The 142,400-nt window shown below is 40.8% G+C and overlaps 5 protein-coding genes across 16 annotated transcripts; 2 read left to right on the top strand and 3 right to left on the bottom strand.

Annotated features, from left to right (window-relative positions):
* Positions 1–27,619: 27,619 nt before the first annotated feature.
* On the top strand, positions 27,620–40,283 carry PGRMC2 (progesterone receptor membrane component 2). The gene is made up of 3 exons (XM_040065231.2): positions 27,620–27,969; positions 37,856–38,011; positions 39,065–40,283. Exons 1-3 carry the CDS (start codon positions 27,642–27,644, stop codon positions 39,160–39,162), a joined length of 582 nt encoding a protein of 193 aa, XP_039921165.1. The 5' UTR covers positions 27,620–27,641; the 3' UTR covers positions 39,163–40,283.
* A 3,930-nt stretch (positions 40,284–44,213) lies between these two features.
* On the bottom strand, positions 44,214–63,895 carry LARP1B (La ribonucleoprotein 1B). Of its 5 annotated transcripts, XM_058420662.1 has the most exons (19): positions 63,853–63,895; positions 63,380–63,441; positions 62,592–62,651; positions 60,606–60,774; positions 59,106–59,249; positions 56,437–56,577; positions 56,161–56,329; positions 52,242–52,386; positions 51,877–52,051; positions 50,950–51,122; positions 50,422–50,781; positions 49,453–49,573; positions 48,719–48,924; positions 48,226–48,332; positions 47,613–47,770; positions 47,164–47,308; positions 46,581–46,690; positions 46,236–46,363; positions 44,214–46,035 (listed from the first exon to the last, which is right to left on the bottom strand). In XM_058420662.1, the coding sequence occupies exons 5-19, from the start codon at positions 59,209–59,211 to the stop codon at positions 45,814–45,816; spliced, it is 2,466 nt and encodes an 821-aa protein (XP_058276645.1). In that variant the 5' UTR covers positions 59,212–59,249; positions 60,606–60,774; positions 62,592–62,651; positions 63,380–63,441; positions 63,853–63,895; the 3' UTR covers positions 44,214–45,813. The 5 variants fall into 5 exon arrangements, 4 of the variants coding, with proteins under 4 accessions (XP_058276645.1, XP_058276646.1, XP_058276647.1 ...); XR_009207850.1 differs by lacking the exons at positions 62,592–62,651; positions 63,380–63,441; positions 63,853–63,895 and having other exon boundaries at positions 44,214–44,695; positions 45,484–46,035; positions 60,606–60,737; XM_058420663.1 differs by lacking the exons at positions 62,592–62,651; positions 63,380–63,441; positions 63,853–63,895 and having other exon boundaries at positions 47,613–47,767; positions 60,606–60,737.
* A 9,127-nt stretch (positions 63,896–73,022) lies between these two features.
* On the bottom strand, positions 73,023–93,610 carry ABHD18 (abhydrolase domain containing 18). 4 transcript variants are annotated; one of them, XM_040065341.2, is made up of 14 exons: positions 93,357–93,610; positions 91,204–91,361; positions 90,276–90,384; positions 87,189–87,273; positions 86,584–86,684; positions 84,792–84,870; positions 84,620–84,704; positions 84,092–84,119; positions 82,073–82,211; positions 80,261–80,350; positions 79,827–79,928; positions 78,559–78,937; positions 76,386–76,548; positions 73,023–75,759 (listed from the first exon to the last, which is right to left on the bottom strand). In XM_040065341.2, exons 3-14 carry the CDS (start codon positions 90,365–90,367, stop codon positions 75,708–75,710), a joined length of 1,395 nt encoding a protein of 464 aa, XP_039921275.1. In that variant the 5' UTR covers positions 90,368–90,384; positions 91,204–91,361; positions 93,357–93,610; the 3' UTR covers positions 73,023–75,707. The 4 variants fall into 4 exon arrangements, with proteins under 4 accessions (XP_039921275.1, XP_039921276.1, XP_039921277.1 ...); XM_040065342.2 differs by lacking the exons at positions 91,204–91,361; positions 93,357–93,610 and adding an exon at positions 89,331–89,421; XM_040065343.2 differs by lacking the exons at positions 86,584–86,684; positions 87,189–87,273; positions 90,276–90,384; positions 91,204–91,361; positions 93,357–93,610 and adding an exon at positions 85,127–85,249.
* MFSD8 (major facilitator superfamily domain containing 8) lies at positions 93,358–104,448 on the top strand. 3 transcript variants are annotated; one of them, XM_040065340.2, is made up of 12 exons: positions 93,358–93,427; positions 94,966–95,051; positions 95,991–96,034; positions 97,050–97,290; positions 97,606–97,719; positions 98,333–98,477; positions 99,114–99,172; positions 99,643–99,751; positions 100,742–100,876; positions 101,224–101,327; positions 101,426–101,685; positions 102,405–104,381. In XM_040065340.2, exons 2-12 carry the CDS (start codon positions 95,021–95,023, stop codon positions 102,618–102,620), a joined length of 1,458 nt encoding a protein of 485 aa, XP_039921274.1. In that variant the 5' UTR covers positions 93,358–93,427; positions 94,966–95,020; the 3' UTR covers positions 102,621–104,381. The 3 variants fall into 3 exon arrangements, with proteins under 3 accessions (XP_039921274.1, XP_039921272.1, XP_058276765.1); XM_040065338.1 differs by lacking the exon at positions 93,358–93,427 and adding an exon at positions 93,776–93,913 and having other exon boundaries at positions 102,405–104,448; XM_058420782.1 differs by lacking the exon at positions 93,358–93,427 and adding an exon at positions 94,276–94,346.
* PLK4 (polo like kinase 4) lies at positions 104,391–116,782 on the bottom strand. 3 transcript variants are annotated; one of them, XM_040065336.1, is made up of 16 exons: positions 116,575–116,782; positions 115,992–116,087; positions 115,443–115,538; positions 115,233–115,347; positions 113,362–114,394; positions 111,729–111,829; positions 110,139–110,515; positions 109,585–109,689; positions 109,107–109,209; positions 108,509–108,658; positions 107,986–108,116; positions 107,508–107,599; positions 107,209–107,347; positions 106,319–106,459; positions 105,328–105,434; positions 104,391–104,987 (listed from the first exon to the last, which is right to left on the bottom strand). In XM_040065336.1, the coding sequence occupies exons 1-16, from the start codon at positions 116,602–116,604 to the stop codon at positions 104,888–104,890; spliced, it is 2,916 nt and encodes a 971-aa protein (XP_039921270.1). In that variant the 5' UTR covers positions 116,605–116,782; the 3' UTR covers positions 104,391–104,887. The 3 variants fall into 3 exon arrangements, with proteins under 3 accessions (XP_039921270.1, XP_039921269.1, XP_039921271.1); XM_040065335.2 differs by having other exon boundaries at positions 104,433–104,987; positions 115,443–115,556; XM_040065337.2 differs by lacking the exons at positions 115,992–116,087; positions 116,575–116,782 and adding an exon at positions 115,833–115,894 and having other exon boundaries at positions 104,433–104,987.
* Positions 116,783–142,400: the final 25,618 nt, after the last annotated feature.

The raw sequence follows: 142,400 nt of genomic DNA, 5'->3' as shown, positions 1-142,400 counted from the left end.
GTCCAGAGATGAGCTGAAAGCTTTCTGCATAAATTTTCTGCAGACAACTTATTTTAACTTTGAAGTTCCACGGACCCTAAATATAGGACTCTGTTTCCAGGTCTGGGAAGTACTTAGGTTACCAAATAAGGTATGAATTTATGGCAGCCCTAGATTTAAAAAAAAAAAAAAAAATCCAAACTTGAAAGCAGAGTTTCTGTAGCAGAAAAGATTTAGTTGCATTATATCCTCAAAACATTGACATTCTCTATTTCTATAATAATCACTGCAGCAGGAGTTGTGATATTCTAACTTTAAACTCTATTACTGAAACCAGACCTCTTGTTGAAGAGAAGCTACTAGAGTTTACTGTTGGAGTCCAGGGCATTCCTTTGTCTGCCCTGGAGGGTCAGAGACCTGGACAGGGAGGTCTGGGACCCCAGCCTAGAGCTCAGAGAGACACTGGTTTTGATTTCAGTCCGTGGGAAAGGCTCCTTGCACTGCAGGAAGCATTGCAGGCCACAAGAGTGTGAAAAATAGTAGTTTAGCTTATCACAGGCTGAAAAAACAGTAAGTGTCTTGGTTTGGGACAAATTTGGGAGAAAACCCCTGTATAGGATTTCTCCAAGGAAGCAAACTTACGTGGCCCCTCCCTCCAACTGGTCTGGAAAAAAACCTAAAACTCTCTTTGGAGAAAAGTGGAAAAAATTATTTTACTAAACAAATGAAGTGCATACAAGTATAAAGAATGAATAGTATGAAACAATAAAACCTCTCCTTCTGAAGTGAGATGGCAAATTGAGAAAGTCCTTGCCGTGGGTGTAGTTTGGTTCTCTCTTAGTGCCTCTCCTCAGTCCCAGTCCCTCTGGCGCTGCTGGAAAATGCCGAGGTCCAGGCCCCGGTGGGCCGCAGGTGCAGCCCCCAGTGCTCCCTTGGGTTTTCAGTCTAGAGCAGGTTTAAACAGTTCCAAGAAAAAGGAAAAAAAAACAGTCTAGGGAACTTTTCTGCCCTAGCTAGCTGAAATTAACTAAAAGCAAAAAAAAGATCTCTGTCCTGCAGTCTCTCTAAGCCTCCGCTGAACACGCTGTCCGCAGAAGAATGTGGAGGAGTCGGGCAGTTTTCTCAAAACAAACTCTGCGCTTCTCCTTGCTCTTAGAACCAGTCTTAAAGGCACAGGACTCAATATACAGCACAAACAGAACAGACGATTGGGGATACAGGCATCATAAAGTTACTCTAGGACATTTAGGACAGTAAGTTTAGATTTCCAGCATTGAAGTGAATGGGAGCAAGATGGAGAATCTGGGGCGTTGTCTCCTTCTTCTTCACTCTCCTTCCTTCACTCCATTTCAGCAGTGATGTTGGCACAAAGTAGTTAGTGAGGATTGGGTCAGAGTAAAGATGACCTTTTTAGTATTAGTGATAGACATTGGTGAGAAATAGTAAATAAGAAATACGTAGCAATTAGTATAAAAGATAAGGACAACCCAGCTCGGGGGGAGACGTGAGAAGTCCGAGCCACGGCAAACATCTTGTTGGACTGAGAAAATTGTAAGATAAGAAACAATAAACGAAGTATGCAACCTTGAAAAATCTAAACCTGAAGACTCCGTCTCTTCCTTTGGTTTGGCACAGAGCTTTGCAGAGGGCCAGGACTCTAAAACCACCTGAATGCCAGGGAATTAAACCCGACAGTTTACAACCACAACAACCTCAGCAGTAGCAATTTTAGGCTGAAAATAATGAAGATCTGAAATGTGCAAAACCCTAGTAAGGATTATAAAGGCAACTGTTGTACCACAGCATGCAGCAGTTATTATATGGTTATTTCACCATGCACAAAGTATCTTAGACACACTTCTGAAACTTTCTAAGGTAACATTTATTTATGCAGATAGAAAAAATAAAACATCTATTTTTTAAATTATTTTTTTAAAGACAGATTTAGGCTGGTGTTACAAAAGTCATTCTCTATTTATGCCTCCCCAGCCTATGCACCAACTGAAGCAGGGCACCCCTAGGCAAATTATAGGCTATCATGTAATTGTACACTGTATCATAATGTATTCACTCTAGAAGGCAAAATTAAAGATACATTTACTTTCATTGGAAGAAAAAAGCCAGTAATGATGGTGAACATTTTAGAAGGGAAAGAGTTTGCTAAGAACAGAGAATTAAAAGGCTTTTAGCAAATGGACTTTTTCTAACTGGTAAAAGTATTCCATTGATATTCTCTACACTTACAACCCCAACAGTGGTAGCAATAATGGATATGATGCTAGAATTAGGGTTCAAGGCACTAAGGCTCAAATTGCTGTCATCATCAAGGGGAAATGCTGCTACTAATCACAGATTCTCAAACAATCAGCTGGCCTGATTTAGTCTGATGACCCATCAAGACTGGATACTGAACTTAATCAGGATTTTCTGGAAATATATATTGTATAAATTCTTAATATGACTTCTGGAACACACTGTTCAGATCTTGTGCTCTTTATATTCAGATCTTTAATTACTTTTTGTCATACTTTATGCCATTTGACCAAAAAAAAAAAAAAAAACAAAAAAACACCACCACAAAAAAACAACAAAAAACCCCCACAACATATTTAATAATCAAAAGGTGTAACTTCATGGAGGTTTGCTTTAGTATAAACCCAAGCATGAGATCTAAGAGGACAACTCACAAGAGTTAGTATTCACAATGTCCCTAGTTGTCTCAGGTTCACAATGAAAATAAGCTAAAACTTTCCACTCAGCAGTTCCTTGTTCTAGTAGGTAATTAATTTAAACATTAATAAATAATAATAATTTATTTTCTTTTTCCTGTTGCTGGAATAACAAATCAACTCCCAGTATTATTCAAAGGATACTTCACAGGTATGTATCTACTTATCAGCAAAGGCCGGGAGTATTCCAATTCTTCATTTCAGTTCATGTTTATTTCCAGAAATAACATCAACTACCCTTCTTAGTAAACTAAATTGTACAGACTTGGCATTTACCCTTGAAAATATGCAATTCCCATAAGCAGCCACTGGATGGACTTAGGGAACCAGTGAAATCTTTTGACTGTAGACAAGATGCACAATTAAGTGAGCAATTGGCAAGTAATTTCCCTTCTGGCCAGGGGAAGCTTTCTATGAAAGAGGGCTTGAGCCTAAAAAGCGAGGTACAAGCAGGAATTTTAGCTACTCCTTTTCAACTGAGTACTTGCTTTTCAATACATTTAGTTTAAGAACAACTAAGTTGTTGAAATGAACCAGAGTGATAAGAAAACTGGTTTGTAGAACATACAGGTCAGTTCCAAATGTGATTATTTGGCATTTAAAAGCACTAAAAATTGTACTGAAAAGAAGCTGGGTTTTTTTGACAGATCAGTTTGCAAACAGAAGTAGATCATAGTTATTTAAAATTCTGCACTTTTTTTTTTTCTTTTTAATTTATGCTACTTTAAATGCTCATGTTCTTTAAGAATAAGATAGAACAGTATTTGCTTAAGCTCCCTTACCATTTTCTGGAATAGGAACCTACTACTCTGCATAATAAGTGTAAAACAAGCCCTGCATAAAAGTCTGGTAATTCATGAATATAAAAACTTGATTTCATTTTTTATTGAAGGTGTTAAAATTACTCCTGAGCATTTTGTGTGTATTATATTTAACTATATTGCAATTAATTTAATGCACTTTTCTAGACCAGTTACCATTTCAGTGTATACAAGAGTAACAAAATACAAATGTGATTTTATTCACAGTGTTCTTTTGTGCAGGTAAGAGCAGTAGTAGTTATCATTTGTAGCAGCAAAACTCCGTAAATTCACCTCCAAGGAAGCAAATGGGGTTGCTGTGGGGAGAACTAAGTGAAGGCGGGGAATGAAAGTAGATGAATTAGCTCAGGAGATGAAGAGCTATTGCACAAATCTCCCCAAAACTGCAGTTCTCAATCTGTGGGCAGTGAGAATGACAAAGATGGCCCCTTCAGTCCCCCTCTGCAGACACACTGTTAGAGGATCTAAAAGGGGGGTCATGTGGTTTTGTCAATTTGTCTGCCCTCACCCTATTCTGTCCCAAACAATTTAGAATGGCACCAAACCTAACTCCGCATGCCTGGATTTCTTTTGTCTTCATGTTGTGAAGGTTATATGCAAAGCCTGTGTAGTGAGTGAATATCCTCTGACTCTTTTTTTAATTGTTTAGGATAGTCTTACTGGGTACCTATTATAGCCAGGATGAATGAGAGATAGTGAGAAAAAAGCCTGGGCAAGGAAGGCTGGGTCAGGTTCAATGTGAGAGGAATGACAAGATTTATCTTTACAAACAAGCCCTGAGTCTGCTAGTAGATAAAACTAGCACTGAGAGATAAGTGAAACAATGGGAAGGATTCTACTGATGAATGGAAAAGAAGATACTTGCCTTTACAAACAAACCATAGGTTTGTTTGTAAATGAAATTGAATATTGAAAGATGAAAGCAACAATGGGGAAAAACCCATAAATCCCATAAAAATTAAAAATTAAGGGGGGTTATACATTAAAAGGGGAATCTTAGGCATTTCGGGAAGTCTGTACCTCTCAAGTACCTTTGCCAATGGGGAAAGAGAGAGGGAAATGCGGCCGGGAAATTAGGATAAAAAGGAGGCTGTGTCCTCTGAAAAACTGAGAGACCCCAGGGGAAATGCCCCATGGCCTCTCCCTTTTTCGAATAAAGTAAAAGGACTCCTCTGTCTCTTTTGTGTACATAAACCTCTGGTGTTAGTGGATTAATTTTCCTAACAATTGCTACTCTCTATTCCTTTCAGTCGTCTTCTGGAACAAGGCATGAAAGGAGGCTGCAGACATTTGTCAACTAACAACCACTTCCCAGTCTAATTAATTTCTTCACTGTGTGTAACAGCAGCTCTGTGGATAATAAAACACCTGTGGAAAAATCTCTCTGGATCTCACTGGTTTTACTGCTTTTTACCATATTCTTTAAATTCCTGTTATTTTTTAGAAAACGGGACCCAAAGAAACTAACTGAGCAGCCACATTTTAAGTTATGCATGCACTTTAATACCATTCTAAGTCAGGAGCTGATATCCATCAATTAATTGCCTATAATGATCACACAGATCATGGAACAGGACAGAATGGCACCTCTTGCACTTACAATAATCATGGTGCCCATCACTGGACACAAAATGCATGCAGCGTGTCCCTGGCATGCCAGGACTCCTGAATGCCATGTGCTGTCCTGACCTCAGATGGGAGAATACCATCAGGCATAAAAGCCCCACAACTGGCACTGCAGACTGCACGCTCCAGGCTTCTCACTCTCCCACCCCACTTCTCAACCTACCCCTCCTGACAATTACAGAAACAGCAATCTTGCAGGAATGAAGTCAGGCTACAGGGATATTGAATGCCTGAGTCAGATACTAGGAATGGGGCCATAAACTCCAGAGCTGCCTGATATTATCATTGCCTAATAGCAAAATTGTGACAAATCAGGTTCTTCTGTACCACTCACTAGACAATGAGATCCCTTCCCTGTTCTCCCTACTACTCACAGTGGCATGCCACAGGTGTGCCCTTCCCTGCTAAAGTCTTCCCAGGAAACATCATACCTCAACCAGGAATGCTTTCCCCTGCTAAGCCCCTGGGCATAACTTTCTATTCTTGGCTTGTACTGACCTCCTTTAATTTCTTGACCTTGTTCTGGAACTAGGTATTGGTCCACTTTTAACCACGCCAGATCCACCAAGCAGCAATCTTCCCATACCAGTGTTGATTTGGAAAGCCTTTGCTAAGCTACTGCACTGGGAATCTTCCAACGTACAGAGATTAGGTCACAGACTTCCTTCCAGGGTAGGTGGCACCAGGAGCTGCCAGCTCCAAGCTAGGACAGTGAAATGGGTGGGGCAGCATTCAAATATGACACAGGGAGATGCAGACAGAGCCTGTGGAATTAGTGGTATCACTAATCTAACCACCTACATAAGCAAATCAAGTGAATCATCTGCCTTACTGGTCTATCAAGCCTTTGGCACACATGATACTGAGTATATAATGGGGGACAGGCTCACATGAATTAGATTTTTAAAGTGCTTCTAAATTACATATTACAATTCAAGCTGCTTAGAGACACAAGCTTAGTTTGGGAGTGGTCCTCCTTCAGACGGAAAATCTCAGCAATTTCTAATTCTGCATGAACCACTGAATACCAAACTGTTTATTCCTATGAACAAAATATTTGTCTAAAATTCTAAAACCAAAGAATTGCAGAATAATCTCATTATTCTACTGCTATGACAATTTTTTTCAATCTACTCCAGTTAGGAAATATGAAGTAAGTACCTACACCTATAATACTGCTTTCATGTAGAGTTCTGTCAGGCAATTAGCTGTTAGGTTCACAAATGACAAAGCTGATGCAAAGCTCGGAATCTTTTTACTGACAGATTCTCTGGTTAATTGGTTATTTGTGTTGGATGCACTACTAAACTAGTCCAAATTAGCAACCAATCAGTTCCTGTTACTGTACACCTGAAAGTGTAATAGCAAATCTGTCCTGTTACAGCCAAATGACAACTATCAGGAGAACAGTTGCCAAGGCTGCCTGGTTTTTCTGTGTTGAGGCCTATGGAGTCCCACCTGTTCTGTGCAATGCCACTGCATATATAAGTCGCAGCACAGGCTAAGCACAGCTTGGAACACTGCAAGTGTGGACGATATATGACATTCAATATGAATTCCCCTCACTTAATTAACATTGTGTATTTTCTTTGACACACAAAATAAAAATTACTAGCACATTCTTAATATTTAGAGATTTGGTTTTGATTTCTCTTTGGCCATTTGTGTGTGCCATTCTGAGGAAGTAACAAGATAAAAGTGCTCACAGTGCTCAACCTGACATTTGAAGTGCCTAAACCTCATGCCAAATTATTTTTTGAAAATCCAAAGTGCTTACATACACTCATGCTGATAGGTATTTCTTATCTCCTGACAAATTCAGATTAGGTTTTTGAAGGTACAAAGGCTACCAGGACACGTTTCCATGTGTTCTGTAACACGTTTCTACACAGTTCAGACTTTGATTTCTGATACCACACACACACACATAGCCTTTTCTCACTGAAAGCAAATTCCCATGCAAATGTGAAGGAAAAAAAAGAAATTTGAAAGGAAAAATAATATTTTGTAAATCCTGAAAAACAGATAAAAAAAATTACAAACCTTCTATCCTAGAGAACAGCTCCTTTTATTTATGCATAATCAAATTCCAAAGCCAGAAGTTGGTTAAAATGGATTTGTCTCCCCACTATCTAACGTGTATCCAGAGCTGACCAATTCAGTTCATAGGCACAACAAAGCAGGTCCTGATCCAGGGTAACCCTACCCTTATTTTGCTGTTCCTCAGTGACTCCTTGTCCTATGTCCCTGCTATCCATGCCTGACTTTGACCCTCACTGCTTTACAATGAGGTATGTCTTTTTATGAATTGGTTCTTTACTTAAACTCGCGAAAATCAGATGTGGAAGTGCATTGCCCAGTGTATTTCCCCTTAGAAATGCGAGTCTCACAGCGCAAGCTGATGTGTAGATTGCATGCTGAAAATCCACCCTCATTAGCCAGCCAATACAACCCTAATAAGGGATTGGATTCCTTGAAAAGGAGTGGGCAGGACAATGAAAGGTACTAATTTCATGTACCAATATGCATTGGTATGTATCAATATGTATTCTAATTGCATCTACCAGGATGCATTTCCTTTTCCTCCATTCAGAGCCTCTGGAAGAGCTCAGAGCTAATGATGACTTTGAAAATCAGTGGAATGGTCTTTATAGGTACATTTGAGACAAATATTGATGGAAATGGAGGCCACAATTACATCGGGAAAATGTACATTCAAGTGTATGGTAATTAAAGAAGAATAAAGTGGTTTAGCATCAATTGTAAAACTCAGTACTAAGAGAACACAGAAGTGTACTGTGACCTTTTTTTGAAAGATGCTGTTCTTGCATTAAGTGACTTCTAAATATAGCAGCATTCTTTAGCTAGACTACTTAGATAAACTGGAATGGCGATGCTATTTCATCTAAAAATAGAGGAACACTTCTCCCTTTAAATACCTAAAGCCTGTACCTGTGGTCTCACAGGCAGCTGAAGGCAATCTGATTGCACAGTCATGGAAAGCAGCTGTCCTGTCCGGTCCTCCGTCTCTGTTTGTAAGGATCTGCTCGTGGTGATAACACTCCAATTTACAAAATGGTATTAAGCCTTGGTCAGAGGCATGAAATTTGGCCTAATTTCTTCCTTGACCAAATGCAGTTAAACACAAACCTCTCTGAGGTGTGCTCTGATCATCAGGCTAATATTTTGCTCTTGGATGAGGGCTGGAGCAAAGGGAATGGCCAGGCACTGGGAGTACTTGGAGTTACGCTAATTGAATTGAAAACAGAATTCCAAGCTCATTGACCAAGATGGAAAGCACTAACCTTTAATGTTGAAAGAGACAAAGATGGAACTCATTGTCATGACATGATTCCCAACTGCAGGTATGGGAAACACAACTCTACAGATGAACAAGAGGAATAAAAAAGATTTAGCTTTCTCATGTGTGAGCTGCTAATTACTGTCAATTAAAATCAAAATAAAAACCCCAACCTAAACCACAGACTTGTCTTCTAAAATTATAAAGGTTTTTTCATACATCCACAGATTTGTCCTCTAAAATTTTAAAAGTCTGGGGTTTTTTCACACATTCAGGTGGAACCTGCATGTTTATTATTAATATAATTTGCTTTATTAAGCATTATATTATCAATTTGATTTACTTCACATTCATTTATTTTATCAACACTGCAGTTCCTCCTGCAAGCTAGCCCTTGTACAGAAGCCCCAGTTCCCATCTCTGCAAAGTTATGTGAATAATGATGAACAGTGACAGGTATTTCTAAAATGTAGCTTGTATTGCTGTCTACACAAATTGGATTCGTTACACAACATGCAACAAGCCAATAATTACACACTCAAGAGGACACTGCTTACTTATTTCAGAGTTGCAGAAGCCTGGGTGCTCAGTGGTATTCCACAAATGAAGCTCACCAGCTACCAAAACTTTTTTACAATTTACACATTTTAGCAAACAAGGGGATTAGTGTTCATTGGTTACAAGGATCATAGTTCTCTTACTAATTAGTATTCTATCTTCTATGGGTTAATGATTCTCTAACTTCTCATGCTAATAAGTCTGCATGCTCAGTCTTTCTCTTCTTTTGGGTCTGTGTGTTTCTTGGATTGGTGGCCACAGATCTACCCCTGCCAGAATTTCCTTTAACCCAGCTGTAGCTGATTACAGAACAATTGCTCAGTTTGCTTTATTAGTTTCTTCCTTGTTTGGGGAGTTCTGCCAAACATCCTCATAGCCCCTAAATTCTTCATTCTTTGTGTCCTCTATGAGTGGTTCTTCCCCAGCTTTGTTAACCGCCCCCTAAGCCTGAAATCATGGAAGCATGTCCAGCCCTAAACCTTAACAAGGCAATTCTACAACAGGTAATTTGTCTTTCTAACACCTGGACATCACTCAGATCTTGTTAGCTGCTACCTTCTTCACAGATTAAATCTTCTTTCTTGCTATTTAGGCTTGACAGTATACAAAGATCAAACACATAAGAACACCCTTTCTTAAGAAAATTTTATACAATCCACATTTTGCAACAATCAGCTGTCAGACTTTTTGAAAAGGTACAGACATCGCCATTCCTATTTTGGGGTTTCCCTTCCCTGAATTGCACAAAAGAGTCACGGGGCTACAGAGTATTTTCTACTTTTTTCCCTTTCTTTAGGCTGCAATGATTGCCCTTCATTTTCAAGATGATTCCAATTGTTAATACCAAAGGAAAGAGAATTGCTGTTATAAAGATTGTAAACAAGGAGACTGCTTGAAACCCCGTGTCATGGGCCTTCTGACATCTTTCCAAAGACGTCATGCACAGAACTTTCATCTTCAGCCTCAAAAGCAGTCAAAGCCACCTGAAGACTCTTTCAGATTGGACTGTCCTGTTAAAGTAGTATCGCTGCTGCTCTTTACCAAAGAGCTTTTTCATTCAGTCACCTGAATCTTCAGTTCAAAGAGCTGCCCATCCTCCCATATCCACAGGAACACTCACACCAAGGCAGAACATCTCACTTAGATGAACTCCAAGAGCAAATCAACAGAGAGGATACCGAAAGAAAGAGCATTAGCCACAAACTCTGCTGATCCCCAGCAAGACAATCATAAACTGCCCATTCTAGTTGAAGACTGCAGTAAGTCACAGAGCTTTGTTTGCTTTTTTTCTGGATAATGAAGAGTAGTTGCAATATGTTATTTCTAATCCCCTTTCAGGACGTGGAGTAGGAAGACAGGAGACAAGGCTCTATCAGCTGCTCTTTGAAGCTGGCTATAAAAAAGGTGTTGCAGCTGCCATAATAAAGTAACTACCTGTATTGTATTCCTACCTGTAAAATGTCTGGAATACAGTCTGATTTGAACTTTGCAGAATGACTGCATATGTGGGTCAATTCACAACACAGGACACTGCAAGTTGTTTGGTGTATCTGAGAGATGTATTATAGGTCAAAGAGGAAGAAATAAAATGTTCAGGGTGGTCAGGTGGCTGCTGGTGGCTGGGAAGTGCTGGCTGAGAGGGCATTAGTGAGTGACACGGCAACATCTCAGAACACAAGGAAGTATTTTCTAAAATAATCTTCTTTAGCTGGTGTTATAGAGGATTCATAGCCAATTTAATATAAAGTCTTTTTATTTCACCCTTTAAAAGCAATCTGGGACAGCCACAATAAAAGACAACTCCGATCACGGGTTATCGAAGCTGGGTGAACGCAGGGACGGCCACATATGAACCAACCCCTCCCCGCTCACAAACTCCTAGGTTCAGGGAGCAGTTTTTATACAGTTTTTCTTCCTTGGGGCAATTCCATAGTTAGCTTTTGTCTACTGTGCATATTCATATACTTTCTTTCTCTTGCTGCTTGGTTTTGAATGCCTTTCCTGGCTAAGTCGAGGACTTGAATTGCGTTCCGTTCCTGAGAACTCGAGAACTCGGCATTGGGATGCTGATACGTGACATCTCCGGGTTTCCCTCTCCTAGATCCATATCATGTGTTGATCACTGGAGAAAGCAGCGAACCCACCCTTGATGGATGAGGCATCTCCTGTCCAGCCAGTCCTTTTCTATTGTAAATTTGGACTTCGCCCTGCAATTGTCTGAATTCTTACAGTTGCAAATTAGTTTCGGCAGCCAGAAATATCTCCACAATTTTTGGAAACCCCAGCTTGTAACACAGTTTTTATGTTATAACATATAACACACTTGAAACACGATCTTATTTCAAAACATATATCACAGCTGGGCGGGAGGAAGGAAAGGGAACTGTTTGCTTTTCAATCTGCTGCACTTGCAAAGATCTCATTCTGCTTGTTCACTTTTAACTGCGATCTACTTCAGAGTAGAGAAAGAGTAAGTATAATCAGCTATAGATGGGACTTCTGCAGTTCAGAAACCTGCTATTGCCTGCAGCACAGCTAAAGGCATAGAAAATTTAGCTGAGGTGTGAGATTTTATGACTGCATTAGCAAATATCGAAGTGCCACTGAAGGCACACACTACATAAATGGGCTGGAATGGAACTATTCACAGCTGATTGCAGGAGCAGCAGAGGGGAGGAGCACAGGTACAAATTACAGCAAACACAGCTCTACTGATGCATGGAGGGCTGTAGTCTTGCCAGGCCAGCAGGTGATTATTCCCCTTCCCCATCCCATTTTGCACAGAGGGAGAAACAGATCATAGGTACCCACGATGGCACATCTCCAGCTGGGCTTCTTAAAATTCAAACTACATCTGATAGCACAATTAGAACTCCTGATTTTTCACAGGCAAGAATAATTTTTCAATGTTCTTGCACTGAACAATGTTTTTCCAAAAATATATTTTTTTAAATAAAATCAAAGAAGAGTATGAAAGGGTGCCATAACGAAGCATTTACTCTAAGAACTACAGTTGTGCTTCATTTTCCAAGATTAATTATCAAAAACTTCTAGGATCCTGCTAGAAGAAACAGAACTCTTTTTTTTTTTCTTTTTTTTCTTTTTTTTTTTTTTTTAATACTAGATCAAATTTTCTTTCTTAATAATTCGTCTCCTTAAAAGAAGAGTGTTTTTTCTCTTCTTCTCATATGTGCAGCCTTTAAGTAGTCCGTTAGACAAAAGCACTATTAGCTAGACTCTGTCACAATTACCCACATTTGGTAGCTAATTACTCTTTGAATAGTCTTAAGGCTACCAGCAATTCTAGTACAATTGGCAGCCTGGGGCCCCCAGGAGCTGTTCCAGCAGCCAAGAATAGCTGGAACAAGGGGCGGGCCAGCCGTGACCCTTTCTCCTCAGCCACAACCTAACATATCCACTATGCCAAAGGCAAGAGTAACACAGAAATGAAAATATTCCCAAGTGGCTAGATGTGCTCTCTTTATAGCCTTTTTAAACTAATGGAGTGGCATAAAGGGACTACGGGGAAATAGAAAATAGGACCTTTTAAATGCTAAAGCATTGGCAGGACTGCTAATGATTTTTTCAATTTTGCAACGTTCCATTAAAACAACAGTACTAAATACTTATACAGGATCAAATTCTGACACGAGACTTTTATTCTAGTGCAATATTATTCACTGATGCCTCATATTGCAACAACTCACATCACTGCAATATGGGTGTCAAGACAAAAAAATGCTGACTTGATTTAGTTACATTTCACATGCATTTTACTCAGGTAGAAATTACTTCACAAGGGACACAGCAATGTCTTTGATTTCGGTAAAATTATTCCTGCTGTACACTTGTGTGACATCAGTGGAAGACTAAAATTAACATAAAAATTTGAATGAGGACCTCACTTTTAAATACACTGCTAATTCAGATTCTATTGCACAACTGCAAAGAGCATTGCTCTGCAAATCCAGCAGCACCAAGCTTGTTAAGAGCCAGGAATTCCTTTTAAAAAAACTTCACAAATTTATGAGGCATCCCTTTCCACTACAATCTTAAATTTAACCTTTAGCTTACCACTACTGATGAGCAAATTGTTATGAGTACATGAATGTGGCAGCATTGCAGGGGCTGGCTGTAAGATGGACACAGCAGCAATAGCTCAGCTCAGCTGTCAGCAAGGCTGTAAGTTTGGAGTTACAGCAAGGCTGTAAGTTTGCCTTTGGCAGCAGGATTGACTTAAGGTACTTCCAACAAACCTTCCTTCCTTGCTGCCTGTCCTGTTCTCTCAAAGGCCATATGACTTTTATCAACACAACCATCTGTAAGGCCGCCCTGTGAATCAGGCCCAGGGAATTTAACAGAGATTAGAGAGAAAAAAAAAAAAAAAAAAAAAAAAAAAAAAAGGCATTGTTAGTCAGTTTAGCCTGAATCAGTCTCATGATTCCGTTTCCAAACATAAACACAGCTGAAAAGGTTTCAGGAACAAGAATCTGGCAGTTGAAGTGAGTCTTGGCAATGCCTGGGAATGGGCTGCTGCTGGCAAAGCTGTGCATGGAACAATACATTCACTATTGTTCATCTTAGCATTGCTTACCTGCATATGCACTGGCTGGTTACAGGGTTATGGTCCACAACTTGAAGCTGAGGCAGCATAATCCTTTACTAGTGTTTGTGCGGGAATTTGACTGCCTTTCTGGGAGCAGAGCAGGGATTGGAGAAACAGCAGTATTCTTAGCACCTGACTGCAAATCACCAGCCTAAGAGAAAACAAAAGTAAGACATATCAAATTCGGGTTCCACTAAAGAGCAAACCTTGACCCTCCTTACTACCCTTAGCAAAAGGCACTCCTCAGCTCAGCTGCTTAGTGGGAGACATACTAAGAGCTCATCCAAAGCATGGTACAAAATCCTCTCTAGTTTTAAGATCCAGGATTCCCCAGATAACTCTATGGTGTCCTGACTCAAGATTTCCTGCCAGTTGTCTGCTGTGAACATCAGAGTCCAAGACCGGAAGAACAGAAAAGTGCAGCAAATTCTGAAGAGATAAGATTACCTCCTAAAATCATCTTGGTCATAGATTGGATAGTAGGACAGATGGATTGTAGGATAGACAGAACAGCTTCTGGGGGGAAAATAAATAAATAAAGACAGTCCAACACTGGAACAGGTTATCCAAAGGTGTCTCTTGACTCTCCATCCTTCCGAACTCTGCAGGAAAAAGCCCCATCTGATCTCAAATGGCCCTGCTCTGGTCTGAGATTAACCAAGTGACCTCCAGGATCCCTTCAAATTAAATTATTCTGCAATTCTGTCACCAAGGAGTGCCATGTGCATGACTGATGAGGCTCTAAAGATTTCACCTAAGTACTAGCTCAGGGACAATCCCAAAAAGCAGTCAAAAAGAGCAAAGCCTCATTCTATCCTTTTTATCACTTATTCATTTTCTCAAGCTCTTAAGGTCACCAAAGAAGTCCCTTATTTTTAACTTTAATTCCCAACTAAACTATGACAGGTAAGCACTTGCTAACACAGGTGGTTTGGAGAAGCTCAGCATTTAGAAGCAATACCAGAAAGGTGAAGAGTTCTGTTCAATTTCAGTTTTAATAGTAGCAAAGGTTTTGATCTTGGGTTTTGAGCCTCTTTCCTGATAATGGAGATCACACGTTTTTTCCCACCTCTTACATAAATTGCTTTGGAAATTAAGGAAATGCCCATAGCTCTGACACTGCTAGTAGCTGCATCAGAGCAGTGAGGGAAACAGCAGCTTGTTTGTAGCACAGGAAATGCTCTCAGTCTTTCCTACTATCTCTTGTAAGAGTACAGAGTTTATGGGAAGCCTTGACATTAAGGAAGCTTAAGTGCAATTCACGAAACACTGAAAAGGATAAGGATAGGCAAAAGGCCTTAACTTATCTTTCCAAAACAAAAGAAGTAAAATAAATACTTATTTATAAGAACAATACGATTATTTTCCCTAAGGCTAGAAGACCTTAAGAGACCTACCCAGGAAATCAGAACGTGGTTTTGCCTTGCATTAGAGCCTTTCCAAGCACTTTTCATCTGGGGGAATTCCTTTTCTATCATCTGTGGGCAAAGCTTAAGTTAGGTGTGTGTCATGGGTTAGTACAGTTTGATTTTTTAGTTATAGAGGAATATAGAATGATTTTCCAGGTCAGGACCTGGGAATTGCTTTAGAAAGGACAGGGACCTATCAGAGGGCTAATTAAAATATTGGCATCTCTTTTGACCACTGAAAATTGTCAGCTACAACTTTGGGAAGTACCATAAAAAACCTCTTGATTTCCTGTAGGTGGGCCTTTTCCTTTTTCCCTTTGGCCAGAGAGAAGCAGGTAACATTGAGTTGGCCCTGAGGCCTGGCCAGATTCTATCGGCTCCCGGGCGGAGGGGGAGGGAGGAAGGAGAGGTCGCTGCTTCACAACAGCTACTTTCTCCAAACTTCCCTGGAGCAGGGAGAGATCTCTGCCGGGCCCCTGGTAAGAGCTATGGGCACCACTTAGGCTGAGGCCGCCCCGATTTACACTGAGGGGTGGGCTGAGAAGGCATTTATGATCCTGCCTGGTTTTTGTGATTCCAGACTGCCCGGGTGCTCTGATCTCTGATGTTTCTGTGTGAGTTCTTCCTCCCTGACCAGTGCAGCCTTGAACATCTAATACCATGAGCTACCGTGGGAGAGAAGAGACTCTGGGCAGATTTAACCCTTTCCTGGCAACATGAAGCTCCCAGAGCTTGGCCCTTCTCTGAGAGAGAAAACAAAAAGACAGAGTGAACATAAAGAAAAAACAGCATGAAGTCAGCATGAAGTCAGTAGAGTGAGAGTGAAAAGAGTGTTGGGACAAGGATTGAAGAGTTGGTTGTTCCATTCTTATTTGAGCCATGGAAATGAACTCTATCTTTAGATCATTCCTTTAAATCATGGGAAATATAAGCATTTGGGTAGATGATTGTTTAGATTTGTGTGTAGATTTGAGCAAAGGTGCTTGTGAAGAACTAAGTAATATTAATCCTATAAGATGCTTGAATAGAGATAGAGAGAGATAGAGATAGAGATAGAGATAGAGATAGAGATAGAGATAGAGATAGAGATAGATAGAGATAGAGATGAGAAGCCCTCTGCACCAGTGAAGAAGTGAGAAGATATCTCTGTACCTTGAGATGAAGAATCCTTTGCTTTTGGAGTTACTCATCTTTAAAAGGTGACACCTCATTATGCAAAAGTCTAAGACCCATGACCCATAAGCAGCTTAGGAACCTGCTCCTGGGAGGGTCACAAAGGCAGGTTTCTCTGGGCAGCTGTTTTTGTGACAGTTAAAAAAACCCACAAGAGAACTGTTCTAAGTTATCAGTGGGATCCATGACTCTTAGAGAGACTCTTTCCCTAAAGAACTGATGAAAGACTATTGTCAGATGGTGAAACTGACTGAAAATTACAAGTTTTGTTTCTTTATGTTGTTTTGTAGGAAAGTTAACAGTTTGTAAAGAGAGGGAAGAGTGTTTTTGGAGTTTCATTCTGTTTTGTTTTACATTTTTCCCCAAGTTTCTTTTTCTATTCTTTTAGTGTGTGTTAATAAAACCATTACAGTGTGCCATTATCATTGCTGTATAATGAGACCTAAGCACATTAGGAGTTAATAGCATAGCAGTTAGAATACTTGCATATGATTATAAATTGTGTAAAATGCTTCTCTGCATTTTGCCTCACAAGCGCAATGTGAGAGCTTTGGGGTTTTTAGAGATTTGTATCTAAAAAAAGGCTAAGACCTATACAAAACCTATACACATGACAAGAGCACCAAACTGCAGGAATCAAAAGAATTAAATACTATTCTTTGACAGAAGACCAGACAGCAATAGAGATGTTGGGAAGAAGGGAAACAGGAAGGTGGAGGAACACAGGACTACATCCATTCCTGAGAAATCAAGAGTCTGCATACCAAAAATCCCTTGGTATACTCCTCAGTCACATCCCACTAACTTCTCTCCCATATTGTCCATGTCCAAAATGGGAGAGTAAACTGTCAATGTATTTTTAAAATACCCTGCATATTCTGAATTCTGATAAACGCGCAGCACGTGTGAGTTTTCATTTTGGCTATCTTTGCATCTTTTGCTCTAACGCGATGTTGCACCAGGGCCTGTGATCAAGCTCAATTCACAAGCGGCCTCAGAAAGTTTGAATTCTAGTCCTCCCTGTACTTTTTGCAGGAATTCTAGGCACTCTCTCAACATCCTGACTCTTTTGCCTTTTCTACGCAAAGAGCAAGAAGACTTAGGAGTTCATCATAGCATTTATGGGAAGGGCACAGAAGAGGCAGAGGAAAATTCTGACTCCTAGAGTGTGATGTTACACAAATTTGCTGTTATTTTACAAGAAAATGCACCAGGAGAAATCACATGCATGGTTGCTTTTTTTCCCTATTCTGATTCCCACCTGGTTTACCCTATATTAACAGGCCCTATCATTCAAGGAGATTGGATCCTCTTGGAGTATCTTGGCCAGCCATACTCAATAATCTTCAGCAGTTCCTCTATTTTAGAGTTTGTGGTCAGTCCTGAGACTGAGCATCCACAGCAGCCTGCCTAAGAGAGTGCCTCTATAAGGCACCCAGCACTCAGCCGCTCAGCAGCTGGATCCATTCCATCCCAAGTGCACTGGAATCACAAACAGCACAGCAGGTGTTTCTCTTGCAGGTAGAAGTCAAATATATAAATCACTTTTTAGGTTAAGTATCCTCATATGCAGCAAACTGCTATGTATCATCAGACCTTGGTATATTTCATCAGCTATTGCCTATTTTCTGTTGATGAGCTTTTTGCAAAATTCAACCCCAAAGGATGTTTTAAGTTCTTATATATCTTCAGTACTTGCATATAATGTGAAGTGATTGCAGCTAAAACAGCACTGCTGGTGCAGATTACATCAGAATGGTCTGGAGTCCAAGCCTGTGTCTGGAGTGATATCATAGGTTAGCACAATTTTGTTTTCTAGATATAGAGAAATGTAAAAGTTTTTTTCCCTGCCCTAACCGTGGCGTAGGTTGGGGGGAAGAGGACAAGGAGCTATCAGGAATCAGGCTGGGATATTGGCAGCTAAGTTGACCAATGAGAGCTGTCAGTGCAACTTTGGAAGGAACATTTAAAACTTACTGCTGAGACTGCCCACGCTCTTGCTTCGGTGATCAGCCATAAAGTAACAACGTGGTCGGGGCCGGGCCCGGGTCGGGCTCTGCTGCCCCTCTGGGCGGACGGGCCGGGCCCGGCCGGGCTTTCAGAAGCTGCTGCCCGCATGGAGAGCGGGGGGAGCCCAGGTTGGCCTTTCTATTGCCGGCTGGGCCGGGCCCGGCCGAGCCTTCTGAGAGCTGCTGCTCGCATGAAAGCGGCTCGGGTGAAGCCTTTCTCTTTTAAGAGGTAACAGTGGTAGTAGTAGTAGTAATGGAAGAATGCTAAACATGCTTTAGTTGCGCCAAGACTGATTTTGGAAAGTTCACCAAAATATATGCAGGGAGGTAAAATGGCTCCTCAGCTTCTAAAAGGTAACTTCTGCATTTTCCCACAGTGCTAGCAAAGTAGAATAACAGCTCTACAAACTCAGACCTGCATAACAGGAATTCTTTTTTAATTGGGGTGTGTTATGTTTCCATCAGATGGGTATGTTATTTATTGATTACCGATTCCGATTTTTAGGGGTCTTGTACCTGTAAAAGTTTTATTAGCATTACTCTCTCAGGAGGACATTTTTATTAACACCGTTATACCAGCACCATTGGTAAAGATGTGATCATACCCGAACAAATCTGACTTGCATGCTGTACTTTTCAAGTGCTCTTGTATCCATATGAGTGAATTGACTTCAGGTAATCTTTTCCTACTGGGATGGAGGTACAAGTAAGCTCTTACCTCAAGTTTGTCAGGGATAATACTCCTTTCAGTTTATTCCATGCTGCCATCACACCCTTTTGCCAGGTCTGCAAAAGTTCCCAGTTCCCAGATCCACTTGTTTTCATAGACTGTGTAGTTTGGAGGGGGGAAAAAAAAATCAGTGGCACTGCCAGCTGACATAATACCTACTATTCCTCAGTTCAATCAGTTCCATAGGCTGGTCTAGCAAGCATCCAAAAAACAGCTGTTCCAGCCCAGTAAAAACTGCAGTACTGGTGCAGGCAGAAACAGGTAGCCAAGTTGGCCTGAACAGTGCTAAGCAGTGCTGTCATTGAATGTTGCATTACAGTCAGTCACCCTCCCTGGCCAAAGGCTGACACTGGTGCAGTGACAAAAATAAGTTAATAAATTCTAATGAAATTTAAAAGAAAATTAACAAAATCCCAACAAACGTTGTTGTATTTCTATATGAGACTAGAAGACCGCTGATGGCAAAAGGAAAAGAGTCTGCTCTCCTTCACCAGGTGGGATATTACAGCTTTTATTCTCGAGTCCTGCCCTGCTTGGCTGAAGATCTTCCGGATGGCTCGCCAGTGCCAGAGAGACGTCGGCCCCACCCCTGCGGGGGCTTTTTCCCCAGGGGGCAGGGCCCAGAGGCAGGGACAAGACACTACCCAATCAAGGGTAAAGTGGGCGGGGAACAGAGTTTGGCTACAGCTGAGCAAGGACAAACCACGTGATTACAAATCCGATGAAACACAGTATTAATGCATTACAACAAAACGTCTTACAGGACCTCAGCCAATTTTACATCAAAACTGGTAAAACCTGCACACACTTACTGATGGATTCAGCCCTTCAGCTTAGGAGATCTCAAAAATCATTGGGTTTGCACTGTAATGTTCTGGTTTGCTCTCTTTACTTCCCACAACTATGTCATGACAATTCAGCTTCAGAATGAAATGAAATTCTGTGTCATAATATGACACAGAAGCTACATATTTAAAAGATGAAACATGGTGGGACACACAAAATCAAACCCTTTTTCTTTCACAATATATGCCCAAACCTAACCAAATAATTTCAAGAATTATGTTTCTAACTATCACTGTGACTTTTTTTTCCCACCTCACTATTTACATTTACATGAGTACACTCAAGATTTCTATACAAATCATATTCCGGATTTTTTTTTTTTTCAATTTCTGGAATTATTTCTGTACTTGCCTAAGGTGTAAAATATAATGTGAATTTGTGACTTTCCCCTTCCTTCCCTCTGAGGAAAAAAATGTCAGTCTATTTACAGCTTATCAGGTATAGACATGCTTTGACTTGAAACAGATTTTCCTAAGGTCTCTGCAGGGTTTATAGCATATTAGGGTGGTAGGCTATCATTCAGTGTGATTGCAAAAAGCTTGAAGAAATAATTTTGTCCCAGGAGAGGTCCTATCAGATGAGATACTGTCTGTACCACTCTAACTTTGTGCTGGATCAGGCATAATTTATCCAGCTCAATTGACAGAAAGCTGGCATAAACCCTGAATAAACAATGTAACATATGCTCTGGCTCATTTGGTAAAAATGCAGTTGTGTGCTCACACCAATGCAGATCATATTTCAACTGCAAGGAAATCCCACATTTACAAATTTTATATGACTTAACTGCAGAACCACAGCCTTACATTGCTTCATTTTCTTCTACATATTAATTGAGTTTTAATTACTTTATGATGGGCATAAATAAAGAATGCAGATATTTGAAATCTCCCTGACAAATACTTGTTTGGCATGAGTCCACTGTAACATAATGGTTCTTCAAGTAGGGAAAAACATGATCCAGAGAGTACCAATGTCTGGTGATTTCTTACCTTTATGGTCTGTACAGAAATTTCCTCACACAAGGCAAAACAGGCTGCAACATCCCTCTACAATAAAGATGCTGGACTGGCAGTGTATCTGCACCACTGGAGACAAACTCGTGTACTTGTGGGCTACTTTTCACCTCTTTGCAGCCATTACCAGCACTGGAATAGAGGAAACAGGTTACTCTGACTTCCAACAGTTCACAGGCTTTACGCTGTCTGAGCTCTCCCATGCACCTCTGCATAGCTGAATCCCTTTTCAGCACAATTGCTACAAGTACCTGGCTGCTGTTACCATTGGAGGAAGAGTTTAGGCTCTGAGATTACTTCTGCAAGTCTGCAACAAACAGGTTTTAACAGCAAAGTTCCCATATCCTTACTTGTGTTAAAGACAGCCTCTCTGACTGTCCAGGCTGTTTCTGTCTCATGTCCATCCAGCTTCCAATTCTAACATTTTGATTGCTAAATTATAGTATTGCATTGCTTCTTTGGAACATGGATTTCTCACTCAGTTTCAGCCTAGTCCTGGTCATTACTCAAAACCAAAAGGAAGACATAGGGGTACAGAGATAATAGATGGATATACACACACTAAGCCTGCTTTTCCAGTGTCTTGTGTTTTATTTTGTCACACACAGGCCTGCTAGGTGAGTGCAGAACACAGGACAAGGGCTCCTATTTTAATTTCTTAGAATTAATAACTTACTTGCAAAAAGGTTTTAATAATCAATGATTTGCAGGGTATCTACTGTACCTCACTTGTGAATTAGAAACTCTGAATCTAGCCTCAGATATTCTCAGACTAACGTGTACAGTCAAGTAAACAAAACACAAGAATTATGTTCTTCTTCTCTCCAGTTGTCCTTCAAATCTTTAAATACTTAATGTATTTATTATATGCACTATAATTATACTCCTCTCATCACAGGATGTAGATAACCAAAAGGATATGGTTGTCTCTTCTCAAATAAGGCTAATCTCCATCAACTACCATAGACAGTACTCCCTACCCGGAAAAAGTAAGGCCTAATTTTTCTTCTCAAAAGTTTTAACACCAGAAGAAATATAAGTCCAGTTATGAATGTCTTGAGAAATTTGGTGACACCTATGTCAAAACCCCTATTTTCCAATATTAAGCACTGAAAGGACAAACTGGAACCTTGTTCTGAACCAGTGGCATTGCTTGCAGTGGATTAGCAGTTGTTAACATACTTGGGTCAACCTCATCTACCATCTCCTGACATTATTTCAGAAGCAAATCTCAGACAATGTGGGACCTGCAGAGAAAAATCAGCTATTGTTCTCAGCCACGGGTTTGGCAGGCGGGACAATGCTGCTATCAACAGTTTACACTCATTTGTAGCTTACTTCATTTTGCACCTTCAGTTGAGAAACTGAGGACTCTGACAAGGTTTGGATCTTGTAAACATTTTGCTAGGAGTTGGTCTGACCTGACTCACACTTTTGGGAAGTGTCCATGCTTTTGAAAAGAAGTCAGGAAGACTAAAATTAGAAAGACCATGTGCATTCAGATGAGACCATTTCAGGGAGCAGTTTATTGCTGATAGATAGGGTGGTTTGGTGCTAGAAAAATGGTTTGGAGCCACCATGTCTGTATGTTATGAGGCTTTATGGTGGCCTGTGGGGCTTATTCTTTAACAAGCTTTAGGTTAGGTGGCCATAAATTTCAGCTTTATAGTGCCAGAATCATTGTAAGTTATCCACAGGGTTGATTGCTTTTTTAGATGACATGTCAAATTAAATACAAATCTTGGTGTGTGCTTTTCTGTGATCACAGGATGCAGTTACAGCTGATCTTACAGGTTGGCTTCTTCGCTCATCTTCAAAAATTCTGAAAATGGCATGATGCCCTTTTCTTTATGATTAAGTGAACACAAATGTCTAAACAAACAACTCCATTAATATTAAAAACATACAAAAGAAAATGTTTAAGAGCAAGGCCATCAAACCTTCTGTCAGCTAACAAAACCCTGGTTTTAACTACCTAGTAGAGTTTGGCAGACCAAAGCTAAAGTGAAATGCATAAAAATAAACTCTATACATGCACTGTCATAATTTTTATGTGCCTGCAAAATTGGAGAAAGAGGATTTGTTGAACTGAGATTCAAAAAAAAAAAAAAAAAAAAAAAAAAAAAAAAAAAAAAAAAAATTTGTCAGGCTTCTCTCTGATAAAGGCCCCAGCTTACAAACTGTAGCACAAAGGCTGTGCTGTCTGAGAAATGAAAAGGTGTGGTGTTCCAGTACAGAAATGTCTTCAGCCAGTGAAAAGGTTTTGTAGACTCTGGCGACACTACCATCTAGCAGTGAATGTGAGTCTTAATAAAAAAGAAATTAGGTTCTTAATAAATAATAATAATAAAATAATAATAAATAATAATAATAATAAATAAATTAACGTTATTAACCAAACCAATCCAAATTCTGGCTGTGCAATAAGTTCATAGATAGTATTTATTAAAAAGTGGCAAAGGTTACTGATGAGTTGTTGATGTGAATGATCCAACCTGATAAACAAAATATGACTGTATTCCTCAACTTCCTCCCCTTTTCTCATCAAAAATAGAAAAATACAAAGGGCAAACCCTGAAATAAACATGGATTTTGCCACAGAGGACTTCAGCAGTTAACTGCTTGCCAAAGAATGCAGCTGCACATGTGCAGTTTTCACACACACCCCTCCCAAAAAGGAGGGGAAAAAAATAAAATTACTCACAAGGACAGACTAACTTTTGGCAACTTTGAACCCTGACACGCTTTGTCAAGTGAAGAGGTCTAATCATCATGACAACTTTATCTCAATCTGTTTGCCATTATGTGTGAATTTTGCAGTTCTAGATTATGACAGCACACAAAAGAAAAGGCATCTAACTGTATGAATGGTGCCTGTTTAAAATTTGTAGGTAACCACAGCAACACACTTACACTGGCTGTATATTTACCATTCTCCCTTATCAAGGGGGACTTTGGGATGGAAGAGAGGCCATAAAATTCTGTGTAAACTGCTCAAATGGCTTTTGCCCTTTGCAGAAGCCAATCTCTCCAGGAAAAAACCAACACTGTAGGTTTGATGGGCTAAAAAATGGATGCTGGCTTGAGACACAGGTTCCTTCACTTTGGTCCTACAAAACAGTATGCACATGTAAACACCACAGCATTTTACAAGGTAATCCCAAGAGAGACTTAAAATGAAAAATAAAAAGTTTGTAGAGGACTAAGAAATAACAGTTGATTTTTTTACCAATGAAAATTGAGCCTCAGACCACAAGTCTGAAGAATATTAACTCTATCCTAGCCCAAACCAGCACACTGGACCAATACAAATTTTGTTAAGTGACTGCTCATACTGAATTTCAAAATTTTTAAATGAAATTCCTGAATAATTCAGCAGTTCTTCATTATAAGACATATTAAACGATTTATCATAGGTTTACACACAGAACTTAAAATAAATGTGAAATAAATACATGCAAAGGATTCAGGCAGCTACTATTTTGAAATAAGACGTCAAGCATTGCATTGACCCCATCAATGTTTCCAAACTGTATCAGCTCAAAACAAAATTGTCAGTGCATCCCATACATTAAACTGGGTTTAAAAATACCCCAGATCAATGGAGCTGATGGATTGTTCTGTGACTCCAAATTTCCTCAGAAATCCTTACCTTCCACCACACACAGTCCACCTCCTAATCTACCCTGAACATAGCCTGTCCTTGGACAGTAAGAGATGTCTCTTCAGCTTCAAAATCAGTGGAAAATAGGCCTCAGCCATGAGAGTGGTTGGCATCAGAGTTCAATTTCTGTTCAGAAAGCTGTGCTCTCCTTATGCTTTCCCCTGAGTTGTCTTCTTTTCCAGAGGCTGTGATAAGCAGTGTTTGAAAAGAAAAAGTGATCAGCATCACTCTGAGTCAAGGCATTCCTTGACTCCTAATGGGTAAGTTATCAGAAGATGAGGAAGCAGAACAAGCTGAGACTGCCTGTGAATACAGTGATGAGTTATTTACTTTCTAGGTGTTCTCCAAATTTTCTCAGGGGAAAAAACCCCTACAAAATTAAATAATTACTCAAGAACAACCTAAGCTATAACATCTGTAATTAGAAACTTCTTTCATACATTTTTTTCAGGACTTATTAAGCACTTTATGGGAAACTGTCATATGTAAATATTATTATTACTTTGTTTGCTCTTCAGATCAAATCCATGTGAATGAACTAGCTGTGCATGGATTTCAAAATTTGAAACATTCTGAGGGTTTTTTCCCCACAGATAACCCACAGTGCCTAACTTTCCTTTCAATCCTTTAATCATATTGCTGCAACTACTCCCCTGACACTGCAATTATATACATTAGCTATTCCTGGACTTCCCAGTCATAATACATGATCTATGACTGACTGTCAATCAGATCAAAATAAGATTTGTTCACACTTAAATAACCGCTGAGAAGCACAGGTAAAGAACAGTAGAAGCAGCACAATAATGCTGAGACTTTTGGAGACTATTTAACAGTTGTGTAACTCTTACACTGTACAGTGACAGACTTTTTGTCTCAGCAAACCAGTCAGGCAAGGAAGAAATGCTGGGAAAAAGCCACAGTGGAGAAACTGTGTTTTTCTGGTGTTTCTTTGGCAGGTCAAGCTATCAGCACTGAAACACAATTTGACAGGTTTTGAAACAGTCTAATCCAGATTTATTTAGTATTTGTCTATTTTCTAGTGTTTAAATTCTTTACATGACAACTCCTCTAAATGTGGTCTTTTAAGTTATTTCATGTCCTTAGGATGGGTTTCTCAAACTTCTCTTGGTATCCAGCTCTTATCTGGGGATCATAAATAGCCACCATGGCTCACAGAACTAAGCCAAGGTGTCCAAGCCAAGCCCAGGTAGCAATTCATCTCTTAAGGCGGCATCCAGAAGAGAAGTAATGAAGATTAAAAGAAACAGTTGGAGTTGCCACACCAATTTCTTAAAAGTATTCCTGTCAGAATTTACTACACCACCACATTCATGCAGTGGGAAACCACAGGCTTTCAAAGGAACACATAGAATGATATAGCCACTCTGGATGGATTTAGAGGCAAGATCTTTCCAGATTGGTAAAAGTACTTCACCCATCTCTTTCCACTCGCTTTTGTTTTCTGAACCCATCTTTGAAATACTGAGGAAATTAAGAGAACACTTCAAGATGATGTGGGAAAATCTGTATTCAGCTTAAGAAGGAAGGAAATCCAGAGATAAGACTGTCTTTTTCTGATCTGCACCACAGCTGTGCCCAGACAATTTAAACACGTTATAATTCTGTAATAAAAACTGTTGTTAACCAAAATCAGGCTGTGACTTGTTCAGATAAAAGGGCTTTCTTAATAGTGTTTACTTACACATATATTAAATACAGTCTGCTGGGTTAAGGAGAATAGTGATAAGTATTTTAATTGCAGGTCCTTAACTAGCAAGAACTTTATCCTCTTTCCTCACAGAGGTAGTCATTACTGAACCGGCTCAGAGGGCAGATTAAACAACTAATCATTACATAGGGTGTTGAAAACTCGGGGCTTCATGAAAATGCCAAGTATGCTTAATGTTATTTCCCACTGGGTTTAGCCCCTCGCACTCTCTTCCCAGCTCTGTGAAAACATTTGAGTTTTCCAAGCGAGTTGCGTGTTTGTGAATCACTCCTAAAGCTGGTATGAAGCAGGGATGCTTCAGGACCACCGAGCCACGTGGAGTAACAGCGTTTCTCAAGCCCGAAGTACTCCCTGTACCACATTCCAGCCGCAGGGAGATTTGCTGACCCAGGCTTCCCTGAGCCCTGTTACACGTAGAGAGGTTCTTCTGTATTACTCGATAAGATGGTCAGTGCTGTTTGGGTAAAACGGTCTCAAAATGAGAGCTACAGAAGGGCTTAAATTCTGCTTCCAGGTCTTTGCCTACTCTGCAGGTGTCCACCTACTGACACGACCTACACGCACCATCTCTCCCCTTGGAAATAACAAAACCTTTAAGTAGCTTCCTCCGCACATAACTGAGCAAACACTCCCGAGGAGCACGGGTAGTACGTAACGAGGTATCCGAGAGCCACCTACGTACTGCCAGTGATACATTTCACACCACGGGAAACTACCCTTGTCCATCAGCCTAGTCAGCAAGCCTCGAGTTTTCTGACAGACCAAAATGGAAGAGTACGTTCACCCTAAGCAGCGAAGCGGACCAAGCAGCCCCCTGAGCTGCCTCCGCCTCACAGACCGGCCCTGTGTCACCCGAGTGGGCAGCGCCGCCGCCTCAGAGCCCTGCGTAGGCAGACGTGTCGCTCACTCAGCAGCTGCCGCGCGGGCGCTGCACGACGTGGCCGCACCACGGTGGCCAAACACCGCCGGCCTTCAACCCCCTCCCCGGTGGCGGGGACAGGCGCTCTCCTGCGATCGCTCCCCTCGGCCCCGCGGGTCCAACGCGGCGCTCTCACACCCTCCCGCCGCTCCCGACCGTCCCTGGCCGCTCCCGCCCTCTGCTGTAAGGCTGCAGCGCGAGCCACCTCCGGCACCGCCCCGCGCACTGCCTCCGCCTCTCCCGCCAACGCCACCGGGGCGCGCGAGGCGGGGGGGGGGGAGGTGGGGGGGGCGGTGCGTACGCACGCGCGTTGGGGGCCGCGGCGCCTCTCGCGCGAGCGGCGCGCGCGCGCCGTTGGGCTCGGCGCGGGGCGTGCCCGCGTCCCGATTCGCCGGAGGGGCGCGAGCCGGGCGGGGGCGGGGCCGGCTCGGGCCGATGGCCAATGGGAAGCGGGAGGAGCGGTGGGCGGGGGCGTGGCCGCGGCCGGGCGTGTCCCGGGTGGGCGCGCGCTGTCCGGGCAGCGATGGCGGACGATGGGCAGGGGCGGCTCAGGACTGAGGGCGGCGGGGCGGGCGGCGCGGCCATGGCGAGCGGCGAGATGCTGCTGGGCGTGGGGCTGCTGGCCCTGACGGTGCTGGCGGCCTACCGGATGTACCTGCGGTGGGGGACGCGGAACGGGCCGGGGGGCGCGGCCCGGCAGGGCGAGGCCGCCGCTCTGCCGCGCATGAAGCGCCGGGATTTCTCCCTGGAGCAGCTGCGCGAGTTCGACGGCGCTCGCAACCCTCGCATCCTCCTGGCTGTCAACGGCAAAGTCTTCGACGTGACCAAAGGCAGCAAGTTCTACGGGCCCGGTGAGACGGCGGGGGGATGGGGCAGTCCCGGCCTGGGACCCAGCGGCGGTGTTACATTGGTGATGCTCAGCGGGTCTGGGTTCTCCTCAGGCAGCCGTCTTTTTCCCAGATGCCTTGACTTGGATGTGCCCTGGTTATTTCTATTTTTACTTTTTTTTTCCTCCTTCTGTCTTTTCTAGTAGGTTTCCCAAGTGCAGCTGAGTAGTGCTTTTTCTTCATTGTAGCGCTTTACGGCTCAGGAGAGCTGTTTAATTTATTTAGGTGTAAAAGCCATATTGAGTGTGACTTTTAGTCAGGATTGAGGTAGGCAAGGAGAGCTCAGGGACTGGTATATTGCTACTGTTGGGAAGAGTGCAGAAATCAAGCCAATCTCGTAAAACAGACCGACAGCACTCCTCTTCGGAGAGGAAATGTGTATTTCAGGGGTTCAGAAAATCAAGCTTCAGAGAAATGTTGTGGTTTTGTATTCACTTTGTACACTGTGAAACTGCAGCATATTTTCTCAGGATAAACAGCATTCTTAATAATGAGGTGGGTAAACTTACTGGTGAGCGCTGTGTTCATGAGTGCCAAAGGAAATGAGGTTTATGACTGCTGATAATTTTCTTTTTTAAACAATGGTGGTTTGGAAAACTTGCTCTAATCAAACTATGCAGGAGTTTTCATAGTAGGCATGGCAGTCTTCCTTGTGACAGGGATGGAGGGGAGAGAGGATACTTCCCACTCCCCCAGGAAATAGTTCAACTTAAGTAAGCATTTATTATTGTTTTAATAACTGAGGTTACAAAAAAAAAATACAGAGCTGGCATGTTCCAAGCCTTTGGTTCTTGGCGGGGAAGGGACAAGCAGTTCTATGGTTGAACAGGGCTAGAATTTTGTAACTATGCTCAAAGTTTGTGATACCAGTTGCAGAAAGTAAAACTGCTGTAATTGAGTTGAAATGCTTCTTTGGCGGGGTACTGTAAAAGTTCACAGTGGAATCTGAAGTACCTTGCCATGCTTTATGTTGTTCATTAACCAGTAAAGTTGAGAAAATGCAGCCTGGTGAGCTGCAGCTTTCATGACACTTAATCAGGTTGGTTCTTTGGTCTCTCTTATTTAGGAGTTTTAAACTGAGACCTGTGTGCTGGTATAAAATGCATGTAACAAGCATGAAACTTAAAAAGAGCAGTAAGCTGACAGGGTGCTCCATGAAATAGTATCGAACCGTGATGTAAGCATTCACTTTCTCCCTTTTGTGTACCAAAATTCAGTTAAATGTTAGGCTCTCCTCTCCAGATACCATCAGGAGTTCACACTGTCAACCTTTGGAGGCCTGTTATTGTGAAGGAAGCTAAAACTTAGTGTTCTAGGACATCAATCTGCTTTTTGATAACTGGTAGCAGCTGGTTTCCTTAAAAGCAGTGCTTCTAGCTTTTTGTCAAGAGGAAAAAGGCTTTTTTATTTTTTGTCCCTGTGGTGAAAAGATTGCCTTTTTCTGTAAGAAGTGCCATAGTTTTCATCTATCTGTTCTGTAACTTGGGGTGTTGCATGTAAACCTCAACCAGTGCATCATCAGCTCTGTGTTCTTCGCCAAACATGATGATTTTTGAATTGTGCTGATGTGGTTTCCCTTTTTGGATGCATATCAAATTTTTTTTTCTTACAACTGTTTTGTGGCTGAAATGAAAAATACTAATAAGTAGTTTGCAGGCCTTGAAAACCTAAGAGTTCAGGTGGAAAAGTCTCCTACAGCTGGTTGAGATCTCTTCAGAAAGGCTTCAGCCAGAGTAGCCAGATGTCCACAGCAGCTTTCATGGAAATTTTATGTCTCATAGCTGGAATGTGGCAAGGGAAGTGCAAAGCATACCAACAAAGCATGTCCAGATTTTAACAGAAGAAAGAGCTGAGGACATTGGCTTTGGTGATATTGCAGGCTCTGATTGTGAGCCTTTAGTAGTTTGTTGAGGTACTGATGTGAAGAGAGAGTGCTTCAGCTTTGAAGGGAGTGGAAAGCAGTGGCTGAGGGCTCACTGTCAGTCTTGAGCAAATCTGGAGGGCTGGGTTAATGTTGAATAAGGTGGCTACCTCAGGTGGCTTCTCACATCTTCATAGTAAGGTCTCTTCTCTTCTCCTTCAGTGTAGTTTGGATGCCGGGGTGTTCTTTTATTTTCTAGTTACAGCAGAAAGTTTAAAATGCACGAAATTATCAGCTAGTCCAGATTTTTGTCCAACAATTGAGATTCCATTGAAGTTTCCACCAAACTTCTGATTTTATTCAAAGTTCTCCTGGTTTTAAGTTTCCATCCAGCAAATCCTTTTACACGGTAGTCTATTTCATTGAAGAGCCCTTTACATACATACAGTTAAGGTATATTTAAATAATGCTAGAGTGTTGAAACCATCCTTTCAAACAGCCATGACTGAAAACTTCATTTTGTCAAACATTTAGTCTGAATGTTTCCAATTTTATTTTTGTTTTTCTCATGTCATCTTCCTTAAGCCTTCCACAGTTTACCTCATTGGTATCCTGTTAGTTGTTGGTATCTCTTAATGTGTTTTAGCTAAGAGTAAAAGGCTACACTGCATATACAACAGTCTGTGCCTCCAAAAACCACTATGCTTAAATTGAACTCTTAATTTAAAACTTTACTTGCCAATTTCTTTTCCAAAATTCTGCTCTGTCCTGCAAATACACCATTTGTTTCAAGACTTCACTTAGGTGTATTAAATTCCACTTCTGCTTGTGCCCAGGTGAGTAAGTGACCTAGAATGCTTTGACTGATTATTAAATCTAATTAATGGCATTTCCCTTTATCATCCACAAACTCCGAAATAAATAAAGGAAACAATTAGGAGTTCACTATTAAAAATACCACATAACCAGACTGTCAGAAGAACTCTGCTGGGATGATTTCCAATCTGTAATCACATCTCATGACTTAGGGTCTAGTCATTAATACCTTCTGTGTGCACTGTGTTGGTTTTATATCTTGTAATGAGACACAGTTTTTTACTTTTCATTGACTGCAACATTGAACTTTGTGTGTTTGTTTGCACCAAGATTTCTGGTTTTATATTTGTCAGTAGAAGAGCACTGTAAGAGTTAGTGTACTTCATGTCAGCAAATCTTAATATTTAGCAGCTAAATTTGCAAGGTAATGCTGCAAACAGGTTTTGATTAACGTAGTAAATACTTCATGCATTTATGAAAAATACGCATCTTTGAACATGACAAAGCAAGATTATATGCAACCCTGAGTATCCAACTGTTCACGTCACTTCTTGGTTCTTAATGTTTCATGATCTTAAAAAAATCAATTTCCTGGCTTTCCCTTCACTGCAATATGTTGTCACTGTCAACTCATTTCTCATTCCACTTGTCTTTCACAATGTCATGAGGTTTTTTGACTTTCCAAGCTGGCCAAGAAGAACAGATTAGATAGTAGTTCCTTCCACAAAAAATGTTCCATCACAGTTCATTTTCCATGAAGGGAAAACTGACTTTATTTCATTGTAATAAACAGCCATCATTTTTTCTGATAATTTGTATAAAAAATCTGATGCTGTTAAACTTTCTTTGGACTTGAGTGTCGTAAATTTCACTCTTGACCACATGGCAATGGTGTTTTTCCATATGTCCTTTCCAAGGGTATGGTTAGAGTGAAATTTTGCAGGAGGGACTCTATGTATGTTGTATTTGGAGAATACTGTTAAGGGTGGCCTTATCCGAAGAACACAACAGGCTGAGGGGTTACAGATAAGTACAGAGGATAAGACTGGGGGAAAGAAATGTTTTCTGTAGAGTGTGAAAGATCTCTTCACAGTGGTTCTGATGTTTGTCAGCTCTGGTTGTCTGTGTAGTGGAAGTGTCTCTCACCCTGGGATTCAGCTTTTTGGAGGAACAGCATTTGTGGATAAAGAAGTGGAGTTCCAGCCAGAGGCAGTAAAACTAAAAGCTGTATATGCACATATTGGTGAGAGATTAAAGGGAGTAGTGCCTTTGCTACCAGGGTAGAGCCTCTAGGCCAGCAAAGTGGCTTTGTGCTGGAAGATCAGCACTCTGTCTCCTCCTCTGCTTCTGTTCTGTGTGTCTGTCAGCTCTCTTCCTTTTTTTTTTTTTTTAATGTCTTTTTTCCCTTTTTCACAACCTTATTCCTTAAAACTTGAACAACTGTGTGTTTTATAAGAGGTCTGTGTAAATTTCTAGTTCCTATTTAAACCAATCATGTTTCAGTCCAGAATTGATTAGGCTAGAAAAAACCTCTGAGGTCATTGAGCTGCCTGACATTCAAGGGCCCTGATCAAGCAGGTGTGCTCAAAGCAAGATAAATGAAATGTGATAGTGACATCATTGTTAGTGACATGTAGATGTTAAGTCCAATGCACAGCAGCATCGCCTTCATTGAATGAAAAAACCTGGCCAGCATTGCTTGTCTTACTAGGAAATAAACTGGTGGTCAGAGCATTTCAAGATGTGGAATCTAGGTCCTTCTCAGGAATGCAGCTATCTTCCAGAAAGCTCCTTACTGCTGGCCTACAGGCTTTCTTACCAGTGCTGGTTGTCTGCCCCTTTAGTCGAAATTGGAAATTGGGTCATTGATTCTTGCACCTTTTTTCTCCCTCTCAGAGTTAAAAAGCAAGTAAGCAAAAGAGAGAGTGAGACTCTCTGGCCTTGTGTGAACAACAGCCTTGTGCCTGAGGAGTCAAGTTTAGACCCCTGTTTTTTCGGGCAGTTCCCATCTTAGCGTGTAAGGATTCACATTTGTAGAGTTCCCATTTAGCATGTGGATTGGTCTAACATATTTTCCATGCAAGTTGTAACTTAAAATTGACCCACATCTTCCCTTTCATCTAAATCTGGAGCAGTAAAGTTAAAATTATGTCACCTTGAATTTACAGTGATAAATGTTATTAAAAACCTTCTGCTTTCAAGCTGCATCTCCAAATGGCTTAGTCTAACTTTCAGCTTTTTCATTCTCTCATGAAAGATGCAACACTGAACAAACACGTGTCAGGATTCAGACAGAAAATTTGAAACAGCCAGTGAAGGTTTCACTTCAATTTGGAGTGGAAAAACAGGCAAAGCGATAGAATAATGCAGTTGTTAATAATTTTGTAGCCTGTCCCTCTTTGGCCTGACTCACATGAAAGGGGAGATTAGACCTTATTCTTGTCTGCAGATCAACAAGTGTTGTCCATGAGTGTTGCTAGAGGACACAAAGAGATACTCACAGAATCTTTAACTCCAAGAAGATTGAAGGAAAGAACTCTTATTTTTTACAAAGACCTCACCTATATAGATTCTGAACAATGACCAGGGATTGGAGAACAAGCCATCTCCACCTCTCCATCCCACTGGCCAGGCTAGAAGTCAATCAGTTGACTCTCATCAGAGAGGAATGCAGGAAAACGATTATTTTATAGTACAGACGTCAGAATCTCAGCTACAGCACTGTAAACATCCCAGAAAATCACATAATATAGCAGTACATGAGTATCTAAACTTCAGACAAAACTGGGGTTTATTTACAGTAGCTGTGTGGAGCTCAGAGATGTGTATTTGGTGATTGCTTTAAAGTGCTTTTTGAGTACTTGAAGAAACCAAAGCTGCTGGTTTAAAACTGAACCTTGTTGTTAATGTGTGTCTTCTTTAGAGGAATCACATGGACCTTGTGATAACGAATACAATTCTTAGCTCACCTATCACTTCATTAGCTATAAAGTCTACATGTGGCTATCTGTGGTGTATTCCCCGTGCTGCCCATTGGAGCTATCCAAAGTTCAGTGCACAACGTTCACCTTTGTTACCATTACTGGTATTGGAGTAATAGTCTGGGACCTTCCACAAAGCTGCTACCAAACTGAAATGGTCAGGGAGTCTCTTTGGCAACCAGGGATATACTCTGGAGTTGGATACCAGCAGAGGTTTTGCTGGGGGAGCTATTGGCCAAACTGGCTGTAAATTGAAATGTGTTCTGTTCCAAGATCCAGTTTACCCTGTTTTGGAGGAAGTGACAAGAAGCACTGGTTCCAAATAAAAACTTCATGGTTCAGAATTTTTAATATGTTGCTTTAGGTTGAGTAGATTTTTTTCCTTGTTTGCAAAGAGAAATTCTTCATTAGGGAACCAAAACTGCCCTAGGAGATGCAGAAATCTTGAATGCATTTTTATGGTCTGAAGAGACTTTGGCTTTACCAATTCACAAGGTGCCCAGTTTATTGACAGATGTCAGGCTGAACACTATGTCAAATGCATTAAGGCTGCTAAATTCTTAACTGGATTCTGAGGGCAGGTGAAGCTCTGCAGGTGGTGGGTAGCAACGTTTTGCATGTGTTGTAGCTTAGAGAAGGGTGTACTTTACATGAGGTGAGTTGTAAGGTAGATGAGGACTTTACACGGGGGAAGTGCAGGGTATGAACGTGGAGGTGTAGATGTGGAGATAGGCAGGCAAATATGTGGGCTTGATAACTGGTCTCAGGGCTAAAACAAACAAAGGCTCTGAAACAGAGTTCTTTAACTGTGAAAGCCATGATGGGAAGAAAAGCATTCTTCAAGGAACAGCTTTCCTTTATGGAAGACTCATACCTCCATAGAACCAAGTAATGTGTAGCAGACATGTTTTAATTGATTTTGACACTTCCCTGACTCTTCTTGTTGTACTATGCCAAATAGGAGTGGGAGGAGAATTTTTTAAAGACATATTTGACTGTGAAATGGCTAATTTGGGGATACAGCAAAAAAACCCCACTGAAATTTTGTGATACCGTCTCAGAAACTTGCTTCGGTTTACATACCTGTGCTACAAGCTGCTCTTCCTGCCCTCTCTTCAGCATGTCTGTCATGTCATGGTGCAATCAATTATTTACAGCAGGAGCCAGACTAAATAGGTGGGCAGACAAAAGGAAAGGAAAGAAGGACTGTGGGTAGGGCTTGCAGAGTAAATTGCATCAGGCCATGAAAGAACTCCATGGGAGTGTGTCTAGGATTGCACTGATGTCTCTGCCTCAATCATGTTCCTGAAAGATACTTTCTTCCCGGGATTTTATGTGCTGGCACCTTCCTGGACACTTCTCCAAGTGCAATGAAATCCGATACGCAAAATAGCTTTTCCAGACTGTTGCACCAGTTTTTTATATAAAAGTGAGTTACAGACTAGGGCTTGGAGCAGAACTCCAGACCTGTATGTTTTGTATTAATATAAAATACTGTAGTTAAACTGTGTAGAAGCATCTGAATGGAAGCTTTACATCTTGAAGTAGATTGCTCATACTGAGATCTCTGAAGTTCTGCTTTAGGAACCAAGGTGAAGCCAAGCTTGCACCATTTACTAATAATCACAATTCAATGTTTACCTTTTCATATAGGATTAAAGAATAGAACACATTTCTAAGTTACATTTGCAGAGCTGGAATTTAAAATGATGTCTACTGAGTACAAAAGTTGGTTTTTACAAGTTAGCATTCCACTGAGTGCTTGGACCTGGCTTGGTGATTCTTCTGTGACTTCTGAATACTTCTGTAATAAACATTCTGGAATGTTAGTTCAAATCCAGTTTTAGGAAAGAAAAAAGATATTGGTGTAATACTGTCTGAGATTACAAGATACTTGAAGAAATTTTGCATCCATTAATCTTAATGCAAGCTGATGTATTCTGAAAGTTTTCATGCTTGCAATTAAGTGTGTTATTGTGATTTAAGAATATTTGGTGCTTGATACAGATAAATATACTATCATTCTCTTTTTAATATAAATAATTAGAATCAAGCTGGTGGACCAAGACCTGGCATCTCAGCAGATGCTGTGAAGCTCCATAAACCGATAAGTGCAGGGTAGAATGGAAGGGGAGCTACTCTCTTATTAGCCAGAGTTTGGAAAACATCTTGTGCAAATAGTAGGATTTATGGACACATTTGCTTGAAATGCTTCAGAGAAAGGAAAAACTGGGGATGGAACACTGTTGGTGGGGTCACTAAGTAACAATTTCTAATTGCTTTTAAGGATTTACTAATTGTGGTGTTTGTAAGAGCTGTTTATAGCTCCCATGTTCTTCATTCAGAACATAAAAACCGAGATTACTTGAATGACTGCTGTTTTGCTTGAAAGCAGGACTTTTTGTTTGAGGAAACTTGTGTTGCAGATAGTGGCGTTACTGTCTCTTAGCCTGTCCTGTGGAAGTGACTGAGCATGCAGAGTGCATTGGTATAGGATTGACTTTAGTCTCTAAATCCTGCTTTTCAAATAAATACCTAATTCAGGATGCAGGTAGGAAATATGGCCCTCTTGACTTTGTTTCCCTGAAGTACTCTACCTGTCATCCTTGATCCCTGAGGTAGTTCTTGTGAATGCTGTTCTTAGAGCTAAATACCTGAAAGGATGAGCGCAGAAATGCTGTTTATCATTATGGTCAGACTGGTAGAGTGCAAACTTCCAGCTGATAGTTCTTCTCTAATATCTCCTTCTTGCAAAATTGTGCTTTGGGATCAGTTGGTTTATTTCCAGAGAGACGAGGAAATTGTCTTTGGCGTGCAGGACAGCCTTCTGTTCTCAGGTTTGACTGTAAGCAGCTTACAATGCCAAGCACTCTGGGGTGGAGAGACGACACTAGCTCTGGTGAGGACGTAGTTTCGTCTAATCCATATGGTACTCAGGTTCCTCGCTTCAGGAACTCTCCCTGCTGCATTCAGCCTGTGTCTCAGCCCTGGAGTCAGTGGCCGGCAGGAGCAGATAGGTCCGGTGGCCAAAGCGAGCAGCCTGGGAGGAACCAGCCTTTCGGAATGATTCCTCATGGCTCATCCTGCTGCAGAAGAGGTCTGAGGTGGTCCAGCAGGCAATAGAGGGGGTGAAGGACAGTGTGTTGCCACTTGCTTGTGTTCATTCATGGGTGTTCTGCCTTTTCTTCAGGCTGCCGGCCACTGTTGAGAGGTAAGCCAGAGGAGGGTAGTGGCCTGTTCGCCACCAAGCAGGGACAGCTCTGTAGCGAGGCTTGGGTATCTACCTGGCACTAGGCTGCTGCAGTTAGTGCAGAAAATTTTAAAGTGTGGGGGGTTTTTTGTATTGGTTTGGGTTTTTTAATGGATCTGAATTTAAGGTATCTGGGTTTAGGTCAAGAAAATCTAAGAAACAATATGGTTAAAGTTCTTTCAGTTAATTAAAATTTGGGATAGCCAGTTACCCTGCAAATTGTTGGTTTACAAATCATCCATTTCTCTTGGTAATAATATTTATTTTACAGTCATTGCTCAAAATATCATTGGGATATTTTTGCTACTTTGCATTGGTCAAAAAGCACAGAGGAAGCAGTTGCTTTATATTTCTAATGTGACAATTTGTGCCGTTTTCAAGAGCATTACAGGCTAAAGGTATAGGGGATCTGCTGCCCAAAATCAGTGAGATGATTTCCTCAGAAGTAAGAAATGTCACAAAAGATGTAGAACGTTCTTGTGAATCTGTAAGTGAGATGAAATCATTAATTAGCCCTCTTAAGTTCTATTTATTTATAATAATGGATTTCTAATTAAGATGTGTATGCAGTTTGCTTCTGTTCATACCTGACTTGTAAATATTCAATGTGGTGCTTAATAGAAGTGTATTTCTTTTGAATTCCAGCCTCTGGTCCCTTTGGAATTTGCATCAACTGGCTTGCATCAACTGACAGGGATTTTTCCAGATATCCCTTCAAAGCTATTTTCCTGGTTCTGTTCTCTCACCAGACTTTATCTCCTAGTGATATTAAAGATTAAATTGCAGTGCTGTTGAATGTCAAACAGCCATGGCATTGAAACTGCTGCTGTTCCCATCACTGCAGAAATTTAATGTATGGCTTTGGCAGACTTTGTAAAGAACTGAGATTTGGTCACCATTAACAAAGACATGAAGGTATCAATTTTGTCTTTTTGTTTTCAGAGGGTCCGTATGGAATATTTGCTGGCAGAGATGCCTCCAGGGGACTAGCAACTTTCTGTCTAGATAAAGATGCACTCAGAGATGAATATGATGACCTATCGGACTTAAATGCTGTACAGATGGAAAGTGTAAGAGAGTGGGAAATGCAATTTAAAGGTAAATTCTCAAATTATCAGCTTAAGGAAATGCTTTTGATAAAAGTGACTGATTTGGGCTTGGGGAGGCTTTTAAAGAGGTGTTGACAGTAATATTATTACAGAATACACTGAGTTGGAAGGGACCCCCAAGGATCATCGATTTCAGCTCTTAGCCCTGCACAGGACCATTCCCAAAAATCCCAGTCTGTGCCTGAGAGCATCGTCCAAACGCTGCTTGAACTCTGTCAGGCTGGGAGAGAGTACCCTGGGGAGCCTGTGCCAGTGCCCAACCACCCTCTGGGTGAAGAACCTTTCTCTAATACCCAACCTAAGCCTCCCCTGACACACCCTGGGGGTTGAGTCAAACACTGGTCACCACAGGCACGCCTGTGCCCCTCCTTGTCTCCTCATAAGGGAGGTGTAGGCTGCAGCGAGTTCCCCCCCTGATGTGTGTGCAATGTAACTTTGTTAAGACCAGACCAGGGATTTCGGGCCTTTCTTCCACGGAGGCTTTTACTACATGTCACTATAGCTTTTGTAACCTTTTAATTTTATACAAGAAAACCGTTCTCTTAGCTCTTTGGCACAGAATTTTGCTCCCAAATCTCATCAGCTTAGCTGGTGGAACTCCCACTCGAGGTTGTTGGCTTTGGATGCCATGAAATTATCATTAGGACTAAGAGTTGTTTTAACCTAAAGGGTTGATCGAGTTTGTCTTGAAATAATCTCTGACAAAGATGGAAGTATGCCTCTGGAGGGAGGGGGAATAATTTTTCACACTAATTGAAGTCAAAACAGGCTGAAGGATTGAAGAGCAGTGGGTTTTTAGCCCTCGGGTGATAAATCTTGCCTGATCAGCTGGAGGAGAATGGAAACCAAGTACTCACAGTTAGAGAAAGTAATGGTAGAAAGATTGCTTCAGGAGGCTGAGTTTGCTGCTAAATTACCATCAGTTTCAGTGGCTGAGATTTAGAACTGTAGTGTGTAGGAGAAAAAGTGAATTTGCAGTAGTACTGCCTAGCAAGTAAATGCAGCTGTATTTAATTGTAATGGAATCATAAATCTCTTTCAGAGAAGTATGACTACGTAGGTAGACTCCTAAAACCAGGGGAAGAACCATCAGAATACACAGATGAGGAAGATACCAAGGATCACACTAAACAGGAATGAACTTTGTAAACAACCAAAGTCAGGGGCCTTCGGAACTGCAACCTCTTATTCCCCATCACAGAATGTCCTGCATCTTTGGGTACAGTTCATCTGCTGCGAAAAAACATTCAACAGGTTTTGTACAAGGAAAATAATATACTCACAAATGAAGATTTGAATACTAGACATTCTTTGTGCTGCCATATTTTTTGTTGCAGTTTATTTGTAATGTCTGGTTAGGCTTCATTAGTGAAGAAGGGCCAGGGATTTAAAGGCAAAAATGCTATTCCTTTTTACCAGTATGCTGAAACCTTCAACTAGTGTACCTTACAAGCTCTCTAAAAGATGTGAGTCTTCAAGCTCAGAGGAAGGTTTGAATCTTGTTTCATGTGTGTCTTCTCCTTCAGCATTAAAAAAAAGGTGTACTCATCCACATCAGCATCAGCAGGTTGGACTACTGAAGCCGGTGTTAAAAATGTGAATTTCCAATTTTGTTTTGTATGTGGGCGTTAGTAGCCCGGCAGAATACTTCCGTTCTCTAAGAGAAGTCCATGTAGATTAGGAGGGGGATAAAATTCATCCTTTTCTCAAAAGGATTGGGTAAAAAAGTTTCTTCTACATCAACTGTTATCTGAAGCCTGCCTCTCCCCCTTTTTCTCATCCTCTAAATCAAATCAAATATTAATTGTGCCTTATTTCGCTTACATAGACTTGAATTGTTTTAAGGGACAGCCCCCAAATTGCGGTTTCTTAGTCACTACAAGCAGCAGTGAGACTGAATTGGAATGTTGTTGACTGGAAAACCTTGATGTCATTCTGTGTATAGAATGTAAAAGAGAAGTACTCAGTGTTACTGCCATATGTTAATACTACATATACTTAAATTAGCATTGTGATGGCCAAATGCATACTCCCATGCTTCTTTTTAATGAATTACAAACACACAAAAGAAGTCTCCCTTCCTCCTCTTCCAGAAGCTGCCTACCTTTTGGGAGCATAGCCTTCACACCCCTGTAGAGTGAAGGGGCGTTGCGCGCATGTGTCTGTGTGTGTGTCTGTCTGAATGCAAGACTTGGGAGGGATTGTTTCTGCAGATATTGTAAATATGAGTACCATTTTAATAAAGCATGTACAATACCACATGTGCTGTCAGACTTTGTCTAGAAGCTGTTGAGCAGAGCTGGAATATGATGCCATAAAAAGGGGGAGAAGTCTTGGATAGATGAAGCAGCGACTGCTATTAATACTGCTCTTTGTCCTGGTGGAGTTTTTTCTCTTTCAAGCCCCAGCTGTTGAGGAATTTCGAAGACTTACTTAGATAAGCTGTATTTAAGAGACTAAACCTAGGCTGGTGAACTTATGGTGGGAGGGGAAAAAGTGATTATTTATAAATAAAGCATTTCAGTAACTGAGTGCAACACAGAGTATAAGGAATATGTCACATGGCATTAAGAGGACAAGAACAGCAGCCTCCTGGTTTAAGTTTGTACCTCTGGTTGCAGGTTTCACCTGTGTTAGGTCTACAGTAACTATATATATACATTCTGTTGAACTGCAAATGCTGAAATTCCAGGGATGACTCCCTTTTTTTTCCTGTTTGACTGAAAGAGATTAATATTGATGTAAATGAAACAAATAAACAAAAACTCCTATGTGGAATTGCGTGTAACTCACCTGTCCTAGAAGGCAGGAAGCATTCTCTTTCATCTCCAGCTTTGAAGTAGAATTGTTTTGGCATGGAAGAAGTAACAGAAATGGAGCTGTTTCTCCATAGAGGTTGTGTTTGCAGGCTCCTGTAGAGGCTGAACACTCGTGGAAGGTGTGAATTTAGTAAGCAATAGCTTCTGCTTGAGTCATGTCCTTATTAGCTGAGCAACACTGCAGTGTCCAGGCTTGGACTGAGTGTCTGCTAATCATCTAACTCAGCTGAAATGCTAGGCATGCTGCTGTAACTAACCACAGAAATAAAGTGGTTTAGATGGAGCAGTGGGAACCAACAGGATTAATAAAAGCTTCCTTGCATAGGACGGGGCTGGGAGTAATTAAAACACCAGTTCTGTATCTGGATGCTTTAGTAGGGATTTTTTTTTTTCTTTTAGGTAAGTGTCACTATAAAAGGTCTTACACTACATTTACAGTATGCCTTTCACTTTTAGCTATTGCACAGCTGTTGCACCTTGTCATGCCACCCAGCTTGTATAGCTGTGGAACAAGAAAAGGTACCTTGCACAACTCTCTTAGAACAATTGGGTAAGTTGTTGGTCCCCAGGCTTCCACATGAAAATACATGTATGTGTTACAGCTTCTACTATTTAGAGTCATAACTGGAAGTTCTTGACACTTGTGAGTTTCTCTGCTCTTCACTCAGTGCAGCTGTTGGCATTGCTAATCTGGCACAGCTGCTCCTCATGCTTGTATCTCCTTGATGGACTAACTTCCTACTGGTGAAAGATAATTTTTGAAGGAAGAATAGTTTTGTATCTGCTGTGACTTACTAGCCCAAGTGCAGCCTTTTGCTTCCCCTCACTATCAGGAAGACAGTGAAACTTAATCATGGTGAAGTTAGGTGTAGTTCTGTTGCTGGGTTTTAAAATTGTTTCAAAGGACGATGCTTAAAATTTAACTTTCAGGATTAGCTGAACAAGAGGGGTAAAGGGTGAGTGTTGCTTTGAAGCACGTTAATGGTAACTGAAGAAAACAAAATGTGTCCCATGGCAGCAGAACATTGCATAGACTTAATCTCTGTGTCTAGTGGATTTAAGTGAAGCTCATCAATCCTACATACAAAGCCACTAGTGATCTAAAGCTCACAACCTAAAAAAGTGCATTAAAGCACACTGTAGCTTTCATGTTTATAAAAAGTTGACACACAGCATAATTTAGCATAACATCAGCTCCATCCAAACTTCATTGCAATTATAAAAATCTGTTGGAGGCATTCAACCTTGGAATATTTGTGTCAATCACTTGGTCAAAAGTAATTGTTAGGTAAAATGACAGGCATGTTGATACTGTGGTAATTTTTTTTTAAACAACATGAGGGTCTTGATGGAAGAATATCTCCTCTTCAGAAACAAAATACAGTTCCAGTTTAATATATGACTTGTTTTCCTAGGCTAGACTTGGTGTTAAATTAGTTTTAGTCATCATTTGTTTTGACATTTCTGCCTCATTTCGTACACCACTTCCCAAAAATGCTTTAGTTTGGCAGGAGATACATTTTCAGACCTCCTTGGTTTGAATAAAAATAGTACTCTGTTACTTGATCTGAACATTTTGAATTTCCAGTAAGGATTACATAATTAACTCACTTGCTTGTACTTGTTTGTATCTTTTTATCAAGTTAGGTCTACTTTTCCGTGACTAAGGCTTAAATTTTCTATCATTCAGAGTTGGACACAGCATGTAAAATCAGTTTGGCACGCTGCTATGAATGTTGTTTCAGTATCTCACTTCTGAGCTATTTTCCATCTTCCTGCAAAATCACTTCGATTTTGCTGTAAAGGGCAGGGAGGAGTTAAAACTTTCATAGGCTTTGTTTGGGTCTCTTCAACAATATTCTGTTTGAGAATACAGTAAGAGTTTGTGGGGTTTTATTTCGTCTAGAAGAGGTATTATTCCTCGGTATGGAATAGTACAAGAGATTTGGCCATTTATTCCTTTCCCCCTTAACGTGAGTAATAATGTAACTCTGGCCTTGCACACTTGCTTACAGATGGAAAGCAAATCCTTCTCCTGGCTTCTAATTTATGGTTAAAGGTGAATGTTTCTTAACAGGTGCTCACAGCTTAGGTTTAAGCTTGCTGTGACAGAACCTGTGTGCCAGGGTTGGCTGAAATGCAGGGTGAAGGTTTGTTTACTCCCAACAGCACAGAGGCTGAAGACAGCAGAGAAGAAAGCTCTTGAGGTGACAGATGGAGCCTGGTGTAGCTGTGGGATTTGTCAGGCAGAGATCCTCAGCCACTCTTAAGTGTCTTCTCAGCCTGGAGCCAAGGGACTATCGTTTGTCACCTCAGCAGTGCCTGAAGCAAAGGCTGCAGCATGGAGGCTGCCATGAATAGAAACTCTTTTCCATCCATTATAATGCTTTATCTCCCACAGAAGCCCAAATCCCTGTTAAAACACAGGCTACTGCTGCTCAGTGTAGGAAAACACGTGGTCTCCAACAGGAACAAGAGCCAGCTTGAGTCTTCTCTTTTAAAAAGCTGTTAGAACCCAGTATTTTGAGCATGACAGAAATCTGGTTTTAGTCAGGGTAATGTTTTGAAGTGTTTGTACAGTTATTTGTCAACAGAAGAAATAAAGACAAACCTAGAAATTCTTCAGCAAGCACACGGGAAAATTTTTAGACAAGATGTAAGACTTGAAAAGTCATAGACCACTGTCAAAACACAACCAGTCTTAAGACATAGTTAAGGTTGGAATAAATGGACCTAAAAGGCTTGGGAAGGGATTTTGGATACACAATTATGCATGTTCAGGCCCTGCACCAGGGTCCATCAGTTACTGAGAGGTGATGAACCACTTGAAGCCAGACAGTGAAACCAGCAGCAACGCAAGGATTGTTTTTTCCACTATCTGCAAGGGAAGAGAGTGACGATTCAAGTCCGTGGGAAGTGAAAAGGGCATTCCTGAGAGGCATCCAGAGCTGTGGATGGACTTGGGTGGTTTTGTCCAGTTCACTAAAAGGGACACTGAGCAGCTCTAGAGGCCAGCAGGTGAAGTATTCACTCTCCATGTCTTGCCCCATGTTTATCATTCACCTGTCGTATTTTTGACAAACACCCAATCATATGAGAAAAAATAAACCAATATTCTTCTTTTGAAGAAATTTGGCTTGCATTCCAAGAAGCATTTCCACCCTTTACCAGGCTGGTTTCCCAACAACCCTCAGTGCAGCAGAAATTCCCATGCAAATCTACAGCCTTAAATTCTTTCACATTGTTTTTCTTCACACTTTTGGGGAAAAAACTTGATATACAACACTATTAGGGTTTTTTGTTGTTTTTATAAAATTTTTCAAGATATCACAAAATTACACACACTAAAAGCTTAATCTGCACATTTTCCAATGAAAAATTGAAATATCTTAAATTTATTACTTGTATATACAATTTCAATCCAAATTTACATTTGCATCATTTTCATGGTTAGCAAAAGGCATGGATCAAACACAGGATTGAGATGTGTCACTTCAGCATATTTATAGGATATTTACTTCAAATCTTGGTATGCATTCATTTAAATTTATTTAGAACAGGCCACTGACAAAAGGCTGCATTTTGTGCTGAAATGGTATAAACTTGGGGAAAGTCACTGCTACCATCTGTTCCTTTCCATGCAAACATCCATCATTTGTTTCAGTGAGATTCACAGGATGAAAAATTGACAGATTCATTATAAACTCTGTGCAGTCAGTTTAAGGCATCTGTACTAGACATCACTTTGGAACTTTAAAAGTTAACTGAAGTAATGCTGCAGTTAAATAACAAAAAGCTGGAATTCCTCTCACCTACCCTTCGCAGAGTAGTTACTCACATGGTTCTTCTTGAGTCTTTAAAGACAAAGTAATGAAGTTAGTAAGACATGACAAGTTATAAACATCCCCCTCTTTCAGCTACAAAAATGGATTTGTATTTGAATAATTTACATTCAGTGAAACAGTCTTCTGACCTGTTTGAAATCATTTAGGCTTAGCGAGCACAATTTAAGGAGAACTTCATTCAGATATTGCAAAACGAAGCAAATAAAATTTACAAGGAATACTTTGTTTCCCTCCAAACTAATTATTACTTGAAATATGGAGAAAAAAAATTTCAAAATTATGCCTCTCCTGCTAGACTTCATAAGAGAATTCAAATGAAGACACCTCTCAAGCCCAGAGTATGAACTTTTGGCTATTTTAACAATCTGCACAAACTGTAGATACTGAGTGATAATTTAAGACACGATGAAATCCAAAGCTCACTTTTCCCCTGTAGTTTTCTGTTGCTTGAGTTATTAAAGAATCAGCACTGAAGGAAATATCTGCACAACTATCTCAGTTATGTCCACTCAAACTCCATACTTAATAAAATACTAACTATGGAGACCCTGGAAAAAAAGAGAAACTACATCTTTAAATAGAATCCAGAAATGCAGCTTCATATACAGCTGCATGTTCTTGAATGTGCTTTTGCAGAAAAACAGACTTTTTGATAGTTAGCCTTGAAAGTCACATAGATCCTTCCTTTCCATTTAATATGCTACGTATAACGTAATCTTTTTTGCTTTGGTAAAATACGAGTAACGGGGAAGTACAGGTGAGGAAAGCACAGTAAATAACATGGGTATGTATCATACCTTTTTTTGAGAAATCTGAGCTGAAATGTAAGGCATCCCTCGAAGTATTTTTTGCATATGCAAGGAATGCAGTTCTTTGTAAACAAAAGCTTGAGGAAAGCAATACTGAAGCCAAAGAATCTTCCCTAGGATCCTTCCAATGATCCCATACCAAGAGCAACTCTCTTAGGGCAAGGGTTTTGGAATTATATCCCATGAAAAAGAGAATCCCATCCTTTGTCTTTCCATACATTTTTTAATGACATGGTAGAGACAGCCTCGTCTTGAAGATCTCAAGATTAGGGGAGTGATGCCCAAGTTGATTCTCGAGGGCATGAGCTCATCCAAAGTCTATTTTTCTGGGACATCACTTTCTATAGATTTTGTAGCAGCCTTGCTACGGCCCGCGGAGTCTTGCACAGTATTGCCACAGGAAATGCTTCCCAGCACCCGGGACTGACAGGCAGCAACAGGTTTGGTGGTGGAAAGGGTTTTAGAAGAGTTGGACTGATGCCTGCGATGACCTGAATCCTCACCTGGTCTCCTCCTGCCAGATTCTTCATCAATAGGAGGCTGAAAATAAACGTAAAATAAAACACCTGTAAGGTGTTTTGTCATAAAGCCAGGTGGTTTTGCCTCTCCACAGAGTTGTAGGACTGAAAGGATTAGGCCCTTTTATCAGGCTGCCTTCTAATGAAATCAAGTATTGCTCTCAGATTGCAGTGAAAATATTAATACACCAAATATTATTTAAAATAGGTATTGAAACTTACATCCACCCTGAAGTCCTCCAGTCTCTTAAATTGATCCAGGTATTCTTGCAGTTTGGGGTCAACAGCTGGAGTCTTGTGCTGAGAGTATTTTAGGTAAGCCCAAAATTTTTCCAATCCATACAGCTGACCTAGTTACAGAAAAAGATAATTTTACCGCTTTACAAAGGTCAAATTTAATTATAAACTTAATTATTCACTGGTAACTATATTTTTAAGAGAACTGAAGATAAAAAGAACGTGAATAAAAGCTGTTCTTGGTTAGTTAACAAGTCAGTGCCAAGGAATTTCGATAATCTTCAACTAACGTTACCACAGTGTGAGCAGTGACAGGCCTGTGATAATTACCAGCTTCATAGTCCCTCTTTGCTTCTTGTTGGAAATCCTCGAATATTTCTTTCCTGAATTTCTTTTCCAGGCCATAGCTGTAAAATCTGAACAAACATTCCAAGCCATACCTGGAAGAGAACAGAGAGGTACAAAAATACACCCTTGTCTCTTTGGCTCAGAGAAATAGAGGTGGGGGAACTGGGTGGAAGGAAGGGAATTCTACCCAAGAACTGAAGGGCAATGACAATTTCCTTTGTCGTCATTTTTCCGGTATTTTTGTAAGGCAAGAACCAGTTTGAACAAGTGAAATGAGGTTAAGAATGTCTTACAGGAGGAAGAATCTGAGGTGTGTTAGTACAGAACTGACTTGTCATGGTCAACAAGTTACAGGATGCTGTAGAATTCAGAACTGATTACAGGTCAGGAAATGCTGCAGTCAGCTGTTCATCTGCAAAGCACAATTATATACTGATTTTTGCTATTAGAATAACTTGCATACACTGCTATTTAAAATATTTACAAAAAGTCAAAGACAGTACTAAAAATGTGCACTCCAGATGTACGTAAACTTCGCAGACATTAAAAGAAATGGAAAAAATACCTGTAGTGTTCTTTTGCATCCTCTAGAGCAAGCTGTTTGAATTCTTCATACATTTTCTTGTTGAAGTGATCTCTCAGAAAAAAGGACCAGAAACGAAAAAGTGTGTTCATTTCTTGGGAGTGGCCAATTCCCAACTGTTTCCTCTCTGGAAGAAAAAAAAAGGAAGAACAAAACCACTATTTTAATTTTTTACCAGAATATTTTAAGTGCCTTGTCTTTAGTGAAAAACCTCACCAGATCTTCTGGTAACTTCAGTTCAAATTTGAGGGTGATTTTTTTGTCAGGGATTGTAAAGTTAAATAGAAAGCAGAGTTCCTAAAGCAGAGGCACCAAATAAATTCTGCTTGCCTTTCCCAAGAAAAAGGGATGAGGAACAATTGGAAGAAAACTGGTATCAGACAACACCTGGAAGCTTCTAAAAATTTTAGGAAGCGCATGGAGCAGCTTACCTGTTAAACACCTCCGCCGGTATTTGTGGTACACCTGCTGAGTAAAGCCATTTTCCTTTAACAGTTCATGAGATGGGTGCTGGAATTTGGGAAGAGAATTTGGAGTACACCCGTAACCTGCCAGTGGAGCTGCTTCTGAAGGTGAGGCATTGGAACTGCTGGAGAAAAAAAACCCAACATATTTCTGCCCTGTAAACAGAGCTTTTCTGCAGAATCAGTTTTCACCCACCCTGACCTACTCAAGAGCTGAAATACAGTCACCTGGGTTTGGGTGCACCTCAAGAGAAACAGATTTTGTGCTAATATGTCAAAAATAAAACCGTTTTGGACAATGATAATGAAACATCACTGTCCTGCTCAATTTTAAATGACCACTCAAGTGAACATCAGTGCCTCAAGTAACATCACTGCTGCTGTATCATGGAGCAAACAATAACACTGTGAACACCAATCTGCCAAGCTTGTTTCCAGACAGCTCTGTATTCCAGATTTTTGTCTTCCTTGATCATTCTTTTCTTGCTTTGTATTTATAAATTGCTTTTTATAGCCTGCTTCTCCACGAGTAGTGAGAACTACCTGCAAATAAATTTTGAATAAGAGCAACAACATTTACCTCACAGAGGAAGTTCTTGGCCTGTGGTCTCTGGAATCCATCACCCAACCAACATGGTATTCCAAGGGAGGATTTGTACTGTGGCGCGTTTTTCTTTTTCTTGGAGTCTAAGAAAGTAAATAAAAGGATTTGTTTCCCTCATTGGACTTTACTCACTCTCCCCCTTTTAAAACAGAGATCTAAAAGTATTCTATTCTGTTATCTAACAAGTTATAAAGTCACAAGACCACAGTTTCATAACCTGAAGATTAGTCTTATGTAACTAATCAAAAATCTCAAGCACCGCACTTCTTTTAGTAAGGACTTTCAAGGAAGAAGACTCGAAAAGTGTTTGATAGAAACAAAAAAGTGAATATGGTGAATATTTTGGAGTTAAGCAATAGGAGCACAAGCATTTTGCCTTTTAATTCTTGTTAAACTCTATGCACAAACACAAGTTTTATAGGCCTTTGCTGTTTTGTTTGTTTTTTTAAAAATATGTTTTTCCATTTACCTTTACATCAAAGGATCGTGCTTCTTTAACAACAGGGTAGAACCTGGGTGTTTTGTTGGGATCCTGGAGCCTTGGGGTGCGAGGTGTTCGTGGGATGAAGCCAGGGTGGAAACGGGGCGAATCTGGGACTGCTGTTGGCAGTGATCGAGCCATTCCTGCTGTTGCAGGTACTTCAGTACTTAGGAAATTACAGGCCAGCTCCTCTGCTAAATATGGAGGCAGGAAGGAAAAAGGGAGGTGGTTTCACTGAGCTACTTTAGAGATGCTATTAGCATGTAACCCAGTAAGTGTTAATAGTACCACAGTATCAGAAACACCACAAGAGATAAGATTTGGATGTTGTGACTGCTCAGTAATTTGTACTTAAAATACATGTAGTAAATTCTTCTAATCTCATTTCCTTTCATCCTTGTATCCCATAAAAAATGTTGGTTTCTATAAAATGTTTCACAGCTTCAGTTTGACCTCACACGTTGCAAATTCCAAGTCACACAAAGAGCACCTGGTGCTGGTGGAAAGTGACAACAAAGCAGAACAAGTGCCAGCTTCTTGTCATTCAACTGAAACCATGCTACCCATGAACAGTTGACAGTTTGAAGAATTAGCGAAGAAAATCCCCCTCAGACTGCTGACTGAACCAAAATTAAAATACTGCACAGGCAGAAAGAGCCAAAACACCTACAGAGTTATTCTTTATTACAGAGATTTAGAAAACCAAATACTTTCATACTTACCTTTCTGCAACCCTGGAGGTCTTGGAGGAACTTCTTTGGTTGGATTAGCAGTTTCTGGTGCAAGACTAACAAATTCGTCCTTATTAATGATGTTTAGCTTCTTAAAGTTCTCAATCTCTTGCTGAATTAGAGAAAGCAAATTGTAAATGCAGAGCAGGGTAATAGATACCATCCCGAGAAACAGATGCATTTCATGAAGAGAAAATAAGGCAGAACTGACACACAAGTACCCATACACCTGTTTCAGGTGGGACACGTGCATGCTGTGCGTGGAAAATCTCGTCAAATCATTGTCAAGTCCATAACAACAACAAAAAAGGAAATATTCTCTCTTGCAGTTTGCTATTTCTCACTGCCCTCTTCATGTTTGCTGGTTTTCTTGGTCCATTCTAATCCATATTCTAAATTCTACCTTTATTTCTTGTTCTTATTCTCAACAACCATTTCAACCTTCGTCATCTTGCTTTTGTACAGACTTGCTCCATTTGTCCATTAAGCGACTTCCCCCTCTTTGTGCACAGATGAAACCTCTTTCCCTCACCACTTAGTGTTTAGGTAACTTCATTCTACCTATTGTTCTAACAAACTACAAGGCAAGCAGAAGCTTAAAATAAACTACTTTAAAATGATTGTATTACTTCCTTCTCATCATCTCATCTGACATGTACCCCTTTTCTCCTCTGGGGTAGGGGTTTGCAGTTGTTATGAAACAAACTACTCAGAGAACAAGAAAACACTGGAAAATTAGAACCATCTCCAAAATGTTACAAAAAATATTCATTCAGTGGTTTTGGTCAAGTCTGTGGCATGAAAAGCTTGGGTTTGCTTTCAACTGTAAACAATTCAGCAGACCTGCAAATTACTGTCACTTTCCTGCAGCATTTTACAACTACATAGCTGAAGGCTGAAATCAATTTGGAAACTGTTTGGACAGGCATGGTTTTCAAGTCAAAAATTAAAGAGAAATACCTTCATCATGGCATCATTTTCACTCTGATCCATCCACAAATCCTGTTCGTAGTAGTACAAGCCATCATTAATGACTTTAGCAAGTTCTGATGTAATTTTTGCACGGCACATATGGTTGCCAGCACAGTCTCCATAAGGATGTTTTTTCACATATGGTGGTGTCTGTGTTACAATTAAAATCTTGTTTACATCCTGATCATCAATCTCATAATCAGAATTGCTATCTGACCAATCAGTAAACTTATTCTTCCGACACTGATTTTGTTCCATCTCTTCATCAAACAAAAATTCAAGTTCTTCCTGTTCTTGTTCCTCCGGAGGTGGGGGTGGCTGGTGTTGATCTGGTACAGGAACAGTCTCCTAAGTTGGAAAAGGTTTTATATTTGAATTGGATAATAATTTTCCAAACTTTATTGCATTCTCAAGCATCACATACATTTAGATGTTTAAACCTTGGTTTACAATGTAACCTCAAAGCTGGTTTTGCATCTGTTAATTTAAACATAACACAAAGGTTTTTAATTTTACCTTTAGCTTGACAGTGGATGCACGATGCCTCTTCTTCACTTCTATCCAAGGTTCAGAGTCCAAATCAGGCAAACTTGTAGACAATCCTTTAGACATTGTCTGAAAATTACCTGATTCAGCGTTTTCCTTTGGACTCAGTGGGCTTCCCACTCTTGGAGAACTCGGTGCAGACTCTAGCAGTAGAAAACAGTAGTTCAGTTCCTGTTCTAGATTGCTTTTGTTCTATTTTGCTTGTTTTTCAGTTGTTTCACTGGTCTTTCTTTTAACCACAGCTACCATTTTTCTACCTCTCTGTATAAACATAACGCTGCTCAAAGAACTTTTCATTTTTAAGAGACAGCTTTTCACAGTTCACTCAACATTTCAGAATACGGAAAGTTTCTTCACAGCCTGTGAGACATTATATGTCATTGAGGAGAAGAAAAAGAGCAGCATCATTAGGATTGTGGTTTTGCCGTGTCATTCTCTAGCTCTGTGGATGGGTGCCTAACTCCATTGTCATTCTTCCCATTTAATTTCAGCTAACATTTTAGGAAAAGATTCCCTTGCCAAGGATTATCAGCAAACAAATACATCTCCCTATTAAAAATGTGAATGAGTTTCCCATCCAAAACAAGGATGCCCCCAATAAAGGGCAAACTTTCAGCTGCTACAAAAATGAAGCAGATTTTAGGACTAGTTTAAGGTTACTAATTCCACAGGACTGTAGTCCACCATTCTATATTCTGGAAAACGGTCACAGCCATTGAGATTTTTACCCACTTCACATCAGCCCCGTGACTTGGCAAGTGCAAGGCTGGTAGGCAGAGCAGCTGAATAAACCATTACAAAAAGTACAACTTCTATTGTGAAACCAGTATCAGGAGGCAAATTTCCAAGCTAGACAGACAGCCCGAAACTTATTTTTCTGTAAAATAAATCCTTTACCAGTATGTGAGCCAAAAGTTTGGCCTGGTATGAATTCTGGACAATTTATGAGCTGAGAAAAGTCAGTTGGAGGCAGGTTGCATGGAGGAGGACCTGGAATTGGCCACTTTTCTGGATCAACCCTTTTTCTTAGTTTCTGATCCACAGTTTCAACTTCTGTACTGTCCTTTAGGGCCTGTGTGACAAACATATTATAACATGAAATACTATTAAAAAAAAAAAAGAAAAAAATCCACAACTTGGCCACTTATAGCCTCTTTATAGAACCCTTGTAATTGCAAACAGAAATTTTTCTTAACTTCATAGCTCTGAAGCTATGGCAGTACCAAGCAACTTTTCAAATGCACCCTTCTGAATTACTTTACCTCCAAAATGAGTGCAGCGTTCGTAGTGAGAGCTTGCATCCGACGGAAACTGGCAATCAGTGACACGGGCAAAAATCCTTGTTGGTCCATCTTCCTCCTGAGAAAGAAGTCTCTCTCCAAATTTTCTGTGCTGAAATAATACTCACTGCAGAACGAAACATACAAATCTGAGCTTATTCCACAGTTAAAGAAAATCCTAAAGCAGCAACCTAGATTTGTTTTTAAAGGCTTTCATTAAAAAACCAGAGTATTTTGACATCAACAAAACCATTCTTCAGCAGAAGACCCAGAGAGCAGCGAACATGCTCAACAGCTTAAGACAGACTTATGACTCAGTACAGCATAGAGGGGTAAAAATCAAAGCCTTGTTACATTTGCACAACCAAAAACTATGCTCCAGTTTTCTTTCACCCACCCCTTCCCTCATTACTTACATGGACAGAAGGGAACAACATTGTCTTGGCCTCCATAGAGATGAAGGACAAGCACTGCTTACAGTTAGAGAATAAGTTATGTCCCACCACAGCAGGACCAGTTAATCGTGAACTTTATTGTCCCAGTTTCCAGTCCATTGCAAGTATCCTATCTGAGTGCTGAGGCACAGATCTATACCCTGAATCATCAAGCATGCTTGTGAGAAGATGAGAAAACAAAACCAGTAACATTGCATTTGGTGTGAAACTGTACCAAAAAGGCACAACAGATCATGGAGGAAAAAAATCTGAGAGAATAGATGATGGTGAAGGACAAGGACATTGCAGGAATCTGGTAATACCACAGAGACGAGGGACAGAAAACAGAAAGACAAATTTTCAACAATGAAGCTGCTCTAGGAAATAATCCAGGTGTCAAGAGGTTTTGGTTTTATACTTAGTGAAGACAAAAAGTAAGGAATTCAAATCATGAGCTGTCACACAGAACAATGGAATGAGAAAAAGTCCTATAAAAAAGAATGGGAAACCCCCTCAATTTACATGACTGAAATGTAGGCCTTTCTTAGAGCTTACACATCATACCATGATTTTGCACAGTACATCCAAGGAATACTAACTCATCACATTCAGAAAAACGCAGATAGGGAAAGACTTAATGGAAAACAGTTAGAATTGTACAACAAAAACAGACATAGCGCAAAAAGAAAACAAGAGGGTATTAAAATGCTGAGGAAAAAAGCTGCACATGCAAATGTAAATAAAGATCATTCTACTTTCAACAAAGAATAATACAACACATCTCTCCACTGAAGCTGGGATCAAGGCCAAAGTCTCCAAGAGCAGGGCACTCAGATGCCACCACTGACGCAAGCAGCACCTTGATACCATTTCTTTCTCTAATTTTTTGTAGCTGAAAAAATTTGAAGCAAAAGCTGGCTCTATGAAACACATGGAATCACACACAGAATATTCTGAGCTGGAAGGGACCCACAAGGATCCTTGAGTCTAACTCCCAAGTTATTGGCCCATGCAAGGATCAACCCTGAGATCTTGGCAGTGTCAGCACCGTGCTCTGACCAACACTCAGGTCCAAGACAGAATGAATTTAAAGTCTCAATGCTGGACAAGACAGGACAAATGGAAACAGTGCTATTAAATCAAAGCAAACAGAGAAGAGAACAAGGCTTTCAGAGAATTAAGCTCTTACTCAGAGTCAAGTATGATCAGTGAAGCAATTGGGCACAAAGAGATAGTTTTTTTCAAGAATATCCTGTCTACTGTTCTGAGCTGCTACGTTCTTTTTCCCCTCCCAGTCTAGAAGATAAGCAAGCACAAATGCCATATACCAGCATTTTACTAGTGTTACCTTTACAATCATAAAGGTAAAATCCTGTAACGATTCACCTAGTTAAAATCTCTACAAGCAGAAATAGACAATGACTGAACTTGACTCAAACTGCCTCACTTGACGTCCATCTCTCTAGAAAAAGGAATGTGAAAGACCATTAATGATAAATGAAGACAACACACAAGTTTGCTCCAAGTAGAGGGACAAGCCTAACACACACACCCCCTCCAGCTTTTCCCTTCTTCCTTTTCCTCAGAGTCCCTTTCCTTATTCTTGAATTGATATTTAAACTTTTATTTGTTTATTTTCTAAAGCAAGAAGTCTTCTTAAATAGAGTTCGGCTGCAAGCTGCAGAATGAGGAGCTGCTAAGCACTGAAACTTTTCAGGCTGACAACTTCAGCCTGTGGTTAAAAACATAGAAGGTATTTTTGTGTGCAATACAAATATTACTCTCTTGTACATAGAGTTGGTTCTTGGGACAAGCATAAATTGCTTGGTAGCAATGTGTTTCTTTCTATAATTACACATCAACTCAGTTGGACAGTGTCTAAGATTTTTCTCTATTAAGCAGGTAAACTTTTAAAATTTATTCGTCCACTAGGATTCAGACTCACCTCTTTAATATATCCTAGACTCCAATTGGAATGCTGAGACATAACGATTTTGTGTACCTTTATTCTGGATATACACCCATCTTTGGCATAGTCACTTTAATATTTTATAGCTAAATTATGAAAGGCAGACAAAGCCACCCCAATTTAGAGGTTAATAATAGGTAACTAATGAGTAGACTGTTTCCCATAATTATTAATGTGATAAAAGAAGAGAATAAATAAAAAACACTTTTTTTAGTCTAGGGAGAATCAAACCAGTGAAGCTCTGTCCTAAATCTGCTCAGGAATCTCCCTCTCATGGACAGCATACTCCATAACCAAATGCCTTAGGGGTTCACACCAGGCAAGCAACCAGTGGCTGTGGCTACCCAGCCATGCCAAGTCTTGTACCAACACCTGCCAAGCTCTCAGTGCCACAAGGGAATACAAATATACCCAAAAGTCAGATGTGACAAGTGCTGTAACTGACATTTTTCTCAGCAGAGGGGGACATCGCCATGTCCTACCTTAGCAGGTCTGGATTCTACACTGCATGCCCAGAAATCTGGCCAACAGTGGAGTGGCTGTGCTCCTCCCCCACTTGTCTGAGGACAGTGAAGGCCGATTATCCTGACATGGGGGTACATGTCCACTGTCAGGTCTCATAGGGGCCTGGCAGCAAGAGCAAAAAAAGACTGCAATAGAAGTTTTGAAGTTGATAGCCACATGTCAGATACTTTCTGCCCTTTAAAGAGGCTTTTCTCTTCCTTTTTGCGTCAACTGTAACAAAAGAAGCGAGAATAAAATAAGCAAGTTGCTGTACGGAACACGAGGGCAATCAAACACCACCACAGAGGTATCGCAGAGAAATGCAAGTATAGAGGATGAAATATCTGCCAGTGGTGGAAACTATCTCTTTAAAATGAACTAGTGCTTTCCAGGCCCTTTTTGACTTGTCTCCTGGTGAAAATCAGTCTTCCAGATGGTTTCTCATTGCCTAATGGTATACACGAGAAAGTAAACATTTCAGATTATTGAAAAATCAAGTATCATTGCAAAACTACTCTGTCTCTCTCAGTTACATGTTTCAGGTGAAACACACTGAAAACATCAAACTAACAAGACTTCTCAAAGTGAAATTGAGAGCAAACAGGGGAAACATCACCCAAGAAGAGTTTTACAGGCAAACAGACCAACAGTACTCAAAAGCACAATCTCAGAGACATCCATATCTCAATTACATGACAACATAAAGAGGGCTATGTACCATAAATAAAGCAGTTCTACCAGTTAGAGCAGACTACAGCACGAGATGCAGAAACAGCTGCCTTAAAACTCCTCCCCATTGCTCAAGTTTTTCCACCCCACCAGTGAATAAATTCAAGTTGACACTAGTAATGGTCAAAGTTAACTCAAGAAGTTAAGCTGAAATGCCTCAATCTCCAACCTGACATGGAGAATAAGGATTCAACACTGTTTGAAATGAGTTATTTCACCTTAACTAGATCTCTAAAAATATTTATACACTAAGCAATCTACTTACATTTGGTGTTTTATATATTCCTTGAGAAGTGCCTCATCCACAGAATACATCTGCACTCCTGTTCCGTCACCATAGTAGTAAATCACACCAGGGTGAAATTCAGGCTGAAATACTTGGTCGATTTCTTCACCATACAGCTCTTGATAACCAACTGAATAGTCAAAGTTCACTTCAACATAAAAGAGAACATAAAAACAACAACATTAGAAAATGAAAACAACATCATCATAACCATAGCTTTAAAATTTTTTGTCAAGCATCCATTTCTTTGCATACTGCTGGGGTTTCCTCTGCCTCGTCCTCTTCCTCTTCTCCCCCTTCCTCTGCCTCTGGAGAACCCTCGGACGCTGCCACCCTCACTCCTCATGCTGCACACCTCATCATGGTTGTCTCTCTTTTCTCTGTCACGATGCCAATCTTGAAGAGAAAAAAAACAACAGAAAACACCTGCAATCACTATGAAACATCCTGATGCCTGCGAGTCCCTTAAGCCACCAGAGTTCCCAGCCTGAGTCCAAGCCATCCACAGCCTTGGCCATGCCAAGCTGGTCAGAGCTGAAGCTACAGGAGAAGAACAGGAAAGGTCTGGCAGCCCTGCCAGAGGGTGAGTCAGGCAGGAGGGCTCAGTAGCAAGGAGGTAATCCATGGACTGGCACTCAATCCCAAATGCTTCCAAAGCAACTGGACACCCTGGTGCCAGCTCAGAGGTCACAGTAACTATGATCAGCTTGGGGCAGGAAGGAATGATCATGACAGTTCAGTCTCCTCCTGTGGACAACTCCCACCACTACTGGAGTGAGATGGGAATCACAGAATTGCAGAATGGCTTGGGGTGGAAGGACTCTTAAAGACCATCCAGTTCCAACCCCCTGTCATGAGCAGGGACACCTTCAACTAGACCAGGTGGCTCAGAGCTTCATTCAGCCTGCCCTTGAACACTTCCAGGGATGGGCCATCCACTTTTCTGGGTAACCTGTGCCAGGGCCTTACCACCCTAACAGTATTTTTTTTTTTCCCCCCCAAGACCTAATCTAAACCTACTTGCTTTCATTTTAAAACTGTTTCCCCTTGTCCTGTCATTCCACGCCCTTTTAAATAGTCTCTCTCCACCTTGTAGTCTCCCTTCAGGAACTGAAGGCCACAACCAGGTCACCCCAAAGCCTTTGCTTTTTCAGGCCAAACAAACACAGCCTTTTCTCACAGGAGGTGTTCTCCATCCCTCTGATCATCTTGCTGGTCTCCTCTGGACTCTCTCCAGCAGGTCTATGTCCCTCCTGTGCTGGGACCCCAGAGCTGATGCAGCACTGCAGGTGGGCTCTCACCAGAGCAGAGCAGAGGGGCAGAATCCTCTCCCTCCTTCCCCTGCTGCTCACAGGGCTCTGGTGCAGCCCAGGACATGTTTGGCTCTCTGGACTGAGTGCACATTGCTGGGTCATGTCCAGCCCCTGCTCCAACAGCACCCCCAAGTCCTTCTGGGCAGGGCTGCTCTCCATCTGCTCATCCACAGCCTGGATTGACACCAGGGATTACCCTCATCCAGGTGCAGCACGAGCACTTGGTCTTGTTAAACCTCATGAGGTTCTCATGGGCCAATTCCCAAGCTTGCCCAGGTCCCTCTGGGTGGCATCCTATCCTTTAGGCATGTCAACTGTAGCACTCAGCTTAGGGTCACCTGCAAATGTGCTGAGGATGCACTCGATCCCCTTGCCCAGCCCTTGATGACAGGACCCCACAGCAGTGGCTCTCTGGAATCTCCCTTTTGTCCCTGGCAGCACTCCTCTGACTCTGCCCACTGAACAGTAACTGTCCAAACCAGTCCCCAGGGACCTTGGCTTCATCCAGCCCAAAACTTAGGGACAGGTGTAATTCCCATTTCACTCATGAGAGGAATTGTGTGAGAGAGGGTTTCATTCTCTTTCTCTTTTCCTAACACTCACAGAGACTTCCATGTTCAGTCAGTCATCTTTGCTGAAAGTTTCCCTAAGTAGTAATTGTCTTTCAGATGCCAGGGAGACCACTTTGCCACAGGGATGCCTGGGGACATGGGCCCTCCTGGATCAAATTGAGAGCTGCTAAATTTAACAAAGGACTAACTAAAGATATGTATTAAAAATTGTATTAAAAAATCTTGGTTTAGCAAGGATTTTTAGTGAATCCTAAAACCACGTGTGTATGCTCATAGACTCAAGTCCTGTCAAATAAGACTCTGATTTTATAGAGAATATAATCTCTGTAATGTATGTGTGTGGTTTGACCTACCTAAGAAAAAAATGCTGAAGGAAGTGATAACTGGTAAAAATCCTCCCCCCACCCCTATCCATCCTTCAGATCAAATCCTTACATCCATGTTCCGAAAATGACTTCATAAATTCCATGTCAGTAGCATCCTGCAGTTATTGTAACGAGCAAACATTCAAACTGTGAATGTATGTTGCAATTTTAAAACTTAAACCAACCAACTTTCACTCAGCCCAAGATTTCTGCCACCTAACCAGCTGTGTTCCCAACACCTGAGGACCAGGAGCAGTACTAGTTGTGGTGTTAGTACAGCTTTTTGTACAGCTGTGCTGAGAAATAGGTCAGGGAGCTGAGGGAATTGGTCCAGCTCGAAGGAAAAAACAACATCAGTAGAACTGCCAAAGCACAGTTCAAAGTGTAGCTCCACAAGCAACTGCTCTTGTAGCAACAAGCTATGGGAATAGCAGCAGAGCAGGACAGAGCAGACACCTTCTGAGGCTTTTTCCAAACTTTCTGCATTGTAAACTTGTGGGACAAGATTGTGTAGGGCACCATGAAGAGGAATATGCTGCTGGTCACTGGCAAATATAAACACCAGGTTTTACCTACTACAGGTAGAGCCACATTTTGACATAAACTGCCAGCTCATGTGATATTACACTTTATCTGCCATCAACAGCAAGACCCAGAGACTGAGAACTACTTACTTCTTGCCTCATTCCTTCTGTTGTTATGAGGTATTAACTTGTTTGTTTCCAGCACAAATCTGGAGCTCATTCTAGAGCCAGCTCTGTCTTGACTGTCTGACCTCATGTCGTCCAAGTGAAGCGGCACCCATTTCTGCTTGTTACCTTGAAAAGTTAATGTATTACTCTTAATTATACTAATACTTGAGGTTTCAGCTCCTGGAAAGACTCTATAGAATTTTCCTTGTAAAACTAGCAGCAGTTAATTTCAAGTTTTAAAAAGCAGGAGAAGCTTAACATTGCAATTTTAAGATCTTACGAATGATTAAATAAAAAATGCAGTAAACAGGAATTCCTGAAACTGAAATGTAACCTCACCTAAGCTTCAAATATAAGAAATAAAGGCAAACATTTTATTTGATGGCTTTTTAGATGCTCCATGATCAGGAATTTACAGTTATGTCAGTGTTAAATACAGGCAGTAAATTCCTTGCTATATAATTTCAAAACTTGTATATGAAACTTTGAGGTTAAAAAATAACATATAAATTTAACCACCACAATAAAGATTTCAATTAAAAATCATACAAATTTTCCTGAGACTTTAGCTGTGGTACTGTACTTTCACCTGAAGATATTCAAAGTTCATTCACATGCATCAAAAATTACTAGCAAAGCTTTATTTTTTTTTATTTGCAGGCTGGCCTAAAGTATCCACTAACAATTTCTTTAACTGGAATACTGATTGGTATTGTGGGCTCCATTCCTTTGTGACAAAATATAAGCAAGAACATAAAATATCTTCTCTGCACTGGGGAGAAAAGAAGAACACATTTTATCTGTGGAATGCTTTGCTTTAGATTTCCACTTAGACTGAAAAAATTAAAAGCAGCATAGTTTTTTTTAATATATATATGTATATAGAAAGATTAATAATTCTGAACAACAAAGGTCTGGAAAAACACCAGCAGGGAAGCAAGACAAAAAATCTGCAGATCTTGAAACTCTTTCTGCTGTTTCTCCAGCCTGTTCCAAGCTCCTGACCAAATGAGATACAGGCTTGCTTCCCATTTTTATTGTAACAGATTGGATCAAAAGGAAGCAAATAACATGGTTTATTTTTCAAATGATCACTACAATGTGCAAGCTAATAGAAGAGCATGAAAATGGAAGTGCTGGTGTATATGCAGCAACACACACACACATGTACTGAGTTAAATTAAGACAGTGAGGGAAACAAAGATAATCAGAGACAGTGATGGCTTGTACAGCCATGACAAAATCTTCCAGAAATCATCAGGGCTCCAAGGACAGGGCACGAGCTGCTTTTCCCCCAGAACTCCTACTTGACTCCAAACCGTGAGGGAGGCAGCCTGGCTGAGGCTTCCATGCACACAGCAATATATTCTGTATTCACCCAGCAAGTGCAAATTGTGAGAAGTCTTATCGAGCCACTCAACTGGAATCGATGCAGCTGTATCAACAGTGCATTACTGCATTATACACAGTGCCTAAACTCACCTTTTTTCCTTTGGTTGTTCGTTTGAGCTTCATCTTCACTAGTGTTATCTGCCGGAACATCTGGCTTTGCCTCCGGGTTCTCCTTGATTCCATTATTGCTTTTTTGATCAGATTTCTCCTCCTTTTCTTTCCTATTTGTTGGCTTCTTACTATGACTTACAGTCTTACACTGTTAAGAGACACAGGTAATTATTTCTGGCAGGACAGCTGCTGATAGCAGGAGATGCACATTTCCATTAGCTATTAAAATTCCTTTTTTATTACCTGTTCTCAGCCTCTTCAACAGGGTGAACTTTAAGAATTGTCTTGTTTTGTAAAGTCTCTTTTTAAATAGTTTTATTTTCTGCTAACATGGCAGGAGCATAAAATGAGTTTTTGGATGAAGAGTTTTTGGTTTTTAACAGAAGATGTAAAAATGGCAGTGTGCACAACAATCTCAACTTTAGACATGAAAATTTATTTTATAGGAAAGAAAGAAATATTCTCACTATTACTTACTGTTCAAACTTACTACCTTTAAAAAGCTGGGCTCACAGAGCTCTGGAAGGGAGGGAGGGAGGGGATTCTGCCCCTCTGCCCCACTCTGGTGAGAGCCCACCTACAGCGCTGCCTCTAGTTCTGGGGTCCCCAACATGAAAATATGGACCTGCTGGAGAGAGTCCAGGGAAGGCCAAGGATGATGAGAGAGCTGAAGCACCTCTCAAATGAAGACAGGCTGAGAGCTGGGATTGCTCAGCCTGGAGGAAAGAAGACTTCAGGGAGACCTTATCATGGCCTTTCAATGGTTGAAGGGGGATTACAAAAGGGAGACAGACTTTTTAGCAGGGCCTGTAGGAATAGGACAAGGGGGAATGGCTTTAAAATAAAAGAGTTTCAGACAAGGTACAGGAAAAATTTGTCACAATGAGAGTGGTGAAACAGTGGCAAAGGTTGCCCAGAGAGGTGGTTGGACGTCCCTGGGACATCCTGGGAAACATCCAAGGCCTTGCTGGATGAAGCTCATTGATCAAGAGTAAGATGTCCCTTCTATTTGGGCTGGGGGGGGTGGTCTAGAAGACCTTTAAAAGTCCCTTCCAACCCAAATCATTCTATGATCAGATAGAATTTCTACCTGCAAAATGGGAAGTTTTGCAGACATTTCTGCTAAAGAGGAAGAATTTTCCTATGTTGTAGAGACAGCTTTGAACCTGCTGGAATACATACAGTAGGTACTGCACTACTGTGCTATAATTACCTTGAACACAAAGCCTTCCTCTAGACAAACAAACTAAGTTTAAGCACAAACCAAATGTTACTTTTGTTTTACAGACACTACATGAATTTGGACACTTTCAATTATAAAATACATGTTATTGAACTCAAATATTGCAGTTTCCCTGACCAAGAACACAATAAAAGTACCACAGGGATGCTGCTGCAGAGCTACCTCACCATTTGCAATATAATCTGTGCTCTCCTCCTGTTTTAAATAGCATCAGAGAGGTCTAAAATACATTATGCATTTATCACTGGAGATGAAGAGAAAGGAAGATAATTTGACAGAATAGATGTTAGCTTAAAACCCAGAAGGGGAATAATATATCAGAGGAATAAGATAACTAAGAATAACTAAATTGTGTTCAGACACTGGGCACAAAGTGCTCTGAGCCACAAGAGAGGGCAGCATGTTCACAACTCTAAAGGCCTTCTCTCATCTGTGCATAAACAGATGAAAACAGCAGAAAAGGTAAATGAAACTTCTTAAACAGTGGAGTTAAAAAATAATGCACAATTTAATGTACAAGTCCGTGGCATACCACTAACAAATTCCAGTACAGTCAGTTAAGCACACACTAGTATCCTGAATTACTGACAAAGCTTCTACTGAAACCCTACAACACCCAAAGCACGCTCTCGGGGGAACAGTATTAAACAGATACAACAATGTGGTTTAAAAAATAATAATAATAATAATAATAATCCTGAGGATTACAAAGGATTACTTACTTCAGTGTTTGCTATTTCACTCGGAGTCGGCCAGCTTGCGATATCACCCAAATCATCCGTCTGCAAAGGTGACAAACAGTTTATATTCCTTCCTTGATTTAACCCTTTTTAACACAGGAAAGATGTCAGTCATGGCTCAGAGAGTAAGACTACCCTCTGGAGCAGAGCTGTTAAAAGTAGCAATTACAACAAACAAACAAAAAACCAAACAGAAAACAAACACACAACTTTTGAAAGAGTTTTGAGCTCACATCAAACAAATTGTGAGATTAAATGTTGTCTTATACACGTGTGATTTAAAGGCATCTACTGCTCAAAGCTTTTAGTTTTTGGAAAATCTTGACAGCTATTAACCAGCCTAAAAATGAGTGGCTGTACAAAATTTTAGGAATTTAGTGTTTCAGTAAAAGGACTCCATGTCTCCTGTTGTTGCCATGGTGATTTTATGCGCATAAAAGACACTTGTCACATAAGATGCAAAGAGGATTTCCAAAACCAATCTAGCATCACTTGTGCTCAAGTGATGCTGTTTCTTTGCAGCTCCTTCATAGTTTTATGCAATCCCACTGATTTTTTAAACAAAAATGCCTCTCTTTATCCATCACACCTATACTCAATTTAGCAACTCTCCTAATTTTAATTTCCTTTTTTTTTTTTAATTTGTCTCTGTTCAAAATACCAAGGGATAACGTAACACTTCTGGTTAGAACTCCAAAATACCTTCTATTTTTTATTAGAGCAATATCAGGTATTTATCATACTGAATATTTACAGGCAAAAATACAAACCTTGCTGCTTTTTCTTGTCCTGGGTTTTCCTGCTTTTAACACTTCAGTGGAATTTTGTTGTTCTAAAAAGGAAGAAAAACATTCTCAGGTGAAGAATTACTCACATTCATAGTAAGTGTAAATCCTCTTGCAAACCAGGTGTACAAGATGCTGCCTTGCCTAAGAAGGTCGAGGCTATGTCAAAATGCTGGTACTTTAACCTAACAAGTGGCAAAGAAAATCACTGATATACATTTAATAAATTCTCCTATTAAAAGCCATACTTATAAGGCAGAATTTATGAAATCTACAATTATGCAAGCTAGGAAAAGAACCCCATAGAAACAATTATATATTCCCAAATTCCTAGTAATTTTATTTTATAAGTAATTACTCGTGTGCCAAATAGAGTTTAGCCATGTAGCTCAAAATCAAGCCAAAGTAAAAAACAAAACAAACAAACAAAGGAAAATATGAAAAGATAATAATACTACCTAGTTAAAGCCTAAACATTATTATAATGATCCCATCTGATCTCCTGAGCAAGAAGAAACCATCTCTTAATTTCTTCTGCTAAGCCCTGGTTCTCCCAGTGCATGTCTTCCCATACAGATGGAAGCAACAACCATTCCGTGCAACTTCTTATTCGGTGTTTTATTGCAAGACAAGCTTGAAACACTGAACGTGTCTGAAATCACAAATGGATTATTTTATAAGGGGATAACATCACCTCCTCAGCTCTTATCTCTTTCACATCCAGTGACTAATCTCCCTTATCAGCGCTCCACACAAGGAACCCCACCCTTGTGCCCCAGTGACTCTGGAAAGGCTCTGTCTGCTTCCTGGAATACACAGGAACGTTAGAAGCACAAACTAATGCTTACTCCACATTCCAGTCTAGATTTTAATATAATTTATAGCCATATAAATGACGAATTTCACGCATATGCTTTTATACAACTTGTACATCTCACCAGACATGAATCCAGTGAATCCTGACCACCATTTGCCAGCAGGTTTTGCCTCTCCTATGGATCTGCTTTTTAAAACAAAGACAAAACACGCATCTCGATTAACTTCAGACTGAGAGCTTTAAGAAACACACAGTGACCTCGTAACCCTAATTTTCACTTGCCACTCAGTAGTAAACTAATTGTCCTTTTACAAAACAAGACAAACGACTGCAGGGGTGGAGCAGCAAACAAATTTGTAATTCTCCCCAAGAGAGCTGCCAATTGCCCGTGCAGGTAAACTGAGCGGCCACGGCGTGGCTGTAAACACATGTCTCTGTCCAATTACCTGACTGAAGCCCTTTTTCCATCTCACAGCACTTTACTTAAATTGATGCTGAAGGACTGTTCTGCCAGAACTTCTGCTCTGTGTGTCAGCAGGGCGTAACGAGGCACTCAGAAGTGCAAGACTCGTCCTTGCTGCACTGTCTTAGTCATGGGATATAATTTATTCCAGGCGGCAGGAGAGCCTGTCTGAATGGAGCAGAATGGGACCCAACTCGTTTTAAGGAGTCTCTCTTATCTGAATGGAGTAATCCAAGACTTAGAAGATGCATTTAGAAGCTAAACAAAAAAGAAAATATTGGGCAACCCACCGCCTGGTGGATGATGCTCTTTTGGAACTCAAAAGGCTTGAGATGTCATCTCAGCCTGCACTTCCCTACATTGGCAGCACCTCCACAAAGTTCCTTGTCCTCCCAAAAAAGCCATGCTCAAACCCAAATTTAACAGATCTTTCCTGGCCTGCTTTCTGGGGCTTATCACATGGGAGTTGGACTTCAGCGTGAAGCATGAAAGGGAAGATAAAGGGGAAGGAAAAACAAGATGGAGGGTGGGAGAGTAAAAGAACAGAACAGGAGATCACTGAAAGGTTTTGCCCAGGTCACACTTGTTCTGCTGTCATGAACAGGCCTGGAGCCACTATTCAGGCAAAACACGTGTTCGAATAAAAGCCCACTGCTTAATATCACTCTGGGGTTTGGTTTTAACAACCCGTAACAGTGTTGGGAACCCCAAAATGGCATCTTTAGTTTCAGCAGAACTCAGTAAGGTCTTCCAAATAAACTATTTCACTTGTTAATTCCAACACAACTCCATTAAAATGGTTTATCCCGTGGTATGCTACAAGGAGCCCGTTCATTAGTGGCATGCTGTGTCAATAAAAGAATTCACTGATCTTCAATGATTTTACTCACTGGGTTTCAGAGTTTGGAAGGTGTGGGAGCAATAAATAAAGTATGAATTTAAGCTACCTCAAGATGAGGCAGTTTAATTGCCAATTATCATCTTTCAATCACTGAACTCCATGCAGTCGAGATGGCAACCACAGGAAAACATAAATCAGCCTCCAAAACCATCTTTATTATGGTTCTTCCAAGTTTCCTAACAGACCACATCCTAAGAGGAGGTTCTTCCTGCAGAAAGACAAGGCTGTACAAACATGCCATGTGCAGCATGTCAAGAGAAATGAAGCAACGGGTCTGAAAAATGAAAGATGAATTTTAGAACCACCAAAACTGCAGCAATCCTCTGGGACAACAGCAACAGAGATGGAAAAGCAGACTGGATGGCTGAGGAGCAGAGTTTGAAAGATCTCTCACCAAAATACCCCGATCATAACCACAATAGGATCACAAGACCAGAGGATCACAAGCAATAGGACTTCAGAAAGAAAGTTTTGAAGCTCTGCAAATAAATAGTAAGCAAGTATTTTTTTCTGATGGAAAGGGAGGGATGATATTGCCAATTTCTTCTGAAAGCAAAGTCTATTAATACCGGTGAAATGCATTCTAATTTTTGATACAAACACTGTTTATGCTCTGAGGCTTTCTAGACAATATTTGGGTTTTATTTTTACTTGGACTGCACATGTGTTCCCTTTTGTGAAGGAACAGCATCACATAAGTAACACAAGTGCTTCAAGGAGCAGATAAAATCAGCCAGCTCTTCAAAACTTAATTGCAGCATGTGTGTTGAACTTGTACCATATTTTACTTTCCATGCTCAGTTTCAAACTTGACAGTACATTCCATTTTTAAACAAGGTAAGCTCTGCTTAATGTATTGTTTTAACAGACGAGGCATTGCAAATGTAACAAAAACTATCCCTTGGAGAATACCATTAATTTAAATCCAGAGCATGGACTCAGAGCAGAGATTCTGCAAAACAATAAAAAATAATCCTAATTACTATCCTAACATTCTGTTCTACAAGAGTTCTAGCATTTTATTGCAAGAACTACATTAGATTGTCAATCTCCACACTATTTGAACAATTAACCAAGGCAGTGATGTATGACACCTGCACCCTTCCACCTATTTATGTTCAAAACCCATCAATTTTTCAATACAACAAGCAATGGACAGGGGGAATCCACAATATATGATTGATTCACCATGATGATATTTATTTTCCTTATATTTAGTTTCTCAGTTCGTTGTTTTCTTAGCTTCTTCATAGAAAACTGCAACCTGTGACTCAATTTCTACCAAAGTTTTCATGGTTAGATGAAACACATGCCATAGCACAGAGAGGTGGGTTTCAGTTTCATAACAAGTCTAGAAATAAAAACCCCAGACAAAAAACCCCAGACAAAAAACAACCATACTGTTATGCACAGTATAAAAACCAACATGTGGTGTTATGCACAACTAAAATACAGGCAGCAGCTTTGTAAGGATAACATTTTTAATCCCTTTAGGATTGGGGAAATTGTCAAAGCTGAAACTTCTGATAATGCTTTGAAGAAATTTTAGACTGTGCTATTAAAACACTCCATGAATTCATAAGAACTAATGAGAACACCTGCCTTAAATACACCCAAAAATTCTGATAATCAGATCATTTATGAATTTACTCATCTAAGTTTTGCTATTCCTAGCAACACAGTGTATCTTCACTAAACTGTACCTTTACAACCTGTTTTGCTTTCAGACTAAAGCAAATTGATTTATACAACATCACTACAGTGAAATGGTTCTGCTACCAAAATACCAAACAGATAAAATATATTCTTTGATGCCCAGAAAGAAACATAATAAGCACAAAATACAAGAATGAAGTATTTTAATTAGCTACGACATTCAAGCACACGCTAGGAGGCAAACCCGCTTCAGCAGCACAAGAATTTTGCTTCACTGACTATTTTCGTGAATTTCATGAGCAGTTTTTGAATAATCATCTAATAAATCATTAGAGACCCACATCAGCTATACAAATCACAAGAAGACTTGAGAACTTGTCATTCAGATTCCCTTCTCGCAACCTCACAAAAAGGGCAGTGCCAAAGTTTTCATCAAACGAAGAGGTGGGAGAACTTTTGAAACCAAATTATTTCAACCACTTGATTCTTGGCAAATTATTTATGTGAAGAATGGGAAACGCACAGTTGCAACCTAAAAAAGTGAGGACTTACTGCCATACATTGGCTTGGCACTACAAGGGAGCAGAGGCACATCATAGAAGCACCTTTCATCGCTCAGCAGCCTCTTCTAAAGCTCACTCACTCCCTCTGATCACGACCACCAGGATTAGAATAATGGAATCACTAAGCTTGGAAAAGACCTCCAAAATCATCGAGTCCAACCTCTGACCAAACACCACCTTGTCAACTAAACCCTGGCGCTGAGTGATTTCCCAAACCCCTCCAGGGACTGACACTCCACAACTCCCTGGGCAGAGTGCTCCAAAGCTTAACCACACTCTCAGGGAAACAATTCTTCCTGAACTAGAGAGAAGCCTATTAATTTCACTAGCAATTTTATATCTGATATGAGCCTTTCCCCACAAGTTGAAAGCAGATGAGGATGTAAAAGTAGCCTTCTGAAGTAATTCTGAAGTTAGTCTGCTTAAAACCGAAGTTTAATGAAATGCTCGGTCAGAAACACTGAAGTGTGGTAACAAACCCACCATGAAAAGGTCAGATATGTTTGCACTGGGTGTTTGGTTTACTGTAATGACTAAAACCTACTAAGGTGTCTGAGACAAAAAAATAATCAGTTGTAGTAACAATGCTGGGACGGAATTCTTCTGCCAAAATTTTACATTTTCCCAGTAGTATCAGGTGACTTTAACAGTTTGTTTCAGTACCAAGAGCCAAGTTTGCCTCTATCACAAACCAATCCCATGATAAATTGAAAGTCCAAAATGACAGGCTGGAGCCAATTTTCTCAAGTCTGTAACTATCACTGAACATACCCTAAGTGCACGTCTCAGGAAACTTTTAACAAATTACGCCAGGATCAACAAGTCTAACAGGTTCCAGTCACTGCTTTGATGTAAGATGCTTTTACACTTTATTATGCTCTTTACGGATAGTTCTGCATTCCATCCCAGTAGTATTTCTGCTTATCCATTTATTATTTCACATGACTAATTTCCATACTACAACATTCATAAGGGCCTAGTGTGACAGATTTTGCTTTGCCAACATACAATTAGTTTTTTCAAAATGCATCCCTTGTTGCGGGTGGAGGTGCATGGCAATTTCTTCCTTCAAACAGCCAGGAAGAATCAGCTGCTTTGCCTTTTACAAGGGAAAGAATGGTGGCTTCCTCACGGTGCTTCTGGTGGTGGCCAAACCAAAACACACACCTTGGTGTGTGCTCCTCACCAGTGGCACTGCCAGCAACACTGACTCCCTTATTTGCTCAGTTATACACCTGACCACTGAAAATTATGTTCTAATACAGCTCCTCAGCTTAATTATTAATTCCACAAATGGCAAGCACAACTTCTTGCAGGAGAAAAACAAAATAAGGCTCTCCAAAATCATGAAATGAAGCAGCCAATGCACAGGGTATATGAATGCACTGCTTCCTGTCTCCTCCTTCCTTCAACAGCTATTTGTGTGCTTTATCTTTGCTGGAAAAGCAAACTTTACAGAGGTGAAGAGCACAAGTTGCTAACATGACAAAATAAGCAGCTTTCCCAGTGCTTCTGATGCAAGTCCCCTTTCACGCATGAAGCAGACCACAAGCTTCTGCCCAGCCAGCTGGATTTTGGAAGGTCGGCACAAACAGGTACTTAGGAGCACGTCAGTACACATAAACAAAACAGTCCAGATAATAAAGATGGGCACAGATGCTGCCAAAAGTTCTGCTCTTAAGCCAAGTAGAGAGTTTGTGGTCTGGAATGTGGGCTCCGTTTGTATGACCTGTATACTCAAAACTGTAAATTATATATTTCTCTTTGTCAAGGAAGCACATGTTTAATTCAAGGATAAAAGTGACTGTGAGATCACAAAAAAGGTTTGTCAGGTGCCCACGGGAGCAAGTGCTGAGATTGAAATTCTCGGGAAGCACTGGTTGAAGTATTTATTTTAAGGTCAGCAGTTTACTCGCAGCCAAGAACAATACCCCAAGAATCTACAAACTTCTAGGAACTCTTTGCTGGCCTAAGCATAAAGCCTGGCAATTTCGAGTTAGGTCCTTGACGACCAGCTTTGTAAAGCCATATTCCCGTTCAGTCAGTGTGGTGCCTATAAAGCAGCTTTATCTTACATGTAGTGATTTAAGGCCAGGAAATTATTCCGTGGCTACTCTCCCTCCCATCTCTTCCTATGTAAACACACCAAATCCCAACAGCGAGCGAACTGTCTTTTGTCAGCGCTTAGAGCCTACGCAAACCCATTCTGGAAACCAAACCCAAGTAACGGATCGTTCCGAGGCCTCGCTACATAATTAACCAAAAACGAGCCGCGGCAAAGCGGCGCTCCTAAAGGAGGCTAAACGAGACGAGTGGGCAAGCAGCCCTCCCTCCCTGCGAGCGCCAGGAGCCGGCCGGAGGTCACCGCCGGGCCGGGGTGGTTACTGGCGAGCCCCGGGACCTGCGGCCGGCCCGGTGCTGCTGTCCCCGGCAGTGTCCCCCGCCCCGAGCGGTCCCTGCTTTGCCCATGTATGTCAAACCCAGCGGGCCCGGCCCGGCTCCCGCCGCGCTGCGCATGGGCCCGGCTCCGCGGTCGCCGATAAACACGCGCTTTTCCTTCGTAAAGAAAAACAAAACAAAACAAAGCAAAAAAAATCAATCAATCAAACAAACAACAACCACAACACGCTCACGCTCCCGGCCCCCGCACCTGGTTCCTGCGGTTCGAGGCGGCCGTCCGGCCCCCGGGGCGGGGAAGCGCTGTCCCGCCGGGCTCTGCGCCGCGTCCACGCGTTCTCCTTGGGCGCCGGGGCTTCCCTGCTCCGGCCGCCTTCCTCCGCCACCTCCTCCCCGCGGGGCGAGCCGGGCTCGGGCCGCCGGGGCTCCTGGGCCGTGCCCCAGCCCCGCCGCTCCGACACCTGCGCCGCGGACATGACCGGCCGCGCGCCCGCCGGAGGGGCCGCGGCCGGGGCGGCCGAGGCGAGGAGCCCGCGGCGGGGGAAGGGAAACCCGCCTCCTCTCCTCGCTGCCCCGCCCCGGAGCCGCTGTCAGCGCCCCCCGGACGGGCCGGGCGCCGCCGGCTCCCTGCTGCCCTGGTAAGCGGCGCACCGGGCGAGGGACAGCGAGGGACAGACACGGACAGCGACAGCCACCGCGACCGGCCGGGACCGCCGCCGCCTGCGGAGGGACGGGCGGCGCTCCGGGCACGCTGCTCCGGCCCCGCCCGCGCGGGGGAGGGACCCGGGGCTCTCCCGTGCGCCGTGACCTCACGCGGCCGGGAGGCTTTCCAGGCCCTTTCGGACATTTCGGCTGTGCAGGCCTCGTCCGCACCTGCACTGTGGTCGAGATGTGGTGAGCGGGAGGATAAGCGCGTCTCGCTGGTGCGAAGGAGATTCCCTGGGGCCCAGCCTGGAGAACGTGTCCAACAGGCGCATGAGAACATGCTTGAGGTCCCAGCAGCGAGGGAATCCCAAATCATTTAATCACTCCAACAGACAGGTACCTCTGCCATCACACCATATCCCCTCTGCCAAAAATTGCGCAAAAAAATCACCTCACAGCAGCACGTGCACCCATTCCAAGCTCACTGGTTAAACACATATTTTCTTTTAAAATTTATCTCAAGAAAGACTGCAAAAGGTAGAATGATTAAAATTACAGCAAATCTTCAAACCCTTAGAGGCATTTTTCTTTGATACCAAGAAATCTAATTTTTTAGATGCCATACATTTACTAATCAAAGATGTCCTGATTGCATACATTCCTGAAAAAAAGGAGAATCAGTCACACTAAAACAATTTCCATTTATTTATTATTTGGTCTCCCAAACTCAGAAGTTAAGCAGAGGTTTGAGTGATATGAAAGTGAAGAGGCCCTACCTGTGTGACAGAGAAGAAGGGGATTAGCCTCTTCCTGTTTCCTTCTTTTCCCATACAAGTGTTATAGAAGATAAGGAAGCAGAGGAGTAGGCCAGCTGGCGCTTCAGGAATACTACAGCACAGGAACCCAAGAGAAGGAAAAAAGCAGGAAACTAATTAAGGGCTAATTACATGGGGGGGAGGGGGGGGGACTAAAGTTGATCAGTTGCGTGGCACTTGAGAAGTTTTTGACCATACTTGCTTTGCTAAGTCTATGGGATGGAGCTTCCTGCAGACTTCGTTGGATGGACTGGGGCCGAAGAGGATTTAAAAAGCTTTTACAGTTGCTAGGACTCATCCTTTACATATTGTCCACTTGTATCATCCTCCTTGTTACTTTCTAGCAGTGCAAGTCAGGCTTGTTTGGCAAAACTCTCCTTTGGGAATGCAGTACTTAAAATGCTCATGTTTGGAAAAGGGGCTGATTTACACCAAATGAAACCAAGAGAATAACAATTCTTATTTATGTTTTAATGCTCATGTTTTATCTTGTGTGGAAGCATCCAAGCCTACCAAGGAATACTGCAAATTCCAGGATTGAATGGAATAGCAGTATTTAACTCGTATAGGGTAAAAATTCAGGAGGAATTACATGGTCACAGACCACCCCAAAGCTCCTTTCCATACTGTGTAAGTTATCATTACTGCCAAGCGGCAGAGAACCTGACAGCCTGAGATAAAGAAACTTCCCTGCCCAACCAACAGCAATTCAGATCAGTATTTTAGAAAAAAAAAAAAAAAAAAAAAAAAAAAAACACACACAATTAAGATAAATAAATAATAATTTAAAAAACCTGCCTCAAAGTGTTAGCAGCTATCAAGCAAAAATAGTATTCCAAGGATCCAAGGATTTTCACTTTTCTACTGTTTAGAGTATCTCCATTACAGGCATTTGACATTCCAGTATGAAATAAGACTCCATTCCTTCATACAGTGTTTCCTTTCTGCAGTAACAAAACACAAGTGATTTATCCTTGCTAGGGGGGAAAAAAAAAATCCTTTTGAGTTGTTTTGAAGGGTTTTATTTGCCTTGGGGAAAAAATTAGAAAATGCTCCATCTGACAATTATTAGATGTGTCCCTGCACTGGCAAGTGTAAAACTGGAATCACAATGGTATCTTAATTAGCTGATATAAGCTTGTTTTCTTTACTAGGTTTCTAGGCACGTAGAAAAACATCAAAGCAGCACCATTGTTTGTTGTGTGAAGCTTATATCATGTCCTGTAGATTACCTGCTCTCCTTGTGCTACAGCTCTGGTAGGAACAGAAAGGATTACAGGATGAAAATGGGATGCATTCTGAACACCCATTAACAAGAGAGAAAAAAAAAAAAAAACAACCAAAAAAAAACCCCTCACACCTAAATGTTTTTAGGACTTTTATTGAAAGAATTTAAAACCAAAAAATTACCAAGGCCAGTTTTACAATAAATTTAAGACATACAAAATTGTTTACCTGCTACACAGAAGAAACCTTATTACAATATTTCTCTCATGCAACTCCTGGATTAAAACCACATTTTCATTTAAAATCAAAATGAATTATTTATATTTTCTTAGGATTTAACCTTAAAATCTGATTTAAAAAGTCAATTTTCAAAGGGTTAAAAACATGTCCACAGCAAAATTCCCCCTTCACAGACCAGCTCCCCCCTTTGTCTGATAACTGGCAGATACAGACCACTGAGCTCATTTTTCCTTTTTTTGTTATTCTAACCTGAGAAATTCCTTAAATAATGCTTACTGGGCTTTCACATTTGGCAACATGACTTCAGTTACGGAGCAAAGTGCGATTCCTTATTCTTATCAGAAACCAGTCTTTCACTGCTTGTCCCAACAGACCCTCTCAGAACCAGGAGCAGAACTTGCCCCAAAAAACACTCTCACAGCAGGAGTGGTGTTAGCCTAAACCTCCTTCTTGCCCTTTTCATTAAGTTAAACCTTATTAGTAATACCATTGGGACACTAACCTCAGGATGCAGAGTTCCCATCAGTAGTGTAATTCCCAGTATTGTGCGCTTTGAAAATATTTACTTTGGCATGTTATACTTTGTAGCATAGTTGATTTTTTCTTGTGCTTACTCCTGGCCTTTACAAAATCTGTCTTTTCTCTCTTGAATTTATTCAAGCCCTTTCCCTTGCCACCAGTTATCTCCCTTTCTCATAGCTGCAACAGAAACAGGACACAAAGCACACAGTTGCATTTAAAATGTGAGAGCTACAAAAGCTGCTGAACATCAGACAGTGCGCTGGTAAAACACTCTTAGCTAATGAATATGCTTGTAAACCCTGTGACTCTTTTCCTACACTAGTCAACACTTCAATTTTAAATGTGCAAACTTATTAATATTTAATTTCAAACCCGCCAAATATTTGGTGTTTAAATGTGCTAGTCACGTCACACTTGCTCCCCATATATAAAACCAACATTGTCCAAAGAAATTATGAAAAACCACTTGAAAGAAGCAATTTAACTCCCAATAGATTAGAACCACTTCTGCATATTCAGTAATTTTGTATGTTACATAACTTGGGTAATTCAAAATTGTTGTTCTTCAGTTTTATCTGAACACACCTGATTTTCAAATGAACAATGATTTCTTCACAGTTACTAATCCTGTCTACCTGACTAAAATTCAAGAGAATATATAAACTGAGCTTTGTTTGCTCCTGCCTACTAAAAAACCTTTACAGTAACCCCAGAGATCAAAAATGCTTGACTGGGAAGGTACAGAAGTCACACATCCAGAGAAAGGGCTGGATTTTTCTGTTTGTTTCAGAGTAATCGTGGTTGTGACTGTACTGAAGTGTTTCAGTTTTCATCTTCTCTGCAAATTGGTTTTAAAAGAATGCTAAAGGAGATTGCCACAAAAAAAACAACAAATGTGGAGAGATACCCACACAGGTGGTACATGACAACCTTTTATTCAACTGTAATTTGTTGGCATTTTTGATCCCCAAAGAGGAAACAACAGACTTTGGATTTTCCTAAATGTATTCAAAATCCAAGTTGCTTTGTTTTCCATCCAATAAAAAAAGACAAGTGTTGAAAAATAAGGAGCAAACCTAACTGTTTCAATAACCTTTAGTCTCACGTATCTTTTAAATTAAACAGTGCAAGTGTATTCTGCATATCAGTGCCGACTGCACTTTAGAAAGGACATCTGCCGAAGTATTTCCATCAGGTCTTTATAGCACCATATAATCTGCTGTCAGTTTAACTGCTTAGAAAGCAAAATTATGATAGTTCTATCTCATCTATCATTCCAGAAAAAGAAAAGAAATCTGAAATCTTATGTTATCCAACTCAATTAATGTAAACAATTAATTACCAGACACTTGATTTTCACTTATTCCAGTTTTGTGAAGCTGGTTGATGAATTGCTACATGATCCTTCTGTAATGGCACGGTTTAATTCAGTGGCAGGAAAACTTCACTGACGTATTTAATGAAAACATCTCTCTCTCTCACTTTTCCTTGAATTGTCAAAGTCTCTCTTTGCAAGATGTGGTGCTGAGCCTTCTGCTAAGGCTCATTTTCAATTCATAATTGAAGAGAAAAGCTGTGACAAACACAAGAGGCTGAGTGCTGGCAAAGCCACGGTACAACACAATCAGAACAGCAAGGCCGTGAGGAAGCAAGAAGTAACGGAGGTATCCGGAACAAACCAAAACTACACTAAAACACAAGAGAGCAGCTTTGCCCGACAGCACATTCTACGTTCTTCCAATACCTGATTGGTCTGTTTTCTACTGACATACGATTCAGAATTTATTCAGAACTGAAGGAACACACAATCTGATTAGGCACGAAGTACATGAACCATTCATGCACTGTCAGATGCTGCTGTTGTTTTTTCACAGGTAACGCTGAAGCAGCTGTGTCAGAATGGCACTAGGTTAAAAGGAAAGCAATGCTGGTACTTTACCACTTCTGGTAATTGTTACCTACAACAGTCAATGACCATCTGCTCAACTCTACAAGAGGCTTGTTTTCCAAACATGAGTTCCAGTAAGCTGAATTACAAACAAGATCAGTCTGAATGCATTAGAAAGATCACATGGTGTATTTCTGGAGGAAGCGGTCAAACGCGTCATAAATCGCTTGTCTGAAACAAGAAAAAGAGAAGAGAATTTGTATAATTTGGGAAAGAGCAGATATAAGTGGCATCTTTCCATATATTTACAAATATATCTACAAAGCTACCAAAGTGTTCAATAAAAACATGGTATGAGGTGGTATTTTCCCCTTCCTTTATTTCTGGGATCTCTCACTTCAATCTAGTAATATATTTATGTTTCAGGAATGAGTGGGGCTATTTTCCAACTTTAATGCAAGTGGAAATGTAGATGGACTAGGAGTTTTCTACTCAAACACACCAGACATGCAGAACTTGAAATTTTTGAGCAACTATAAAAGTAAGGCTGAAGTTGTAATAAACTACTGGTCAGCATACATTGACCTGATATCATGCTATTCTTTTTGTTGTTTAGACTCCCTAAATGGTGTGCATAATCTTCCTAATTCCTTGTATTTTAAAATTAAGAGCACAAGTATTTAAATTTTTGAAAACTACAGAACTGCATTCATAAAACTGATTTACATAACTGTCTTTAGAAAATCAATGTCTAATATTACTAAGGCATGAAATCGTACAAGCGCTACTTATTTAAAGTCAAGCTTTCATTTTGATTAAATCTAAAATTTAGTTTTAAACTCTTCTGTTCACCTTACCTGAATAGTCCTTGTTTGAAGAGGTAGGCACTGACATGACCTCCATCAAGATACCTGATTTCACAGCCCGGCCAGATCTCCTGGAGGCTGCGCACACCGGTGCGAGGAATGTACGCGTCCTCCTTGGCTTGTACTACTATGATTAAACTGGGGTCAACTGGAACTAAAGGAAAACAAAGCAAAACTGAATTCATCTGTGGTAAGAAATAGAAATGCAACAGCTGAGATTTCTGTTTCAAAATGCTATTTTGATCAAAAAAATTAATTTATTTGAAGCTTTAATAAAATTATGTGTTCTAAAGTGTCCAGCAGAATTTATCTGGTTTTGATGTTGCAGTAATGAGGTCACCAGTGGAAAAACAAGCTGACCCTTACCCTTCCCACCCCTGGAGCAGAAATTCCTCAATGACTTGGGAAGCTGACAGGAGAATTCTCATTCCTCTTATAAACAAAACTCTATAGCATTCATATCAGTTCTTTGAGGGTCCTTTTTACTGGCAAAAAGAACTATGAAATTCAACAAAGTAGAAGTTTCATTTGTTTTTTTCCCCTCAGGGAGGAAAAAGACAACTTTTCATACAAGAGGTCAGAAAGAGCAACCTATGTTCACTTTCTTGTTTACTACACGGTTTACTTGCAACATAAAAATCCCTCCATATTGTTATAGATATTTGTTACTCATAACCAGAACTGCACCAATCAGATTACTGGCAGGAATAACAGCAATATGATGTTGAGAAAAACAGCACCAAAATTATGTTGAACACAGAATATTTCTCCCTTCACAAAGAAATATGTGATATGTTAAAGAGTGGCCAGCCAAGATGTCTGGCAGTGAAGTGTCACAAATAATTTAAACCCTTCCTTCTTTCATACTAAACGATATATAGAAGATATGCAATGCTAAGATAAATTGAAGTCTTCCATTCAATTTTCCATGAAATCTGAGCATTAGGCAGATTTTCTGAAGCTGCGCTCTGGCCTCACTCCAAGGATACCCTGGCAGGGGATGCAAACTCTGCCAGAGAATGATGATATCTGGGAGACTATTGACACAAGGGACTCCATCACTTTGACAAGTGCATCAGGATCACAGATCCTTTCAAGTTCCAAGAGAGGTCAGTGCTTAGCTAAGTGATAACTGGATAAGTCTAGACAAACAAGAAAGTCTGCACATAGAATAAAACTTACTGGGCTTTTTCTATCTACTGAAATAACTTTAAAAGCTTTAAGGAAAGCACTTCACACGAACAGAACATCTCTGGCTAGCAGTGAAAGAATCTACACAAGTGTAGATTCCTTTCATTGTGTGTTTCCTTTTATTTTTAAATTTATTTCAACTTAAACACTTGTACCAATGGAGTACTGAATGCCAGAATTAAGAAATGAGGTGGCACAGGAGCTCAGTATCAAGAAAGCTTTTACACTAAAAGACAATTCTGTCTGAAGTCAGAGCATGTTGTAGGAGGTGCCATGCAGCAACTTCATGCACAGCCAAACCATGAACAGCCACAAAAGGAATTCTGATCCCCCACTCCAGCAGAACCTTTTAAGGTGGCTCTAGGAAGCAATCACTTGTTTGCGTTGCTGGAAAGGGATTGTCTTGAACGCCAAGGAATGCTGGATTACAGCTCCCCCTATATGCTATGCCTGTTCTGGGAAACAGTGTTCAATACCATGCACCAGCCCAAAAGGATCCCCAAAACAGTTTTACTGGCAATATCATTCAAGTTTGGTGCTCAGCTATGCAAGCTACTTTCTATCTGAAGACAATATGAGATTTCTACTTGAAAAACCTTATTAGCAGATCAATTAAGATTATGTAGACCTAGGTATTACTCACATCACACGGGTGTTTTCTTCCTTTAGATAATACAAATTTGCACTAACTTGTATCTGAAAAAAGCCACAGCAGGGCAGAGGAGAAAAATGCGCAAAGATACTGAGAGGCAAATTTGTAATTACCTTTGTATTTAGTTGGCCATCAAGAAGGAACAGAAAAACAATCAGGAAATGGAGTAATAATAGATGCTACAGAATAATGCTCACAATATTTCCACATTTCAGCAAAGGTGCCAGCAGGTTTACACTTGGAGAATGAAGAAAATATCTTTCCCTCCACCGTATTTTATTCAGCTTTCCAAAGTGCACTTTGAAACAAAGAGATACATACCTGGGAAGTTAGCTACGTGGGTACATTCATCCATTACACCCTTCATGAACATTAGGGATTCTCTCTGTAAAGTGTCAGTCCTCCTCCTTGTATTTATCCTGTGTTCTTGTGAGCTGGTTAAGTTTTTATTCCTGCTGCTACTGGTGGAAAAGGTTTGATTTATGCACTGCATTTTAGGAGCATCTTGCATTAAGAGTCTTTCTGAAGAGGCATTTAGAGCACTTCTATTTGTGGCAAAGCTGTGAACAGATTCCTCAGATACAGTGTCATTCAAGGACTCAAAGCTGAATATTCTGGAAGTCATGTCCATGTCAGCCAGACGGTCCACACTGTCAGGGAAGTTCTTCACAAAGTCTTGTCCCATCTTGAAAGAATCCGTCTAAACAAAGAAAACAATTAAGGGTTTCTCCCGTAAAAATAAAATTAACCAACTGGTTTAAGATGAACTAATAAAATATAATAAAAATAATAATAATAATAATAATAAAGACACTTCCAGCACTGCTCACTTCTATTTTGAGCTAGCAGGTCATTCAATTAAATCCTGATCATCATAACCTCCTGAAAATTTCATTCTGTATTTCTGTCAGTTTAAAAAAAAGCAGGCGGTACTTAAATATATAGAAGCTTGTGATATAAACAGTTGTTTTTCTTTCTATATTAAACTCTGAATTAGTAATTACAGACATTTAAGCTTAAATGACCTAATTATAATAATAACAACAGAGAAATGAACATATGTGACCAGATCTAATGTTTTGTTTAGGACTGAAAAATTGAGAGTCTCTAAATACTAGGGAGACACAAGCTGAACATCTTGAAAAATGTTTCTTCAGTGTTGCTGGAGTGTATATGACTTAAAAATGGCAAGCACCAAAGTAACAACTATCTGCACCCCAGCTCCTCTTCTCCTGTTGTGAGGCATTGGAAAAAGAATTATCACAAAGGAAAGAACCTTAGGGGTAAAAAAAAAGGCATTTATCAGAATTTTGATTGAATACATTTTATGTTGTAGATTACAATAAGTGTGATCAAAGGAAAAACTTGTAGCAAGGGCTACACTTTAAACTTGTTATACAACCAAAATACTAGTTTTGTTTCTCAAGTTTTTTCCTTCAAAGACTAAATTTATCGAAGCATAAAGAAACAACATGCCACTATGTTCTAGCTAACACTTGTCTACCTTTAGTGGAAGTAAATGAAGTTGCATTATTTGCTAGATTTGCACATGTAAATATTAGCAGACAGGCAAAATAAACCATACTTACTCCACAATATTCAAGCATTTGAATGATTTCTTCTTCATACACTGTTTGTGTAAAATACTGTTTCTCCAGCTCTCTCCAGTTCACTGCCTTACTTAGCACACCCTGAGATGATAAACAAAAGCATTCAGTACACAAGTAAAACCCAGAAGTCATTCTAAAATAATGATACATGCAGGAAATTGACCTGTCCCTCTCCTGGTTTTTTTCAGTGGATTTCTGTTCCCAGACAGCCTTCGGAATTATTGCAATCAAAGCACAAGGGCATATTATAATACAGGACATAGAATCCCACCTCCCTTGTGGCCAGCCCAAATCTTTTAACTTGCATTTCTGATCATAATCTAATATATAAACAAAACAAAACAAAACAAAACAAAGAAAGAAAAAAAAAAAAAAAAAAGAAAAAAAAAATTATTTTGCAATTTGTTAATTACCGTAGTAAAGACTGCAGAGGCTGTTGACCAGGAAAGACATGGAATCAATGGCAATGGTTTAGGCCAGTTTGTCACTGCCAGTGAAGCCATCTAGAATCAAAGGCACTCATTACACATTTTAATATTGAATTCTCAATATGGTGAAAAGAACCCTCTCATCTTCGATTTCTTTGTTTACATGGTATTTATGAAACACTTGGTGTCAAAGAGTTAAGACTGTGGCAGCTGGATACACTTTCACTTATTTAGAAGTTACTATCTAGTCTCCACTGATTTTTTTAAAAATAAACACTGCTCTGGAAAGGACTCATCTCAAGGCTGAATGGAATTTCATTATAAGAAATGGCAATAGAATATTTATGAAATACAATTACAATTCAATAGTTTTACTTGTAATCCATTAATTCTCATTATAATTATAAAAACTAATGCAAGCTACTAGTTGTTTAAAACCATTATAAAAAAAACTTCTATAAAGCTTTCCACCAAGCTCTTGCAAGTCTATTTCAAGGCAAAACAAAGGCAATCTATGAGAAGGACTATTTAAAATTCTGTACTTTCAAAATCTGCATACAGGAAACAAATTTTGAAGGAGAAGTAATTCAACATGTTAAGCGCACTCTTTTTCTGTCCTTTAAGTTTGAATTATTACTTTTGCATCAGTTCTCAGAACATATATTTGTGACTATTCTGTTTATCCCAGAAAAAGCCAGAGCAAGTAAGTTCAATGAACAAAAGTTCCCAACATATGTTCTTGACAAGTTTTTCTTATTAATACAAAACATCTCATGTCTGTTCTAAATGTTCTAATAAGAGGATCTATGCAACTGAACTATAATTCTATTCTAATTATTTTTATTAATAAAAGTTACAAGAACACCACACATCTATGTTCTGATTCTCTCCAGAAGTTGAACTGAATCAACGCTTACAACCTTCCATTGTAAACCACACAATCCTCTGTAGAGGATCAACATCAAATACCACTTATTTCACAAAAGTTTCAGATTCAGCAGGGTGATGTTGATGTAAACCAAAAGTGCTCTGTACATTTATGACATTTACAGTTACAAAACTGTGCTTTAGGGGAATATTTTTCTTTTAGGAAACACTACCATTACCAACATTTTTTACTAAGCTCCTAACAGAGAAAGGTATGTTGTTTTAACAAGCTTTGCACCTGTGTCTGGCAGAGCTGCGATAATCTGCAGAGACACAAGCAGTAACATTTTAACTGTGTATTAGTCTTTCAAGCACCTTAGTGATACACCGCTGGTTAGGTTTGAGTATGCACAGTGTCACACAGAAAATGTTATCCACCTCACTACAGAAATCTCTGATCAGTACCAATGATCACTGACACCAAAAGTCACCCCAGTTACAACATGCCTACAAAGAGAGGGTAGTTCACACAATGCATTAAAACACAAAGGTCTAAGCAAGAAGAAGGAAAAGAGGGAGAATTAGCAATCAATCAGTGCAGACTTTCTTCCAGCAAACATTTCTGCCCCTCACCCTTGTTGAAAAAAAAAACCAAAAAAACCAACAATTATGTGAGAAGTTTATATTCTTCTTAAGCCTGCTGGGAGATGGCTGACAAAGGGCTCTATGATTTGTCAGTACATATTAAGGATTATACTAATTCAGCACCACAGAACATGAGAATTGCCAACAATTTGTTTCTCATGACTCTAAGTGTTTACTTTAAAGCACTTCTGAGATCAACACTGTAAAACCAATTATTTCCTTATGCTACATGATCAAATGAAAAGTTAAAACAAAAATTACTGAACAGGAGATATAAAAGCTTACATGTCCTCCCATGGATATTCCAGTCATCCCTAGTGGTCCATAGCCTTCTCTCTCTAGCCAGTGCAAAAGAGCTGCCGATTCTAGAATTAGAGCTCCTCCCATCACAAACAGGTCCGAGACATTTTTTAAACATGACCGTCTTTTCTCCCCAGAAAAGGAAAATAGAGGGTTTATTTTCTAAGATTAGACTCCAACAGTTCTTATCATTCTATACATACTTTTATAAACAGCTTCATCACAATCCCAAAGAATTTTGGAGCTGAACTCCTGTTGATTCAACAGGAGGAAAAAGAAAGCCCAGATTTTCTGACACTTGTAATTTTTGATCCAAATGAGTACTAGAAATAGGCACCTGCCTATGCTTTTAATGTAATACCACTAACAGCTTGGTCTTTTGGAAAGAATTACCAACATTACCATCTCATTAGCAGCAATGTTCTGTCCTGTGTAGTTCTAACAGATATTTCAGAAATAGCATCCAAGTGATGCATACATTCCTATGCATACACTAGCTCATTTGCAGAAACAAGTTGTTGTGGTTTTTTTTTTTTTCTTATTTACCTGTTTTACATCATTGAAAAAGTGCACACAACATTTGAAGAGCAATCAGTATGTCAGCTTTGGAAGCACCCATCAGTGTCACTGTAAGACCGAAACTGTAAAGTGGGAAGTTTGTCATGCTACTGAGAAATTCAAGCAGTGTACTGCAAAGAACTAAAACACAGAAGACACACATAAAAAGCAGAAATCTATTTGGCTGAGCCATCAAAGGGACTCTGAAAATATGAGACCTCTAACTAGGGGAGGGGACTGAGTATTTTCAGTACCACAGCCAGGTTACAAAGGGCTCCTGGCCTCTACCGCCAGCATGCCACCACCACATTTGTGACACTCTCAAGCACAAGGACAAAGCTCCCTGTGAAGTCACACAGAAATGAACATAGCTGCTGCAGAGCAGCATTTACAGCCTAATGCAATTCTTTCCTACAGCTTCATGAAATTCCTCAGCAGCTGCTGTATTTATTGAGCATGGTCACCTGTTACACTGGTGCTGTGTAACCCTGTATTGGAGAGTGACAATCACCTGCTGGGGTATTAGGTTGAGCACCCCACCCCACACCACCCCCCCTGCCTTGAAACAATCCTGACACACTGGACAAGTGAGAACAGAGTTATTTAATTTATTCTTCTGCATCAGATTACCCATAACTGAAAATTAACCTACCAATGGATGTATTCCAGCACACGCTTTCTCCTGTCACTTTCCTACAATCTTACAAAAAACACCCTCTCTGTGTCATCTAGCCATGTTAAATGGCTAGATGTCTGAGTTAGGAATAAAAAGGATTAAAACACCAACTCATACTTGACCTTTCAGAAATATTGAGAGACTAAAAGCTTTGCCTCAGACATATCCTGTTGAATTCTGATAATACGTCTGTGGGTTGGAAAATGTAAAAAAGTAAAAAAAACAAGACTGACTAATTAGGCCTCCAAATTCCAATTTAAGAAACTGAGTGAAGAAACAAATCCTGTAAAATACTGAACATTGCATAGTGTCCCAACTAACAACTAATCAACGCTAGATTTATTCATATGCCTATTCATATGTTTAAAAGATCTTGAAAAAGCAAAATCCTAGCAATCATAATGCAAATACACTATGTGAGCAAAGATTATTTAGAGCTGACTGGAATGTAACAGCAACACTTGTGCGTGCAGTTGTGAGTCAGAAAAATAAAATGGCCCTGGCTTGTACCCACACAAGATGTTTGCATCCCACTCCATACTGCAAGTTCATCTTGTGCAAACTTTCCTGATCCCTGAGATCTCCTAACACAACACCCAAAGCAGTTTAGCCAAGAGCAGACAATTTCACATTGGCAGGTTACAACTGGTTTCTGAAATGTTTTTCTCTTAATAAGCTATCAAAGTTTAAACGACTTTTGGCTCAAAAGAGAAAAAAAAAAAGCAGTATTTTAAAAATACAGTATCCATAAATGTAACAGGAATACTTACAATTGATCCTTAGGTTTTCTACAGCCATGTAAAAGACTCCAGTTAAAGAAACTAAAAAAGGCTTTATCAAAACTGGTCATTTTGAAAAAAGATAAATAATATGCATAAATAGCATGAATTAATTGAAATTTGGAATTTAAACTCCCAGTGTTTAACTGTCACTAAATTAAATTCAATCTATTTCAACAGTGCAGTTTGCAACATTTTACTGTTGTGAGATATATGGGTAGGAAAAAAGTGTATCCCAAGATCCTATTTAATGAAACAGAATAATACTGTCATACAAGATGACAGAACAAAACTTACCTGTTTTTAAAAAAAACCCAAAACACTCAAATCTGAAGTGGTAACAGCAAGTTCCTCAGAAGTTACCTGAGGAACCATAGAATTGTGTTTCACATAATGGTCATAACTTCTTTTCTTCTACCCACTGGATACCAAAAAGTTGCTATTTTATGAGTGTGAAAACTCTTCTACCTTCCAGAGAGGACATTAGGAATAACTACTGTGTTTTCCACAAAAGGATATAGTAAGGATTTTCTAGCAGCAGGGAAGCCATACAGGCTTCTTTAATCATTGGCCGCGCCATTAATGTGCGTCTCCGCCAGAAGTGCTAAAGACAAGATGTGCAAACAATATAGGTAAGACAAAATCTGATGACTGAATTTCCCAGTAACAGTTTTACATTTTACACACTCACGTGGTCTCCAGTGCCTGCTAAATGGATGCACACAGGTCTGTGCTTGCCATTCCATCGTCTGGGTATGATGAACTGAAACCTGTGAGAAACAAACACCTATTTTAGCAGAGTAAGAATATCTATTAACAAGCTGCAGCAAGAGAAATTAATTCAAGAAACAAAACCAAAATAACATAAGTGTTTGTAACCCATGCAGGCAAACTGCCAGCAATTCAACATCATCATTTTTCATGAACACATTCAGCAGACAAAGGAATCGGAAAGTAGGACAGAAGAAAGGCCAAACAAGAAAAGGAGCCAAGATGAAAGATCATGTTCCTAAAAAAGACTACTACCTCATCATCACAATTTAAACTTTGCAGAGTGGAGAAATGCAACTTCAGATAAAGAGCAGCCTAAAAAGCATGTCCAGCTCTCCTAGGCATCATTGCTATTTTTCTCCTGAAGGCACAAAAGCTGAAATTGAAGATTAAGATGAGCAATAAATTAAAAAAAAAATCAAAAACCCAAAATACAAACCATGAAATTATTCTACACACTCAGCATCAATCAATTAATGTCTTCTGCTGCTATTTATTTGCAGTTTAAACTACTAAAAAAAAATCCCTTCAGAGCCACCACTATTTTCCCCACAAGATGGAGCACTATTACCTATAAGAGTGTTACACTTCAGAAAATACATTCATACCATCTTGAGGGAAATTTGTACAGCTTTTCGAAACTGTCACAATACTGGCCAAAGTAACTATTATCATAACTTGGCTACAGAGCACAAGAGAACAGAGATAAGAAAACAATGAGCATATTGTATTTTCCAGTATGGCACTAATTAGTTTGATAATGTTAACAGACAGTTTTTTTCTCTAACCAGTAGAAAGGTGGACCAGAACTGATTTCTTGACTATAAACCTTTTTCTTACAGTCCTCAATGTTACATGCTTAAGCGCACATATAAAAACATCAACCAGTATTACTGACAAAATTTACAACATCAGTATCAACTTGAGCTGACAAACTTTTCTATTTATGTCATTATACAAACCAAGTCTGGGAAAAAAAAAAAAAAAACAACATCATGACAGTTCAGCTCAAAACTAAAAGCAAAGAGAAATTATGCTTCCTTTTCAAACCCACTCCTCATCTGCAAGGAAGTGTTAGCGTGAAACCAGCACTGTTAGGGAAACTCCAGGTTTCTGTGAGAACACTTGTTTGGTTGGTTTGCATGTTGTTTTGTTAGTTTGTTTGTTTTGTTGGGGTTTTGTTGTCGTTCTGTTTTGGTTTTCTGTTTTGTTTGCCAAGTAAGAAAGGAACCAGATTCTCTGGCTACAATAAAATAAGGCTGCTACTTTATCACACACACACAGTTTTTGTATTCAATGGAAATGGAAAGCTGTAATGGCTCCCTCAAATACAGCATAATATGCTTTGATACAAACAGCTTCTCCTGCTACATATGAAACAATAACTATTGTTCTTCATTTCCAGCATCTCCCTCATTTGGAAAAAACCAAATAAATAATTCAAAAAACCTCAGGGTATTCCACACCTTTGTGCAATATGATTTCTAAACTAAAAACCAAAGAAACAAAAAAACCCCACCAACAAAAAAACGCCAAACCAAGTATAATAGTTTGCAAGTGGATTTTTTTTTAATACATAGATTGAACTATCACATGAATGAGATTTTAAAGATTGTTTGCATTACAATCAATTAGTTGCACAATAAAAGTACTTAACAGACCATTACTTCTATGCAGCACTAATTTCAGAACTACATCTTCATCTCTCTTACCTTGCTACAAGAGATTCGACAGGCAGGATACCTGGGACACAATGAGCCAAAGGGGAAATGAAGTGCCCCTCAAGGATTTTACAGTCTGATTGCCCCTCAACCTGCAGAAAGAATGAGACAATAGCAATAAATATTATGTCAGTCTTTAACTTTCTCCAAAAGCAAATCTCCTAAAGTAGAATTTGTTATAGGATAAAAAACTAGCTTAAAAAACCCCAAAGCTGAGGCCTGCTCCAAAAAATAGGGATACGTATTATCAACGGGGTCAAACCACTTTTCTTCAACTTTGCTTTTATTAAATAACCTTTTACAGGAATCAAAGAGAGGTGTAATGCTGTCCCATTTTAAATATATTTGATAACACAGGCTAGGTTTTGAACACTTTTTGAGTTTAGCATTTGGCGTCTCAATGCCCAACTATTGTACTACTGGGGAAAAAAAGAAAAAATGGTATCTGTACAGGCACTGCTTTATTCTCTATTTCCTCCCATTCTCTTCTAGTAGCCTATAAAAGTAGCCTGGTGTCAAGTACCATATTATTTCACCTTTATATACCCTTAGGAAAATAAATGTAGTTAATCACATCATCTCTTGCTTTTAAATACCTTGTCAATGAACACTGGGTAATCTTTCGAAACCAATGTCTGGCATTTTTCCCTGTTTCCAATAATCTTTCTGAATTCAAATATTCTGTTGAAAGGAAACAAGTAGAGAAGATTCAACTTTTAATCTAAAAAAAAGAAGAAACATATTTATATAAAATTTCAGGAGCTAAAGTAAACCACAAACAAATAACAGTTATGAAGCCAGCTTTGCATTTACAGATTAATCAGGCTACCATAGTTTTTGTAGCTAGCACAAAATGCTTTTAAGTTAAAAAAAAAGTCTCAGGTACCCTGCTGGGGAATAGAAAGCTAAGAAGCAAATCTGCTTGCTTTCTTCTGCTGCTTAAAAGGGCTGCAGAGCCACACAGAGTAAATGAAAAAACGAAACCCTCTTCTCAGAGGTGTACAGCGAGAGGACAAGATTGCTGAAGGACATGAATGCTGAAGAGGCAATGGTCGTGTGCTGCAGTGAAAGAAATCCCTCCTGGAACAAAGTGAAAGATTGCTTTCACAGTTAAGCACATGAAAAAATAGCCCAGGAAACTATAAATGATCTTCATGCTCAAGGGATGAAGTGCCTTTCAAGTGAATGGAATGCCAAGTGACTTGAAGAAACGAAGGCAGCTTTGTTTTGAACAGGGATTTTGACTTGATGCTCTCAACTTGGCCCTTTCAACCTTAAATACCCTATAACTTGCTCATTTCTGTGCTCAAAAATACACACTTTACCTGACAAGCTAGAACAATTTTGAGTGAAAAGTACAGAGGAATTATCTGTTCACCTTCCTAACACCACAGAAAAGCCAAAGAACAGAAGGAAAATCCAGTTTATCACCACACAAAAAATAGCTCTACTTTACACCCGTTGCTTTTCTTATAGGAAATAGCAAGTGTATTAAGTATTTCTGAGAAAGTAGTTGTAAAGATGTGAGGCGTGAGTATGGAGGGTAAGCGAAACGAAGAGATGTTTAGTTTGACTATAAATCTTCTAAAAATACTGCATTTATGTATTTTTTTCTATAGATGGGAGGATACTGAAGGCTAAATCTTGCCTCTACTGAGGAATTTCAACCCTTGCTAATGAGTTGAGAACAGAGTTAAGATATTAATATTCATCGTATCAAGGGTGTGCACACAAAATTTCAGATTAGGCAGAGTAGTCTGCCATTCAATCTCAGATAATGCCTGAAGTATAAAAAAATTAATAACTTAATAATGGAGCTTCACAGGGATGAGTTGACAAAAATAAAAACCCTCCTCCCACAAGGCAGCGTGAGGAGTTAGGAGGAGGTAGTATGCTTCCTTCTTCATCCAGGTGAAGCTCATTTTCGACCCAGTCAGGGGCAAAACAAAAACAAAACTTCCTTCCCCTCTGCAGACCAGCAAGCTTGCCTTCTGCTTCCCTCACTGTCACCCTGGTTTTTCTGAGCTTTTTCAAACCCTTCTACTTGTTCATAAGATGGAGTCAGTTTCTTTAGTTTCTGCACAGTATTAGGAGCAGTTTTTAATTTTCTCACACATGGGAACATAAACAAACCTTTTGGTTTTCATTCCCTGTCCTTTGTTTACATATTCCTAGCCCGAAAATAATTGTAACTGACAGCTGGTCTGGCCACTGGGCTGAGAGGAGGTAACCCCACAAGCCAATCCAAAACCAGACCCACAAATGTATAAAATCTAAGAAATAAACAGGCTGGGGGCTCAGCCTTGGGCTCTCTCTGAGGAGCAACTCTGCCCTGCAAATTTCTGGTCTCCATGTGATTGCTTTGCATGCTGCGATCACAATTGGAAGAAACTGACTCCATCTTATGAACAAGTAGAAGGCTTTAAAAAAACTCAGAAAAACCCCACCATTTTAGATCTGGTGGGAGAGGGTTTTTCCCCTGAATGAAGAGGGAGAAACTGCAGTGATACCACTGTTACCACCAGGAACACTCCCCTCTTGCCATTTGAGGTGTGTGTGCCAGAGCCCAGGCAAGCCTTACACAGTGAGCAGCAGCATCAGACCCCACTTGCATAGAGACCCCACTTGGACTGGAGGGAGATGGAATGCTAAAACTTCAGTGTGTCTCTCCAAGAACCCAAAGGTCTTTAAAAGAGAGGGTTTTGATAACATTAAAATATCCCATTTTGGATACATACTTGGAATAGAATACAGAAATGCTGCAATCAAACCCCATCATTTTTGGTTATTCCAATCAAAGCCAACATTCTCATTTTGCAGGAAACTCTGCTGCTTAAGAGAAAAAAATCAACTGAAGACAGACACACAAAGCAATCCAATGCCATTTCCAGACCAGATCTTTCACGTGGACTTAAAAAAAAAAAAAACCAAACAAACAAGCTCCCATAGAACTCCGCTGCTATCCAGTGCACAAAATTTTATTTCAGTAGTTTTCAGAGTTTCCTTTACTGATTTTCATGTACATAAAAGTGAGCTTATTAAATGCAGGTTTATCATTTTCTACTTCAATACTGCACAATGCAGAATAAATATACCATCACTTCATTTTTATGCTTAAGTAATACAAATGCTCAATTTCCAGGTGTTAATCTCAATAATAATTAATAAAAATAATCAAATGCTTAAAAATTAAGAGGTGCTTCCATTTTTGTCTTATTTTCAAGACATCTAAAAAGAAAGAGTTCACTATTTTGGGTGGTGAGAGAAACTTCTGATTAAATTTTATACTTTTAAAATTATTTAGGAAGTTACAGAAAGATAGCAAGAGCTACTTTAATGTTAAACAGAAAGAACTCTTCTGCAGAAATCCATCAAGGTTTTTTTTTGAAGAAAATACTTCCAGAGATGCTGTTTGAAGTATGTCATCAGATAAACATAAGTAAAAATATAATTGGACACACAGACATCCTCTCAGAGCCTCTTTAAAAAATTGCAAATCCTTTTAAGACTGCTTTTAAATCCAGTTACTCCCTTGTATAGAAACACAGGATTTCTTGAACAGAACAAACTTAAACACTTGGTATTTTAAATACAGGACAGCAATTACTGTTGCTACTTCAAGGGCTGGGTTTTCTCTTTTTAATGTAAGATATTGTTTATGCTGTTACTTTTTAACAAGTCACCTTTTCAGATCCTCTGGCTTTCCCCATCCTCTGATGAAAAGTTTAGTGAGGAGAAGCTTTCGGTATAAGACATCTAATTTACTTACACCCATTAGCAGCACACTGTCATCTAGGGAAAAAAACAGAGGTAAAAACAAGGCAGTTAAAGTCTACCTACATGAGTGGCAAATTCATTGATTGTAATACAAAGTGGTTTCTTTTTCTGGTTTCTGCATTAAGGAAAAGCCATCTAACGTATTCCAAGAAAGTTAACCTTGCTGAATTTACTCAAGTCAAGTGTTTTCATTTTGGACCAAATATAAAGGCAGTTGATACAACATGTAGGAATTTAAAATGCTAATTAAAACTAGATATTCCTTACACCACTGATGACAAGCCAGATGAAGAGGCACATCTGGACTGCATCAAAACTACACCTTCAACCAGTCCCAGCTGTACTTTGCTTGAACTGATTAAACAAAGAGCAGCACTGATCTCTTGTCCTCTCAACAGAGCTAGGACGGCAAATCTCTTCAGTCAGTGTGGGCTGTCATGAACACACCTCAGAATGAAAGTTTGAAACAATGTTCAGGTTTAAACCACTACAAGAATTAATCTCTTCACCTTCTTAATAGAGAGAAGGAGAGAGAGAGGAGGAGGGAAAGAATGTTGTTCCAGTCACTGCTGCAGAGAAAGCTCATTTTTGTAATCCTGCCTTCACTGGTGCGTTAAACATATATCCTATGCCTCATTTTATCCGTTCCCTTCCAATTCTGCTATTTCTTACAGTTTTCAAAGCAGTGCTCCTCCTATTCCTTTCTGGGAAGAAATCACACCCTCAAAATCCTCACCAGGATCATTTCTCTTTCAACAAATACACCAGCCCAAGTAGAGCTAAATCTAACGAGATTTTAGGCAAGCTAAGTATTATTTGCAAAGCGATACTTACTTAAGTGAACACGGAGCCACTGCTGAGCTCTTCCAACAAGGAAGGAAAAAGAAACAAAAAACAAACCCCCCAAACACTACTAAAAAGTAGAATTCAAACCCAGTTTCTTGGTCAGCAGGATAGAGGTTACTCAATTAAAGTCCAGGATCTGTGTACACCTAAGAAAACAACAGATTTAATAATCAAACATTTGGTTAGTAAGTACACTTCAGGCATTTTCTGGTATTTCCAGATCCCTCCATACTAAATGTATTCAATCTCATCACACTCCGAAACACTGTGATTTGATTTATGGAGTTTTTAAAATTTTATTTTCCTCCAAAAGCACTTATTTTTCCACATTCCATTATTTAAAAAAATATTTTTAACAAAAACATTCCCCTGCACTTCTAGAAATCCAATATTTGGGAATCAGTATTTAAAAAAAAAAAAAAACAAAAAAAAAACTCTTTAACACCTAGCATAAATCACAATCAAAACAGAAATTATAGGCACTTAAATTTTAAAACAAGCATGCTAGAAAGACACAATGGCTTTAGGATGCCTCAATCACTACAGGGTAAAAATAAATACAAGAAATCAGCAGAAATTCATACTGGGGACACTTTGTTTTAAAAACATGAAGATGTAGATTTTGCTTTGAGTCCGAAGTCTGGCCTGACAAGCTCTCTGCTGCACCAAGCAAGTGCCAAAACAACTTTCTAGGCAAGTATATTATATTTAAATGTAATGTTGATTAAGGCAAAAGCGTTTTCTCATCCCTTTTTCTGCTTCATTGAGGGAATGGACACTCTGAAGTAACTTGGGATATTTCAATTAATCAGAATCAAGATAAAAGCACTACTGGAAAGAGTATTAAAACAAATTTAAAAATTCCCTATTATGTGAAGTATGCGGCATAGAACTTATCAGAAACATCACTGACATAAAAAAAAATTGGGAGAATGGCCCCAACCTAATCTCTGTAACAAAAGGGCAGGACATGCTTCACTCACTGCCCATCCACGCCTACATGGCAAGACAATGACAAACACTTCTACTGCCAGGAAAGACAAAACCAACCGCTGGAGGCCGAAGGTTTATAATTTCAAGTTAACAGGAGTATTTCAGCAGTGAGGATCTGAAATGGGTGAAAGAATCAAGAAAGGCTGTTTCAGAATGGAACTTGATTTCCTGCACTTGATAGCACACATGCCACATCCCGATTCCACTGTGAGCCAGGTCGGCTGGAAGGAGTGACCTGGTAACAATGCTGCGGAGCTGTGTGGCCCAAGAGGCAGGATCTCTGTTATGAATCTCAAATGAATATATTGTTAACACAGAAAGTTTTACATAACGTGATCTGTGAATGGAAACTGCAGCAGATACGAAAGCACACTAAGAAGAAACATAGGAACAGACACACAAATTCATTCAAAATCCAACAGATAAAAGATCAGCTGTTGCTTTCTACCCGTGCAAACAGCTTCAGTTACAAGAAAAACACCCCTGGAAAGTACACGAGGACTTCACTCAAGGCTCACAGTGTAGTTTCTATTCTATACATGGATGTAAGGAAGCTCCCACCCAGCAGCAAACCTGAAAAAACCACGGAGGCTCTGTTTTAGAAGGCGGAGTTGTCAACTACCCTACTCTCCCTCTCTATCTAAAAAACCTCTCTTGCAATTAACGTCAGGTCCTTTTCTAATAGAAGAAATAGCTGCATAAAAATCAAAGAAATCACAAAGAAGCCACGGCAGGGCAGACACAAACCCCACAATAACTCCACAAAACGGGATGGACACACAGGAGCCGGAGGATAAATAACAGGGCCTAAAGCAGGGTTGCGAGCAGCTCTCTGCAAGCCTGACCCGAGCACACGAAGGGGGCAGGTGGGACCCCCGATCCCAAATCTCTGCCATCCTCCCCCTCCAAGCCCACCCGGGCGGGACCCGGCGCTTCCCCAGCGCCCGCGGGCAGGGGCGGCGGGAGGCAGGACACGGCCACCGCGGCCCCTCCGCCTCCCTCAGTTTCCCCCCGGGGCGTGCGATGCCGTGAGCAATGCCGCTCTGGCAGCTCCTGCCCTCAGCGAGCCGCTCTGGCAACGCCCCCACCGCTTCCCCGGGCGGGCGGCACGGCCAACCCCCGACCCGCGAAGGTCACCCGCTGCTCACCCGAAGCGCTGCCGGCGCTGAGGCACCACATGGGAAGGCGGGAGCGGGAGGTGGAGGAAGAAGAGGAGAAGGTGGAGGAGGACGGTGGAGGAGGAGGAGGAGGAGGAGGAGGAGGAGGAAGGGAGGGCGAAGGGAGGGCGAAGGGAGGGTGAAGGGCGGGACGGGACGGGACGGGACGGGACTGGACGGGTCAGGAGGGGACGGGACGCGCCTCACGCGCGCGGGCGTGGCAAGCGCGCGTGCGCGCACAGGGCACTCGGGCGTGGGGCGTGCGCGCGTGAGGCGCGTCCCGTCCGGCTCCGCCCCGCCCCTCCGCATCTCGCGCGCCGCTCGGCCCTGGCCGAGAGCGCCCCCCAGCGGCGCAGAGCAGCTGGTGCGCGCGCTCGGGCACCCCCTGGCGGCGTGCCTGAGGCGGGCGCGGGCGGGGCCCGGCGCTGTGGGGCTATGGCGGCCGCGGGCTTCGCTCCGGGGGCGCGTCCCGAAGGACAGGAGTCCCTGCTGGGGTCCGCAGGGGCCGCGGCGGATGACGAGGAGGATGACGACGAGGAGGAGAGCAGGTAGGGGCTGGTTGCTCTGTGAGGCGGCGCCAGGAGGTGGGGCGCCGCCGCCGCTGGTGTCCCGCGGAGCCTCCCGTGGGTGCCGGGTCCTTCCCCACCCCGCACGGGTAGCCCGAGCCTAGCGGCGCTGCCCGGCTGGGGTCCGGCCCGAGAAGCCGTCCCCGGTGCTCCGGAGCTCAGAGCCCGCGTCTCGGATCATCCCGGGCCCGGCTGCGGGAGCGGGCCGGGGGCTGCTTCCCTCTGTAGGAAAACAAACCCGGTCGCTTGGGAAGTTCCTAAAAAACGCCAGACAGGAGTAATGTGAGGCAGAAATCTGGGTGTTTGGTAGCACCCTTCATGTGTGAGCAGCTGTTCGTCGCTTGAGGTTTTTTCGCCCCTTCTGACAGCAGAACAAGTGTCTTGAACTTAAAATCGCAGATAAGTCTAAGTCTTGGTATGACTTACATGAGGAGCGTTTATAAACCATGTTTAGGCATCTATATATCTATAACCCGAGTCTACATTATCTGAGTAGATGTTACTTAGTAACTTATTTTGTAATTTCTATTTTAATTTTTTTCAGCCCTTTCAATCTACAGCAGTATCTTTTACACACAACTTTTACGTTATTTGTTGCTATTTTCTCATCATAAGAACAGATTGGTTGTAGCTTTCAGTCAAGGCAAGAGTTGTTCAGGTTTGTGGTTCTTTTAAGGTTACAGCTGTGAGGAAATGTCTGGGGTTCTATGGTTTAACACCCAATTTTTTAAAGCTTTTATATGGCTTGTGATTCTCCAAATTGTCTATACAAAGAGTTTGTAGAATTGAAGACCTCCCTATATCAAAATCTCTCTGTGTGACATTTGTTTTCTGTTACTTTGTTTGATTTGTCAATCTAGTATTTTTCCAGCGAAAAATAAATTCTTTGCTGAGCAGAAATCCACTCCTGCTTAACAAGTTACACAATTGTATTGAGAGGTTGGTGAAAAATGTTTTCAGTGTCATGTGGGAGCAGCTGGAAGAGGTTCTGATAATGATTTCTTTCTCTCTCTTGCTTTTTGTTTTAAACCCAGGGATGTTATAGAAACACAGGAACATTATAAGAGCAGGTGGCGATCCATCTGGATCATGTACCTAACAATGTTTCTCAGTAGTATAGGTGAGTAAATGCATGTGGAATTCCACGTTACTTATTTAATTCGTGTACTTCGGTTTGAAAATGACAGGGCTTTGTAAATTCCAACTACAAAGCTTCTTTAATGCTGCTGTTCTAACCTCAGAAAAGGTGCATTGTTTGATTCTTCAGAAGAGAATATATGAATCTAGCAAATCAATCAAAAAGTTGCATCTAAAGAGGTAGGTAGTAAGACTGGTTTTACACAAAATGATGTATTACATAAGTCTGTTATGACCCCCTAATAATTTGGAAGCGGCAGAAGGTAGTGACAGGGTGAGGGTATTGCTCAGAACTGAACAAAACAAAGGTTGCACTTTTATCATCCAGAGTGAAACTTCTAGGGAATGAAAACAAATAATGTGGAGTTCTTAAGAGGTAAGATCTTTATGGGAATGTATGCTGTCTATTTCAAAATATGTATCAAACCTTGTTCTGTCCTACTGGACTTTGCATATCCATTGCAGAACAAATTGAAATTTTATTCCTAAATAACTCCCCCCAGAAGCAAGAATGCTGTTGATTTTTTGACCTGTAATGATTTTCTGTGGGCTTAGAAATTAGCTTGAAATTGATAGGATACTTCAGTAACTTTTTTTTTTTTTTTAATGAATTGAAGTCTCTGACAAATGAATACAGATATGTCAGTTTATCAAGAAATTCTTTTTACTTTGGGGACCTTGTTGTCTTTCCATTGGGAGGACAACATAGGGGTTTTTTTGTTTAGTGTGTATGCACCTACGAAGTGATCTTTTGAAAATAATTCCTCTTGATAGGAGGAATTACCACTCTTTAAAAAAAGCAGGGAATGCACAGGTTTATACTAGAATGCATTTAGAGGCAGAAGAACAAACTTGTTTCAGGAAAGAAAATAACTGATAAAAATGGCAAATAAAATAACTTCAGTTTGTACTCTTGTTACAGGTTTCTCAATTGTAATTATGTCTGTGTGGCCATATCTCCAAAAGGTTTGTAAATATGGGGGGATTTCGGTTTTTTAAATAATTAAGAACAGAAAACTCCTGCTCAGAAAGTAAGTGATACAAAACCTGGCATTTTATTTAGGAAGAGAAAAAGTAGAAGGAGGTGTGTGGCTTTAAGAGACTTTTGTTTTGCCATCCTCTTTAGACAGCTTTTATAATTTCTTGCAAATTCGGTCAGGTTTATTCCTGTGTTGATTAAGGCCCATAATAATCCAGAAATGTTTGGTTTTCCAATATCATAATTTCTTGGAGAGCGAATCAATAGAAATCTTGTTATTAAAACATAGTAGACAAGACTTGTCTGTGTTTTGGGGGAAAAAAAGAAAGAGGAAACTGGGGGTAGAAGTGGCTCTGTAAATGTCACACTGTTGCACATAGATCTTGGTATTCCTAACAGGGGACTGCCATTGTTCCTGTATAGTGATTTTAGCTTGTTTGGGGGTTTTTCACCTCTTAGTTGAGATCTTAAAAGCAGCAGAAAAGTCTCTAAAACTTCAATTTAATCTCTGCTAGTATTTTAGTGCCCCTGGAACTGTAGAAGGCAGTTTCAAATGCAAATTTGGAAGAGTATAACCTGGGCAGGGTCCTAGGGGTGTCACTGAGAGTGAGGCCGATGCTGAATTCTTGATGAAGGCAAGAAAATGCATAACCAGCCTTGTACATCAGGACAGATTCAGGCATGTGCAGAGACAACGGAAGTGACTCCTTGCTCCTGGCATGGAAAGTGCCTGCCATGCTGCTGAAGTTGTGTCTCTAGCCCAGAACACAGCTGTACAGAAACTTCTGGAGTTTGCTGCAAGTGAGCCATTCCCAGGCTTGGAAGCAAAGCGGATTTTATTGGTTTGGTGCATTGCTGAGAGTGAGCCAAGGTTTATTACCCCATCCAAAGCATTACAGTACATAGTCCTTGGTGTCCCAGGTCCTCATTCTAAAAAGGTGTTACTGATAATATAAAACACTCCCTTGCTTTACCACAGAACTGACTCCTGTGTTCCTGCAGATTGATCCGACAGCAGATGCGAGTTTCTTGGGCTGGATTATAGCTTCATACAGCATTGGCCAAATGGTCGCCTCTCCCCTCTTTGGCTTGTGGTCCAACTACAGGCCCAGGAGAGAACCTCTGGTTATTTCCACAGCTATTTCAGTAGCTGCTAATTGTCTCTATGCCTACGTCCACCTGCCCCATTCCCACAACAAGTACTACATGCTGACTGCCCGTGCTCTCGTGGGGTTTGGAGCAGGTAAACACAGCAGGATTTACATTGCTGGAAGTTATTACATTTTGTGCCTCGTGTAAGATGGTTAACATTATGTTTTAATACCAGATTTGCTATTATGTGAATGATAACTTAATATTTAACAAAGCAAAGGGTTGGCCCATCATGGTTTGTAACAAAATTGTGCGATTATGCTGTTGTGTAAAAATACTGGAGGGAGTGCTGGCTTTTATTATCTTGCAAAATAAGAAACAACCCTTAAAATAAATGTCACTCAACACTTTAACAACATGAACTTGATCTTTACCTGAACACTTGCTTGCTTTGGGTTTTTTGAAGGAAATGTGGCTGTAGTTCGATCATATATTGCGGGTGCAACTTCTCTGACGGAAAGAACGAGTGCCATGGCCAATACCAGTGCCTGCCAAGCAGTTGGCTTCATCTTAGGGCCAGGTAAAACAAAATCTTCTTTCCTCACTTCTCTTACTAGGTAGAAATTGGGTATTGGAAGTAGGAATCCTCAGCAGCTGTATGAAGGGGATTTTAAGATGTAGTTTGTCAATCGTATGAGACTTGAATAAATGGGGTCCACTCGTGTATTCTTCTGTTAGCCAATATAAATGAAACATTCTTGTCCAATTGCTCTGTGCCAATTAAAAGTTTAATTTAACCCCCCACCCCTCCCCCCTGCATCTTTTCTCTCTAGTTTGCCCTTAGCACAAGGGATAATCCAGTCCCAGGATCAGGGTTTTCCATGTAGGAGCAAGAGGAAAAAAGAGTAAATTGTCTGTCTGCCAAGAAAAGTAACCATTGGTACACTCAGAATTCAGTTCTCTAAGTGTCATGGTGCTGTTTATACTGTTTATTTTATGTGATCAAGTACTTCCTGGCTAGCTGAGATCTCAGTGGTATCCGTTCTGTTTCTTTAGAGTGGGATTCTCAACATGTAAATCATTTGACAGGTATAATACTTAAATTTTACTTGGCAATTAGAACAACTTTTCTTATGTGTTCTAATGTTTTTTAATGATTCTCAAGATTTTCACAGTACATTGATGCTTTTAAGTTTTTCAGACATGTTTTACACTTATCGGAGAAGAAGGAGTAACATGGAAATTCCTTTGTCTTCAGCTGAACATGTACACGGCACCAGTTTTATTTGGAGCTCTCTTAGGACTTATTAATATCATTCTCATCTTTGTCATATTCAGGTAATTAAGTTAAATAAATAAATGCCCTTATAAATAAAATAAAATAAATACCCTTATAAATACCCTACCTTGTTTTTGTGGGTGACTCGTAGCAAATAATATGCTGCTCAGCAGGAGGAGTAATAAACCTGAAATCCAGAGTGCTAAAACTCTTAAGTTTTATTTATTTTTTCAGTGTTTCTCCCTTCTTTAATACCTGTATTTTTCTGATGCCCATAAATGAATCTTTGTGATGTTATGGTTAGAATGTTAACTGATTTAAAAAGTTAAAGATATTAGACTATTAGGCTTGATATAGTTTTACTGTTGGTAGTTGCTGTCCATGGTTTTTCTCTAAGGAGAAATAAGGTTGGCTTGTCTGCAGGGATCTCACTGTTTGTGTCTTTCTTTTAAGATTCTCAGGGGAGATTTTTATTCATTATCCCATTGGTGCAGATGCGTAAGGATATATGATTCTCCTGCTAGAATATTTCCTTTCTTGAATAGGTTGGTGTTCACTGCAGTCAGGTGTCAGCTTTGTAGATGATGTTTAATGGAGCTGCAAATAATTATTATATAGATTATATCATTTACAATTATTTTAGTAAAAACTTGACTCAATAGTAGATCGAATAAATAAGTGTCCTAAATTTCTAGGGAGCATCAAGTGGATGACATGGGACGGCAGTACAAAAGTATCAATTCTGATGGAAAAGGTACCAGTGTTTCCTTGAAAGCTTATTCTGTGATTATAATTTTGAAGTATTCTCTTATTACACAGAAACATTTAGAGGTATTCTAAAGTCTGATGCACTGGGAAGTGGGTGTGGAAAATAGGCTACATCTCTCCCTAGCTGGTCCAGAAATTGCTTAATTTGACATGTTGTGTCCATAGTGCTGTCTGGTAGCAAAGCAGGAAAAAAACCCCATAATTGTATGGATGCTTCCATATTTTCACCCTGAGATATGTGGGTGTTCAAATTGTTCAGATATTTCAAGAAGTTTGCTTATTTTGGTGTCACTCAGGCCTCACTGGGAAAACAGACCATGTAACCAGCTTGGAAATAATTTCCTCTAATTGTCAGCAGAACTGAAATTTCAACAACTCCATTTTGATGTAAAAATTTTACACTTTGACTGTCAAAGCTCAGTGTGCAGTTCAGGTGATTGCTTTGTGTTGCTGCAGGAAGTGATGCTCTGAATCAGAACACAGAAGGGAGCATTGACCACATTGCTGTGGTAGCGCTCAATATTCTCTTCTTTGTCATCCTGTTTGTGTTTGCTGTCTTTGAAACGTAAGTTTGTCTATTTGCTCTCAAAATATTCAGTTATGTAGAGTAATTAGACCGGAGGTACATGTAGAGACTTTTCTATTCCACTCATCTTCCTAACTTCCTAAGTAGGAGTCCAAAACCATAAGCAATCAAGCTGATGTGTACTGCTACAGAGTAATGAATTGAAGGTCAGTAATAACTAAAGAAATGTACAGTTTGTGGTAGAGAAAACATTAATGTAAAAGCTTTTGAATTGAGGCAAACCCATATCCTCAACTTTTTAAGTATTCAAGAAAAAAGCTCAACTTGAGCTGCCTAAAATCTTCAGAGAAAACATGTTTTCAGTTGAGTATCTTGTTCTATATTTTTTAGTTTAGTTTTGTGTGATTTCTTAGTATGATTCTGATTATCTCCAAAAGCTTCAGTGCATCTCATATTTCAGTAATGATTAAAACAATTGTTTGATAGAGTTAATGCACTTGTATTGTGAAATACAGTTTTATATGACTGGGGTTTTTTTTGCTTAAAGAGGTATGTTATTCACTCCCAAATTTTCTGTGTAAAAGAAAAAAAGTAAAACATAACATCATTATCTCAGGCTCAAGTGTACTTCATTTTTTTAACTTAGAAAGTACTTGGAGGATTTAAGATTTATTCTGCAAGTTTTTTGAGCTCTAATGTAGCTAAAATTTGTTTCACAGTATGGCTCTGTCATAAGTTGAATTATTTTTAGAAAACTGAGGTTTTAAAGACTGGTTGGTTGCTAAGACTCAAACAGTGTCAAAATAACTTTTTATACTGTTTGACCACATGATCTGATTTTTTTTTCTGTCTCTATTACCCTGGCTTGGCTTTCCCTCCATTATTTTTTCATGACCTATCAGAAGTAGATTCATGATGCTTCAGAGTATGGCTGGTGTAGTGTATTGATGTTTGGGATGATACATGTATGGACACTAATGTATGGAAGAAGATGTTTATGATGACTATATTTTTGTTCTGTCATTTCAGTATAGCTACTCCACTGACGATGGATATGTATTCCTGGACCAGGAAAGAAGCTGTTTTTTATAATGGAATAATCCTTAGCACGATTGGCATTGAATCCGTTATTGTTTTCATGATGGTTAAAGTGCTATCAAAAAAGTAAGTTTTGGGGATTTTGTTACATATGTTGGCTAAATGTGGAAAGCTTTATGGCAAGTCTTTAACTTGGTAATGAGTCTGGGTTTACTGTGACAATGAAATACTTCCAGTTTTGGCACACCTTTGATGTTGTAGTTGTTTCTTACTCTCTTAACATAATCCCCTTATTTGACTGTCTTTTACCCTTGAATCACAAGAAAATCTGGTTTACTGTGATTTTGTAACTTTTCTTGCTGGTGTTTTGGTCAGATATCATTTCCACAAACTAATGGGCTATGTCATTAGCAGCTACCTAAATTTTATTTTAATTAAATGATATAATTAACTGCAATTTCATTGTCTTGTAGGACTGGTGAGCGTGCCATACTCCATGCAGGCTTACTGATTGTCTTGGTTGGATTCTTTATCTTACTGCCTTGGGGGAAGAAACTACCAAATATCCAGTGGCAAGGTATAGTTCAAGTCTTACTAGACCACCTTTGTAGTGTTCTTTTGAAAGCCTTTTATTGCACGTTTGTTCTTGATAATATGAATAATTTATTTTTACAGAGATAAGAAACAACTCCATTCCCAGAACAGCCCCAAGTGAAATGTTGGTGCCTTTCTGGAGTTTGCCAGATCTGCAGCTGCCATCCAACCACACAGTAGAACCCGTGGGCTGCCCTGTCACACAATCCTGGTGCCTGAATACTCCCATGATCTACCTGGCCCAGTACATCAGCTCTGATGTGCTCATAGGGCTGGGCTATCCTGTTTGTAATGTCATGTCCTACACTTTATACTCAAAAGTCCTAGGACCGAAGCCTCAGGTAAGCACCATCCCTAAATGGTTTTATTTCATTTGCTCTGCAGCACTTGCACTCTCTTTATTAGAATGAGAATATTTAACTATTTATTAGCTAAAATTCCTTTTGTCATCAGCCAAATAATAGTGTGTTTTAAGCAGGGCAGAACTTTGCAGGAGCACCAATCTCTTTTTTGAATCCAAGGCAAGTCTCTAGGGGAATTATAAAGCAAGGCTTGTGCTATTTACACAAATCTTACAGTGTGAAAATTTCATGACGGTTCTGGCAGAGTCCTTTTTGTAACTACCAATTACAGATGTGAAATACCAGTATGGAATAATGCCTCTTACTAAGTTTATTATATGAAGACTACAAATGCTACTAGACCTCCAGTATGGGCATTTTTTAGCAGTGAAACAGTATAGCAAACTTACATTATTGCTTAACAAAAAACCTGATTCTCCTTTTGTCCATTTTCTTCATGTTATATTTTGGTGAAAGAGATTTCATGCTTTGAGCCAGAATGTTAGAAAGAAGTAGAATACTTAAGAGTGGAGCCTTGGAATTACATCTTGGAGAGGCTGAGCAGTACTTGGAAACAAAGTAATCACTGTCTTAATGAGTTTGGAAAGATAAGTGGTTGTTTAAATACTTCTAAATTTCCTAGTTAGGCTTATGGGTTGGAATTAATGGCAAGCTAAATAATGCCTGTATGACTTACATAAGCTTTTGATCTGCTGCAGGGTGTCTACATGGGATGGTTGACTGCCTCTGGAAGTGGAGCACGGATCCTTGGGCCTATTTTTGTGAGCCAAATCTACACTCACCTGGGGCCACGCTGGGCATTCAGCTTGATCTGTGGAGTAGTTGTAGTGTCTCTCTTACTCTTGGAGATAGTATACAAGAGACTAATTGCATTTTCTATCAGATATGGGAGGATGCAGGAAGATAATTGTTAAATATATATCTAAAAAAACCACCCCAAACAGTAAACCCAGGCAGAATTAATACTTAGCTTATTACTGCTTTTGATTGAGGTGTACCTAACCACTGACCTTGTTGGCTGTGTGCTAACAACTGCACACCTGTACTTACACATTGACAGAACACTTAACTTGGTCATACCCCAACACCTGGTTACCCCTGCGCAAAGTTGGCTTTTGTGTCCTGCTTCTCTAGCAGCAGGGGAAGGAATGTGACAAGTTAGAGCAATACAATGTGTGTGCAGTTTATATGATGTACATGTGCACTGAATGCAGCTGTGAAGGTCACAGGTTTCGTGCATCCTTTCCAGAAAGAAGTAAAAGAAATGTTATCTTGATTCTGTGAATCGGGATTAGTAATGCTTTTGTTAACTACAAGATTAGTTGAGCTGCACGCACTTAGTATGGAGACAGCACTACTTGAGCAAACTTTCTGATGTTGGGTTTATTGGCTTGTAAGCACTGGTTAATACTGGCCGTCTGGTTCTGGAACCTGTACATCTCCTCCAGGATTCCAAATGGCAGGTGACAGAAGCATAGAGGAAGGTAGGTGCCCTCCACACAGGTAGTTGATGTGAGATTTTGGTCTTTAAGTTGACCAAGAGCAATTGAAAATCAGTTTCAGCAAGCAGTTACTTGAACTCTGGTGACCCAAATGTGCAATTTTTCCTCTACTGTTTTGCTGAATGCCTTTTTGTAGCGAGGATAACCTGCAGCATTGAAATATGCACAGCTTTTATTAGTCACAAGAAAAAACTCTAAGCACGATAGTTTACACTTTTGTGCTTGGTGAGAATGAATGCACTGTGCTGAGCAGTGGTGGTTAGTTAAGTGAAAGGAGAAAACTGGCTGCTGGTCCTTCACTATTATCTGCATACTTCTATTTTTTCTGATATCAGGGTACAAGAAACAGGAAATAACAGTTTTAGTCATTCAGACTTTATTTTAAAAAGTGGGACTGTAATTTTCCTTCATAATGGGGCATAAGCTCATCTGTATGGGTTTGTTTAAGCTGTTTTAATGCTACTGGGGGAAAAAAAACTCTGGAGTAACTCCATTATGAGTTGTGGCTGCTGTCTAATGTCTCTACTATTTGAACTTAATAAATGTAATTATGTGTTTTTCTGTACTCAGTTGTTCAAACACTAAGAGACTACTGAATTAAAACATGATTTTTTCAATTCTGACTGAAGGGGAGACAGAAGTTTTATTCCTGCTACAGAGTCACAAAATGTTGTGAACAGGGACTTCACTTTTATAAGCTAATTCAGAGTAAGTGCTACTTGTATATTGTTCTTGATGTTCCTAGTGCTAAATTCTTTATTTGCAAGCTGATTTCCTAGATTTGGACATGACAAAGCAAGCAAAGTTCTGTCTTTTAAACAGTAGCTGAATAAGGAGGACTGGCTTGCATCAGTTCAGCTGAGCTGTGCTTGCACACAGCCAGCACCAACTCCTCTGAAACTCTTCATCCTCCCCCCTCCAACACCATTTTGGATCCCACTCCATTTAAGATCTTTTCCTGCTTGATAAGGAATTAGAGTATTTAAGTACAGATACAAGCACCATCAGGAGTGTTAGCACACTTGAAACCAAATGCTTAGGAGAAAAGCTTCTGTTAATGCTACTTCAGTTGCTCTAAGTATTACTCAATATGTAAAACAAGGTAAAACCACCCCAAGTTATTAACTTTTCTCCTTTAACCATTACTTGACCATGAAACAAATAAATAGATCCAGACAATTACCACTGCTTTTTTTTTTTTAATAACATGCTTGTGCAGGGAAGTTTAAGCTGCTGCTACAAAAAATAAAAACAGTTATAAAACATATACATATTTACATATATTACTTGTAAGACATAAAAATATGAGTTATTTACAAATACAAATACTTGAACAGCACAGATGCATTTTCCTTGATTGTTGGCACTGAGTAAGCAGTGGAGTAAGAAAAAAAAATACAACAGACTCAGATTATTTCCAAAGACTTAATGCAGTCAAGAACTAAGTTCCTCAAAGTTTTGCTTGAGCGAGTTTATCCATCACTTTAATGAAAAGTATGTTTTGTATACTTCACACACAATTTGCTACACATAAAAAGAGTAACCCTCCCCTTCCTAACTTTTTACCAGATTTTGGAAGAATCTCTGTATAAGCTGAGTGAGATCAGTCACTCTACTGGGAAGGCAGTGAGTGAGTTTTTTATTAAGCTCTTTGTGCTGTGACAACCAGTTTCCTTTAATCAGTGAGGACCAGCTGGATTAGTAAACATTACAAGAATAGAAGACAGACAGTGCAGCTTCTCTTTGATGTATTCTGGCAACTTATCATCTTCTCCATACCTAGAGAGACAAAGCAGCATAGAAAAATTGAGATGCTTAAATAATTTGTTTTATTTCATGACAATATAGTTATTTCAAAACACTACTTTCCTCAACCTCCCTGTATTTAATACTATGCAAGAAGAGTGGCTGTAGTCTGGCAACCAAGTAGTTGCATTCTCAGTTTGTGCTTCTCTTTATTTAATAAGCTTATAAAAGCTAACCAACTGTGAAGTGATGGCAACACTAATGTTTAAAATTTACAAACCCAAATCAGTAGCAGCTATGAAGCTACCTGATGGATGTACAGCAGCCTTGGTACTGAGTTACCTGAATGTTTTTATGGCAGGAGCAGACTCACCTGGTTGTCTGGCCATTTGGAGAAGTGTAAGTGATGGAAGAGACGCCTGCTTGGGCTACCAGCTGGGATCCATCATTGAACTGAACCCACACTGCTCCACTGGTCAGCTGATGAGAGAAGTTACATTGTGGTTTGAGCATATTAAGTACAAAATTACAAACCTAGAACTTTTCCAATAATGGAAGCTGAAAGCTTTTCAAAATTGCTGAAGGGACCTAGGTATTTTGGTCAATCTTTTAAAGATAAAGAGTGCATGGCTATTACTTTGGAGGAAGTAGTCTTATGCTGACTTCCTCAGGTTTCAGATGCTTGGCTTTAGTTACCCTTGTCAATGTCAGATAAAGAATTACCTTTAGCTTAACCACTCCTAAAGAAATTTTATGAAGGGCGAAACACCAAAAAGAGGCCCATTTGTGAGAGGTCACAGCTATATACAAGTTAAAGTTTGTATCTATCAAGAGAACTTTTTCTGTTAGGACAAGAAGCTTACTTTATCTGGATTGCCAAAAACAATGTTTGAAACCTAAAGCTTATCCAACAGAAAAGCAGAGGTAAAATGGCTTTGCAAGGAAACAGCTTTTCCTGTTGTAGAGGAAGATACATTTCTCTTGTACAGATCTGCTACATATCTGTTAAAAACTTTGTCTTGACACCTTTGCATCTGTATTAGTGAACAGAGAAGTTAAACTGTTGCAGTTTTTTACTGGACTCAAATAACAAAGGACACTGAAACAGGCAATAACAGCTACAGGAAAACTGTGGTAACCAAGATACTGAACTATTTTGGATTCTTCCACTTGTGAGGTTCACCATGGTTTTTATCTAAGATAGTTATTTAAAAGTGTCTTTCTGAATACAAATTTTAGACTTAAACTGTAGTGCACAACTGAATGAGTCCTCACAAATCAAGTTTAAAGTTAATGACTTAAAAATATGCATCTCAAATTAGTAGGAAAAAAGAGTAGACATGCCTCCTTTAATAATTTCTCACCTGAGAAGCCCAACCAACATTTTTAACAAAAACAGATTTGACAAGTTGGGCTGAATTTGGACTGTATTCCGTTGGATGAACAGAGGAGCATGTCTGTTCAACAGTGTTAGTCAGAAACGTAGGCTTTTCATAGGACACCACCTAAAACCCAGAGATGCACAGAATTAACAGCCTTAGCATTAATCCTCCTGATGAGCTGTAGTGGTCAATTGCCACCTGTTCACGTATACAGACATATGCCTCTATGCTTCATTTAAAAGCATTACAGTATAAAAACCCCACAGGGACACAACTTTTTGTTGTCAGTTCACTTCAGCCAGGTGGAAATGGTCAGATTCTCTACCAAGGACATGAACTACACCATACAAACTCAGTGTGCCAGGACCCCAGTATAATTCAGTCAGCTGAGGAAGTTTTATCAGGAACCAAAGCTTGGTGGGCCTTTTAAACAAGCCAGAGGAAATTGCTAACAAAGCCTTATTGGCTACACGTATGTTCCCACTCACCCTTGCTTTACAAACACTAACACTTGATTATTTCAGAACAACAACCTCAAGTGCCAGTACCCTTTGTGACACTGTTTGTTATACAGCACCGAGGGCACATTAGAGCTCTCAAACTGAAGACTGTGCTGTCTAACACAAGTAAGCAATTTTCAAACTCTGTTCCCAGGAGGCATTTGTGGTAAAGTTTTGGAGTGTTCTGATTTTTTAGATGCTCTCAAATCCAGATATCAAAAGGTAGTTGAAATAAAAGTTAACATTTCTAGTCAGTATGCTTACAAATGGCTAATAAAAGCCTATGCCCATACAAATGTAATTCCATTAATTCAAGTAAAACAGCATTAAGTAAGACAGACTGGTCTCCATGGCACATCCTTGTGTACTTACAGGAGCACAGTCTGAAGTCTGAACTGGAATAGAACTGGCAGCTTTAGTTCTATCCAATGCCACAACTTCTTTTGAATAGTTTGTCTTGTCCAACAGTGGAGGTGCTACAGCCTGTGGTGATTCAGTATTACCAGGTTTTCTGGAAAAATAATGAGAGAAACGGGGAAAAGGTCTGTCCAAAGCACCTGATGGCAGGAGACTTCTACAGAACTGGTTTTTTCAGTTCAAATACATTAAGTATTCAATAAATATTCAATAAATATTCAAATATATCAGTATCTTGAACTGAAAGATATTACCTTCCAACAATTATTGGAAAAAATGGAGCACTTCCACTCCTTTTCTCTTCTTCCAAAACAGCACATTCCAGTGCAAGGCATATGCGATGTCCCTGAAATGAGGAGTTTATTAAAGTTTGAAATTGAGACTTGTATAACTATTTCATACATGCTTAGTGTGGCAAGTGAGCCCACACAAGGAAATTGCAACAGTACTGAATTTTTCAAGGTGTATAAAGCAGTTTCATCTATTGTGTATAACCCTTTCACCAGACAGGCACACCTGCTTTACACACTGTTAAGAATTTCCTCTCAGTCGTGCTTGTGAGGGATTGTAACCATGACCTCTACTCTGATATTTGCTCTTCCCAAAAACACCATCTTCCCTCCTTAATCGTGTAATGAAAAACATGGAAAGCAACACAGGAAGCACATTTGTGAAAGCTGAATTTTCAGGAAGTTGCTTTGCACCGGAAAAGGTCTCTGTAAAACACCGTACCTCATTTGCATGATCCATATAAACCTGGATTTCCTTCTTCAACCCTGCTTCGCTTTCTCCTTTCAAAGTGAAGGATTTCCCTGACTTTTCAATCATACGAGTTACACCAGCTGTCTTATGGATCTTTGCTCCTGCAAGAAAAAGTGTGAACACTTCCCATTTGAGCTGCATGAAATAACCTTGGAAGGCTTAGAGCAGGGACATGCCTCTTACTAAGCAGGTTAACTAGCAAAGGTAGATGTAAAGAAGAGCTCATGAATAAAACCCAAGAATAATTTTTGCATTTTTAGCATATGTTGCACTTTTGTAACACATACTTCCCTGAAGAAGATATCAGTAAGGAATTAAAGAATCAACTAATCTACGAGTGCTAGAATAAAGGCAGAGGTGTCCAAAAAACTGCTTTTATAGTACACTATTTTCTTCAAACTGGAGTGGTGGCTGTTTAGTGTTAGGCAATATTTTAGTGCAGCCCTAAAATCATGATTTACCTATTTGCATAACTGCAAAAATGAATACATACCATCATAAAAACAAATTTCAACATCTGCAGGGGGTGAGTTTTCCATCAACATGCACTTGGCGTATCTTGTATAGAACGTCACTTTGGGGGTTTTTGTTCTCACCAACTGCACAAACTTAGCTGCATACTGGTATTTTTTCCAGTACTTTTCTAAAAAAGAAAATTTAAAAAACTTCAGAATTTAGCAGATTAAACACTGTGCACCAGCTTGAAGAGAAGTAAGTTAAATTATGTATTTGATAGCTGAAGGTTGTGTGTAATATTTAAGTACTTGACAGGTATGTTTAAAGAAACTGACTTATTTCCACCAACAGCTCCCAGTATGAACAAAGAAAAGACTACAACAGCTTTAATTTTAGTACACTACATTATAAAGGGGAGACTCCTTAAAGCTTCCATATAAAAGGAATCAAAACCTGTAGGTTACACTTCTTGTGAAGTTTCAAAACATTTTCCAGTTAGACTGTAGTTTGAATCTAATTCTGAAAGGAGTTTTACTTCAGTTATCTGAAAAGCAATAGATAAAAGCTATCAAGTCGCAAGATTCACTGAAAATATCACATTAATCATCATCATTTTGAAATAAATTTCAGGTTACCTGGCAAGTTGTCAAAATTATATGTGCAGATGCCTTCAGGAGGAGCAGGAGGTCTGTCATCAAGACAGAAATCTCTTCCTTCATTTGGATGATAAACTGCAATCTACAAATAGGGAACAAAAATCGTGTGTAGTTACAACTTACTACAGCACTCTGCACTTTTAACAGGTATGGAAATAACTCACATTTTAATTAATTACTATGATTTAACATGAAAGCTCTATTCCTCTAGGCAATTATTTAACAGTGGCACTTTTTCACCAATACTTCACCTATTCCAAAAGTCAAATCCAATTTTTCTCTGAAATAACTGCTTGCTCCATATATTTATATGGCTTTATTATGGAGGGGCAAAGTTTACAGCTGTGCATATATAAACAGTGGATTTTGAGAAATAATCACTTCAAAAGAAAAAAAATCAGCTCTGAATGAACTCTAAGCACTTTATACAACAGTAAAAAATCACAAATAAACTCACCACATTTCCATCACAAGATATTCTGAGAACTTCTTTCACAAGTTCCTGTGAGTGGTCTTCTTTCAGAAACTCCATACACACTTCCCCAGTATCTAGAATGCTCACCTAAATTAAATTAAATAAAAAGTTAAACAAAAAGACCTTTACTTTCTGCAAAAGGTAAGATACCACTTTTTTTTCCCCCACAAATGCTTTAATAAATGCCTTTCTTTTTCTTTAAGTGCACTTCAAACAGATAAATGCTTCTTACAGTAACTTTTGTTATTAGTGCTATTTTTTTGATAAGAGAGCACTTCAAAATGACTGAAGGGTATCAGCTGGTAACTAAGGGTAAGGCTTCTTAAGTGACAAATCAAACACAGACAAGTCTGCTCTATTATGCTTTTAAGTATTCTCTATACAAAAACTATGATTCATCTTATTAATATTTTAAATTAAATTATTCTAGATTAAGTTTCCTAAAAACATACGTTTCTATTTACCAAGTGATTTTTAGAGACAGTCACTCCATATTAAGCACTTCAGTTGTTCCCATTTTTAGAACTGGTACTTACCACTGCATTTTTGGTTTTTTGCCTGATGGGTTTCAGCCTGTGAGCAGTGAGAGGTGATACAACACTTCTCAGTGTAGGTTTCTGGTGTGCTGATGGTTCTTGGCCCCACGTTTGGTTTTGTTCTGGAGTTGACCAAAGGCCATACATAGGAGATGGTTGAATTTTCTCATTTTTGCAGAGAACTCCAGGGATGCATTTCACTGGGTTTCTCTGGTTTAAAGAATGTGAACAGTCACCAGATGCATTGTGATTCCTTGTATCTTTTAAGGTGTTCCATGCATTTCTCGGTGCATCCTGCTGCTGCATATCCAGATGGTACCGAAAACCTCCACATACATTACTCTTGCCAGTCAGGTCTGCAGGTGGTCTCAGAGGAACTGAAAGCATCACAAAGGGACATTGGAGATTCAAAGAGTCATAGCCAGAAGCAAAAAATTCTAGTATAGCTTTGAAAGCTTTTCAAGGGATTGTCTTATAAGCCTTAATGAAGGGAAGAATGGGATTTCTTTAATCCTCAGTCCAAATCATCGGGCCCTTTAGTACCATCAATACCAGTGCTAGCAAAATTCCAGTGCTACTTAAAATAATCTGTTCCTGTATTTCAGTTAGGATAGTCTTCAGTTTTTATACATCAAATAATTTTTAAGAATAATTTTTAAACAAAATACCAAGACTTCAAATAGATTCTTACACAAGAATTAGCTTAATCTCTTGAAAAACAGCTTATTTACCATTCAGATAACCACTAGTAGCAAATTTCATATAAGTTCCAGTTTATCTAGTATTTTACCATCTACCAGAGGTTTTAATACTCAAAATGTTAAATGCACACCCCAAATCCCTTGTTTTATTTCTTAAATCCTCGTATTTATTTCTTTTAAACACCTGCTTTTATATTTAACCTTCCTATAACTCCTTCCCTAGATTTTATATTTAAGCCCTTGATCAACTTTCACCTCACCCACATCATTATTGTGCTCCTTCTGCTGTGTGGCTGAACGGTTGAGAAGGGACCAAAAATTAAATAGGATATTCAGACCATATGTTCTTTGATTCCAATTCCCTGTAGACAGGAAGGGAAGGAGTCCAGTAATATCAAACCAAAAATGGCCAGAATGGATTCATGGCTTATTCTTATGATTAAATTACAGTATTTCCAAATGATGTAATATGATGCACAACAAAGAACACCTCCTTCCCTTCTGTGACTTTGTCCTTTCCTCCACCCATCCTTCTGCAGCCTTATTATTTTTCTCACTCACTGAGGTGCCATCTTCTCTTATTTACTTGTATTTGTACAAATAAACTAACAGGGCTTTCAAGTCACCTGCTAATGTTTTGTCATATATTTACACTGAGATATTTACACAACAGAGTAGTTATGTCAGGGTCTAAAATTCTGGTTTCCTCTCCGTTTTTGCTGGTGTTGTTTTTTTTTTCCAAAATAGTATTAGAAAATAACGAGCTTGTTTTAGAAGACCATGATTCCAATTCAATGTACAAAGAAAATAAAAGAAATGGAAAATCCCAGTGAAACTATTACAAGTCACTAACTTGAGTACAAAAATACACGAGTGATGAGTAACACACCATTTGTTTGCATGTTTCCAAGCCACTGCTGCATCGTTTCAGCCTGGGACTTCTGCTCTAACAAACCAACCTGAGGCTTCACTGGGCACAGGTAATTTGAGCTACAAAATAAAAGTTACACACATAATCAAGACTGCAGCAAAGACACTTGCATGACAAAAGTTATAATGCTACAGCTGCAGAAACCATAACACTTAGAACATCTATGAAAGGCAGGTGGCATTTTGTAGCTCTAGGCAGCATAGAACATGCTTCTTTACCATGGAGTAAGGAATAGGAAAATAAAATAGTTTCCAAATGGAATGAAAAGTTATGATAATGCTGCCAGCAGTGGCTGTTCTGACATCTAGCTCTTAATTATCAGCCCTGGAGAAGACACAGTGATGACACAACAGCCATGACCCCCGTGTATCACACTCAGCATAACAAACATGCAGCTAAAAGATGCCAATCCTACCACCCAAAATAATGTGAATTTATATAAAATAGAGTCAATCCCAAAAATTATAAAGATTTTTCACCAGCTTTTAAGATGATTATATATATGTAGCCACAGGTGAACCCAATATATAATCCACATGTTGAAGGATAAAGAATACACACAAAACCAGTTAGTGCAGAGTCACTGATCTGTTGTAAATTCACACTAAGCTCCTGTGAGGTTTTTTATCTCACAGGATATAGCCTGAACCTGTCTGCACTTTCTTGTAGTGATGATGACTACTTCACCATTGGCAAGGGCTCACTTCCCATCAAAACCACAGAATTTAAACCATCTAATTCAAGTCTTAGGACCTTGACTTTAAGATTGCTGTGCAAGTTAACTGTAGGTGTAAGAGGCTTTCCTATAATCAACTGTGTAAAAAAAGTTGTAACCATTAAGTTCATCCCCACACTCACATTAATATTCTCTCATGTTTATATTCAGCATGGCTTTATAAAGTCATGGGGGAAAAAAAGTAAGCATCACAGTAACATTTGCATATATTTTTGATTCATCAAATATTTCTCAAAGTAGAAACAATGCACACGGCCACGGAAATTTGCTTAAGTCAAACACTTGAGAACAGTCAAGAAAAACTTCTTACTCCAATTACTTTTTTTACAGGGAAAAGTGGTTGTTTGTCTTTTCCTTGAACTGATTTGCAAAGAGAAAATATAGGAAATTATGCCAGTTCTTAATATGGAGAGAAATTCAGGAACTAAGATATGAAAGTCCTTATATTAAAACAGATGATTCTTTTGATATTCTGCTCATGGAAAGACTATAGAAAGAAGCCAAGATTTTCACAAAGAAGCTATAAATAAGTACAGAGCTCAATTTCAGATAATTATCTATGACTGACACTTTCCTTTCTGGCACACCACCTTTATAATCTACTGCCTAATCTTTACTAAATGTTTGTTTTATCCTCTCTAAGCATAAGGAAAAAATCACCTCAAGAGATCAGCAAGTAAAAATCTTGATAATTGCACTTTGAATGCCTTCTCTGATCTGTCTCTTCTACCAAGAATAATTAGCAAGGCTCTCTACAACAATTACTGTGGGGAAAGAAATAATCAACTTGCTGCAAGTGGAAAGAAGACAATAACGGAGCTCTAAATTTCATCTGAATAGAAAACTGATTCTTACTGCGGTTGATCTTTTACAGGTGGAGATATCTGCTCTTCAAAAGAACCAGAAGTACTAGAAGTCTTCTCCTTAAATATTTCTCCTATATCAGCATAGCTGTTGGCAGATGAAAAGTATTCTGTGTTTTCCCTTGTTCCTATTTTAGGCTTGGAAAGCACTTCCAAAGAGTGACATCGATCCACGATGTTGGACATGCCTTGAGTCTGGCTGTGGGACGTGCCAGACCTGTCTGATGAGTGGGCTCTTCGGAGGTAGCGGGAATGTGGCCTCTTCTCACCAGGCTGAGTGGTTCTTCCCCTGCCACTTAGGCCAATTTCCTTTCCCTGAATTCCCCACTGTCGGAAAGAACCACTTCCATCCCGCCATGAATTATTACCGGAATTCTTGTTTGTAGGGAAAAAAGTGATTTTACTTGGGAGTGGCTGTCCAACTAACAGCTTCTTCTTTTCCTTCAAGCAACCACTGGTACTGATGCTGGAAGAGCCCGTGAAGGTTGTAGAGATGGTGGCATTTCCACTGTCCATGGAATCTTCTGAGGTTCCCAAATCTCTGTTCCGGGCAGAGCTACCATTGGACATAAAAGGATGATCCAACACTGAGGAAAGGCTCAGGCGATCTGCCGGGTTTTTACGCAGTAACCTGTGAATGAGGTCCTGTGCCTCTCTCGACAAGAAGGCTGGCATTTCATAATCTGCCAGCACCACTTTATTCAGCGTGTTCCTGACTGTGTCCGTGTCAAAAGGTGGCTTTCCGATGAGAAGAGTGTAAAACATACAGCCCAGAGACCACACGTCAGACTCCAGCCCGTGTGGGCTCCTCGTGGCTATCTCTGGAGAAATGTAGTTTGGAGTTCCACACATGGTGTAATGCTTCTCATGAGGCATCTTCAGCTGAGTCGCCAGCCCAAAATCAGCAATCTTGACATTCATGTTATTGGTGAGTAAGATATTGGAGAGGGTGAGGTCCCGGTGCAGTATTCCATGGGAATGGAGGTACAGCATACCCGTGATAATCTGGTGCAAGAAGTGTCGTGCTGTCAAAAAAACCCCAGATGTTGATTGGAAATCATAGCTCTGAAGATAACTCTGCTTTAAGACTGTTTTTTGTCTTGCTTCTATTTTTTTCTTATTTTTAATAAAAAGAATGTTACAAGGCTGTTTACATGTCAGACTAGTGAAATTGGAATTAATTTTCTGCTTTCTACTTTAAGTAAAACAGCACAGCTTAGTTTAAAGTTCATGAAAACTCATGTAACGCAGGAAACAGGACTGGAAATATTTTCAACTGGCTCAAAAATTTTCTAAAATTAGGTTCTTAAAAATTAAATCTAAGTTGCTCATCACTTTTGGAAACAGATACAAATTAGACTAATGACGCTTGTATACCAATACCCATTAATCCAGTCCTATGGCCTGTGTCCCAAAAAATCCCTATGTATAGTAGTATCATGGAATTAAATTAGAAACTGATAGAGAAGCAGGTAAGCTAGAAGAACTGAGCAAGAGGTGAGCAGTAAGGTGTGTCTGTAAGCAGTAAAGGCAGAAGTTGCCAGTTTTCCTGTTCTTCCCTCTTTCCAGTCTCGACCCACATTTCAACACAATTCTAATTACAAAGGTAAGCTCTACCTTCTATCTGTCTCTGCCTTCTAAGATCACCATCTTTTTATACTCCAAATAGCACAGAGACAAATGTATATAGAAATGCAAGTGCATATATGAACAATAATAATTAATCTCTAGATTATCACTTATAAAAGATTTTAAGGTATAGAAACTGGTGGCAGCTTTAAATACTCTTCCTCTAGAACTAAATATTTATTGAGTGAACCAAAACATTAATGCATAGAGTTCCACAGACCAAACAAATCTCACCTTCATCTTCTGAAAAGGGTTTCTTTCTGTTCTTTATGTATCTGCTCATTTCACCATTGTGACATATCTCAAGTATCAAGTATACGTAGTTACTATCTTCAAAATAGTTATAAAGCTGGAACATAAAACAAGGAAAAAATGAAATTCCATTTTGTAGACTATGCAGCAAGTCATATATACAGCCCTCTCTACAAACCCCACGGTTCTTACCTCAAGTATAGATGGATGCTTCAGCTGACAATGTATTTTCACCTCATTCTGAACCCTCTGTACCATTCCAACTTTGTGCATGGCTTTTTTGTCTATCTGAAAGTGGATCACAGCCTAACTCAGATGTTCAGTGTATCTAACAATTTTTAAGTAGAAGCAGGTTTTCACATAGTTTAACTTAATATTTTAATGAATAAGTAAAATAGATAATTGGAGGAACACAACTGAAAGCAGTCAAGTATTAACATTATCAATATTAACATTTATTTTTTCTGAAATACTTAAGCAGAGAAACTTAAATCTGATTTTGCTATGCAGATAGCCTAAATATAGTCAACACTAAAAAGCATTTAATTAATTATTTAATTAATATTAATCCTATTAAATTACCAAGTCTATTTGGTCGTGGTGCATCTTTCAGGATCGAGTCACAATTTTAATGTCAGTTATATACATTCAACATCAGTGCCCAACTGCATAACTCCAACCTGCTGCAGCTTTGCATTTGGTCTCTAGAGAGACGGATGCTTCCTCGGCCGGCTGCCTTACCATTTTGATGGCCACTTCCAGGCCGGTTTTCAGGGATACTGCTCTGTAGACCCCTGCGAAGGAGCCCTTCCCCAGGAGGTTCCCCACCTTGAAATCCTACAAGACGAACAGACCAGCCTTATTAGCCTGGGGCTTTGTCAGTCAAGCTTCGCAGCGCCTCTTCTGATTCGGACCCTCCCACCAGAGATGGCGAGCCCACACACCCCCGAGATCCGGGCAAAGCCCGAGGCGGCCCGGGGGTACCTGGACGGAGCTCTCCAGGGCTCGGCGGCGGGGCCCGGCAGCGCCGCACACCCACCCCCGCCGCATCCTCCTGCCGGCACCGCACTGGCGCTGGCCGGGGCGGCGCGGCCGGGCCGCCTTCCCGCCGCCTCTCCCGCCGCGGATCCCGGGACGCGGGTTACAACCGCCCGTGGCTGCCATGGCAGCGGCCGCGGAGCCGCCGCTCCCCACAAACACGCGGGGAACGGGGCGAAGGCGCGGGAGAAATCGCGCTCCCACAAACACCCGCCGGGAACAGGACGAGCCCGCGCCTGGCCCCTCCGCAGCCCCGACGGGCGGCGGGAGGGGCTGCGCACCGCACCTCTATCTTCTCGCCGATGCAGGTCGCCATAGCGCCGGCCGCTCTCCCTCAGGTCCCGCTACCGGTTGTGCCGAGGGCCTGGGCCGCGGTTGCCCATTAGGGCGCCCCGGGCCGCCCGCCCCGGCGCAGCCCCGCTCGCTCCCGGGCACAGCGGCGGCCGCTCCACCCCCCCCCCGCCGACATTTTGAAAAGTCGCGCCGATACCCCCTGGCCCCGCCCCGCCCCGGGACGAGACTGGCGTCTGACGAAATCGCGTCACGCAGCGGCGCGCACGCGGCTCTCGCGGCCGGGCAGCCGTTACGGCGCGTGCGCTGTGAGGGGCGCGTGGTGCGCGCGCGCGTTGCTTCAGCCCGCGGTGGGGTGGGGGAGTCCCGAAATGCTGAAGGGTTATCCTGGAGATCATGCGGTCCCAAACCCTGCTGGCAAGGGCAGGGTTACATCCCCTAGATCCAGTTGCTCAGGACCTTACCCTGCCTGGCTTTGATGACTGCTAGTAATAGGGCGTCTGCAACCTCCCTGGGCAGCCTGTTCTGGTGTCTCATCACCCTCGCAGTAAAAAATTTCTTCCTAACGTCGAACCTAAATTTCCCCCCTTTCAATTTGTATCCAGTGTAATAGACTATGAACACGAAGAAAAGTTCCAATAGGAATTTATTACATTACAGCAGGCAAAGCAAAGGCAAATACAGCGCTGGACGGCAGGGGAGTCTCGCTCCACCAACTGCCGTGAATTGGCAGATTTTTCAGTCTTGCTTTTATCTTGCTTCTTTCCTCCGATGATGTATGTGTGACGTGTTGCTAGGAGGGTCTCTTTCTGTCCCTCGGTGGTCGCAGAGATGAAGGCTGTAGTTGTAAGCTGGAATTCCTGAAACTTAAAGCTGATTAAGCAAGTAGAGAGAGAAAACAGAAATGGGCGAAGGTATGTTTGCCTATAAGCTTAGATAGTAACATAGTAACTTCCTGTTATCTTGAGTTATTTGATCTCCAGTGAACAAAAAATAGTTAATGTTTATCACAATTCCCCCATTTCTCTTGTTTTTACTTATTTTTGTTCACTGTATCTTTGCAGTTCTTGTCTAGCTAACTCTAAAGTTTTTAAATTTTCTTCTTTAGGTATCTGATCATACTTAGTCCTAAGAAGTATAAGATGTGCTGCTTCCAGCCGGCTTTTCACTATAGTAATCAGTTTATTAAATATACATGGTCTAAAGTCTGCTTGCAAATATTTATCATACCCTCCCCTGAGTGTCCAGTCAGAGGCGATTGTTTTACAGCCCCAATATCCACAAAAATATTCCCCAGGATAATTACAATATCCTTTACTGTGATTTGAGCTTGGGCACATGTAAAATCCCGTTAGGTTCAGTACTTTTCTACAATGATTTATGTTGGTCAGATCACACAATCCTACTCTGAAACTGGGTGCTCCTACAGTAGTTACAGTTTGCAAAATCTCATTGTCATCCCATCGCCATAGTGACCATTTAAAGGGTTGGTGTGGTAGATTGTCTAAGGCATTAATCCTTCTCAAGTATAACATCAGCAAAAGAAAAGTAATCGGCTGGGTCACGTGGTGAGCATCATTGGGGGCATAGGAATGGGAGTATATCTGAGGATTGTTCCATTTCATAGACCGCAACCTGTCTCTCTGCCCAGGGTCCTTGCTCTAATTCCTATTCCTGAGGCAATTCCTCAAATATTGTTTTGTTGTCCCACCCCTGGGGTTTCTTTCCTCCACAGCTTTTTACCCCTCTGCCTTTCCCGTCGACTCGGTTGCCTCGAGCCACGGGGGGTACCATCTTCTCGGCAGCAGGGATATTCTTCAGGAGGTCCCTGGGGGCGACTCTGTTGCCTCTTGACATAGGAATCCTAGTTCTGATACTTAACCGGGGGTGTATCACACCGGATTCCCTTTAGGCGTGTGTGGCAGGTGCAGTCAACAATTTCAGCTATGAACGGGATGGGTTCATTAGGGTGATAATAATAATATTTTGGTTTAATCCCTAATGCAAAAATCCTCCACTACTCTTCTGATTCTCCTACTAATCCCTCATATTTAACTTTATATTCTAGAATCCAATCACTTATGTTCTGCTGCAATACCCAACAGGGGCTGCAAATTCCTCTAGGAGGGGTTCCTCGCCTACAATGACTCCACCACCTGTCCCCGCAGATTTTACAAATATAACAAACAAAAGGATAACAATTGCACTCTGGGTCTCTACACTTTATCTTAACATCAGAGTTACAAATTAATCTTTCTTCCGTGTAGTGCGGTTCTGGTGCATATTTTACACGGTGTCCATTCATTGATGATCTCTCCTCTGGATCTGTAACTTCAGGTCTCCAGGATTGCTTTTTACCTGCTACTCAGGAGTTAGTTTGCTCACTGGCCCTTTAATTCTGCTAGCGTGCGTCCTTCCCTTCTCTGCTGTTCTGACTGCAGTATCTGTGGTAAGCAATACAAGGTAAGGGCCCTCCCATTGTGGGGCCAAGGTTGCTTCTTTCCAGGACTTTATCATTACTCAATCTCCTGGTTGCACCTGGTGCAGTTTCAAATCTAGTGGGGGTCTCTGAGCTAACCTTCCCTTATTCTATAGATTTTCCCTATATTTCATTAGGCTGGTAATGTATACATTCATATTTTGATCCCTCAACTTTGGATGATCTTGCGGTTCCTCTATATTGTAGGGCATTCCATACAACATTTCAAATGGAGATATTCCCATATCCGATCTAGGTTGTGTCCGGATATTAGCAATGCTAATGGTAGGCATTTTACCCATGACAGTTTGGTCTCAATCACGAGTTTGGTCAATTGTTTTTTTAATTTCTCCATTCATTCTTTTTACTCTTCCTGAACTTTGGGGGTGCCGGGGGTGTGATAATCCTATTGTATTCCCATTATTGCCATGGTTTCCTTAATTATTTTGGATGTAAAGTGGGGGCCTCTGTCCGAGTCAATGGTTTCCGTGACCCCATATTTGGGAATAATCTGCTCTAATAGGGTCTTGATCACTGTTTGTGCCGTTGCTCTTGCCGTAGGGAATGCCTCTACATAATGGGTTAGGTGATCCACTATTACTAATAGATATTTATACCTCCCAGTCTTTGGTAACTCAGTAAAGTCTAGTTGGATGTTAGCAAGTGGCCGGTATGCTGTAGGTCGTCCCCCCCCATTAAGGTTTTTCTTAAATTGGCCTTATTTACTTTTAGGCAGGTAATGCACCCTTCACTACCTGCTTTGCCAAGTCATCTGCCCCAATACACATATGTTTGGTGGCGAATTGATCTACTAATGCTTGTGCCCCCCAATGTGTTTTGCTATGTATTCTCCTCATAATATCCATAGCTATGGATTTAGGCAGTACAGTTCTATTATCCTCTGGAAGTCGCCATTCTCCTTCTGGGTCTTCTCTCAGCCCCATTCTTTTCATCTTTTCTTCTTCCTGCATAGTAAAACTATATATCTTTTGCAAATTCCCTCTGCTAGTCTCACACTCTTTTCTTTCAGCCTTCGGATTTTTCTGGGGAGTAGATTATGACGTCTGCAAAGCAGCCCTTTTTGCTTCCTGATCTGCTGCATTATTTCCCCTGCTTTTAAAATCCAATCCCTTTTGATGCCCTTTCAGGTGAACAACAGCAATTTTCCTAGGTCCCCTCAAGGCCTTCAGCAGTTTCCTGATTAGATCCTGGTGAACCAGGTTTTTTCCCTGGGAGTTTATCAACCGCCGTTCTTCCCATATTTTCCCAAAAGTGTGTATAATCCCATAGGCATATTTTGAGTCAGTATAGATGGTACCTGATTTATCCTTCAACAACTGCAATGCCCACAGTACAGCATAAAGTTCACAGGCCTGCGCCGACCAAGATCCACTTAGAGGGCCTGATTCGATAACTGCAAGTCCTTCTCCCCCAACTGTTGCATAGCCAGAGACCCTTTTTCCATTAATTATTCACGATGAGCTATTTACAAACAACCTATCCCCCTCGGGGGAGATGGGGTACTGTTTAACCCCTATCGGTGTCTCTGGATCTTTAATGATTACCGAGAAGGGGGGTATATTCAACCTTCCTACACTATCAGGAGTGTACCATACTTCTGAGTTAATTTTTTTCTCATCCTCTACCCTCAAGGGACAGAGTTTTATTTTGATTTCCTCATTTACTACTTCTATATTAATACCCATTTCTATAATTAAGTCTCTCCTTAACAAATTATAATCTGCTTCTGGTACTAGCAGAAGGTTTCCTATTCCCATTTTGGACCTCGATTCCACCAGTACATTCTTAATAACAGGGACTTTAAAGGGCTCCCCCTTCACCCCTACCACTTGAGCAGTTTCCTTTGATATCTTACATCCCTCCGGTAGTACCTGGACTGTCGATCGCTCAGCTCCAGTATCTACTAAAAACTCAAATTCCTGCTGCTGAGGACCTATTTTTAATTTTATCAAGGGCTCCTGATGTTTCCGTGTCCCCAGCAAATGAAGCCCCTGACTCCTTCAGTCCTCTTTGAAGACTCTCTCATTCCCCCGGCTGCTTCCTGCAGTTTCTCCGAAAGTGTCCTTCATTCCCACAGTAGAAACATACGCCTCCATCCTTTTTCTCTACCCGGAGAACCCCTCCCCCATTTCTCTGGGCCACTTGACTTGTTTTGGGAGGGGCATCAATTCTCCTAGTCTCCCTTACTGCTGCCACCATCATTCTTACTTGTCTCTTGTGACTCTCTTCATCTCTCCTCACACATACCTTCTGTGCTTCCCTCAATAGCTTATCCAGGTCTCTATCTTTCTAATTATCTAATTTTTCTAACTTCTTTCTGATATCTTCCCACGATTTAGCCACAATTTGTGTTTTTAGTAGTGCTTGCTCTAACGGTGTCTCAGGATCTAAGCCCGAGTACATCTACAGGTGTTGTTTTTTGTGGGTTGTTTTTTTTTTTGTTTTGTTTTGTTTTTTTTTTTTTTTTTCTCAAGCGTTCTAGCTAATCCGTAGGTGTCTCCTCCTTTTTCTGTCTCTCATTAAATGCTTTGTTGATGTTCTGCCCCCTAGGCACCGCTTCCTAGATCCCCTGTACTATTATCCCCCTCAGATCCTGCATATTGATTCTGTGATCCTGCTGCTGATGATTCCAATTGGGATCCTGCAAAGGCCACTTGGTGTCTGCTAAAGGTCCTTGTGCATGTTGTGAATCTCATATCTGCATCCTCGCTCGTCTAATCATATTTCTTTCCTCGGCCGTGAAGAGAATATTCAATATGGCTTGCAACTCGCCCCAAGTATAAATACTGGGTCCCAAAAATTGGTCCAGTCTCTCGGCCACCCCCAAAGGATCTTCCAGGAGGCTTCCCATCTCCCTCTTAAATTCCCGAACATCCCCAGAACTCAAAGGTACTGAAACAAACCCTATCACTGCGTGAGGTCCCTGGCCCCCCCCCACAGGCATTTCTCTTAGGGGATATAGGTTATGCTGTCTAGCCCGACCTCGGGTTATGGGTCCCTGCACTTCCTCGGGAGGCGCGGGATTACTCCCTGCTTCATGAGGCTCTATTGGAGGTGCATCCGGAATCTGGGGGTTCTGAGGGGGTATGTAAGGAGGTGGGATTAGTAAGGCTTCTTCCTCTTTACTCCTGTCTTTCTTTCGTCCTCCCTCTTTGAGGGGAAACAGGAGCACTTCACCCCCAGGTCTTGTAACCCATACATTAGCATATTCACTTTCTTCCTGACTAACAGGAATTTTAGTGTTTACCCACAAGTTGAGTTTTTGCCTCACCCAATCTTCTGATGATCCAAAAATAGGCTAAAAAAAATATTCCAGGAAATCTCCTTTCCACCCCATACTACCACACAATAATGGATCATTTTAGCTTTATCTTTACCCCCTGTGTTAGGGTAATGTTTCCAATTGTCTAATATGAACCCCAGTGGGCTATCTGTTTTATGGGAGTAGAGGGCCTGCTCTTCCCCTGTCCCATCTTCTGGAGTGCCCTCACACAAGCGTGGTGCGGAAATCACTCGCTTCCCCTTGTTCGTGGCTCACGCCCTCTCGGACAGTGAGAACCGCACTACTGAGGGTCCACAATCGCTTGGAAAATCCGAGCTGCCGGTTCTCCTCTCACTCACACACACACTCGCAGCACTCCAGGATACCCGACCCAGACTGAACGGAATCTTCCACACAGATACTCACGCGTCTTGCGTCTTCGTCTGGACCTTTGTGCACAAAGTTTATAGGGTCTGCCGGCTTCCTTTGCCTAATGCTTTGAATTTAGGTTCGTCGGTCCAACTGAGACAGGAATCGGGTCTACCAGGGCCGCCGACTGATCGGCGGGGCGCCCCCCAGGCAGAACCAAAAGTCCTATCTTGCAGGTGGATCCGAGTCACGGCACCAAATTGTAATAGACTATGAACACGAAGAAAAGTTCCAATAGGAATTTATTACATTACAGCAGGCAAAGCAAAGGCAAATACAGCGCTGGACGGCAGGGGAGTCTCGCTCCACCAACTGCCGTGAATTGGCAGATTTTTCAGTCTTGCTTTTATCTTGCTTCTTTCCTCCGATGATGTATGTGTGACGTGTTGCTAGGAGGGTCTCTTTCTGTCCCTCGGTGGTCGCAGAGATGAAGGCTGTAGTTGTAAGCTGGAATTCCTGAAACTTAAAGCTGATTAAGCAAGTAGAGAGAGAAAACAGAAATGGGCGAAGGTATGTTTGCCTATAAGCTTAGATAGTAACATAGTAACTTCCTGTTATCTTGAGTTATTTGATCTCCAGTGAACAAAAAATAGTTAATGTTTATCACATCCAGGACTTCTTGTCCCATCACTGCAGTTCCTGATGAGGAGTCCCTCTCCCCTTCTTTATTGGCTCCCTTCAGATTGTGGAAGGTTACTCTGAGTTCTGCATTTGGTCTTCTCCGGGCTGAGCAGTCCCACATTTGTCAGCCTGTCCTCACAGGGCTTCACTTTGCATCAACCTTGTGGCCCTCCTCCGGCCGTGCTCCAAACAGTTCTGTGTCCTTAGGTCGGGGTCACCAGAACTGTACTGACTTATTAAAGAAATACGGGTATTGATCTAGTATCAATACCCAACTGTGATGGACAAAAACTCTCTAACAGTTTAAAGTTAGAAAGTGTATGTTTATTACGGCCAGGCAGCACACGGGATATTTCCCTAATATGCACTGCAAAATTCACAGGTAATTACAAAGCCTTTTATTTACGAAAGTGTTGAATACCCAAAATACAAATATATCTTCGTACCCCTGTCACCTCCCATTCCTCGCTTTGTATGCTAATTGGCAAAAAAGGCTATTAAGCATGCGTAGTTTGTTTCTTAAAATGAATCAGGGGTCTATTCTGGGGAGGAGTCACCAAAAATGAGGAAGTAAGATGAGTCTTCCTCGTCCTGACCTTTCTACTTTTTCAATGCATTTGTGACAATTCGTGATAAATGCCAATCACTTGTTTTAAAATTTTAAAAGTTTAATAGGAAATAAGATGGTTATTAAAAAATAGAATTAGAGGAAAAAATTGAACAATTTTAGAGTTAGGACAATACGAGACAATAAAAAACAAAGTTACAGACGTCTGGGTGCCTCCTCTGAGCAAAAAGCTCCGAAGAAGGACCTCTGCTAACAAAGGACCATCTCTTAAAAGCAATAGCCTGTTGAATATTCATATATTTCATACATGATCCATAAACTCTATTTAAACAAAGAACAGTCTCTGGTTAGTATCACTTTTTTTCCTTTAATCTCTCTGGCATTCTCAAAGCTGAGAGAGGCAGGAGGAGTTGGTTTCTTTTGATAAGGAAGTAGGAAATTCCTTTTTTCTCTGAAAGATTTACGTTTTCCTGTGGTTGGTACATAAAAACTACATTTTAACTACAAAACTTCATTTACTATACTATCAAAATATTAATACAACACCAACAATTAACACAACACAACACATATAGTAAATATCTTGCGTAGAGCCATATAATATGCACTTTTCACAATCCTCCCTCTTTCTTTTTATAATTAATTTGGCTCGAGCAATATTCATTGTTTTCTAGCCTTCATTATTTGTTCATTTTTTTCACAAATCAATCTCGCTTCTTTGAAGGGGTCCTCTGTATTATTTTGTTTCTTTAACACCATAATCCTTTGTGGTGTTGTTGTTGTAGGCAATTTTTGGTCCATGTTCACTAATTGCATGCCTTGTACCACACTGGTGATGAGCCGAATGAAACAGGGAGTCAGACAAGGAAGAAATATTAAACTAGCTGTAGCGCATAAAAGGAAGAAGCCTAACTTTTTCCACCATTCTACTCCCAACACATTATCCCACCAGCTAGTATTTAGCATTGATTCCCACTTTTGAACTGGTACGTGGGCGATTTTTCTGATATCATTGACTATGTCCAGGACGGCATCTCCATTGTCATCTATTTTTAAACAACAATCTCATGTATTGAACTTTCCACAAACACCCCCTTCTTCGGCTAATAGATAGTCTAAAGCCAACCTATTCTGATACACGGCTGCTCTTGTTTGGGTTTGTTGCCTTGATATTAATTCCATTGCCTGACCAGTTTTGTTCGTTATTATCTCTACAGCGGCTTGAAGTCTTATAATATGATTTAGCATATAAATTGGGGTTTGATATCCCCAACTCCCATCTTGTGCCCAGGTGGCTGGCCCTTATGTTTCCACTATGCGTTCAGGGGGCTATTCCTCATCTCCCCATTTTTGGAATCCTCCAATCAATTCTCTTTTGTTTCTCTTTAGATCCTCATAAACTGGTATCCCTAATTGATCCCCATCAGGTCCTGGTAAAAGAAAAAATCCTGGCTGTATAATTCCTAGAGTGCAGCTCCTTTTCCACTGGGAGGGGAGTTTTGGGTATGCTCTTTTTCCACATATCCAAAATAAGCCGTCTGGAGCTTTCCAATAGTTAAATTTTTGTTGATCTGTAGTCTCCCAAAATTTGGAAATTTCTGGGATGCCATAGTAAGGATTTTTACTTGTATCATTACATTGAAAAAGTTTTGTTTTGTTATCATACTTACAATTCACTTTTTGCTTTTTCTTGGGTCCAATACACAGTTGGTGCTTCTGGGACCCACCATACAGAAGTTCCATTACTAACCTTGTATCTTTTACAGGGTGTTTTTCCTACTTCATAAAGGAAGCTTTTCCCAGTGCGCCAGAGACATTCTTCCCCTATCATTGTTGAGCTTAAAATCTACCCTTCTGGTCTGTTTTCTCCACTTGTACTTGCTTGGTTCCATTTTAGGAGCTCAATTGGGCCTAAGCTGCTGCCTTTCCATGGCCATTCTTCGGACATCAAAGCCCCTCCACAGACCCAACAATTGGTTATGTTAAGTTCCTTACTTATTCTTTCTCATAATTCTACAAACTGATTTTTACCCATCCTTGAGATATCTATTTCTTTTTCTAATTGCTCTTCAAGTTTGGTATACAAATCATTGATCGAAATTGGCACAGGCTTAGGTGGTTGTACTGACTTAGCCTTTTTGCTTATCAGCTGCTCTTTTACTAAATCTGTTGCTTTTTTTCCCAGTAATGTAGGTAAAACAAATCCATCTCTCCTCTTTTGGGCACTGACTTCCCATCCTGCTACCACTTGTTCCTAAGTTCTCTGCAATCCAGTACTTTTTCCCTTTATGTATGCAATTGCCCAATTTGGATGGGTTATAACAGTGGCTGTTGACATGAGTGTGAGAGATGAAAAAAGAACCTCGGTGTCTTTCCATGTACAGCTTTTGGTAACATCTGTAACATGGCCTTGTCGATATCCCAAAAGGGAGAAGACAAAAATTGAGTGACAGAAAAAGGAGTAACAGAGGTCCAGTATGGCTTATACTCCCACCTCCCATGCCTATGGGGTTGCAACCCACAGCAGGTGTATTTGATCTTCTTGGTGGCGAATACAGAGGCCAATCTGGTCTTGCCCTCTATTTCCTTGTCACTTCCTCTTAGCTAATTTCCAGACAAATCGTTTTTGACACTCTTTAACTGTCATTTCCCACTGTTCTTCAGGTGTCTCCCATTCAACAGGCACTAATAATTCCCATCCACAAAACAAAGTTATTATTTCAGTTTCTTCGAATTCTACTTGGATAGGAGATCGATTTGGCCCTTGACACTTCCTGCAATGAGAGCGTCGCTTGTGTGAACTACAATACCAATTCTTCCCACAATTTAAGCATTTACATTTAACCCAGCTAGCATGTCTGGTATTTGGGTGGATCAAACAGGGTATTTGGTCTGGCACTGATGGAAGTTGCAACTCCTCTTCCTCCTTGTATAAATCACAGGCTAAGGCGTGAATACAAGAGTTCTCTGTCTGAAACAGTCCTGATCCTCCTGTTTGGAGTGGAAGTATTCCTCCCCAAGGAGGGTATCTGAGGCGTCTCAAAGTTTGTCCAGGCAGTACTTGAAACCACTGATATAAGCTTGGCCTTATCTCCCAATTAGGTGTGATCCTGGGTATGTTTCCTGGACCATTTGGGTCTTCCCAGTTCATTACCACCCAGTCCCCGTTTAAGAGTCAGTTTTGTATCACCCGGTTCAGATGTAATCGTCCACTCCTTAGGTTCATCCACAGGTCCTTTGATTCTGCTGGCGTGGATCCACCCTCGTTCCTTGGTCCGGATCGCAGCCTCGGTCGTCAGCAATACCTGAAAAGGACCTTCCCATTGAGGAGTTAAAGATTGTTCTTTCCAGGTTTTTACTAGCACCCATTCCCCTGGATGAACATTATGGATTTTAAAGTCTAAAGGTGTGGTTTGAGGGATTATTCCTTTCAACCATAAGTTTTCAAGAGTTTTTGCAATGGTGTTAACGTGTCTTTTAATGCTCATTTCCCCTACCTCATAGGTAGCATTTTCATGTTGGGTGGTTAAAAAGGGTAACCCAAACATCATTTCATAGGGTGACACTCCCAGGTCTGACCGGGGTTGTGTTCGGATCCTCAATAAGGCCAAAGGTAGGCATTGTACCCATGACATTTGGGTTTCAGCTATTAATTTGGTCAAAGTTCTCTTTAAAGTCTGGTTCATCCTTTCTACACGACCAGAACTCTGTGGATGCCATGGGGCATGCAGCTCCCATTTTATCCCTAAAGATTGAATTATCTGTTGTAACACTTTTGACATAAAATGCGTTCCTCTGTCTGAGTCTATTCTATTAACCATTCCATATCTGGGAATAATCTGTTCTAAAAGGGTCTTACTTACCATGTTGGCGGAGGCCTTGGTAGTGGGAACTGCTTCTACCCAATGGGTTAAATGGTCTGTTATTACTAATAAATACTTCCATCTTTGTACTTGAGGAAGTTCAGTAAAATCTACTTGGATAATTTGAAATGGTCGAAGAGCTAACTCACGACCTCCTAATGTTGTTTTTCTCATTACCTTTTTGTTTATCCTTTGGCAAGTTATACACTTTTCAGTTACTTGCTTTGCTACTCCAAAAATCCCAATGCATCCATAGTTCCTTAAAAAATGATCACACAAGGCCTGAGTACCCCAGTGGGGTTTCTGATGCATATCTTCTAATATTTTTCTAGCCAGCATTTTATTAAGTAATTGTCTTCCATCAGGAAGTTTCCGTTTCCCTGATTCAGCCTGTTCTCCTCCTATCTTGTTTAATTCTTTTTTCTCTGCTTCACTAAACTTTGGGATTTCCAATTTTTCCTCATTTGGATTTAATATTAACATGACTCTTTCAGCTCCATTTTCTGCTGCATCCTTAGCTTCCTGATCTGCTAAATTATTTCCTCTTATTTCTGGGGTCACTCCTTTTTGGTGTCCCGTAATGTGTACTATAGCAATTTCTTCAGGTAGTTTTAATGCCTCTAAAATCTCTAAAATGAGTCCTTCATGTACTAATCCTTTTCCTCTTGAGTTAAGTAGTCCTCTTTCTTCCCAAATTTTTCCAAAAGTATGTACTACTCCAAAAGCATACCTCGAATCTGTGTATATAGTTCCTTTCTTGTGTGCTAAATATTCCAGTACCTTTTTTAGAGCATATAATTCACAAGTTTGAGCTGACCAGCTTGAAGGTAATTTTCCTTTTTCAATAGTTTGCATGCTTTTTCCATCAACTACTGCATAACCTGACATTCTTTTTCCTTGTAGACATCTGGAGGAACCATCCACGTAGATTATTTCCCCTTCTGAAAGGGCTTGTTCTTCAAGATCCCCCCGAACTTTTGTTTGGTATTGGATAATTTCTAAACTGTTATGTATTAGGTTATCTGCTGGTTCTCCGTATAGGAATTGAGCTGGATTTAAACTCCTGTTTACCTCTAATGTCAGATCATCACTATCTATCAAGATTGCTTCATATTTTAACATTCTAGAGTCTGTCAACCATTTTTCAGCTTTCTGATGTAACACATTTCAAACTGCATGAGGTGTGCACACAATTAGCTGACCTCCAAAAGTAAGTTTACGACTTTCTTCTACCAGGATTGCAGTAGTGGCTATAGCTTGAATACTTGCTGGCCAGCCGTGGCTCACTGGGTCTAACATCTTTGATAAATAAGCTACTGGTCTCTTTACTCCTCCCCACTCCTGGACTAGAACTCCATGAGCTACCCCCTTTTCTGCATTCACATACAGATGAAAGGGTTTTTCTAGTGAAGGTAAGCTTAAAGCTTGTATTGAGGCTAGTTTTAACCTCAATTTTTCTAATTTATCATCATCTTCCTTGGTCCATTTTATATTATCTCCCTCTGTCAATTTCTCATACAAAAATTTTACTGCCTGTGTGTACCCCTCAATCCATAATCTACAATATCCTAACAATCCGAGTAGTTTTCTGATTTCCCTCTTTGAAGAGGGAGGTGGAAGGGATAAAATTCCTGCAATTCTCTCTGGATTGAGCCTTCGACTACCCTTACTTATCAAGTGTCCAAAATATTTTACCTCTGGTTCTACAAATTGCAGTTTACTTTTTGATACCCTTAATCCTTTTTCTCCAAGAAAATTTAAAAGCTTTATTGTGGCTTCTCTAACTTCAACTTCATCTTCCCCAGATAGCAGAAGATCATCCACATATTGGATAATTTGTATTCTAGGAGGAGTGGAGAAGGCTTGCAGTATTTTTTCTAAGGCTTGCCCAAATAAGTTTGGAGACTCCGTGAACCCCTGCGGTAATTTCGTCCATCTTAATTGCTGCTTTCTTCCAGTTTTTGGATCCTCCCATTCAAAGGCAAAGATATCTTGGCTCTCCTTGGCCAGCGGACAGGCCCAAAAAGCATCTTTAAGATCCACTACACTAAACCACTGATGCTGGGGTGGAACTATACTTAGAAGTGTATAGGGATTGGGTACCACTGGGTAACGAGACCGAGTTCTTTTGTTAACTTCCCTTAAATCTTGTACTATAACTCCCATCAGGCTTCTTTACTGGGAGAACAGGGGTATTATGGTGTTAGAGTCCAAGGCATTCCTTTAGTTGCCCTGGAGGGTCAAGGACCTGGACAAGAGGGTCTGGGACACCAGCCCAGAGCCCAGAGCTCAGAGAGACACTGGATTTAATTTCAGTCCATGGGAGAGGCTTCTTGCACTGCAGGAAGCATTGCAGGCCACAAAAGTGTAAAAATAGTAGTTTAGTGTATCACAAGGTGAAAAAACAGTGAGTTTAGAACTCTTAGCATTGAAGTAAATGGGGCAAAATAGAAAATTTAAAGCGTTGTCTCTTTCTTCTTCCTTCTTGTTCCCTCACTCCATTTCTGCAGTGACGTTAGCACAAAGTAGTTAGTGAAGATTGAGTCAGAGTAAAGATGACCTTTTTAGTAATAGTAATAGACATTAGTAATAAATAGTAAATAAAGAATACGTAGCAATTAGTATAAAAGATAAAGACAGCCCAGAGACAAGAAGAGTCACCAAATGTCCGAGCCGCGGCAAACATCTTTTGGACACTAAGAAAATTGTAAGATAAGAACTAATAAACGAAGCATGTAACCTTGAAGACTCCGTCTTTTCCTGCGTTTAGCAACAAAGCTTTGCAGAGGGCCAGAACTCTAAAACCACCTGAATGCCAGAGAATTTAAGCTCCTAAAAAGGAGCCCCCGACAACTGCCGTCCCTGGGAAAGACAGAAACAACTGCCGTCCCCCAGATGGGACAGAAACATTATGGGGAGACATACAAGATTCTAATGTCCTTTATTAGTCCTTCTATTACTGGTTTCAAACCCTCCCGTCCCTCTAAAGATACGGGGTATTGACGTACATGTATGGGACAATCTTCTCTCTCTGTTGTAACACTTATAGGGTCAATATTTAATCCTCCCCTATTTCCTTCCCCAGCCCAAACGTCCTTGTTATTTTTTTTTTTCATCCTCTTGGCCTAATTTTAAGACTTTAGCTGTCATTTTCCCATCTTCTGGTATAACCCCTATTCCTAATTTCACTTGTAAGTCTCTTCCTAGTAAGTTGCTACCTGCCTTTGGGACCAATAAAACATCTCCCACCCAAATTTTAGTTTCCCCTTCAATTACTACATCTTTAATGACTGGAACTGTAGAAGTTTCTCCTTTTGCCCCTGTTACTTTTGCAGTATCTTTACTCACACTGTAACTTTTTGGTACATTTAGCAGGCAGGTTCTTTCTGCCCCTGTATCTACTACAAATTCCAATTCTTCTTCTTGGGAACCCACTTTTAGAGTTATCACAGGCTCTAGATTGTTACCCTGGTTTTTCTGAGTTTCTTTATTAGCCTTTTGATTTTCATAAATGGAGTCAGATCTTTTAGTTACTGTAGAATATTAGAGCAGTTTTTCTATCTTTCCCACAGAAGTAATATAAACAAATCCTTTGTTTTTCATTCTCTGTCCTTTGTTTGCATATTTCTAACCTGAAAACAATTGTAACTGACAATTTGTCTGGCCACTGAGGCTGAGGGGTGGAAACCCCAAAAAGCCAATCTTCTGCTAGACCCACAAATGTATAAAAAGTAAAAGAATAAACAAAGGGTCTCTCTTCTCTCCACTCTTTCAGCTGGGAGCTGGATCAGAAGAACCTCTGCGAAAATCTCTTGTCTGCGTGTGATTTCTTTGTGTGTCTCGGTGACACTAGATGGTACTTGTCCCCTAAAAAATAGAGCCTTTGACCTCCCTACTCCTCCTCTGTGCTCCTTTCTTTGAAGATTTTTAGATCTATTACCTGCTTAGGACAATTTCTCCTATAATGTCCCTCACCCCCACAGTAAAAGCAGGCATTCCTGGAATGCTGCTGAGACTTGGTTTGTATTGGGATTCTATTTTTTTCCTTTCCCCTGTGTCTATTAATTTTATCTAGAAGTAGTGCCTGTATGTTTTTGATTTTTTTGGAAATTGTTTTCTCGCATGGTGACTGCCATAAGTTTTGCTTTCAGTTTAGCTTTCTCTTCATCTCTTCGGACATAAACTTTCTGAGCCTCCTTTAGTAAGTCACCTAATGATTTATTATGCCAATCCTCAATTTTTTCTAATTTTTTTCTAACATCTGGCCAGGCATTTGTAACAAAGTTAATCCTTAACAAAGCTTTTCCCACATCAGTTTCAGGGTCTATTCCGGAATATTGTTTCATATTTTTCCTAAGTCTGTCCAACCATTCAGTTGGAGATTTTTCTTGCTGTGACTCAAAAGCTTTTTTAGCATTTTGCCCTCGGGGTGCCGCCTCTTTTATTCCCTTGGTTATTAAATTACGATATTCATTCATGTGTTTCCTCCCTTCCTCATTATTTTGACTCCACTCAGGAGGCGCAGTTGGCATTTTGTCTTCTCCGGGGGGGCCTTGTGCATTCTCTTTTTCCCAAACCTTTATTCCGGCTGCTCTGATTAGTTGCCTTTCTTCCTGAGAAAATATTATTTTCATTATAGACTGCATCTCTTCCCAAGTATAAATATTCGGACCTAAAAACTGGTCTAGTTGTTCAGCTGTGCCGATAGGATCTTCTAAAATTCCTTTGATTTCTTTTTTAAAATTCCTGACCTCAGAAGAAGTCAAAGGGGCATTTACAAAACCTGTCCCACCCCCCCATTGGAACTTCTCTCAGTAGGAATAGACTAATTTCTTTATCCCATTTTTGGTTTTCATCCTCTGCAGTCTTTTTCCCGTGTTTTGAGAAAGAATCCTGAGAGGGCTGTCTTTTAAGTGAACTTCTAGTGATTCGGTAAGGCATTTCTAGGGAGAAGTCGTTTCTCTGAGCAGTCGCTGTGGTTACCGAGGGAACGGAGCTCGGGGCTGGAAGGGGGGGAAGGGGAGGGCAAAGCGCCGAGGCTTGGTCCTCCAAGGGCAGAGCGTAGGCGGGGTTTGCTGCTGGGACCGGCAAAGGAGGTGGGCAGCCTGCATGGGGCTAATGGCGGCTGAGTCAGCGGCTCCCGGCAGAGACAAAGCAGCAGCGGCAGCGCCCAGCGCAGCCAGCTCGGGCAGGGCAGCCGGGGATCGGGCAGTGAGGGAAACGATTGGAGACAGGACGGCTGGGATCGACGGGACCCCCGGCACGGTCGGGGCTGTGCCCCTAGACCACGTGTCAGGAGGGACCCCCGGCACGGCTCTTAGGGCGACTGCAGACCAGGTGGCCAGGGCAGACGAATTCACCGGCGGGGCCGGGGATGGAATGTATGCAGGGATCGATGCAGCTGCCGCGGGCTGCGAACCGGCACTCAGGATGAGAACCGGGGCAGGCGGGACTGCTGCGGGCTGCGAGCCCGCGCTGGCGGCGGGCGGGGCTGAAGCGGGACCTGGGACAGGGGCCTCGGCCGCGGACGGATAGAGCGGGAATGGAGGGGGCAAAGCCTGCAAAGGATCCCACTCTTTTTCCTTCTTTTCTTCTTGTTCCCTTCCCTTTTCTTTCCCCTTTTTCTTTTCTTGTTTCATCTCGGGCGTTTCTGATACGTTAAAGATTTTTATTCTCCTAAAATCTCCTGTCCAACATGTGGCATATCCTCTTTCTTCAGGATTAAATGGTTCTTTTGAATTTACAAATATATTTAAAGCCTGAGAAATCCAGTTCTCAAAAGAGCCATATCTGGGCCAATAAACGTGGTCAGATCTTATTTCCTTCTCTGCCCATTCTATCATGCAAAATTGTATCATCTTTACCTTTTCCTTTTTTTTTTGTACAAGGGTTTTTATCCCAGTTAGCTAACATAATGCCGAGAGGGCTATCTTGAGGTATTTCTGTTGGTAATTTTTTACACTCTTTTTTCCCTTGTATCCAACTTACTGTTTTTCTGTCCCATTTTTCAAGATTTTATCTATTCGTCCCCCACCTCTGTTTTTCACTTTCTCTTACAACCTAAAGACCACTTCTAACTATGCACACACACAAAAATCCCTTCTATCCCACACAAATATAATACACCTCCCTCTAAGGAGATATAACAGCCAACATTACATGTGCTTTCTTCCATCTACTCTTACTTCATTCCTCCTTCACTTTTACACACTCTTTCACACTCTTAGCACATGAAGCCTGTCGCCAGAGAATCGTGGCTTTGTGTGTCCTCCCCCTCGCCTTGGGTTTGGTCTCTGGGTTCCAGTATAGCTGGGCCTCTGAGGAGGGCCCAGAATCTGGTCGCCTCAGGTGCCGATCCACCTGTGAGGCTAATTTGCGTGTCACTTACACTTTACTGCCCCCCCCACACGCCTGGAGGAAAAGGGCTGAATTCTGTGTCACACACACACATTTTGCCACAGCCCCCACCTGCCCCGGGAAACAATGGCCTATTCGCAGGTCACACACACTTTGCCACAGCCCCCACTCACCCGGGGAAACAATGGCCTATTTGCAGGTCACACACACTTTGCCACAGCCCCCACCCGCCCGGGGAAACTGAGGCAGATTTTGTGTGTGACTCACTCTCACACAACAAAACAACAATAAGGTACCTTTTACTTTCAAATCACCTATTACAATTTTAGGTGTTACTGGGCAGTCCCGGTGCTCTTGGATATCCCCTCAATCTAGCTGTGTTGTCCAGCCCTAGATGTTCTTGGGCAGTTTGTCCCTCAATCTAGCTGCTTGTCCAACTCCAGATATTCTTGGGCAATTTATCCCTCAATCTAGCTGCGTTGTCCAACTCCAGATGCTCTTGGGCATAACCTCAATCCGGCAGAACCCTGGGTATTCTTGGGATAATCCCTCAACCCAGCAGGTTTCAGTCCTGGATGATCTTGGGGCAATTACCCCTCAATCCAGCAGACTTTTTTTTTTTTTTTTTTTTTTTTTACTTCCTAGGGGTCCCACCCCTTCTCTAAAAGTCAGTCCCAGTTTCCCTGGGGGAGTTCTCTCACTCTTCTTATCACTCGCTTTGTCTCTTTACTGGCCGTCTTTCTCGTGAAAGAACGGAAACACAGCATGGGAGACTCCGCACTCGCTTAGCAGGTCTGGGATAACCAGCTCCGTCTCATTCACACACATTCATCCCCCCCTTAACCGCCCCTCCAAACCAGTACTTACCTGTCCTTTGTCCTTGGGTCTTCGTCTTCGGGTACACTTTAGTCTTAGGGGCTAACTACCGCGGTTTTAGGGAATCTTTTCCCTTTTCTTTGTTTTATTGCCTCCTTTTGTCCATTGATCGTAACCTGCATCTGCTGGTCACAGCAGGGGAACACAGAACGAAGCTGCCCAACTGGGCAGGGCGCGCTGTCCTGCTGCCTCCACTGAGGCGTAGCAACCTGGTTCCAGGAACGACACGGCAGCCACACCCAGGCTGCTCGGACCACCATCTCACAGACACCAGTGTGGTGGATGGCTAATGGCGTTTATTAACTGGTTACATGGAGTTATAAAACCTCTGTTTGCTACATCACATCCGTCTGCTTACGTTACAAGTTAGGTGTTGCTTAGCTTATCAAGGACACTACCCAACTAAGTATTGAGGGAGGGGTTCTGTCCGCCCGTACAACGCGATATCATCCAACCGCCTGTCCCTAATCTCCCACATTTCCCCCCCCTCCCATGACTAAGTAAAAAAGTATAAAAGTATAAATATTATAAAAGTATAAATGTCATAAAAATGCAAAAGCTGTTAAAGTTAGTATAATAGGATACAAAAGTGGTATAAAATGTTAGTAACAAGCGCACTTCACAGTAATTGCAGGCGTTCGACAAATAGGATGTCGACTTTCTCTAAACGGCTTCTAACAAAAGACACTAACTTGTTCAAAATGCAAGGCCCAAAAATCAATGTCAGGAGTATCATGGTGAGAGAGCCTATTAAGGTGGGAACAAGGGTGGCTAGCCATGGGGACTGATGGAACCATGACTTGAACCATCCTTGTTGGGCCTCTCTCTCTCTCTTTCTCTGGGCCAGTCTTTCCCTCAGTTCAGCCATGGAGTCTCGCACGAGTCCGGTATGGTCTGCATAAAAACAGCATTCTTCTCTCAAGGCGGCACACAGGCCTCCTTGTTGCATGAGCAAGTGGTCCAGTCCTCGCCTGTTCTGCAGGACGACTTCCGAAAGCAAGGAGATAGATCTTTCCAGAGAGGAGATGGATTTTTCAATTCTCAGTAAGTCTTCGTCAATTGTCATTTGCAGCTGAGAAAGTCTTTGATGTTGGGTTACGAGAGCTGAAACACCTGTGGCTGTGCCAGTGGCTCCTAGGCCAAGGAGCATTGCAATGGTGGTTATACCTGTTATTCTCTTCTGCGGAGCTGGATGGTTTCTTCTAAAAAGCGATACATTTCTTCTTCTTGGTGATACAGGACTCTAGGAACAATCAGAACTTGGACACAAAAGTCAGCAAGGTTATTGAATTTGCTAAGGTACACAGAGGGGGTTATTCCGATTTGTTGACAGACCCACATTCCTGATAGGAACGGAACTGCCCACTTATCAGTCTTTTGGCTAGGTTGGATGAACTCAGTACAGATATTTCCCATCTGCTTTGCTACAGTTACACTGCCAAAGCATTTGCCTCGGCCTGTGACTTGACTCAGGGTAATTTCCCTCCGGGGGGTGTCCCACTTACAGTTGTGTGGATTGTTTGCTGCAGAATGTTCGAAAGGAGCATCAAGAGCGACACCCTCATAAAAAGGAGGTTCTGCATTATAACATAACCAGCATGATTTTGTAAAATTTGGATTGGATTGGATTGGTTCAACAACAAAAAGGTAGCATTTAACACACTAAGAAACAGATTGTAAGGATCTGACTTAGGTTTTTGGTAGATAGCTAAAGGACTGAATGAGGAGGAGGTGCCAGGTGTGGCCTCTCTCCTGTGTGTGCATGCTGTGAGAATCTGATAGGGTCTAATTGATCGGGGTACTGAAGGTAGGAGTCTGATAATTTGCACGTTCGCCCAATTAAATGCCTGGCTGCACTTAAAGCATGCCATTTTTATCTTCTTCCAGTCTGTGAGAGGAGTTCCTTCTTTTTCTGACTTCCCCTCAACCCAAGTAGAAACATTGTTGTTACTGATTTTATATACTGTTACTACTTCTTTGTCGGAGCCGGAGCCAGAGCCGGCAGCAGAGGACTGGCTGTCCCAGTCCTCTGAGCTTGAGTCCGGTTCAGAGCCGGAAGTCGACTGACTGGCTGCTTCCAGGCTCTGGAGCCTTTTGGTCGGGCTCCGACCCCGCCCCTTTCCCTCAGGGCTGGGCCACTCCTTCCCCCTTGGCCCCCGCCCCTTTCTCTCAGGGCTGAGCCGCCCCTTGCCCCTGCGCTCCCCCCGCCTCCTGCTGTGGGAGCTTCTCGCGTTAGAAAAACGTGCTTTTTGGCAAAGATTAGCTTCAGTTCTCTCTTTGCGCTCTCCTCCCTTTTTCTGCTCACGCACCCCCGTGTTAGCAAACAAGCTCTCTTTGTTTTCGTTGGCAACGAGCCCACTATCTAAATGACCTTCTTTGTTTTCTGTAGTATAGTTCCTGCTTTCCCTCTCGGATTCAGCGCTATCTTGAGGCGCATAAGGTGGAGGTCCCTCCCCCGCTTTTCCAGCATTCCTAGCTTCTTCAGCTAGACTGTTGTAAAATGACTGCATCTGTTTTATCCCCTCAGCGAGTGACCTTGAGCTTGGAGGCTTTGAAGCGAGCTCTTGCTCCTCCGAGCCTCTGCACTCGGCAGAACCAACCCCATCAACACTCTGAACATTATCACTAACCTTCAGACTACATTCTTTTGCACTGTGAAAATTCTCAACAACAGTTCCCTCTGAGAAAGTTTGTGTCGCTGCTGCGATACCCAGTTGGCGGGTAATCTTTAAACAATTTTGGGCAGCTTCCCAGGTTTCTTGCTCGTGCAGAGCCTTCTGTAAAGCTTTTACAATCCTGCCCCATGCCTTAAGATTTTTCCCTGAGCCAGAAGACATTGTGTCTTCGGCAAGAGCTGTAGTACATTGATTCCAAATATCTGGGTGGAGAATATCCACCGGTCTATCAATAATACTAAGTTGCAAAAGCCTTGTCACTGTGAGGGTAAAATCTTTTGCTTTACAATCAATTCCCCACTGCTTATGAATCTGAGAAACGACCTTCATGAGGGCTTCCATCCTCTGCGTGGGTCCGGAGGCGTCCCTCCCGCCGAGCTGGCCCCGCCACTCAGCCATCATTCACCCGTCCAGGCGACTCCCATTCTCCCAGGCAACTCCCGGGGTTTCGGCACCACTTGCTGCTTCCGCTGAGGCGTAGCGACCTGGTTCCAGGAATGACACGGCAGCCACACCCAGGCTGCTCGGACCACCATCTCACAGACACCAGTGTGGTGGATGGCTAATGGCGTTTATTAACTGGTTACATGGAGTTATAAAACCTCTGTTTGCTACATCACATCCGTCTGCTTACGTTACAAGTTAGGTATTGCTTACCTTATCAAGGACACTACCCAATTAAGTATTGAGGGAGGGGTTCTGTCTGCCTGTACAACGCGATATCTTCCGACTGCCTGTCCCTAATCTCCCACACCGTCCTCACCCTAATTCCCCTAAGGCACCAGCAGTGAGGTGTTTTAACCATCCTCTGCTACCATAATTGTGATAAACACCAATCACTTGTTTTAAAGTTTTAAAAGTTTAATAGGAAATAAGATGGTTATTAAAAAATAGAATTAGAGGAAAAAATTGAACAATTTTAGAGTTAGGACAATACGAGACAATAAAAAACAAAGTTACAGACGTCTGGGTGCCTCCTCTGAGCAAAAAGCTCCGAAGAAGGACCTCTGCTAACAAAGGACCATCTCTTAAAAGCAATAGCCTGTTGAATATTCATATATTTCATACATGATCCATAAACTCTATTTAAACAAAGAACAGTCTCTGGTTAGTATCACTTTTTTTCCTTTAATCTCTCTGGCATTCTCAAGGCTGAGAGAGGCAGGAGGAGTTGGTTTCTTCTGATAAGGAAGCAGGAAATTCCTTTTTCCTCTGAAAGATTTACGTTTTCCTGTGGTTGGTACATAAAAACTACATTTTAACTACAAAACTTCATTTACTATCAAAATATTAATACAACACCAACAATTAACACAACACAACACATATAGTAAATATCTTGCGTAGAGCCATATAATATGCACAAATGAATCCTTGGTAGAACTTATAGTTTCCTGTGTTGAATGGGTTCTTTAAGCAGGAAGTCTGCAGCTATCTTATGTCCTATTTACTGCTTTTTGTTGTTTTGTTACAAGCGCAACTACATAAACATAAAGTTGACAAGCAATGAGCTACTAAATCCGGGATAGCTTATCTAAGATCCAGCTTCTGTTAACTGCGAACAAAGCTTACTTATCTACTTCAGCTAATTCAGCAACTTATTATCTTAACTTTCCTAAAAATTCTTAATTCTTCAAAATTGATGTCTCAGTACAGAGTGCTCCAGGTGGGGTCTCACCAGAGCAGAGGGAAAGAATCCCCTCCTTTGACCAGCTGGCCATGCTCCTTTGGATGCAGCCCAGGATTTCCTTGGCTTTCTGGGCCATGAGGGCTCACTGCCAGCTCGTGCTGAGTTTTTTATCAATCATCACCCCCAAGTCTTTCTCTGCAGGGCTGCTCTCCTCTGCCCAGCCTGTTGGTGTTCCTGGGGTTGCCACGACCCAGGTGTAGGACCTGGCACTTGGCTTTGTTGGACCTCATGAGGTTTACCTCGGCCCACCCTCAGGCCTGTCGAGGTCGCTCAGGATGGCATCACTTCACTCCAGCATGCCGACTACTCCTCACAACTTGGAGCTGTCAGCAAATTTGCTGAGGGTGCACTTGATCCCATTGTCCCTGTCACTAACCAAGATGCTGAACTGACCCCAGTACTGATCTGAGGGATGCTGTTTTCAGCTGTAAGTCATGTTTTTTTGTAAACAAATTCCTCTTGTGTCTTTAACCTTTTTCAAAGATACTGCAAGTCCCACTTCTGATAGCGTGTTCCAGACTAACAGGAGGAATTCCATATAGGAATTGTGCTGGTTTTGTGGGGGTCGTTGCTGTAATTATCATTTGAAAACAGCACAGCTTTTCTTTGAATTGTCTTCTCTGACAAGGAGATGCAATGAGTGTCAGGCAAAACTGAGAGGCAAAGGCAGAGCAGCTGCTTTAATCCTTTTGTGGATTCCCAAGTACCTTGTTTAATTTTCTGAAAATGCTATTTCCAACTACTTTTTCTGCTGAAATAGTTTCTGAACTGTGAGTTTAAAGTAAAACACAAGTGAAGATAATCAGGAATGAACCTCATTCCATCACCTGTACTTAGCATGCTCTTCTTGATGCAAATCTTCCTTTAACCTGAGGTGCTAACACTTTATTGGGCAGACCTCTGAGTGATATTCCTGTATGTGACTTTAAAAGTATTATGTATTGATTTTGTGTTTTATCTAAAATACAGGGTAAAGCAAAATCCTGGAGCCGTGTATGGGGATTCTCACATGACCTTTGGCTCCTTCATTTAACTTTTGTGTTTTTTGTCACATTAGCAATTAGACCTGGTCAACAGCACTTCATGGCTGATGTGAAACAAAGCAGCAAAGTTGAAACAAATTTATTTTTATGGGATAGATGCTTTCTCTGGATGCCAGGTGTCATTGATGAATTTCCTTACTGTAGTTAAGGTGAATTTAAAATGTGAGAAAACATCTTTAAGCTCCATTACCTCAGCAGTTTGTTTACAATCTTGTGTGCTTTTCTATCTGTGGCTGCTCTGTTAAAACTTAAATTAATTTTTGGGCAAGCATGCCTTCAAGCAATATTTAGACTCAATCCCTATAGTGAGCTGGTGGCAGTGCCTTGCACGGTGTGATATATTAGTTAATGAAGTTAATTCGTGTTAAGCAATAAAATATGTAATTCATTCGCGGCAGAACGGAATAATGTATCATATAGCATTAATCTACTTTAAATTGGGTTTAAGATCAATAAAATAAAAGGTGCATACAGGGTTAACTGAGACGAAAGCTGCACGGTGGGGCATGGGGAATTTCTGCCGGGAATCATTGCAAAGACAGCATAAAGGAACGGGAAAAGGGAGATATGGGCCCTGATGATCTCCTGATTGTATCAGATCACTATCTTATCTGTTCCAGCCCAATGTTACCATTTCCAAAACTTCTCCGGACGCAGCAATCAGGACATTGTTCGGCTATTCAACGGACCCCGGACATGGACATGAATATCTAATGAAGCTACCAAGAGGCACGAGTCTCACAGTCTCAGTCAGCCCTCAGCGAGAGACTGTATAAAAATCCGCAGTATGGGGACCCAGTTTGTGAACAGAGGGGGTAACAGGCTAGCAGAGCCGGTTACCATGTTCACCCAGTGCCGAAGTCCCGGGATTCGACGCTGTCCCTTTTAATTGTGGCTACCGGAGACTGTGTTTGAGTCTCACAATAAATTTCTAAATTTGGATCCACTGAATTTGGCTTATCGAGTTTATTACACACAGAACCATTTTTCCCCAGTTTTCGATAATACTTTTTTTTTTTCCCATTCTTATGTTTCAACTGGTTGTTCAGTTGTGTTATTTCTTTCTTGATGTTCAGATGCAGCACTGTTTACACAAGCTGAAGCTCTATCTTCTTTTGTGTGACAGGACTGTTAATGTAGCCACACAGTGAAGCAGATCAAGAAATTGGTTTGGGCTGGGGAAAAGGTTTTTATTTTTATTGGTGTCTATTTGTTTAGCCTGCCCTCTGAATTATCCCACCTCATAAACATCTTGCTGGCTCCTTCTGTACCAGGGGAATGCTCCCAAACTTATTTTCACTACGGCAGGCATCCAGGTTGCAAGGAGGGGGTGGAATGATTTAGCACTTCACCTTCTCCAGTGTTTGCCGGCTTGTGGCTGTAAACTCAAGCAGTTCCCCCATGCCCTGCCAGCTTTCATTGTTGAAATAAAATACAGAGGTGGCTTTAATCAAGCTGCATTTTCTTCTTCATGCACTCCTTTATGGGTGTAAAAGGGATTGTGGATAAATGTTTGTGTAAGTCGCTGAGAATCCTTACAGGTAAACCAGGAGCTGTGTGAGTGATTAAACAGACATGGTTTGTGGAGCTGTGGAACATTAACTGGCTTGAGTACCTAGGGTGGAAGATTAGCAAAAAGGAGACTTAATTTGATTTTTAGGCTAGATTATTTACCTGAAGAGTGATGAAGCTGCACCTCCACTGATTGTCCAGCCTGCAACATGCAGTGAAATGCTTTAGTGTCTCATTAAAAAGGAACTCTTCTGTTGTTCGGTTGCATTTATGACTGCAAGGGTCAGCATCTGCTGCGAGCACAGCTTGTGAGAAACCAATGATGTAACGATGTTTGCAAACTGTTTATCAGAGAGCACAGATAATCTTGTTCTTAAGGCTTAAACATTGAAAGAAATGCTATCATAAGGTCTTCTTTAAAAAGT

This window comes from Hirundo rustica, chromosome 5 (genome assembly GCF_015227805.2).
Source record: "Hirundo rustica isolate bHirRus1 chromosome 5, bHirRus1.pri.v3, whole genome shotgun sequence".
Lineage (NCBI taxonomy): Eukaryota > Metazoa > Chordata > Aves > Passeriformes > Hirundinidae > Hirundo > Hirundo rustica.
This window is presented reverse-complemented; position numbering and strand designations above follow the sequence as displayed.

What these genes read in the sequence shown, in the direction of transcription:
- PLK4 (XM_040065335.2), bottom strand. Translation starts at nt 116,604, where the DNA reads ATGGCGACCTGCATCGGCGAGAAGATAGAG. An exon ending in GCATCGGCGAGAAGATAGAG is followed by an intron (nt 116,088 to 116,574) that starts GTGCGGTGCGCA and finishes TTCGTCTTGTAG; the next exon opens with GATTTCAAGGTGGGGAACCT. An exon ending in AGACTTCAGACTGTGCTCCT is followed by an intron (nt 106,460 to 107,208) that starts GTAAGTACACAA and finishes TCTGGGTTTTAG; the next exon opens with GTGGTGTCCTATGAAAAGCC.
- ABHD18 (XM_040065341.2), bottom strand. Translation starts at nt 90,367, where the DNA reads ATGGGTGTAAGTAAATTAGATGTCTTATACCGAAAGCTTCTCCTCACT. An exon ending in CCTCTGCAGTCTTTACTACG is followed by an intron (nt 79,929 to 80,260) that starts GTAATTAACAAA and finishes TTATCATCTCAG; the next exon opens with GGTGTGCTAAGTAAGGCAGT. An exon ending in TTCAAACAAGGACTATTCAG is followed by an intron (nt 75,760 to 76,385) that starts GTAAGGTGAACA and finishes TTCTTGTTTCAG; the next exon opens with ACAAGCGATTTATGACGCGT.
- LARP1B (XM_058420662.1), bottom strand. Translation starts at nt 59,211, where the DNA reads ATGAGGTCAGACAGTCAAGACAGAGCTGGCTCTAGAATGAGCTCCAGA. An exon ending in CAGAAGGAATGAGGCAAGAA is followed by an intron (nt 56,578 to 59,105) that starts GTAAGTAGTTCT and finishes TTTCTCTTCAAG; the next exon opens with ATTGGCATCGTGACAGAGAA. An exon ending in AACTTTTGGCTCACATACTG is followed by an intron (nt 51,123 to 51,876) that starts GTAAAGGATTTA and finishes TTCTACTGCTAG; the next exon opens with AGTCTGCACCGAGTTCTCCA.
- PGRMC2 (XM_040065231.2), top strand. Translation starts at nt 27,642, where the DNA reads ATGGCGGACGATGGGCAGGGGCGGCTCAGGACTGAGGGCGGCGGGGCG. An exon ending in CAGCAAGTTCTACGGGCCCG is followed by an intron (nt 27,970 to 37,855) that starts GTGAGACGGCGG and finishes TTTTGTTTTCAG; the next exon opens with AGGGTCCGTATGGAATATTT. An exon ending in GTGGGAAATGCAATTTAAAG is followed by an intron (nt 38,012 to 39,064) that starts GTAAATTCTCAA and finishes AATCTCTTTCAG; the next exon opens with AGAAGTATGACTACGTAGGT.
- MFSD8 (XM_040065338.1), top strand. Translation starts at nt 93,801, where the DNA reads ATGGCGGCCGCGGGCTTCGCTCCGGGGGCGCGTCCCGAAGGACAGGAG. An exon ending in TCTCGTGGGGTTTGGAGCAG is followed by an intron (nt 97,291 to 97,605) that starts GTAAACACAGCA and finishes GGTTTTTTGAAG; the next exon opens with GAAATGTGGCTGTAGTTCGA. An exon ending in ACCAAATATCCAGTGGCAAG is followed by an intron (nt 101,328 to 101,425) that starts GTATAGTTCAAG and finishes TTATTTTTACAG; the next exon opens with AGATAAGAAACAACTCCATT.